Source organism: Lissotriton helveticus, chromosome 10 (assembly GCF_964261635.1).
Source record: "Lissotriton helveticus chromosome 10, aLisHel1.1, whole genome shotgun sequence".
Lineage (NCBI taxonomy): Eukaryota > Metazoa > Chordata > Amphibia > Caudata > Salamandridae > Lissotriton > Lissotriton helveticus.
In genome coordinates, this window is record NC_136071.1 from 66,010,397 (window position 1) to 66,140,610 (window position 130,214).

At 41.4% G+C, this 130,214-nt stretch overlaps 1 protein-coding gene across 1 annotated transcript; it reads left to right on the forward strand.

The window, feature by feature from the left end:
- The first annotated feature begins 1,014 nt into the window (after nt 1–1,014).
- On the forward strand, nt 1,015–97,713 carry LOC144783923 (extracellular calcium-sensing receptor-like). Its single transcript, XM_078662658.1, has 6 exons — nt 1,015–1,238; nt 17,070–17,361; nt 79,706–80,533; nt 89,679–89,906; nt 95,310–95,433; nt 96,797–97,713. Exons 1-6 carry the CDS (start codon nt 1,015–1,017, stop codon nt 97,711–97,713), a joined length of 2,613 nt encoding a protein of 870 aa, XP_078518784.1.
- The last annotated feature ends 32,501 nt before the right edge of the window (nt 97,714–130,214 follow it).

Here is a 130,214-nt window from a genome sequence, read left to right on the forward strand (position 1 = left end):
GCATACTTCCAGACAGAGTGACGCCCAACATGATTGTATAGCCTCCGACTTAGCTGCTTAAAGTATGAATGATGTCCATAGAAACCAAACCCTTGCTACAAGCACCACCGCCTTTTGTACGCACATTACCAGGCAGCGCACACCGGAAAACCGTACTAGTGGCAGCACTACAAGTGATACTGTCCAATATCTGACCTGTGGGACTGAACCATTAAAAAAAAAATAGTCCATAAATAGCTAAAAGAACCTACGGTGTAAGAAAACTGTAATTGGCGGGTGCTCCTGGTTTAAAAACAGAAGCGATGTATTGGGAGCACTGGCCAATAAGGAGCAGCGATTGAGTTGTCAGCCAATGGCAAGCAGCAACTGTAATTTCACTCCTGTGGAGTGATTACAGCAGGTCTTGCAGCCAGCGCATGCGTGCTGATTGTCGACCTGAAAAATGAAATTCATGAGAGAGGGGCTATAAAGTGATGAGGGGCACTGTTGGAGGGTGGTAGTAAGGGAATCTAAGGAGATGGTCATGAGGAAGTCAGGAGGCACCAAAAATATTTACGCGCCTGGCACCAGCAGCGCTAAAGCCAGTCCTGATTGTGAGACCCGAAAATGTAAAATTATTACAACTCTTGTGCAGCTCAAATCCAAATGTTACATTGTAATTGCCAAATATATCATATATATCTTGCCTTTTCTTACATACCGCATCCCAGTGGTTTAGGAGAAATGGACAGGAAGCCAGAATAAGAACATTGATATCCATCTCTTAAAGTAATTGTCTTTGTCAACATTCCCCATGTATATACCTTCTCAGGGATAACATGCACCCTAAGTAGAAATTGAGTTGCATAAGGGGTTTAGCTGGAACTACTACCCACTGCTCCATGGGCATGCTGAAGTATTTGATCCTCTGTGCCAGTATTGTGAATAAACAACAAATAAAAGTGAACCGATAGGCATCCTCTGTCTGTTTCCATTTCTAGCTCAGTGCTGCTGCAGAATTACAAACAACCCAACATGGCACTGATTTCCCTGGTCCTGCTTCTTCACTGGTGGACAGATAAGTCTTCGGCTATAGACACCCTTGTACCACGCTGTGCTCTTCCCAGCCTCAACATGGAGGCGTACTCCATGGATGGTGATGTAATCTTTGGGGGGATCGCACCCTTTCATGTGGAGAGCTTTTTCCCAGCTTCCAATTTACGGTTCCAGGACATCCCAGCTCCCAGATTCTGCCAAAGGTATTTCATTAATTTCTTTTGATGTTGCATCCCTGATAAAATGTGTATCATCCTATTTCTAGTCCTGGAGTGATGCAGAACGTAAGTCAAAAATACAAATGAGATATACCATAACATATTAGAATACCAATCCAAAATCACATTTACCATATTAAGCAACAAGACCTTGAGGGTTGACTGATTTGAACAACAATAAATACCAAAACTGAAGAATCGATAAGAAAAGAACAGGCTTCAGGCTCTCTCTCAAATCAAGCTAGAAAGAGGCTGTGTCAAGGACCAGCACATCCTCACTCCATAATCTCCACACAAACTTTGATTGTCACTAATTCAAGCCTTTCAGATACAAAATTATGAATTCTTGTTGTGAGTCTTTCGACAACAGCAGACAACAAATGATTTAACCTTAGTGAACATAAGCTGCACTGCGCACAGTGTGTGTAAGAAACTGCCTGAAATGGTAATTTCAGCCACTAAATTGATACATGCTTTTATTATGAAAGCGAGAGAGGGAGACTAATGATTGTCTTCCTTTTAACTGTTTGCATTCCCTTGACCGATCATTTGTTTGTGGAGCGAGAAGAAATGGACTGCCATTTTTCATGTGCATTTTTCTGACTGCCATTTTTGGTCTCCATCTGGTCTATCTGTGCATCCAATGCTCTGAACCCCATGCCCTATGCCCTACAAAAATATGGCAAAGGCACAGACACACAACAGGTGAGCCGCTGCTATATCAAAGGTGTGCCAAAGGCAAACCTGTCTGTGCCTGTCCATGCCCATATGGGACTAAGAGCCTTGTCCCCATCCCAAATTTTTAAAACACCTTTAAAATACACTCCGGGAGAGCTCTTTACATGGGTCCAAGTAGTGCACCTCTGTGCAACATATGTTTACCCAATGGGATATCTCTGAGGTGTGTTTGCACTGCAGTTTTAAATTTACTCCTCGACCGGCTGATCCTGCACCCAATGATGGCAAAAAAACAAAGGGGAAGTTAGTAACGAAATTTTGCTTTTTGAGTCTTACCTACTGATGACCATAAGCCTGATATTTGTAACTTTTTAATTAATGTTATGCTCAATGCGAAACATAGTTGACAGAGAGCTCCTTCCCTGATATTGTGTCTACTATTCCAGCAGGACTTAGTCTTGTGGGATCACACAGATGGAATATGCCATTGCTTTCAGCAAGAGGTACACAAGCTATACGTTCCCACTTTTTGTTTCTGGACTTGAGGGTATCTTTATCTCCTTCTGTGTCTCTAGCAACTTCCAGCTCTCTGCTTCTCTGGTTTATCTTCCACTCGGGCCGAAGCCAGCTGCTGCGTAAATCTACCAGATTTACTTGAAAGATGCCAACTTTACCCCTTTGCCTTACCTTAATTTTCATTTTGAAGAATCTAGCTGCTCTATGACCTGTAATTGTATTAAAGATTTGGCGTGCTTCAACTTCCTTAGTGAAGCTCTTTCCTACACATACAGGGGCCGATTACAATGTCGGTCAGAAAGCATTCTGACCAACTCAGTTGCGGAAACGTTTCCGAACTAATCGGCTTCTGGGAGTTTGACCGACCGATTAGGATGTTTCTGAACACAGTTCTGTCGGACTCCCATTGACTTCAATGGGAGCCTGTGTTCAGACCAACAGCACAGGTTCCCATTGAAGAAAGGGGTGAGTTGGGAAAATCGTGCACCCTGTGGCGGGCACCCCATGGTGCCTGCCATACGTTCATGTTTAGAAAGAGTGGACCCACGGGCCCCATTCGGAATGATCCGGGTGAAGGGGAGACTGCTAAGTGGCCCCCAATGTCACAGTACGACAGCCAATCTATGTGGGAACAACCTATTCGGAAAGGCAGTCCAAATCAGACATCGTAATACGTCGGTCGGAAACGCGGTACGTAGGCCTGTATAAGTTGACCCCGAATGACTCAGTTCCCCTGAATGCTGTTTGGAACTGAGTCAGAAAGTCCGGACAGGTTTCCGACTTTCATAATTGGTTAGTTGGAAGGCCTGCTAAATCGGTCGAAAAGACAGGTTACGGGTGAATCGAATGCCATTCTGAGCTTTTCGGACACAAATCGTAATCAGCCCCATAGCTGGACACACATTGGATCATTTTTTTTCAATGTGTCTACTCTTGTTGGTAATCCCCCCGCATCCCTGGGCTAGACAAATCATTTTGCACACCACTGGCTGCCCTTTGGTCTGATGATTCCACCTACCCACCTATCCATCTTCAGAGCATCCCTTCTCGACAATGGTCCACACTGGATTCTGAAACCTTCTGTAACTTACTTCAAACCTCCAACCCATGTTCAGAGATTAGGTGGGGTGCTAGAAAAAAAGGTGAATACTGTGATCAATGCAGCAGTGGATCCACCTATTCCGATGCCATGTTCATTCAAAGGCAAGCGCAACTTCCCAAAGTAGTGGTTTAACTCCCATTTATTAACCAAAAAACTTAAATGTATGGAATGCACCTGGTAGAAACATTACGTTCCTGATGGCAGAACCACATACAAAGTAGTGTCAAAAGAATATCAGAGGGCTATTAGGAAGGCCCGGCTGAAGTATTATGGTGGAAATAGTAAGAATTCACACAATTGTTCCAAAGGTTTTTTTCAATAGTGAAGTCTCTGTTGGAGGGTTGTGTGTAACACTTCCTGTCCCCCCTTTTGTGACTAAAAGTTTGATGATTTTGCCGACTTCTTCCTTAAAAAATTGGGGAAATGTATTCCAATTTTCTAATGATGTCTGGGGAGGATAGCCCAATTCCCAACTGGCCCACCTTGCCCTTAAAGGTCGTTGTTATGCCCACCTATAAGATGTTTGATAAAAGTCAATTTGAGCAACATTTCTACTCATTAATTCTGGATCTCCATATGATCTGAAAATTCCAGAATAGCATGTCAATAAACAACTTTCTGCGTATTTGGAATCCAACAGTCTCCTCTATCTAAATAAATCAGATTTACGCATAGCCCAAATTACAGAGTTTGCGCTTCTTGAAGTCACAGAACAACTCTAATGCATTCTGGGTAAGGGTTGTACTGCGATTCTCATCCTACTAGATTAGAGTATTGTGTTTGATACTGTGGCCTACCCAATGTTTCCTATGAGACACCGGTGCTGTGGCATAACCATGAAGGCCCTTAGATGTTTTTCCTCTCTTTTTTAGATAAATGACCCAATCAGGTCACCTCCAAATCAGCCAACACGTGTTTTGCTCTATTGATCATCTTCAAGATGTACTTAATTTAGCAATCCAAATACTTGATGAAAATTGCACCACTTTATCCTGGTAGCCGCTTGATTGTTTTCAAAACCAGATTTTTCATCTCGATACATCCACAGGATTAAAATTAATGAACTAAGGGGCATATGTAGGTTTTGAGATTCTCAAATAGCAATTTTTAAGGAATCACTATTTGAGAATTGCAAAATGGAATGTAGTTAAAAATTCGCAATATTTTTGCAAATCTCTAAAATTCCTTAATTGCGATTAGCAAATTGCGAATCATAATTAAGGAATGAGTGTCCCATTCATTCCTATGGGCCAAGAGGCCCATAGGAATGAATGGGGATACATTCTCAAATTGCAATTTTCTATGAGAAAATCGCAATATGAGAATCGCAATTCCAACGGTGCCAGGGTGTCCAAAGGACACCTGTTGCACCCCTGGAATGTGCCTGTAAGTACATGTAGCGCACATACATGCCCTAAGGGCATGTCTGTGCGCCAAATTGTACTTAGAATTTTTTTAAAAAAAATGCATTTTAACAGGAAATCGCAAAATACCATCTACTTGAAGTAGGTGGTATTTTGCGATTCCTTAAGCCAAAATCGCAATTTTAAAGGCATCCCTACATAGCATTTAAGGAATCGCAAAATTCCGATTCCTTAAATGCTTGAGCAAAATAAGGAATTGCAATTTTTGCGATTCCTTATTTTGCTAAGTGACACCTACATAGCAAAAGGCCATTTGCGATTGGCAAACGCCAGATTTCAGCAAATTCCGGCGTTTGCGAATCACAAACGCCTACCTACATATGCCCCTAAGTAGCCTTCACAATCTTCCCTCATTAATAGTGATGGGTGCATTTCTGGCACTGAAAGCCATATGGGGGATTTTCTCAACTTTTCTGCATCAACTCACTCAATATAGTCCCACTGTCGTGCAGGGCTCAGCCTGGCCCGCTAGTGCAAGGGGTTCGCCCTTCTGTGCACGAAGTCCTCAGACCCAAAGGAAAAAGTTGGCACGGAAACTGGAATTGCAAAACATAGAATTTATTACACTTCATGAAGAGGTGCTAAAGTTCGGACAGTACCCTTCGGCACTATGAGAAGTAGCACAAAGGGCTACTGGACACATGGTTTATTTATACCCACACAGGGGCTTAAGGAAAGGCGGTACAAAGCATAAGCGCACATTTTATGACCATACATGGTAATATCGAGAAGCAAAATCGATCAGTGGGAGGAGTTAACAATCGCGGGGTCTCGGCTAACACATTCCAATCTAGGGCTAACCATTAGCAGATGTGGACCCTAACGGTCAGCGGCAAAATACAGAGATGCTGTTATTAGACTGTTGCCGGGTAGATTTAAAGGCCATGAGCAGAAAGGTAGGACAACGCACATGGTCGACACGGGGCGGCATGTAGCAAACAAAATGGCTGCCATAGATTCAAAATGTATGCCGCTAAAATGTCAAGATAATGGCCAAAACTCAAATGTCTTTCGCTAACGCTCAACACAATCGCCGTTATAATACAACAGATGACCCTTTTAGCGTTAGCTAAAGACATATGCTCTTTTAGGATAATCTGTGCATTCATCTCGTATATTTATGCACATTATATTGGTTACTTCTTTGTCCACTAGCTGTTGTGCTTTTACGGCATTTCGTTAGGACGGTATGCAGGTAGTTATGCACATGGAACATAGCATCGGACCACAGTGTATACATATGCAACAGGTGAAAATCAATGCAATTGCAACACACAGGATAGTTAATAGTTTCCAACCCCAAGCAGAAATCAAAGCCCAAAACCATCCCGCAAATGTCTAGGTACCATTCTTCTCATGAATATCAGAAGCTATTTTATGCAGTTTAAGAATTGCTTCATAGACAGAAGGCGAATTATCGGGGATGTACACACAACAACTACTTCCGATCACTTTACAGGCTCCTGCCCTATCTGCTAACATTACATCTAGAACCATTCGGTTCTGAAGAGTTACAATTCTAGCAATTTGTAGTTCCTCAGTAATGTTACCAAGTGCTACAGCAGTTTCATTGGTGACAGCTTCCACTACTCTGGTTAATCATCGTATTTTCCTGCTGTTTAAAGCAGCACCTACAAACGGGAACAGGCCTAAATTAAAATCAACATATTGCTGCAGACTAGTATCTGTCTGATCAATGTCATCAATCCGAATCGTTCGTTTATACCGGTTCATAGAAATATTCTTAAACAGTTTGAAATCTCGGTGATAAGAGGCAGGTGCAAGAAAAACAGGAGGTAATAGAAAAGATACATAACAAATGCCAGACCACCCTACAGGCAATCTATGATAACCATGACTTCCACATACTAGATATGTGTTATGTGAAGCCAAAAATGTACTATTGTTTATTCCATCTATATTTAATATAACAACACATTCGCTCGTCCCTACTGGAATTCGTCCAGTACTTTGCACACACAAATTCGCCTTAGTTCGTGTTACAGTAATCACAGATTCATTACTCGTAGTAGAGTCTCTCGTATGGGTGAAAACATAAGGTGTAGAAGCATTGTCCGGTCGATATTCTTCCCACTCCCATGTAGTTTCATTCGCTTGAGGATAACCATGTTCATCTTGATAACACTCTTTATTCAAGCGGAAAAGAAGTCCACCTACAGTAGGTTTTCTGTTCGAAAAGAGGAGAGTGTACCGAGCTCGACAAGAACCATTATGCGAAAAAGGGAGTGGAATAAATGGCGTTCCACCTTTCTTCTGATGAGCTGGAAGCATACCACAAATCCAGCAGTTTGTAGTATTTGTGGCATCATGAGTATGGTGCAGCATCTGAACATGGTAGGGAAGAGTGAAATGCTGATGCTCCTCCGGGATTGGAGTGGTAGGAACCATAAGGAATTTCCGAGCAGGGCTTGCTATTTCGATCGACCAGGTGATTACTGCAATAATCATTAGAACAACAAAAACACTCAATGCTCCCAAAATCTTTCTCTTAGTAGTATTCATAGTCTCAAAAGTCTTCTTCAAACTAAAAAACAAAAAAAATTAAAATAGTCAATGAACTCTTTACTCTGGGCAGACGTTGGTTTCTTCGCCACAGACCAAGACAGGTGTCACTACACTACGCAGGGCTGATCCCCCTCCCTTGTCATATCGGCTATCCGTTTCCACTACCCAGAGCGGTTGCTCAACCAGTCTCGCAACAAAAAGGAATATCAAATCGTTTTCTTCGATCTCGGATCATAACGTGCTGCTCCAGAAGTCGTCTGGTCCGGGAAGAACTCCGCAGATCCGTCAGGTGATACAGCAGGGCCTTTCTCCGTAGCTAGAATATCTCAATGGTCGGTCAACGCAGCAGGTTCCACCAAGGTCGGCAATACCTTGCGACAATGGATGCTGTGGATCCAGTTCTTCTTGTTGGTGACTCTGACAGCGCTTCTCGTGGCAGTGAGAACCTGCTCTGGTCCACGCCACCTTGGTTTCAAGCTGCTTGACCTCTCAAAGACTTTCAACATCACAAAGTCGCCGGGACGGAGTCCATGGCCCTCACCTTGGGATTTATCGGGGAGCGCTTCTCGAACCTGTTGATTAATGGAAACCAAGCTGTCAGTTAATTGTGCCAAATAGTCATTGATTAAATCACAAGGTACATCATACACAGAACTTGGTTTCGGAAATCCCCAGACGTTCATCGGCCGCACAAACACCACCTCGTACGGAGTAAGACCCGTCCTAGAATGTGGTATCGATCTAATGGACAATAATGCCAACGGCAACGCATCTGGCCATGTCAACTTCGTGGAGGCTTGAATTTTCACAATCTTGAGCTTGAGAGTGCCATTATGCGGATTGTGGATGGAACACAGCATGAAACTTTTGCTTGATGCCTAATCCTTTCAGGACATACTTGATAACTTCCCCGACAAAATGAGGTCCGTTATCACTCCATAAAAGTCTGCAAACACCAAACCTCGGGAAGAACTCCTTCAGTAGCACCTTAGCAGTAGTAATAGCAGTATTATCTTTCGTAGGGTATGCCTCAATCCATTTACTGAAGGCACAAACCACCACTAGGACATACTTCAAATTATTACATCGCTCAAGTTGAATGTAGTCCATTTGTAGGACTTCAAAAGGTGCGGTTGGTGTAACAAACCCTCCAGATGGAACTCGTGTCCCTTTCTCCGGGATTATATTGTAAGCAAATCAAGCAGGACTGTACTATTCTCTTAGCTGTGTTGGCAATCTCAGGATGCTCCCAAACTTGCGTAAGCATTTTCGTCATTGCAAGAGCTCCAATATGTGCCACGCCATGTGCCATCTGAACCATAGGTTGCACAAAAGCTATAGGCAGCTTCCATTGATCCATTTGCTTCTTTCTCCAACAACCTTCATCATCTAACTCTCCTTCTTTAGACCATTGTTCACGCTCTTTATCAGAAGCTGTCTTCTGTATCTCTCGCACTTCCTGCCTAGCATCGTGCCATCATTCAGCTTGCGACTTCACTACATACATAGAAGTGGTATTTCTCTGCATGGCAGTCTCGCGTGCTATACGATCTACAAAAGCATTTCCTTGACCAATCTTATCTGTAACTTTCTTATGTGCACTACACTTCACTATAGCAATTTTCTTCGGCAATGTCAATGCAGTCAGGAGATTATGCACTAAATCTCTATGCATTATCTGCATTCCATGAGATGTAAGAAAGCCTCTTTCCTTCCAGAGTAGGCCAAAATTGTGCGCTACTCCAAAAGCATAGCGGCTATCTGTGTAAATGTTAACACACAAACCAGCGCTGAGTTCACATGCTCGTGTCAATGCTATCAACTCAGCTGCTTGAGCTGATTTCTGTGGTATGCGAGCTGTCTCCACTATTGTCTCAAGCGTGGTGATTGCATATGCGGCTGAGGTCGTACCATCTGGTAATTTCAAACAAGACCCATCAACCCACAATTCACCATCTACATCTGAAAGGGGCGTATCCTGTAAATCAATGCGACCCTTTGTCTGTTCTTCAGTCAGAAAAATACAATCATGCGTTTCTTGTGACTGAGGCTGAGTCACCGGATATGGCAACAGTGTAGCTGGGTTCAAAGTTGCACATTTCTTCAATGTAATGTGGGGGGCTAACAGTGTCAATTCATATCCTGTAAGACGAGCGCTGGTCAAGTGCTGCGTCTTTGTCTGATTCAAAAGGGCATCAACAGCATCTGGTACTAACACTAACAATTTGTGTGACAAAACTATTCCTTCACTCTGTCGAATAGATACCGCTGTTGCTGCAACTGAACGAAAGCATCCAGGTAGTGCTCTAGCAACAGGATCAAGAACTGCAGAAAAGTATGCACACGGGCGCTGCTTATCGCCGTGTAACTGAACCAACATTGACAATGCACATCCATCTTTCTCGTGCACGTAAAGTGTGAAAATCTTTGTGTAATCTGGTGTGCCTAACACTGGTGCTGAACAAAGAGCTTGTCGTAACTGTCGAAAAGCACTTTCTCATTCGTCTGTCCATGGAAGGGGTACTGGGGTATCTTTCGTCAAAAGTGCTAACAAGGGCTTGACAATGTGTGAAAATCCCAAAATCCACTGTCTACAAAAGGAGATAAGACTAAAAAATGCACGTACTCCTTTCTGTGTGGTAGGAACTGGCGTGTCTAAAATTGCTTGTTTACGATCTGATGTCAATGCACGTCCCACCTTTGGTCTACAATATTGCAGCTTTTTCCGAGAGACTTTGTGATGATGGGAGGCAAGAAAGGAAAGCAAGGACAGAGTGCATTTTTCACACTGTTCTGGGGTGTCGGCCGCCAACAAGATGTCATAGACATATTGTATGAGGGCCACACCGTCGGTCAATATAAAAGAATCAAGTTCCCTTTTCAATGCTTGGCTGTAAATACTCGGACTTTCAGTGTAGCCTTGAGGAACTCTACAGAATCGATACGATCGATTATTCAAAGGGAAGCCGAACAAATATCGGCTATCAGAATGAATAGGGATCGAGAAGAAAGCCTTCTTCAAATCGATTACAGTAAATGTGGTAGCAGTCGGAGGGACTAAAGTAAGAAGTGTGGTAAATGTCTGAAACCACAGGGTATTGTGGTATCACTATCTTATTCACCTCCCTCAAATCAATAATGAACCTGTAAATTCGCGTATCTGAGTCTCTCTTCAAAATCGGAAGAACCGGGCTGTTGCAAACATTGTATGGGACTTCCTCGACAACCCCAACTTGTATTAAATCATGTACAAGTGAGAGGAGAGGAGAGGAGTGCTTCCTCTCCCTCCTGTGAAATGCGATATTGTGGCAAACGAGGTAACACAGCTCCCTCCTTGACACTAATCTGGATCGGAGGGATAACCATCTGACCCACATCAGTGTCTGAGGTAGCCCATAAAGATGCAGGAAGTGAAGCTAATGCAGCATCTTCTTTAATCTATCAGATTCGATGTAATTATCATTCAGAATGACACGCACCCCTTCAGGAAAACATCGTATTGTAGCTCTAAAACGTTTAAACATATCAAGGCCAAAAATATTATCTGAAGTTTTCGGGGAAAGCAAAAACGGACATGGAACATCAAATTTATCAACAGAAAATAACAGTGACGGGGACAATGGGCTAAGGGAAGGTGTTCCATCGAAACCTATCGAAGTAATAGTTGTGCCAGACAGGGGAGCCCTCGGAACCAATTGTTTAGACAAAGCGCTACGTGTAGCTCCTGTATCAACCAGAAACCGATCAGTAGAGCCCAAAACATGTGCTGTAACATAAGGACCCGTCTGATCTACTGGAACTTCAACTGATTCCTTACCCCATCCTAGGCAATCCTATGCATGAGCAGAATCGTACAAATCAGGCTGAACCTAATCAGACATTTGATATTGATTTCGCCTATCGAATGTGTTCTGTCTCTGCTGTGGGCGTGCATTCATGTCGGATCGGGCACGATCGTTCATATTCCCTCGGTTCCCCGAGGCACCAGGACCAGTTCTCCCTTGCCCTCGGGCCCTAGCATCCAGATGGGAGCGTAACACTGGGCAATTACGTGCCCAATGGCCAAATTGCCTACAATATGCACATTGATTCGAGGCCACATCAAAACGACCATAGGGAGTATTGGGGGGTGGTCGTCCACCTCTATCATAATTTCTATCAGGGCCCCTATCATATCCTCTAGAAGGCGGACCATACACTTGGGCCAACATAACTTTCGTTTTCAACTCTTTTGATTTCTTGTCCTCGGTCCCCTTCGCCTCCGTCTCCTGGCGCTCATAATACTGAGCAATCGTCAAAACAGAGGCCGGAGAAGACGTAGTCCAAGAACTTTCGCTAGCTTTTAAGCGGCTTGCTATGCCAGGTAACAAATTGGAAACATATTTGTCGACAAACAAATGTCTGCCGGTATCATCAGTAAGGGACTGACCACTAAAATCATGAAAAGCTTCCTCAAAACGAGTAAAGAAGTCAGAAACCGATTCATCTGTATTTTGCTTACAAGACGCTAAAACAGTCCAATCAATCTTTTTAGGGGGAATAACCGTTTTAAGTTTAGTTAAAATAGCTGCAGGAAGATCTAATATTAGCTTGTGCGGTTTTTGGGCGGGCTCTCTATCCGCATCTATGCGCTCTATCTCTTTCCATTCGGCGCCGAAAACAGCGCAATCATCAATTTTACGAACAGTCCTCCACATATCTGGGGGCAAAATAAGACCGAAAAACAAATCTATATCACATAAAGTCATAACACAAGAATATAAAGCACCCTCGACCTCTTCATAAAAGGCAGCTGGATTTTTACGCGGGTCAGGCAACGCATTTTTGAGCGCCATTACATCTGCTCTATTCCAGGGAGTGTAAACCCAATTATAAATAAAATAGCCCTTGGCATCGCCAGATTTTTTATCATCACTATCGCCCGCTCCTTTAGGAGGAACATACAAAGGCGCAGCTTCCCGCATGGGTTTCATGACAATTGGTATCATCTTATCTGTCACGAAGATAGGACGTTGTACTACTCCAGACGAATTAGCCGGTGGAGCAGCATCCGCAGCCTGTTTCTGCTCCTTCAGATGTTTCGCCTCATCTCGTATTTTAACCAGCCGTCTAATGAAATCGGGTGCCTGGGAAAAGACAAAAAAACCATCACGTATTTTTTTATGATCAGTTGCAATATCAACAGGTTCTAAAACATCGGAATATTTCTGAAACATTTCGACTACTTCGTCGGCAAATGATGCAGCGAAATACATCTGTTCTTTTTCTGACCAACTCTGCACACTAGTTAAAAGATCAGCAGCAGGATGTGTACTACGCAATGCTTTACGGGCAGCTTGTCTGATTTCAGCCGATCGTTCTGTAGACAGCAGAGATCGGGAATCCCGCTTTTTCTGCTGTTCCGAATCGGAATCTTTTTCATCCCCGGACGGAGCAGACGGAGTGATATACGGAGGTGGAGGTCGATCTAATAACAAAAAATCATCTTGTGGTTTATTAAGGACAGGATAGAGAGGCTGACGGACAGGCTATTGGCCAGATATCTGTAACCTATGTTCTTTTTCCTCTCGTTCCTGTATTTCCTTCGCTTCTTTCTTTCTTAATTCCAGCGCTTTCTCATACAGTCTTTCGCTGTTCTTTTTCAATCAACGCTTGCTCACGCTTCTCTTGTTGACGTACTTCTTTCTCCCACATTCGCAAACACTCAAACATATCACGCCTAGACTTTCGCTCAAACAAACATTGCTCCACATATGCAACCTTTCGTGCATCAAACGACCCATACAATGGCCAACGTAACTCAGGATCCTTTTTCGTATACTTGTGCCACAATGTGCTGTACATTATGGCAGAAGTACCAAACTTCACATACATATCTCGATTAGGAGTCCCCTCGGGGGGAGCCGGCTGCGATTCCTCAAGTCGTAAACTGGTACCACCAAACAAGCAGCACATCTTTCGAAGTGCGCGGCAAAGAGGCATGCTCACAAATAGTGCAAGATATACACTACCATAGGGAAAGAGCGCTTAAGGTACTTTCTTAGTACGTTGCGCTATACGAAGGAAGCGGAGAAAAGAGACTCCATGCTATGCCCGCCTATATGTGTTGCAACGCATATATATGCAAACCAATCAAAAACCAAACAAAGTAGACAAGTCTATCCCAAAATCAAACAAGCCACAATAAGCGTTTCCTGATCACACGTGGCACTCCAAAACGGCTCTTACCAATCATAGGCTGTCCAGATTCCAACTGCCAAGTTCTAAATTCGACCAAACGGTCACTGCACGGCAGACCAGCAGAAGAGATCTCAGTCGAGGACCGGCGCCACCTGGATGGTCGGATCGGAAAGTAAGGAAGGAACACCTCGGATACCAAGACACGGGTCTTCTCTGGTAGCGATCGCGACCTCAGCGAGATTCCGAACCTTCGTCACGACCAATCCTTCGGGTATCCGAGTCGCCGATGAGCCCCACGTTGGGCGCCAATTTGTCGTGCAGGCCTCAGCCTGGCCCGCTAGTGCAAGGGGTTCGCCCTTCTGTGCACAAAGTCCTCAGACCCAAAGGAAAAAGTTGGCACGGAAACTGGAATTGCAAAACATAGAATTTATTACACTTCATGAAGTGGTGCTAAAGTTCGGACAGTACCCTTCGGCACTATGAGAAGTAGCACAAAGGGCTACTGGACACATGGTTTATTTATACCCACACAAGGGCTTAAGGAAAGGCGGTACAAAGCATAAGCGCACATTTTATGACCATACATGGTAATATCGAGAAGCAAAATCGATCAGTAGGAGGAGTTAACAATCGCGGGGTCTCGGCTAACACATTCCAATCTAGGGCTAACCATTAGCAGATATGGACCCTAACGGTCAGCGGCAAAACACAGAGATGCTATTATTAGACTGTTGCCGGGTAGATTTAAAGGCCATGAGCAGAAAGGTAGGACAACGCACATGGTCGACACGAGGCGGCATGTAGCAAACAAAATGGCTGCCATAGATTCAAAATGGATGCCACTAAAATGCCAAGATAATGGCCAAAACTCGAATGTCTTTCGCTAACGCTCAACACAATCGCCGTTATAATACAACACCACCCTATGTTTACATTCTAAAGTGCTCACCCTCATTGACATAATTATGCTGATAAAAATTACGTGTTGATTCTCTTACTAAAAATCATTCTCAATAAATTATTGCTATAAATTTAAGACAATAACATCCATCCAGTAACAAATGTTAAACATTAGCGGAAATCTAAAAGGGAAAGGTCTATTTGTCATTTTATCAAATTCTTAATTCCTTCAGTTGTATTACTTGAACCAAACTTAAGGTTCAATGATTATTTAAAGATACATTCACTGAAAACAAATCCAATTGTAATGATTAAGTGCAGTGGTTACAGGACATTGAACGATTTAGATCTACAAACGGCCCTGACAACATGCTTTCCCATTTTGTATTATATTACCTATGTATTTATTTAGGTGGTTTTCTTATAGGGTAGATCGCAAAAAGTGGGCTAGATTGCTCTGCAGTTGCACAGTACTTGAGTGAGGTAGCTTGTGCGTAAGCAACAAAAACACAAACAAGACAGTGTAATGCACATTCAAAAGATTTCAATTGAGCAATTTCCAAAGTGATGTTTTATGATGAGGCTATCATACAATACAGATACACCACATATATTTCTTAGATTAAGCAGGGTACTAGTAGTCATAAATCCTGATCAATAAATTGGCAGTAATCATGTTCTGTGCGCACCTAAATTCTGTGGGTGAAACATAGTTTGACAACGGCAGAGACCCCTCCGTCCCCGCGGGGACCCAACTTCTCTGATAGTCCAGCGGAGTAAGGACCGTCTGAAAAATAGGTCTGTGTCAGCCTGCCCAATTTAGATGAACAGACATATAACCGATTTTTACTACCTGTTACCCATGGCAAGGGGGGCATTGTTTTTCATTTTTTTTTTCAACACCAAAAAATCACTTTGGGGTTTTGTTTTTAAAAAGAAATTCAATATGAAACGTTTTGAAATGTTGCCAGTTCATTAAGCTGATATCCACATTGAAGGAACTGACTTGAGGCAATTCATGTCAATGTGTGAAATGCCTGTCAGGCAGGCAGATATATCTAAATTTGGCAGGTGGGTAATTTACTCCGTCACCCTGAAGGAGTGCAATACAACTGTCTAAACATAAATCAGCCCCATAACACTTTATACTTGGAATTGCAAAATCCACAAATTCAGTCGATTTCAAGAGAAGTTTCAACAAATGATACAGAGTGTTAGCATTGAACATCTAACCAAGAGGTCATTTCCAAAATCAACATGAATAATTGCAAGTTTTGATCTGAACCACATCTACTCTAAATGTAAGCACTGATTAAGTGCATGTGATCTTGTACATGCTCCATATATTTCTGAAAACACAGCCTTTGCAAACCTGGCAATGTATTTATTGTAGAGGGGATCAATTGCACATGAGCTTACTTCTCAGGTCTGCAAACCAGCCTCTACACAATGTCCTACCTTTGGGATACAGTTGCCAGTTTTCTTTCTCTTTTCCTTGGAACTTATAAGGGTTCAGACCAATAAATCTTAATGGATTCAGTAACTATTTGACCCTTATTGTGTGTTTGAGAGAATTCTATGCATATTGGATAATATCAGAGCTTAGTTTAAGCAGGTGATTGCAGGAGGGGCCACCAAGGCTCAGTTTTTTTTCTATTTTCCTCAACAGTGTTTGCCCCAGAGCTAGAAAGAGACAATCCCCAAGGAGGAAAGAAGGAGTAATAGAAAAACAGCCAGAAATTCATGACAAAGTAGGGATGAAACGAACCTGCATGAGTAATATGAAGGGAAAGGTTGTGCCAGATGGCGTAATAAGAATGCATGAGGTGGAATCAAGACTGCGCAGATGTGATAGTCAATAACTGGCTGTGGCTTTTTGGACCTCCACTTATTCTTTTACAAATGAATACTTAATAATATTATCAATTTTCTAATCAGTCCCAGGCAGAGATGAATGTGCCTCCTCTACGTTTTCTATGAGATCTGATTCCAAGAGGTGAAAGACGAATGGGGCAAGTATAATGCACTGTGACAAGTTATTCTGAGGTTTTCTTTTAATTTTGTTGAGCATAGATGCACCGCTCATTCAACTTCAACACAGATTTTTCTCGTTCCAGAGTATAATCATAATGAGCACCATTATTGTCAATGTAGTATGTAAAAGAGTATGTTTTATGAAGTGATGATACCATTGCGGCTCTACTTGTATTCCATTGCAAAAGTCTAGGACTGTTGGAAGGGCAATTTATTCCACTTCCATTTTATGTAGTAATGGTTTTGACTCAAAACAGATTACAAACTTGTAATACTTATTTGAATGAGTAATCCAAAATTTGTAAACACTTCGTGCATTTTAAAGACAATTGCCTTTGCCCATCACTTATCTTCTTTAAATACAGTTATTGCCGAGGATGAATTTTTAATAGGCCGGGCAGATTTTTACTATAATTTCAAACAAATTAAATGTTCTTTTCCCTGCTCTTTCTTCAGCCCTTCTATTGACTCCTACCTCGCTATCCTGGCCATGGTCTTTGCCACCAATGAAATCAATCGAAATGCAGAGCTTTTGCCCAAAACAAATTTGGGATTCAAGATTTTCAACTCTTGTGGTTCAGATGCCGTGCCCATTGCAATGACGCTGCAGATGCTCTCGGGTAGAAATAAGACAACCCCTAACTTCATCTGTTGCTCAACACCCAAGATGATTGGATTTATTGGAGACAGTCGCTCATCATCAGCTGTGGCAATGGCCAGAGTCCTTGGGGTCAACAGGGTCCCACAGGTATGAGGCAAATCTTTAATCTAATAAAATGGGCATAACTAACCAAGTTAAATAGAGCACATTTGGGGACATCCCTCAATTAGGCCACCTATTCGAATACAAACATGCAAGCCGTATCCTTATAGCAAATTTCGAAGACGCTGCTTTCATATTTTAAGCATATCTTTTTCTCGTCATTGGAACTGGCTCCCTGTAATAGAAGCTAATTTTAGGTGGCAATCATACTTGTACATATAGTTATGATGCACTCTGGTAGAGTGTTGTGCTATGTACAAAAACAAAAGATATAAACAGACAAAATATATTAGCATACATGGTGAATGATAGATCAGAGCAAGAAATCAGTATTTAAAAAATGAAAAATACTAGTTCATCCTAAAGAAAAGGTGAATTACAGATGGTCCAAGAATCCATTTTGTTTAAAAGTCGCAATATTTCAAATTGGAAGACAATTTGAAAACATTTATTTGGAGACTAATGGCCTGATTTAAAGTTTGGCGGATGGGATACTCTAACACAAATATGACGGATATCCCTTCTACTTTATTACAAGGGCCTCATTTACAAGGAAATGATGTAGCGTGGCACCACACACCCTCTTGCTGCAATGAGCTGCGTTATTTTAAAAGCACAGTGATGCATCATATTTACAGCAAAATGATGCATCCCTGTGCTTTCCTCTCTGCTGGTGCATCGATGGCTGTCATGCACCAATACAGGCACCCTTGCACCATGGTGCAAGGGTGCCTGCATTGCAGGGGTGATTGATTTTGTGCAGGAAGAGACATCGAATGCAGCATACATTGAAAGGGGAAAAATGAGGAAAAATAAAGGTATTTCTCCTCGTTGCGCGCCTCCTTATGCCTCCCCTGGGAGATGTTGGATATAACACATTCCCAGGTTTAAGAAACCTTGTAAATCTGGGAATGTGAGTGTTGCATGGGTACACACAAAGCAACACCAATGGCACGCCCCTTTCATGCAGAGCAATGTGTGAAATGGGGCACATGAAAAGCCGCACAGGGCGGCTTGGTTTGGCCTCGTAAATATGGGCAAGCACACATTCCCAACACTCTAAATCAGCACCCAATGGTTTATTTAGAGTTTGGTGGTGAAGCTTACTCTGCAACAAATGTGAAAGAGCACCCCGTCTGCCAAATTTCCAATTCTATCATAAACTGGAGCGTGGTGACACTCCTATACTAGACGCACAGCAAAAAAAAATTTCATGACAGAAGATTTTCACAAATTTATCCATGTTCAATAAAGTTTTATTCCGTGTATTCCAACTGTTTTATCTTGTTTGCTCGTATCAGTAAATCATGAAATCATGTCACATGAGAGACACAACGTATTTTTTACATTTAATGTAGCAGATATGCCACTCCAGGCCTTTTTCTGAAGCAAGAATTCATACGCAAATCATCCTTAGTAGTACATGCAATTCCCAATGCATTTCAGGCATTTCATGCCCTTCGTCAGGGGTTCACTACAATTTTCGTTGATGGCACGCTTGCATGTAGAATATCAAAAGCAACGGACTTTCAACAGGAATATAAATGTAAACTACAGTTCAAAAGTAGAGCACTGCACAGAAATAGATATGTGTTATAAATTTCGGCACTTCATCATATGATTGACGTTTCATATTCCAGCAGCGGGTGGGCTTACAAGATGAAACTGAACAACTTGAGTGAAATTGAAATAAAAACGGTGCGCTCTATCGGTGTAACGTGGAGTTTGCACTAAATTCCACCATCCGAAGCATCGCAGAATAATTTTTCTGTTGGGGCGTGCACGCTTTATTTGGCATGTGTCTAGTGCGCAATCTTTTTTAATTTTTATTTTATTTTACAGAGTTTTATATAGCGTGAACTTGACCCGAATTGGGTATCAGAGTGTCTTACATAGCACCAGTTGCATTACTTGAGGACACATTAATTTTTTGTGAGGGACAGGGAGATTAAGTGATTTGCCCAGAATCACAGGATGTTCAGCGTCATTGCCGTGACTCTAACCCAGTACCACAGATTTGAGATCGACCGCACTACCCGTTAGGCCAACTCCTCTCCCCTAAGGAGATTTACCGTCTGCTAGCGAGCGCAAGCAAGACTTGCTGGCCGCTAGTGCAGCTTCCGGTTGCCACTGCAACTTCCTGAGCCATTTTCAACGAGCGGCCATGGCTGCATCTCAAGCAGAATCTCTACTAGAGAAGCAGATAAATCTACTTGAAAAGATGTGTTTCAATACATATTGTACTCCAAAGGACCGTTCAAGTTGTTTTTTGGTGCAAGAAGCATTTTTTTATTTTGCTTTATTCAGCAAGAAGGAAGTGGCCAAGAGACTCCAAGTTCATGTTCCTGCCAGCAGGCTCCTCCCAGTGCTTTGTCCATCTCTGTTAGACCTGGGGTCACCAGTTTACATAGGGTAGCTTGGCGCAAAGTAGGAAGGTCTATCCAAAAGGCAAAAAGTGTTACGCTTGCGTCGCACCCTTACAGTAACACAGCGTCTATCCACTCAAAAATGACACTACACTGTAATTTTTATAAAAGTAGAAAAGTTTATCTTTTCCTCTTAAGGTTACTTTTATTTCTGTTTGTCTGTACAGCTCATCATACCACATGTAATATTCCATATATATATCTCAACAACAATCCTGCAATACTAGGAATTACTACTTATTCCTGCCATTAATCAATAGTTTAGTTGCAGGACAAACCACATATCAAGTCAGGTCTTACTTCTGGTTACATGTGTTATTAGCTCAAGAGTGAACTTGTGAATATCCACACCAAATCTCCTTAGCAATAATTCAACAGTGCAAAAACCATTCATTAGTTACGGTCCAGGTTGACAATAGGATCTATTTATCTCTTAAACATATCACTCTTGTTTTCTTTTTTTAGCCATATACTGTGACCTTTTCATATATCTAGCATACACACTGTGGAGAAGCGTGGCTCAGTGGTTAGAGGCGGCAGACCCGGAGGCTGAGATCGACCGTGGACCAGGGTTCGATTCCCTGCCTCGGTGGGTCTCGGGCTCAAAAATTCCACAGACTCGACAATTCTCGCTCCGGTGCCTACTCAACTCACGGGGTCACACTCTGCGACTCTGGGCAATAGCTTGCTTAATCTCCACTACGGCCCCTCGCGGCGGGATGCCTGGCTTTCACCTTGTGGATACCCTGCCGGGGTGTCTCACAGGGGAATACCAGGACGGGTTCCCTAAGCAAGCACTTAGATACCGGGTCGGTGATTTGCGCTATATAAATACATGTACAAAATACATGTACACTGTTTATAAGTGGGATCCTAATACATACATTCTGAACAGTTGTGGCGTATTTTTCCCACCCCTCTTCATGAATATCTGCCTTAGCTGGTTTATTCCACATTAGAACAGTATAGTTTAGTTAGTTCATTAACTGTCCTTTGGTTTGCCGAACTCTCCTCAAAGAAAAGGGGCAGTCTCCTCGAATGTATGACGTTACAACGCATGCTTTTACCACGCATGCTGTTACAACGCAGGTTTTACCACGCATACCATTACAACGCATTACACTTGGGGGTGCTGTATAGTGAATAGTTTAATTTACTATTCCAACTCCAGTCCCCGTGGATAGTAGGGAAGGTGTTGGATAGTAAATTAAACTTATTCCCTATCCTAGAGCGCCCCCCAGTGTAATGCGTTGTAATGGTATGCGTGGTAAAACCTGCGTTGTAACAGCACTGCGTGGTAAAAGTTTTGTTGTAATGGTTGTAAACCGTCTCCTCTGCCAGTTCTGTCATTAACAATCTCTCTGCCCAACCCACCGTCTTTTATCAAGGGCAGGAAGCCTCGTATTTCAGCAGGCCCGGCAGAAGGTTTTATGAACCAAATTACCCCCCCCTTCCAGCCCCCTCAGTTGGAATCCCTGCTTACGTTACTTTTGGACGCTGTTCTGCCCAACCCGGCCGATGGCTGCTGGCTGGAAGGCCGGGGTTTATCACCCGAAGGTCTTTAATGAAAATTAAGTTCAATGGTTGTGGGCCTGAAGAGGCGGGACCCGACCTTCACTGGAAGCTCCCTGTTGTCAGCTTCCGTCCCTCACGCTGCAGGAAGAGAAATCTCCTCCTTCGGCCAACTCCAGTCACGCCTTACTTCCTCAGGAGCACTCCTCTCGCCAGCGCCGAAGCGGGTCCCTTCTTCCGATTTTCCCCGCTACGCAAACAATCCCCTGAGGCAGCTCCCCCCTCACCAGGCCACGCCACACTCCGCACAGGCTCTGCCTTCAGGGACCGGCCGACGGGCGGCCCCGTCACCCACTTCCGTCTCCCTCACACGTAAATGAATGCCTGACAGGCGGCCGCGGCCAGCTTCGTTCCGCAAGCTCCGCGTCTCTGCTGGCTACAGGAGCCCCCCCAGTTCAAAGGCAGCGGCACCACATCAGAATAAGGAGCCCAGGGAATTCCGAGGTCCACAGAGCGGAAAGCCGGTAAGTTCACTTTTGATATGGCTAACCCAGGTGGATTTTCTCGTGACTTAGCTAGCCCAGGGGGAGGGTAGGTCAGCAAGGCAGGGGTCTTATTCTGCAAGCGCCTGACTTCAGTCAAGAAACAGTCTCGGACACCATCACCTCCGTTTTCCGCCAATGTTGTCCTGTCTGCTCCACCCAAGCCAGTCACACTTGCCTCTTATGTAAAAGAAACTGAATAACAATGTCTTTGCTGGGCCAGGTCAGTGAGGGAGGGACAACATCAGGAAGGGGGCGTCAGCAACCCCTAGAGGCAATCAGTTCCCCTCTCAGTGCTCAACCTCCTCACCCCACAGCCTTCACTCCAGCCAAGTCAGTCTCCTTTTCATGACCTGAAATGGCTGCCTAACATTCCGCCTTATATAGGCTGACCCTAGAGTGTCCAGAGAGGTCCAGAAGGTTCTGGAAGACCTCATAATGTCCTATGGCCCTAGGTCCTGAGGTGGCAGTTATGGCAGTTACTGGCCACCATTTTGTGTGACTGAGTTTTCACCAATTTTTAAGAGTCACCTAGGCCTAAAAAACTATATGGTCAAGGAGTACCTAACCCCTAGGTCAACACCTAAAAAGTCCAGTGGACATAAAAAAACAGGTGTTAGGAGGCAGAAAGGGGACAAAAATAAATAAATAACGGGAGGGACTACCCAAAGGCTGACAGGTCTAACACGCGTCCCCCCCAGCTGAAAGTGGGGAGAGCTACCCAATCCCTTGGGAGTTCTCATCACTAAGGTGGAAATACCTGGAGAGACCGTCTGCATTGGCGTGGTCCACTCCTGGTCGATGTTCGACCCGGAAGTCCATTCCCTGTAGGGAGATGGACCATCTCAACAGCTTGGGATTCTCCCCCTTCATTTGCATCAGCCAACGAAGGGGTCGATGGTCGATCTGAACCAGGAAGTGTGAGCCAAACAGGTATGGCCGCAACTTCTTCAGAGCCCATACCACTGCAAAGGCTTCCCGCTTAATTGCACTCCACTTCTGTTCCCGGGGAAGCAGTCTCCTAGACAGGAAGACAACAGGCTGATCCAGACCGTCGTCATTGAGTTGCGATAACACTGCCCAATGACATGCTCTGATGCGTCTGTCTGGACAATGAATTCCTTGGAAAAATCCGGGGCCCTTAGAACTGGAGCAGCACACATTGCTTGTTTCAATTTTTCCAAGGCTTGCTGGCAAGCCTCTGTCCAGACTACCCGTCGAGGTTGCTTCTTGGATGTGAGATCAGTTAGGGGTGCCACAATAGTGCCATACCCCTTCACAAAGCGACGGTAGTAACCTGTGAGGCCCAGGAAGGCTCGGACCTCAGTTTGGGTCTTGGGGGTCTCCCAGGCCATGATAGCCTCAATCTTTGCCTGGAGGGGCTGCACCGTTCCCCTTCCCACCAAGTGGCCTAGGTACACAACCGACCCCTGCCTGATCTGACCTTTACTGGCCTTGATTGTCAAGCCAGCCTGTTTCAGGGCCTGGAGAACAGCTTGTAAGTGACACAAATGGTCCTCCCAACTGCTGCTGAAGACGGCAATGTCATCCAGATAAGCAGCGGAAAAAGCCTCCATCCCAGAGAGGACCTGGTTCACCAGCCGCTGAAAGGTGGCAGGGGCGTTCTTGAGCCCAAAGGGCATTACACAGAACTGGTAGTGGCCCTCAGGCGTGGAGAAGGCTGACCTTTCCTTTGCTCCATCTGTAAGGGAGATCTGCCAGTACCCTGAAGTGAGGTCAAAGGTACTCAAGTATTGGGCAGCTCCCAGCCGGTCAATAGGTTCATCCGCCCTAGGGATCGGATGGGCATCAGTTTTGGTCTCTGAATTAAGTCCCCGGTAATCCACACAGAACCTTAGTTCTGGAGTGGTGCCCGGTGGGGCAGCTTTTGGTACCAGAACCACCGGACTGGACCAGGGGATACTAGAAGGTTCAATTACTCCTAGCTCCAGCATCTTCGTGACCTCACTGTGGATGCTGGCCTTCACCTTGTCTGTCAGCCGGTAGGTCTTAGACTTCACTGGTGGGCTGTCTCCTGTGTCCACATCATGGGTACACAGGTGGGTCCTTCCCGGAACAAGGGAGAACAGCGAGGAGTACTGCTCCAAGACCTGGCGGCAGTCCTCTCGCTGCTCAGGAGTTAGGGATGGGGAGAGAATTACTCCCTCCACCGACCCTTCCTTTTCCTGAGACGAAAAGAGATCAGGGAGAGGCTCACTTTCCACTTCCTCTGCTCCATCAGTCACCATCATCAAAATGACCTCGGGCCTCTCATGGTGGGGTTTGAGATGATTGGCATGAAGCACCCGTAGGGGCTGTCGAGGAGTCTTAAGGTCCACCAAATAAGTGGCCTTACCCTTCTTCTCCATCACCTCAAAGGGGCCTGTCCAGGGATCCTGGAGGGCACTAAGCTCTCCAGGCTCCATCACCCACACTTTCTGGCCAGGCTCCAACTCCACCGGGTGAGCGTTGTGGTCATACCACTCCTTCATCACTGCTTGACTGGCTTCCAAGTTGTCAGAAGCTTGCTTCCACAACTTAGCCATTTGGCTCCGGAAGGCCAGCATGTAGCTCACCACATCCTGGGGAAGCTTCCTGGGAGACTTTTCCATCCGTCTTTCACCAGGCTGAGAGGTCCACGCACAGGGTGCCCATACAGAAGCTCGAAGGGGCTGAAGCCCACTCCCTTCTGTGGAACTTCCCTGTAAGAAAACAACAGACAGGGTAGTTGGACGTCTCATTTCCTCCGCAGGCTCTCAGGCAGACTTCTTATCATGCCTTTTAAGGTCTTGCTGAACCTTTCCACCAGACCATTGGTCTGTGGGTGATAAGGAGTGGTAAACCGATAGGTAACTCCACACTCCTTCCACATAGCCCGCATGTATGCTGACATGAAGTTGGTCCCCCTGTCGGACACAACCTCCTTGGGGAAACCGGTAAAGTTCCCCATCAGGGCCCTTGCCACTGCAGGTGCAGTAATGGTCCTCAGAGGAATTGCCTCTGGGTACCGTGTGGCGTGATCCACCAGAACCAGGATAAACCTGTGACCAGCTGTAGTTGGTTGATCCCATTGCCCCACAATGTCGATGCCCACCCTTTCAAAGGGGATGCTAACGACAGGAAGTGGTTCCAGGGGAGCTTTTAGCTTCATCCCTGTTTTCCCACTGGCTTGGCAAGTTACACATGTCCGACAGTATGTGTCGGATGCCACCCTCATCTGAGGCCGATAAAAGTGGGGGACAAGCCGGGCAAAGGTCTTGTCCTGTCCTAAATGTCCTGCCAAGGGTATCTCATGAGCCAGTTCTAAAAGAAAGGCTCGGTAACGTTGAGGGACAACCAAGGCCCGTGATGAACCATGCACGGGTGCCTTAGGTTCACTGTAGAGGAGTCCATCCTCCCAGTAAATATGGTAACTCCCAGTAACGTTCCCTGCTGCCTGGGCTTTGGCCTGTTGCCTCAGTCCCTCAAGGGTAGGGCACTCCTTCTGGCGCTTACAAAACTCCTCCCTGGTAGGCCCTCCTTCCACATGCCACTCATCAGGGATAGGTAAGTTCTCTAGGGAGACAACTTCCCCCTCCACGGACTCCTGGTCCACCACCGCAGGTGGCCTATCTGTCTCATGGGGCGTGGAAGCCGAGGCAGGCCTCTCCTGTCCTCGGTTCTTTCCCTTTTTGGCAGCTGGCTGGGCCCTTGTTCCAGGCTCCAGCCCAAGCGAACTCCCCCTCCGGGGAGTCGCGGACCTTGTACTAGCACAGGCCCAGTCAGATGTACCCAGCATCTCAGAATGAGTCCGGTATTCCACCTCTTTCCAAGCATTGTGCTCCATATCCTTCCCCAACAGACAATCGACTGGCACGGCAGGGCCTACGGCAACTCGAAGTGAACCTGCAACCCCTTCCCACTCAAATGGAACCTCGGCCACAGGGTAGTGGCCCAATCTGCCATCAGCCATCGCGGCAGGGTGGAGTACATGTGGAATCACCTGCTCTGGAGACACCAGTTGACTCCTTACCATAGTCATACTGGCTCCTGTGTCTCTCAGAACATCCCCTCTCTGGCCATTGATGGTGACCCACTGCCCATACGTTGTAGTATTTGAGGGCACCTGGATCTTAGGAACCATCTCCCGATCTCCCAGGGACACCAAGGTGACACCTGCCCACTTCCCCTTCCCTTATCTAAGGGCAACTCCTCCCCGAGCACTACACTAGCTACTCCCGGGGCCTTTCCTCCAGTGGGAGGGGGTGGTCTCTTTGGGCACTTGACATCTCCCTTGTAGTGTCCAACGCCACCACACTCAAAGCAGTGGACAACCCTTGGCTGCTGACTTTGGCCAGGATGAGGGTTTCTGGGCGGGTTGACCTTAGGGGTGAATCCTGCTCCTTTTCCCTGGAAACGGTTTTGGGGGCCTTTTGAGAACTCCCTCTTTTTATCTCCCCCCTCTTTCCTCTGGGGGGCGCCCTGTCCGGTCCTTTGGGAATCCCCTCCAGTCCCCTTTGAGGACACCCGGGTACTAGCCCAGATGTCCGCCTCCTCAGCAAGCTTCCGGGGGCTGGTCAGCTTGCTGTCCACCAGGTGTTGACGCAGCTCGGGAAAACATTTCTCGAGTAGGTGCTCCTTAAGAATAAGGTCATATTTTTTTATTTATTTCGAGTTTTATATAGCGCGTAGTTACCCTGAAGCATCCCAGCGCATGTTCCAGAGCAACATACAACCCCTCATAGTCCCTCACCTCGCTGCCTTGTACCCAACCCTCTAATGCCTTCTTTGCGTAGTCAAAGAAATCCACCCAATTCTGTGTGCCTAGTTTGTGACTACCCCTAAACTTCTGCCGATACTTCTCTGGGGTCAGTCCAAACTTCTTGATCAGCGCCACTTTCATGGTGGGGTAGTGGGTCTGCTCTCCCTGCTCTAGGGCCAAGAGTATATCCCTTCCTGCAGGAGGCATGTATTTATACAAGCCACCCCCCCAGTGTTTCTCCAGTATCCCATGGGCTCTTAAGGAGACCTCATAGGCAGCCAGCCACTTGGCGATGTCATCCCCTGTGCTGTAGCTGGCGACTACGTCCTTTGGTAAATAGGGTCTGGGTTCCCTGCTCAAGTCCTTAGATTCGCTGCCACCATTAGGAGAACTGGAAGTCCCTACTTGCAGGGCCTTAAAGTCTAATTGTCTGAGACTCAACTCAAGAGCTAGCCTCTTCTCCTCCCTCTCCTTCTCTAATTTTGCCAACTCCCATCTTAACTGTCTCTCCTCCCTCCTGTCCGCTAGTTCGGCTTCAGTCAAACTTCTCACGGAAACACTGCTGCCCTCCCTTGAGAGTGTTCTGGGACCTGTCAGTAGGTTCTCCCTCTCAGGTTGGTACAACACATCTACCCCGATGACAGTGTCCCGGTCTGCCTCCTCCTCCTCCTTCCCATCTGGGTGAGCTGCCACCCACGCCCTCAAGCTGATTTGAAGTTCCGACCTTCTTAGCACCACGCTTGAAGAACACTCCCATATTTTGACAAGATTCTCGGTGTTGAGCCACAGTATAGGTCTCTAATTCTTCCAGAGCAAATTCCATTTTGCCAATGAGAGTTCGGGACAGCCACTTGAAAGGAATTAGTTTAGAGGGTAATTAGAAGCTACCTCCACCCACCACCAGTAAATTTGGAAAAACAAAAATATAATTAGGGAGTCCACTAGGAGAAAACTCCAGGTGTAGGTCTGTGGAGTACACTACGTTACTATTGAGTGGACGCAAGCACAGTTCTCATCCCACCGCTAGACACCAATTATGTTAGACCTGGGGTCACCAGTCTACATAGGGTAGCTTGGCGCAAAGTAGGAAGGTCTATCCCAAAGGCAAAAAGTGTTACGCTTGTGTCGAACCCTTACAGTAACACAGCATCCATCCACTCAAAAATGACACTAAACTGTAATTTTATAAAAGTAGAAAAGTTTATCTTTTCCTCTTAAGGTTACTTTCATTTCTGTTTGTCTTTACAGCTCATCATACCACATGTAATATTCCATATATATATCTCAACACCAATCCTGCAATACTAGGAATTACTGCTTATTCCTGCCATTAATCAATAGTTTAGTTGCAGGACAAACCACATATCAAGTCTGGTCTTACTTCTGGTTACATGTGTTATTAGCTCAAGAGTGAACTTGTGAATATCCACACCAAATCTCCTTAGCAATAATTCAACAGTGCAAAAACCATTCATCAGTTACGGTCCAGGTTGACAATAGGATTTATTTATCTCTTAAACATATCACTCTTGTTTTCTTTTTTTAGCCAGATACTGTGACCTTTTCATATATCTAGCATACACACTGTTTATAAGTGGGATCCTAATACATACATTCTGAACAGGGATCACTGACATAACCTCGACAGACCGAATATCGACTGTACAAAATATCGATGAAAAATTATCGACTACAAAATTATCGATTGCCTATACTTAAACAACAAAACACAAAAATATCGAAACCACATTATCGACTAAAAAAAACAACGACTACAACAATATCGACTAACAACATTATCGATTTCTAAAACATCGATTATCACATCTTTAAATGAAAAACTGACAAAATATCGAATACAAAAATATAGATAGCAAATTTATCGTTTTTTAAAAATATCGAAATTACTACATCCTTGAATAAATCACTGTATTATCTTAAAATTTAGTCATACTATTCATATTTATTCACTAATTGTTTCTAAAAGCTATAAAACATACTATATAATTTCCTAACATTTATAACACAAAATAAATACAAACATACATTTTATAATACATAAACAATGTTTCGAACAACTAAACATTTCTTACTGCAAATTATATATATTCCTCCACTTTAAAAATATAAAGATAACATTACCTATACAAAATAAGGCCTTACACATTAAATAAACGTTAATTGGCGTCACCCATATAAGGAAAGCAATTAGCATAACAGGTTAAAAAATTCAAATCCACGAATTAAAACAGACTATCAATTTAAACAACCACTCCTACTTCAGAAACTATTAGACTAATACTATATAAACAAGATTACAGCAAACTAAAAATGCAGCCTAAATCTCCTAACTAAAGGAAGACGAAACTCTGCAGGATTTCTGAAAGAAAACGTATTGACTTCAACATAAAGACAGCTACACCTATATAAAGTAAGTACTACTACATTATTTTCCATCAAAAATGTAACTCTCAAACCTCACACCTATGTTTAAAAGCCAAATACCTAAAATATATGTTTTTTTTTACTATTTATCCTACAGACAAAAAGAACATGCAGAAGACCTAGACAACACCTGGACATCAAAAGTTAAATAAAAATAAGTAAGTATATAATTTAAATGTAACTTCGACATTTAATAGATAGGTAACTAAATAGAAACTAGCTAAAAACCTCTACCAAAATATCATAAATAGTTATAAAATATTTGTACACATTTTCTCAACTTCCACAGGTACAAAAATATATACACAAAAAATAACAGTTTGAAGAACATCAACACCTGAAAAGAACTACTTGAAATCATAAAAAGATTTACAGGTAAATCAGAAATGTGTTAAACTGTATTATTAGAATACAACATTATTTTATCAAAAAATGTAATGACATTCTCTTTTAATTACCTCCTAGCACTACAATACAAGCATGACGGAAGGAGCTAAATTCATTTATTCACAAAAAGGGAAAATGCTTCTTTGTTACATGGGATATGTCTACACTCAAGAGAAACAAAAAGATTTGAAAGTTTTTTGGAAGTGAACGAAATATTATGCCAACAAATGTTATGGTAGAGCTATAACTCAGGAAACTACTGTTACTTATACTAAGGAACATAATCACCCACCCAATGTAACCGAAATAGAGATTAGACAAATGCTAGATTCCCTTAAAGAAGCTAGTACTAGTACTGATCAACCAACAACTGCTATTCTGAAACACCATTTAAGTGTACTTCTCCAACATGCTTCTAGCCAATTACCATCTATCGAATCCCTAAAAAAAACTATAGCTAGACAAAAAAGAGCAACATGCACTACTCCTACCACACCAAAAACTTTTGAAGAAGTGCAAATTCCCCCTGAACTCTCTGTAACTCACAATAAAGATGGTTTTATACTCTATGACAACAAATGTAAAGATAAAAGAATTATACTGTTTGCCACAGCAAACAACATGTCTAAACTTACCCAATGCCAAACTTGGATGATGGATGGTACTTTTTCTGTATGCCCCAAACCTTTTTTATCAATTATACACTATCCATGGTCATTTCCAAAATGCTAATATTCCATTCCTTTATGCCCTTCTACCAAACAAACAGCAAGCTACCTATCAAGAAATACTAACTGAAGTCAAGCAACATACTAACAACTATTTCCCACAAAAAATTATCATTGACTTTGAAAAAGCAATGATAAACAGCATCCTTAAAACATACCCACACACAGCAATACAAGGTTGCTATTACCATCTTAACCAATGTATCTGGCGACATCTACAACAATCTACCTTGAGTATCCAATACGCCACTGATAGCACTTTTGCTTATCAAATAAAAAACTCATCGCCCTAGCCTATGTTCCACTGACAGATGTAACTGAGCACTATAACTTGTTAATAGACAGCCCCTACTATAAAAGAAACGAAGAAAGACTAAGCCCTATGCTTGACTACTTCGAAGACACATGGGTAGGAAGGCTACACAGATCAGGCCATAGAAGACAACCCAAATACCAAATAGCTTGGTGGAATGTCTACCTTAGCACACTAAATAAGGAAGCAAAAACAAACAATGCAGTTGAAGGATGGCACAATGCCTTCCAAGCAACTACAGGCCGAGGAACACCTACCCTTCACAAATTAATACAATCCTTACAAAAAGAACAGAGTTACCAGGAGCTCCGAATGGAGCAATCAGTAACTTTGATTGGACCTAAACTCACCAAAGAAAGGAAAAAAATGTATAACACACTCCAAAGTCAAGTTACCCTCTATCCAACTAGCAAAGGACTAGACTATCTATCAATGATTGCAAAAACTATTCTTTAAAACATAACATAACTATACACGTTACATTAAGCATTTTTTTTTAAATTCCTTAATTTTTACATGTAACAATTTGCAATAAAATTATCAAATACATAATATTAACATATATAAAATGTATTTAGATAATGTATTTACAAAATGTTACATACAACGTAACTAAAGCAAAAATTAAAACAGTTTCCCCACCCATAAAAAGTTTTGTAAATACTGACCTTTCTGTTGCACCTTCAAACGTAATCCAATTCCAAGCAATCCATACGACACCATAGCAAAAACCCATACAATCCATGGAAGCCCAAAAAAAAATGCAAAAATACAAGCAAATCCATAGCGACTCCTCTCCAATGTAATACACACGATATACCATTGAAAACCCGAAACTAGTAATTTTTTTAAAAAACCGCTCCTGGAAAACGTGAAAATCAAAATATTTGTGTGCAAAATTAGGAGTATATAATACTCGTCACACAACTCTGATCGAAAAAGAAGGACCTCCTCAAAAACAGTAAAACGCGACGATAACCTGGAAAAAATAAAATACATACCCACCCACACAAAAACACCCATACATATATAAAAAGACATATTTATACACCAAACATATTATCTTTGTAACATTTAAACATATTAGCTCACGTCACACACCTACAACTAAAACGCGGTAAAAATGAAATATCGTACACTCTACCTAACACCGAAAACACAATCTTCTCTAACCCTATGTACATAAACTTAAACACACCACACATACACTAACACTAACTTCATTAACTTCTAAAATACAATAAAAACAAACTTACCCTCTCTAACGCGAAGCAGCATCCAACCGCGATCTGTTGAAGCACCAAATAAGCCTAAATAACATTACGCGGTTAAAAAGTAGTCCCTGTATACAGCAAAAACCTCTTTAATTTCTATATTCCAACACTTTAAAAAAATACACTGAGTATTATATTAAGTGTAAATAATTATTTAAATTGTAGAAAATTATTTCTTAAATATTCATTACTTTCAAATAATTATTCAACTGTTATCTGTTACTTTAAATATTATTTTATTATTTATATATACATTTTGAAAATAATCTATATGTTAAACAAATGTGAATATATAACCTTGTTACAAATAATTTGTTTATAAAAATAGCTCATATTAGTTTAACCATTATGTATGTATATAAAAATGTATTTGTGTGTTTATCTATGTAAAAATTAATAATATAAATATGTTAAATATTCATAATATTAATTTGTAAAAAAAATATGATTACTTTGTAAAAAACAAAAATGTTACTGTTATAAAACAAATATACATATTTATCTATGACAATATATTCAATGTCTATGTGAATAAAATAATTGTTATTAAATGAAAAGTACATATTACCAATTTGTTTCTTTAACTAATTAAATTACAATATATGTGAATAAACATATAAATATTTAAATATCATTTATTTGTTAAAAACATATATATGCACTTCATATATTTTGTTGGATAATAAAAACTGTTTACTTACAATTTTCAATAGAATTAAAGCATACATCTCTACTTACAATTTATTTTTGATATGTTAATAAACTGTTTTTCATTTATTCCATTTAACCCTGTGTATGTTTCCTTCTTTATTATTCTATATGAATATTAATTACATATGAAATATTCTATTTAAAAATGCATTTTAAATTTTAATAAATTTAAAAATGTATTTATCTTTTAACTACTACAATAACAATAATTATAATTAATACAAAAATTTTCTATGTAATTTTAAAACTTTATTATAGTATCCTACCAATAATAATTATTTGTATTAAAAATGTTTTCTTATTTCTACTGCACCAATTATAAACTCACAAAACCATACTACACATTAAAACCATACAAATTACAATTCCCACTTCACCAATTGTAAACTCATGGAAGGTGCTGGACACTGAACCCATACTAATTACTATTCCCACTCCACCAAGTATAACATCAGGGAAGGTGCTGGACACTGAACCCATACAAATTACTATTCCAACTCCACCAAGTATAAATGTAATTTTTACCCTGTACCCCTGTACCCAAATACCCCAAACTGACCCTGAACCCTAAAAATACCCCTTTACCCAAAAACTGAAAACTTACCCTGAACCCTAAAAATACCTCTTTACCCAAAAACTGAAAACTGAGCCTGAACCCTAAAAATACCCCTTTTCCCAAAAACTGAAAACTGACCCTGAACCCTAAAAATACCCCTTTATCCAAAAACTGAAAACTGACCCTGAACCCTAAAAATACCCCATTACCCAAAAACTGAAAACTGACCCTGAACCCTAAAAATACCCCTTTACCCAAAAACTCACACCTACAACTAAAACGCGGTAAAAATGAAATATCGTACACTCTACCTAACACGAAAACACAATCTTCTCTTAATAACCCTATGTACATAAACTTAAACACACCACACATACACTAACACTAACTTCATTAACTTCTAAAATACAATAAAAACAAACTTACCCTCTCTAACGCGAAGCAGCATCCAACCGCGATCTGTTGAAGCACCAAATAAGCCTACATAACATTACGCGGTTAAAAAGTAGTCCCTGTATACAGCAAAAACCTCTTTAATTTCTCTATTCCAACACTTTAAAAAAATACACTGAGTATTATATTAAGTGTAAATAATTATTTAAATTGTAGAAAATTATTTCTTAAATATTCATTACTTTCAAATAATTATTCAACTGTTATCTGTTACTTTAAATAATATTTTAATATTTATATATACATTTTGAAAATAATCTATATGTTAAACAAATGTGAAGATATAACCTTGTTACAAATAATTTGTTTATAAAAATAGCTCATATTAGTTTAACCATTATGTATGTATATAAAAATGTATTTGTGTGTGTATCTATGTAAAAATTAATATTATAAATATGTTAAATATTCATAATATTAATTTGTAAAAAAAAATATGATTACTTTGTAAAAAACAAAAATGTTACTGTTATAAAACAAATATACATATTTATCTATGACAATATATTCAATGTCTATGTGAATAAAATAATTGTTATTAAATGAAAAGTACATATTACCAATTTGTTTCTTTAACTAATTAAATTACAATATATGTGAATAAACATATAATTATTTAAATATCATTTATTTGTTAAAAACATATATATGCACTTCATATATTTTGTTGGATAATAAAAACTGTTTACTTACGATTTTCAATAGAAATAAAAAATACATCTCTACTTACAATTTATTTTTGATATGTTAATAAACAGTTTTTCATTTATTCCATTTAACCCTGTGTATGTTTCCTTCTTTATTATTCTATATGAATATTAATTACATATGAAATATTCTATTTAAAAATGCATTTTAAATTTTAATAAATTTAAAAATGTATTTATCTTTTAACTACTACAATAACAATAATTATAATTAATACAACAAATTTCTATGTAATTTTAAAACTTTATTATAGTATCCTACCAATAATAATTATTTGTATTAAAAATGTTTTCTTATTTCCACTGCACCAATTATAAACTCACAAAACCATACTACACATTAAAACCATACAAATTAGAATTCCCACTTCACCAATTGTAAACTCATGGAAGGTGCTGGACACTGAACCCATACTAATTACTATTCCCACTCCACCAAGTATAACATCAGGGAAGGTGCTGGACACTGAACCCATACAAATTACTATTCCAACTCCACCAAGTATAAACGTAATTTTTACCCTGTACCCCTGTACCCAAAAATCCCAAACTGACCCTGAACCCTAAAAATACCCCTTTACCCAAAAACTGAAAACTTACCCTGAACCCTAAAAATACCTCTTTACCCAAAAATTGAAAACTGAACCTGAACCCTAAAAATACCCCTTTACCCAAAAACGGAAAACTGACCCTGAACCCTAAAAATACCCCTTTATCCAAAAACTGAAAACTGACCCTGGACCCTAAAAATACCCCATTACCCAAAAAGTGAAAACTGACCCTGAACCCTAAAAATACCACTTTACCCAAAAACTGAAAACTGACCCTGAACCCTAAAAATACCCCTTTACCCAAAAACTGAAAACTGACCCTGAACACTAAAAATACCCCTTTACCCAAAAACTGAAAACTGATCCTGAACCCTAAAAATACCCCTTTACCCAAAAACTTTAAAATGACCCTGAACCCTAAAAATACCCCTTTACCCAAAAACTTAAAACTGACCCTGAACCCTAAAAATACCCCATTACCCAAAAACTGAAAACTGACCCTGAACACTAAAAATACCCCTTTACCCAAAAACTGAAAACTGACCCTGAACCCTAAAAATACCCCTTTACCCAAAAACTGAAAACTGACCCTGAACCCTAAAAATACCCCTTTACCCAAAAACTGAAAACTGACCCTGAACCCTAAAAATACCCCTTTACCCAAAAACTGAAAACTGACCCTGAACCCTAAAAATACCCCTTTACCCAAAAACCCAAAACTGACCCTGAACCCTAAAAATACCCCTTTACCCAAAAACCCAAAACTGACCCTGAACCCTAAAAATACCCCTTTACCCAAAAACCCAAACCTATAACATTTTAAATATAATTATATACTTACAAATACTTACGTTGTAATGCTATGCGTTGTAAAAGTACCTGCGTTGTAAAAACATTTGTTGTAAATACATGCGTTATAATGGTATTTGCGTTGTAAAAGTTTCGTTGTAATGGTAGTGCGTTGTGAAAGTTGTGTGGTAAACGTTGTATACCTTTAATAAATATTATTATTTCCTTCTTTATTATTAAATTACTTCCCACTCTATTCCCCTATAAACCCACAACCCGCTACAGGAAATACAAAATTTAATTTAACATAATTAGCAAGTAAATTAAATTAATTACCAATGAAATTTTAAATAATCAACAAATATTTTTTAATTAACAATTATTTAAATATTACTAACAATTAAAAAATGTACATATTTAATGAATTATAATTAAATTACTTCCCACCCTATTCCCCTATAAACCCACAACCCGCTACTTGACATAAATTATTTAAATTAACATAATTACCAATTAATCAATTTAATTAAATTATTTACAAATTAATTTTTATATAATTAAAAAATATTATTTAATTAACAATTAATTAAATCTTACTACCAAATCATAAATTTACATATTTTATTAATTATAATTAAATTACTTCCCACCCTATTCCCCTATAAACCCACAACCCGCTACATGACATAAATGATTTAAATTAGCATAATTAGCAATTAATCAATTAAATTAAATTAATTACCAATTAAATTTTATATATTTGAAAACTATTATTTAATTAACAATTATTTAAATATTACTACCAATTAATAAATTTACATATTTAATTAATTATAATTAAATTACTTCCCACCCTATTCCCCTAAAAACCCACAACCCGCTACATGACATAAATTATTTAAATTAGCATAATTAGCAATTAATCAATTAAATTAAATTAATTAGCAATTAAATTTTATATAAATAAAAAATATTATTTAATTAACAATTAATTAAATATTACTACCAATTAATAAATGTACATATTTAATTAATTAGAATTAAATTACTTCCCACCCTTTTCCCCTAAAAACCCACTACCCGCTCCTAGAAATTATTATACTATTTGAATTAATTTTTATATTTATTAATTTTTTATAAATTTATTTTCAATATAAATAAATAAAAAAATGACATATATTTAATCATGACTGTCGATAACACAACTTTCGATATTCTTAAAACCGATATTTTGACTTTCGATATTTTTAAACTACTAGAAATAACGATATTTTTTACTATCGATATTACTTACTCGATATTTTTTCAATCGATATTTTTTAACATACATGGAAATCGATAAAAAAAACATCGATATTACTTACCTCGACATTAATGCCATCTCGATATTCTGGAGTCGATATTATGTCCAGTCGAAAATAAAAACTTGATATTTAGACTGCACACCTCTGAACAGTTGTGGTGTATTTTTCCCACCCCTCTTCATGAATATCTGCCTTAGCTGGTTTATTCCACATTAGAACAGTATAGTTTAGTTAGTTCATTAACTGTCCTTTGGTTTGCCGAACTCTCCTCAAAGAAAAGGGGCAGTCTCCTCGAATGTATGACGTTACAACGCATGCTTTTACCACGCATGCTGTTACAACGCAGGTTTTACCACGCATACCATTACAAGGCATTACACTTGGGGGTGCTGTATAGTGAATAGTTTAATTTACTATTCCAACTCCAGTCCCCGTGGATAGTAGGGAAGGTGTTGGATAGTAAATTAAACTTATTCCCTATCCTAGAGCGCCCCCCAGTGTAATGCGTTGTAATGGTATGCGTGGTAAAACCTGCGTTGTAACAGCACTGCGTGGTAAAAGTTTTGTTGTAATGGTTTTAAACCGTCTCCTCTGCCAGTTCTGTCATTAACAATCTCTCTGCCCAACCCACCGTCTTTTATCAAGGGCAGGAAGCCTCGTATTTCAGCAGGCCCGGCAGAAGGTTTGATGAACCAAATTACCCCCCCTTTCAGCCCCCTCAGTTGGAAACCCTGTTTACGTTACTTTTGGACGCTGTTCTGCCCAACCCCGCCGATGGCTGCTGGCTGGAAGGCCGGGGTTTATCACCCGGAGGTCTTTAATGAAAATGAAGTTCAATGGTTGTGGGCCTGAAGAGGCGGGACCCGACCTTCACTGGAAGCTCCCTGTTGTCAGCTTCCGTCACTGCCCCTCACGCCGCAGGAAGAGAAATCTCCTCCCTCGGCCAACTCCAGTCAGGCCTTACTTCCTCAGGAGCACTCCTCTCGTCAGTGCCGAAGCGGGTCCCTTCTTCGGATTTTCCCCGCTACGCAAACTATCACCTGAGGCAGCTCCCCCCTCACCAGGCCATGCCACACTCCGCACAGGCTCTGCCTTCAGGGACCGGCCGACGGGCGGCCCCGTCACCCACTTCCGTCTCCCTCACACGTAAATGAATGCCTGACAAGTGGTCGCGGCCGGCTCCGTTCCGCAAGCTCCGTGTCTCTGCTGGCCACAGGAGCCCCCCAGTTCAAAGGCAGCGGCACCACATCAGCATAAGGAGCCCAGGGAATTCCGAGGTCCACAGAGCGCAAAGCCGGTAAGTTCACTTTTGCGATGGCTAACCCATGTGGATTTTCTCGTGACTTAGCTAGCCCAGGGGGAGGGGAGGGAGGGTAGGTCAGCAAGGCAGGGGTCTTATTCTGCAAGCGCCTGACTTCAGTCAAGAAACAGTCTCGGACACCCTCACCCCTGTTTTCCGCCAACGTTGTCCTGTCTGCTCCACCCAAGCCAGTCACACTTGGCTCTTATGTAAAAGAAACTGAATAACAATGTCTTTGCTGGGCCAGGTCAGTGAGAGAGGGACAACATCAGGAAGGGGGGTCAGCAACCACTAGAGGCAATCAGTCCCCCTCTCAGTGCTCAACCTCCTCACCCCACAGCCTTCACTCCAGCCAAGTCAGTCTCCTTTTCACGACCTAAAATGGCTGCCTACCATTCCGCCTTATATAGGCTGACCCTAGAGTGTCCAGAGAGGTCCAGAAGGTTCTGTAAGCCCTCATAATGTCCTATTGCCCTAGGTCCTGAGGTGGCAGTTATGGCAGTTACTGGCCACCATTTTGTGTGACTGAGTTTTCACCAATTTTTAAGAGTCACCTAGGCCTAAAAAACCTATAGGGTCAAGGAGTACCTAACCCCTAGGTCAACACCTAAAAAGTCCAGTGGACATAAAAAAAAACAGGTGTTAGGAGGCAGAAAGGGGACAAAAATAAATAAATAACAGGAGGGACTACCCAAAGGCTGACAGGTCTAACAATCTCCTTCTCACTTTTATTTGGATTTCGAGTAGGATCACTCTCTTTGTCTGCTGCATGTATACCATTTGATGTAAGGGCTTTGTTTTTGGGATTTCACAAGTAAGTTCAAAACATTTTTTAGAAGGTGTTTTGTTTGATGAAGGGCATGCTCCAGTATTTAGCTGTACTTTTATTCAATGTTGTAAATGTTATTGTGGTGGGTGGCCTGCAATTTAAATAGACACCTAGATATGTTTGGGCATTTAATGTTTTACCTTTTGTAAGGGAAACAGGTTGTACAGTCCAGTACATTCTCTCCATGATTGTTGCAGTAGAAATATTCCTTTATTTTACTATGTGGCCTAGTCTGTCCACAGGCCATCCAGCCAGTAGGCCCAGTACTAGTCATGGGTCCATGAAACAACCGTTTATGTGCTATATGTTGTTTTTTAATGGCATTTAGGGCTGGGATGACATTGTATTACATTTAAAATGGGGGGGTTATATTTCACTTTTTTTCTGCGATACCTGTATTGGTGGGGTAATATTTCATGCCTTGGGAGGATGTGTGTTGTAAAAATGTTACAACTCACTTAATTTTCGTTTTTGGCATTGCTGAATTAATGGCATTCTTTTCTTCAGTGTTACCATGCCTCATTTGTCTGGGCTGTGTGTATGTGTGTTTCCCTTAGGCCACCATGTTTATTTGTTTTCCATGCCATGTGGTCAGGGGCCATTTTGTGTAATCAGTGTGCATGTGTTCTTTGTTGTACATTCCTCCTTGCTTGTCGTTTGACTATGTGGTCAGTGATCATTTTGTGTAGCCAGTCAGTGTGCTTTTGCCATAGGCCTTCATGTGTTCTTGGTTGTTGCCATGCCTCCTTGCTTGCTGTTGTTGTTTGACCATGTGGCTGGTTGCCCTTTTGTATGCGGTAGGCCTGCATGTGTTCTTTGTTGTGGCCATGCCTCATTGCTTGCTGTTGTTGTGTGGCCCTTTTGGGTAGCCAGCCAGTGTGTTTTTGCCATAGGTCTGAATGTGTTCTTGGATGAGGCCACACCTCCTTGCTTCCTGTTGTTGTGTGGCCATTATGTAAAGCCAGTCAGTGTGCTTTTGCCATTAGCCTGCATGCTTTCTTTGCTGGGGCCATGCCTCCTGCATTCTGTTCTTGTTTGCGCATTTGGAAGGCAACCATTGTTTGTAGCCAGCCAGTTTGCCTTTGCCATGGGCCTGCATGTTTTCTTTGATGTGACCTTGCCTCCTTGCTCATTGTTGTTGGTTGACCATGAGGCCGGTGGCAATTTTATGCAGCCTGCCACTGTTTAAATCCTTTATTTACATTTTTCAAAGCAATTAATTAGGGAGTTTTTGGTTTTGGTTTTTTTCACGTTTTTTTCACTTTTCCCTGATATCAGTTCAATATGCTTGAGGATCATGGTAGTAGATGTAGACATGAACAGCGTTTAATAGTATATGGATTGCTTTGCATTTTTCCACTGAATAAAATGAAAATTAAATTTATAAAGTGCGACAGTCACCCAGGGGTATCTAAGCGCTAGCAGACAAGGACAAGCTGAAAATCTAGAAGATACCAGGATTATTTACTAAATAGCCAAGTTTTTAGCTTCTTCCTGAATTCCATTAGATCTGACTTAAGTGTTAGTTCTTTTGGGAGTTTGTTCCACAGCCTTGATGTGCATGAGATGAATCATCTCCCACCCCACTTTCATAAATCTGGGGATTACAAGGTTTCCACTGGCGGATGAGCGCAGGGAGTGTGCTGGGGTATAGCTTTGAAAATGCTGTATTAAATATTCAGGTCTGATACCTAGTTGTTCCTGGAAGGCAATAGAGAGTGCCTTGAACTGGATGTGTTTACCAATGGAAAGCCAATATAATTGGATCAATGCTTGAGATGTGGATTTATATTTTAGGATGCCTAGCAGTAACCCTGCTGCTTCAGCTTTGTAACTTATGTAAAAAGCACTTTTGAATGTTAATAAAAAGCACGCAGTCTACTTTGGATGAAATGAGAGTAGGTACTACCATCTTCTGCAGGCTCACTGGAATAAATGGCAGCACCTTCCTTAGAGTTTTCAAAATGAAAAGACACAAGGAAATGATGTGATTTAGATGTCTCTCAAAAGATAGCTTGGTATCAATAATTACTCCAAGGTTTTTTGCTTTACCACTAGGGATCGGTAGCATCCCTAGATCCTGGGGCCAACAGTTGTTCAACCAAAAAGAGAGGTTATTGCCAAACACCAGAGGCTCAGTCTTTGAGGAATTTAATTTCAATTCCTTGCCTCCCATCAGTATATACATTTATTTTACATGTATTTATTTTAATAATTTGGCATTAATTAATTTTTTTAGAGTTGTCCAATTTTTTTTTTTTTTTATAATATCTTTTTATTAAAGTGAGAAAACATAAAATCCAATTACAGGTACCTTACTTCACGGAACATAATACAATTATACCATCGTAGAGTAAATCAATGGTCGTTCCCAGGGCAAAGATGATATTATGAATAATTTCTGTTGTGCGGTCGCGTTAAAACAGGAGAAACGTTCTTTACAAATCAGTCAGCATTAATCACAGACCCCACCACCCCTAGAGACCGAAACGTTACAGACAGGATATTTCCAAGTGGCAGGAGTGCGTAAGGCAAGAGAACTGAAAGTGAAATTACGACCGCAACAATCATGCATAAATAGCACACTATACATTCTACAAGTCAATGCGAGCAATATCACCCATGGGACCCGTCCACCCATCGAGCAGGAATACCCCATAGGAAGGCACCTGATATTAGGATATTAATAGGATATCGGACACAGAAACAAACAAAAACAATACAAGACACCCCAACCCCCCACCCCTGCATATGGCTTCGCCTAACCCCAACTAGCAGTGTGCCTGTCGCCCCATCTAACTAGGTTCTAAAAGTAGAAAAAAGGAAATGTGGAGGAGGATATCTTCATATAGGCTCCTAGACTCCCCTACCCTCCGCCAGAAACAAGCAACCCCCGTAAATTAGCTAAAAATTGTTTAAAGAACATCAACAAAACAAAAAGGGGAAGCCGTAAACACCGCCCAACTTTCGGTCATCATAATGATGACAAATCCCGCATTTATGGAAGCAACAATCTTAAACCCAGTCTGTAGATCTCATCCCTGGCCCTTCTGATCTTTCATGCGAACCCCATCCGTACGAAACAACGCATTAACAGGAGAGTCAAGGAGCACCAAAAGTTCGGAAAAGTTCAGTCTTGAAAGAGTCAAAAGTATCAAGTACCTGTGGGTTCCTCCGTCCCTGACGATCCCCCTCACCCAGTTCGTTCCCCGATGTCGTTTCCTTCTCGACCCCAATAAATCAGCCAGTGAGGGGAAAAATGGCGCTGTGATCCGGAAACAAGTACCAACAGTATCCAGGGACGGAGAACCAACAGGTCCTCCCTCGATCGGCAGTGATGTTAAAGATGGCGATTTTCCCAAGGCCACGGGCTCATTTTTGTTTAAAGACACACTGACCAGGGACTTCATTATTTCTTTCTGTACGGGGCCCGTATTCGTTGGCATGATGGTCACTGTGGGGATCATAGCTCGCTGTTGATCTCGCAATGGGGTTGGGTCCGGTCTCATACTGCGTGTCACTAGTGGACTGGCGATCATTTTGTGGACTTTAAGTTCCACTTGTTGATGTAGTGCCCCGATGGCGGCCAAAACTGTCTTCAGCGACGGCTTGGACTCCGTCCGAATCTTCCCCTCTCGATCAGCTTCGAACATGGTCACGTTCCCCAGAGAGTCGGGTCTCTCCGGGGGAACCGACAAGAACGAATCAGACAGCTACAGAGGGTGACTTGGTTATTATCACGGCAGCACTCCGTTAGTCTGCTACCGCAAGCGAGGATCCCGACCCAGCGAACCCGGCGGCGGCAAACCGGGACTCCGGGACAGAGACCTCCCCCCACAGCCCTAGACGTGCTTTGTCACCACTCCTGCGGTCGTATATCTACCAAGTGACCCCCATCGAAATCAGGCAAAAACAAGTTCCACATCGAGTGACTGGACCCCACCAGTGTCTCACGACCGATGTTGATCAACTGAAACCCGGCTGGGTCAGTACTCGAGGTCCCGGCTCACGATCTGGGTTAGGCCGTAAATTAAAACACGACGTATCTCCGTCATACAAGCCGGTAAAATTCTCCGGACTTCACCATCAGACTCTGCACCGGTTCATACACACGAGAGGTGGGCGGAAATTCAGGATATTAGACAGGATCGTCCGGCTGGAGAAGGAGGTCGGCGGAGCCGGGAGCCTACGCGGCCATCTTGGTTGCTAGCGTAGCTCCTCCCCTCAATTTCAATTTTTTATTGTTTACATTTTCCCTCTATCTAGCCCCTTCCTGCCATAGGTGCCTGCTGCGCACCGGCATTCATTTTATAAGGACTGTCATTACTTATTTTCCATTTTACCCTGGACTGGTGGACCTCCTGCCTGCCATATGTGCACAGCCACACACCAGCATTATTTTTCAAAGACTATTCCAATTTTCCCTAGATCACCTGCCTGCCATAGGTGTACATACATCAGCATTAGTTTTCATTCCATTTCCCCATGGACTCCCTTTCTTGCCATACGTGCACGGTACACAAGCATTCCATTTTTAAGGATGATTCCATTTCCCCCTGGAACCATCTGCCTACCATAGGTGTACAAACACCCACATCAGACTGACCCTTTCCCCAAACAAATCAACCCATTCCTAACCAATGTCCAAAATGTCCAAGGAAAAGTCCAAAGTACTGTTCCCTTCGCAATTCCCACCATCCCCACTCACAAAAAAAGTCCCTCTCACCATATAAAAAAAAGGACTTCAGAAGAGGGCATCATCAATGCGGGTCTGAAGTCTTACCAACTCCTGGTATAGGATTGCCACCTCCTGTTGAAGCAGCGCCAGCTCATGCAGCATGCAGAGTTGGGAGTGGTCTGGGTGGGGGGCAGTGGTGGTTCGGTTGATCCCATTTTCCGGCGGTGCTGGCAATCTGGTGACGAGGATGGAGGCCCTGGCAGTTGTCTGGAGGAACTGGGGTCTGGAGCACTGTCAGATGCCTCAGCCATCTCCAGAGCCACCAGTCGACAGTATTCAATCTGGATGGGGCTATGCTGCTATTTCAAAAGAACATGGTGGTTACGGTTACCCAATAGGAGTAGCTATATCAGGAAAGAGAAAAAAAAGGACAAATTGTAAACAACGCTCTGTGTAAAAACTTGTTTAAAATTATATAGTGGCACAATAGCAGTACTTTGCTGGTCTCCTAGGGCCATTGGTAGTTTTGATATGGTTAGTAGGAGTCACAGTGCCAATTGTTCCCCATACATGCCTCAAATAAAAGCATTGACTGGCTGCAAGGAATTAGGACAGAATACCACCAGATTAAAAAAATAGAAGTGATTTGTATTTGATGATGTCATCAGTGATGTCATGAGTGATGTCACTGACCATGTCATGAGTGATGTAATATGTGACATCATCAGCAGTGGATTGCGGGCGCGCAAGTTATAGTTAGCTGAACTAACTATAAAGGGGGAATTTCAATGGTTTTGTATGTGTGAAATGTCCAGCTCACTATAACATGTGTAAAACCTATGGTTTTTTCAGTGAATTTCTAAGGTTTTTTAAATGCTAATTCCTAAATATAACGTGGCTGAAAGCTATGTTTTTTTTTGTGCATTTGCAAGGTTTTGTAAATGCTAATTCCCAACTCTAACATGCCTTAAACCTATGGTTTTTTTCAGTGAATTTTATAGGTTTTGTAAATGCCAATTTTTAAATGTATTAATTGTTATATTTATTTTTTTGATACTGCTTTACTACATTTTTCATAATAATTATTTTTAGCTATTTTATTTTTTAAATTACATTACATATTTTTAATGTAAAATAATTTAAAACATTTTCTTTTATTTTATGTTTTGTTTCAATATATGAAAAGGAATTTCTATATTTTATTAGCATTTTTTTGTGGTAAACGTATGGTACGCATACCGTCCTCGTACACTGCTGCGCAACTGTAGCCGTACTGTATGCTTACCTGCGCATACGTCACAGATACTTTAAAGCACTCCATTCCCTAAAGCCTGCCTCACTACATGAGCACCTGCTTACTGAGTGAATGATTACATTAATGTAAGTAAAGACACTGAGTGAATTCTTAATTGGTTCACTTTTACTTTACTGAATGAATTACAAAAAAAGGGAAGTTACTAGAAAAATAAGTCAAAAAAAAGGAGAATGAATGTTAATACTCGTATTAAAAAAAAAATTACCTATAGAAATGCTTTAATAGGAAAATAGAGTTGAAATAAAGCATTTTAGAAACTAAACAAAAGTTAAAAAGAATGGAAAGAGGCACGTTTACATAAACACGTGACGCACTAAAACAGTGGAAATTAGAACACCTGTCAACTGAAAAATGTGACTTAAAAGTGGGAGGAGAAATAAATTGATCTCATAGACTGTAAAGTAACCAAAAAGTATATAAACCACAACCGGGGGATGACTAGTTTCGTTTCAGAGAATCAATACGGGCGAAGAAACTACGAGCAAGGTAATGATTCGGGACTGCAGAAGCATCTAGACAATACCTTTCATTTCCTCAGTGGGAACATATTGTTAATGTATATTTAAAAATACATAAAACATTATGCCTCCTCCAGAGGAGTTGGATGAATTTCGACGGAGGAAGGAAAGAATAACGAAGAGAGGTAAATTATCTTAATGGGTATATGTTTTATACATTTAAGAAAGAAAGCACAAATATTTAAAAGACTATAGAATGTGATATGATTACCTTTAAATAGAATATAATATGAGTTCAGTAAAAAACCATTACAAGAAATATAGGTTATTTCAGAAATTACTACGTGCAAAGTAATGATTAGAAGCGATGTCATATTCTTCAATTTATCTTTCATTTCCACAGAGGGATCATATTGTTAATGTATATTTTAATTTATATTACACTTTATGATCCTTCAACTTGGATGATTTACAACCGAGAATTTTTTTTTTAAGTATGCAAGTATTTCTTAATGATTAAAAAATATAGTATAAATAAGCTTTCGAGAAAATACTTAGCAATAAAAGAGAATACTCTTCAACTTCTAGAATGAAAATGGGCTAAAAGTATGTATATTGAGTAGTGCTTTTAGTAGTTTTCACTCATGAAGAACTAGAGGATGATCTTCGCAAGTCCTTTTTTCAACATAAAAATATAATTGTGTCTTCAAATATTAATGTGAATATTAATTCTTTCAATTTTTTAAAATGATTGTTAAATGTAATAATGACATGAAATGTACATAAAAAAAACATGAAGTAGTGAGGGAGTGTTTGTCGTAGCACTTCTATTCTACTTTATCTGAAAGTTAAAAAAGCCCAAACATTTAAAAAAAATGATGGGGCAACACTTATATAATGTAAACCAAAGAAATGAGTGCTTATGATAAAATAAAAGAAATGTGATCCAAGGCATGATACCAATGAATGAAAAAAAAAATGCATTTCACCCATATGATGAATATAAAAGACTCAATAAAAATAATTGAAATGAAAACTTGTGCATATTTTTAAATACCTGTACAGTCAACAAACTCGTAAGCAGAGGACACAGTTTACGTTAAAAACACCCTACCACAACTAGTTTTTGAAATGCATTGTAAAATAAAGTGCGTCACAAAATGGGCTACATACATGGTGAGGCTCCCACCCTGTCATTGCAAATGGCAGTGTTCCAGGGGTATTGTATTGTATTGTATTGTAATTACATTTATATAGCGCTTACTACCCTCTTGTCGAGGCGTCAAAGCGCTTTTTTGGCGAGTAGCACGCTACTCCGGGATCCATAGAGGATTAGTTTTGAATTAGTATTGTGAAACATGCAAGTACATTTTAAGTGGTGGATACGTTAATCAGTTATTTGGATTTGGAATAATAGCAGAAGGATAGAGGAGGACAAATGTTTGTATTTATATAGCACTTGTTGACGCACGCTTTTCAGGAAGCCTACAAAGGATTAGTGGTGAATTAATATTGTGAAATATGAAGTAATTTCAGTTAAATGTAGAAAAACCCATTGAGCTCAAAGTTAAATTGTGTTTAGAAGTGTATTGCCTTTTGCAACCACTGTAACTATTGTGCTTACAAAGTTTATTGCCTTTCTGCAAAGTAACTACCTGAAGTCACTCATATTGAGAAAAGTATATTTTTATACCTGTTGGTTCTAAAAATAAAACAACTATGTCTTTTGATATAAAAACAATTGGCCTAGGGTTCAGTTCTTGAGTGTGTGAAACCTTTTGCTGACTGAGTGTGTACAAAAAATGCTTTACACTGTCCTCTGATACTGCCTTACTACTCGACCAAGCTACCACTTTAGAGAGTAAGGTCAGATCTGTCTTTAACCTCTGTTACACCTCTGGAAATTGTGGACTCTATGCACACTGTACCTCACTTTGGTCCAGTTTATATAGAGCCACTTTCTTACCTCTTGGTTACAAGTGTGAGTAGGAGACCCCCTACAAACCCAGGAGTAGGCATCCCGGGACATTGCAGGAGCCGGCCCTTGGGGGTGGTGGTCCCCAGGGCCATCTTGCATTCCAGAAGGGGGGCCACCATGGCCCCCCTCCAACACTTTCAAGAAGCCCCGGGGGGTGGCGGTCCCCGGGACTTGGGGAGCCTCAGAGCCCCCTCTCAATTATTATTTTAAAGCCCCGGGGGTGTGGCGGTTCCCGGGGCTGGAGGGGCCTCAGAGCCCCCTCAATTAATATTTTAAAGCCCCTGGGGTGGTGGTCCCCGAGTCTGGAGGAACGTAAGAGCCCCCCACACATATACATTTACATTTACTGCGGGGGCTGTAAGCCTCCCCGCACATATATTTTAAAATAAGCCCCGGGCCCCCATTATAATAAACTGCATTGCCCCCGGGACTTCAACCCTGGACGCTAATTAGCACTAAAGTGGACTATGTGGATTTTTTTCACGCGCTACACGTATCCTACGCCCATCCCGCGCACTTGTTTTTCAGTTTTCTTGTGCCTCAGTTCTATCGAGACACAAGACGGCTGCCAACACTTCCTGGTTTGGAGTGTTGACACACAGTTCACAGCCTAATAGCATGAAGCTCGTGCTCGTAAGGGTACACGTATAATCCTCGGAAGGTACTTCATCCATAGATATATCTATGATTTTATTTTTGATTTTCTCAGGAACTACTGCACAGATTTACACCATTTAACAAAAAGCGTCATCTGCGAACCAAACTCTACCTCTCTGCCACATTTGGTGTAATTCCGTTCAGCAGTTCGGGCTGTAGCCCGTCTTAAAGGTCCCTATGGAAAATTGCATGGGGATACACGTTTTGGGACTCCCCTTTTTTCTCGGCCCCTGCTTGACGAATCACCCCCAAACTTGTAGGGAAGGAGCGGAGCGTAGCAGGCTATCTTCTTGGAGAATTTCACAAAGATTCATTGTCCGGCACCAAAATAGAATGTTGTGGATTTCCTACGCAAAATAGGTCCTAACTATAACTACTGGCGACCGCCAGTAGGTAATATATATCCATGGGTATGTATATGTATGTATATATATATATATATATATATATATATATATATATATATATATATATATATATATATATATATATATATATATATATATATATATATATATATATGTATATATATATTACCTACTGGCGGTCGCCAGTAGGTATATATAGTTAGGATTTTTTTCCTATGGGATTTTTGAAAATTCTATGTCTAATAACTTTGGCGTTTGTGGACGGAATTGGCTGAAATTTTCTGGAAAATGGAACATTTTGTTTCTGAGCAGCCACTGAAAATTTGGGGGGGTTTGTCAAGGGGGGCCGAGAAAAAAGGGGGGTCCCAAAACGCGTTTTTCCCATGTTAATTTCCATAGGGCGGTTGGCCTCACTTTTAGCCCGAACGGCTGAATGGATTTTCACGAAACTTTGCAAAATTGTGGGGATTGGTAGCCCGATGTGCCTTTGCTAGGTCTCAATATATGCGGTCCAGTGGATTTTGAGAAATTAAGGTTCAAAAAAATATATATATCTGTAACAGCGCTCCGGGCAGCGCCCTGGTTCGCGTACTTGACGCGTAACGGAACTTCGCGAAGCGAAGCTGATTGGCTCTCCGGTGCCTGTCAACATTCTAAACAGTCCGGAGCGGCCGCCATCTTGTTCTCGGTAGGATCGAGAGACAAGAGGAGGCCAAAACAAAGGGGGAAATGACCATAAGGGGGCATAGTAGATCCTCCCTGACCCCCTAGGTTTGATGTGGAGGTTTTAAAAGGGCCCCGCGGGGCAAAAAAAAAAAAAATATATTTTTTTTTTTGCGTGGGGAGCGCCCGGTTCGCGCACCGGGAAGCGGTCCGGGAAGCGTACTATAAGGAAAAAAGAATGATAGACTATGATATTTTGAAATATTGTATGTTTATTGATTGTTCTTTTTGTTGTTTTTTTTGTTTTTTTATTTAAGTAGCAGTATTAATGATTATTAAATATAAATGTATTTTTGGAATTGTGCACAGTATACTATAAGTCTGACTTTACATTATAATCAATTTGGTACTAGTTTATGAATTACATATAAAAATGATTAAAAACTCAAACAATTTTTTAATATTAAATATAATTTTATTTTTCTGATTCTTTTTCAAAATTTAATAGAACGTCTAACATTTGACTGTCCGATATGTCCTCTTGTTGAGTGAACATAACTTCCCACATTTGACCGTCATCATAATGAAGTAAATAATCCACAGATTCTACACATTGTAGAAGTTCATGGTCTCGTGATTCATCCATGAATTCCAAGTCAATGGGTTCAAATATTTCCTCATTATTCATGTCTAGGACAATTTCAAAGGAAACGTTCTGTTCTCCTTGCATTTTTGTGCTGAAATTTGAATAAAAAATAAATATATCAGTAGAGATAGGGCACTGTTGGGTTTAAGTGCAGACAGGTACTTTTGAGGCATGAAGTAGTACTATTAAAAAGTGCCTGTGAGAAAGCCTATGTAAATTCATAATTATACCACAGAAACCTAAATCAATCCATAATTATAATAAACAAGCCTTTCTCAATGTCTAACTCTTACAGAGGGATAGTATATAACTATCTGAAAAAGTTTTCAAATTTATGAAATAATATCTTACCTTTTAAAAACAAGTTTAAGTTGTGAGTGAAAATGATCTTGCAATGTAGTTCAGGAAGTAGTAGTCAAAATGGCCGTGTTTCTCTCTCTTTTTTTATATATATTCAGGTACATAACCAATCAAATGTCAGGTAAAAAAAGTAGAAAATGAAAGTAACATTTTAATTGGTTGTCAATTCCAACACTTCAGATGTGTTTTGTGAAGTAATTTACCTCAGGGTATTTAGAGAGGTCTACAGGCTAATTGGCTAAATGGAATTCCAAACAAATTTGTGAAAATGGTAGGGATTGGTATGTAGTATGAGCAAATCTATATTTGGTGAAAGTGTCTCCAGGGTTTCTTCTGTAAATTACTTTCCCACCTTTTTTAATGGAGCGCTTCCCGGTGAGCGCCCGGTACGCGAACCTGCAGCGTTACGGGAGTCCACCATTTTGTGTTTCGGTCGAATTAGGATACAAGATGGAGGGCAAATAATGTTCAGAATGGGTAGAAGGGGACACGGTAGACGTATTTTGACCCCCTAGGTTTTCTGAGGATGGCTGAGGAGGCCCATATGTGCGAAAAAAAAAAATATATATTTTAATTTCGCGCGGTTAGCTTCCGGTTCGCATACCGGGTAGCGCTCCGGGGAGCGTACTTTGTTGAAAATTAGTGAAAAAAGTTAGAGTAAAATAATAATTGTGAGTGATCAGATGTAGGGTAGCTCTGAGAAGAGCTTTTGGGTTTATGGTACATTTAGGTACTTTTAAGTAGGTACCAATGCACAGTCTTAAATTCAGAATGAAAACTCTGTTCCCTTCATCTGAGAAGTGAACTCCATCTCCTCTGTAGATATCTTGCATGTAGTAACACAAGTTATTGTTGTACATGGAGCCCATTCCATGGTCTCTCATGTAAGCTGAAACAGATTTGTTTACATGCTTCCTCGATTTCTCAATTTGTGGACAAAATTGGTTTGACCACCTCCATTTCTGTCTTTGGCATATATTTGAATATACCAAGGCAGTTTGAGGAAAAAGTGCCATCAATTGCTCAAAGGTGTCCTTTAAAAGCATTTCCAGACCTACCCCAGTCAAAGTGCCCAAGTCCTTACCTCCACAGTGCAAAATTAACAGGTCAGGTTTAGGCAAATGCATAAAGGTTTTCACCAATGGTATCAATTGGTGACATTTTAATCCTCTGTTGCCAATCCACTTAATTTCCACATTTTGTAAATTGAGGTTAGGTACATTTCTGTTATCAGCATACCTCTGAGCCCAGTAGATGTAACTATGTCCAACAATCCAGACAGAAAACATGGTGAGAGAAGGTTCTGCTGCAGTCAGATGAAGTGTGGCAATGAAATGGCAGTTGAAAAAATAAGAGTTTAAAATGAAAAAAACTGTGGAGTTTCTGTGTTAAGGAAGCAGTAGCAGTGATTGGTGGATTTTGATTGCTGAAAACAGAAAGTTAGGGTGCATGGATGAGTTCTTTGAAAGATGTAATTTGAATGGTCAAGAAAAAATCATTTTATGAAAGATTGCACTGGATATGCAGGTGCACTGAGAGTTCAGAGTTCAATTGAAACATTGTTGTGTGAACTTGCAAACATCAGAGGTCTTTCAGGAGGTGGTTGCTATGCAAAAAAGGCAGAAAGGGCAGAGGGGGGAAGGGTGTTGATTTGAAAAAAGTGAGGGAAGAGTTTTGATTGGGTGACATGAGAGATATGTGTGATGAATTACAGCATTTCTGTGCTTTTTATGGCTGCAGACTCTGGAGTGCATACCTTTTGCTCTGCTAAAGACAAATTGGTGTGTTTCTGAGACTGTTTTGAAACTCATAAAGTATTTGCTAAGGTGAGAAAAGATTTATTTAATTTAGATAGAGAATAGTATGCTTTAGGGAGAAAATTATGAAGAAAGTTGTGTATTTAAAATTTTGCTTTGTGTCAAGTGTTTTACAAATAGATTTTGTTTCTTTGTGTTACATAGCCATGTTAAAAGTGACGCAAAAATAGTGCAAGGGTCTTACAAAAATGCTTTCATGTGTTTTAGGGTATTTTAACTCACTTCCCCATGAATGTATGATTATAATTTGTTTACAAGATGTGTTTAAAAACGTTTTTTGAAATCAATTAGGTTTCTTGATATGTACTGCTAGAGTTTCATAGGTTGCTTGGGGCATATTTTCAAGGCTTTTGAGTTCCTTTGATGTTATTTTTCCCATTTTAATTTAAGACCTTTCTCTGTGGTGCAAGCTCCTTGTAAATATGCCCCCATTTGCGCTTGGCAAATTTAGATTTTAATTCTTTGACTAACATAGCCATGTTAAAAGTGACCCAAAAATGTTGCAAGGGCCTTAAAAAAACGCTTTCATGTGTCTTAGGCCATTTTAAGTCATTTTCCCTTGAATGTAGGTATATAATTGATTTAGATGATGTGTTTAAAAACGATTTATGAAAACAATTAGGTTTCTTGATATGTACTGCTAGAGCTTCATAGGTTGCTTGGGGCATATTTATAAGGCCTTTGAGTCTCTCTGATGTTATTTTTACCATTTTAATTTAAGACCTTTCCCTGTGGTGCAAGGTCCTTGTAAATACGCCCCCCATCTGTGCTTGGCAAATTTAGATCTTGATTATTTGACTTACATAGTCATGTTAAAAGTGATCTAAAAATGGAGCAAGGGTTTAAAAAAAAAACGCTTTCATGTGTCTTAGGGCATTTTAAGTCACTTCCTGATGAATGTAGGTATATAATTGATTTAGATGATTTGTTTTAAAACGTTTTTGGACATCAATTAGGTTTCTGGATATGTAGTGCTAGAGTTTCATAGGTTGCTTGGGGCATATTTATAAGGCATTTGAGTCTCTCTGATGTTATTTGTCCCATTTTAATTTAAGACCTTTCCCCGTGGTGCAAGGTCCTTGTAAATATGCCCCTATCTGTGCTTGGCAAATTTAGATTTTAATTCTTTGACTAACATAGCCATGTTAAAAGCGACCCAAAAATGGTGCAAGGGCCTTTAAAAAACGCTTTCATGTGTCTTAGGCCATTTTAAGTCATTTCCCCTTGAATGTAGGTATATAATTGATTTAGATGATGTGTTTAAAAACGATTTTTGAAATCAATTAGGCTTCCTGATATGTAGTGCTACAGTTTACTAGGTTGCTTGGGGTATATTTAAAAGGCATTTGAGTCCCTTTGATGTCATTTTTCCCATTTTAATTAAAGACATTTCCTCGTGGTGGAAGGTCCTTGTAAATACACCCCCATGTGTGCTTGGCAAATTTAGATTTTGATTATTTGACTTACATAGCCATGTTCCATACAGTTCTCACCTTCTGCGTAGTCTTTGATATGCTAGAGTCCATCTGCACTATGAGATACCTAAGCAAAGGAAACACAGGTGATGTGATTGTGAAATGAGGAAAAGAAACCCTAAATTTCATCTGCAACCCTGAGTAGGCCTCACCTCAAACAAACCTCTGGATAGGCTACACCTTATCGTCATCCTGAATCAATCATTTAAAATGTTAGGGACAGATTTATGATAGGTGTGTGCCTCTTTTGTGCCGCTGTGCGTCACTTTTGTGATGCAGCGGCGGTGCAAAACATTTGCTATGTTGTGACATATTTACAACTTGATGCATCTAGGCAGATGTGTTATGCTGTAAAGTCCTGTGCCACATGAAACCTGCGTCAGGTTTCATATAGGTGTTTTGTTGCAGGGTGGGCATTCATTTGCATGAAAGCCCTGTAAAACTAACACAGTGAAATTTAGAAGATTTCACTGAGTCAGCTTTATAGCATTGCTGAATCAAATCCTTATGCCTGTTTGAAATAGCCTAAGGAGTGGTGCACCATGCAATGTGTGGCTTCCTCCTGTGCATTGCAGTAGACATGTTGTGCTTATGACGTGATTCCTGCAATGTGCTGATTTATGATAGGTGTGTGCCTCTTTTGCGCCGCTGTGCGTCACTTTTGTGACGCAGCGGCGGTGCAAAAGATTTGCTATGTTGTGACATATTTACAACTTGATGCATCTAAGCAGATGTGCCATGCTGTAAAGTCCCGTGCCACATGAAACCGATGCAGCAGTGATGCAAAAGATGCACCATGTTGCAAGACAGGCCTCACTTCATCTCCAACAAGATAAGAAGCTGAACTTTCTGTAAATGTCAAAATTGTTGTATACACTGCTGAACTTCTGTGTACTCTTTGATATGCTAGACTCCATCTGCACTACGAGATACCTAAGCAAAGGAAACACAGGTGATGTGATTGTGAAATGAGGAAAAGAAACTCCACATTTTTCAATTACATCACCTGTGTTTCCTAAGTTTACGAATGACATTGTGCAGATGAGGTTCAGGTCTGTCCACGGACACAGAAGAGGTCTGGCCTTTGTTCAAGAGTGAAGTGGATATGACTCACTTCATTGGTAGGCCTGCACATGTATTATCTCCTCTGTATTCTTCAACAACCCTAAATTTCATCTGCAACCCTGAGTAGGCCTCACCTCAAACAAACCTCTGGATAGGCTACACCTTATCGTCATCCTGAATCAATCATTTAAAATGTTAGGGACAGATTTATGATAGGTGTGTGCCTCTTTTGTGCCGCTGTGCGTCACTTTTGTGATGCAGCGGCGGTGCAAAAGATTTGCTATGTGGCGACATATTTACAACTTGATGCATCTAGGCAGATGTGTTATGCTGTAAAGTCCTGTGCCACATGAAACCGATGCAGCAGTGATGGAAAAGATGCACCATGTTGCAAGACAGGCCTCACTTCATCTCCAACAAGATAAGAAGCTGAATCTTCTGTAAATGTCAAAATTGTTGTATACACTGCTGAACTTCTGTGTACTCTTTGATATGCTAGACTCCATCTGCACTATGAGATACCTAAGCAAAGGAAACACAGGTGATGTGATTGTGAAATGAGGAAAAGAAACTCCACATTTTTCAATTACATCACCTGTGTTTCCTAAGTTTACGAATGACATTGTGCAGATGAGGTTTAGGTCTGTCCACGGACACAGAAGAGGTCTGGCCTTTGTTCAAGAGTGAAGTGGATATGACTTACTTCATTGGTAGGCCTTCACATATATTATCTCCTCTGTACTCTTCAACAAGCGTAAATTTCATGTGCAACCCTGAGTAGGCCTCACCTTAAACAAACCTCTGGATAGGCCACACCTTATTGTCATCCTGAATCAATCATTTAAAATGTTAGGGACAGATTTATGATAGGTGTGTGCCTCTTTTGCGTCTCTGTGCGTCACTTTTGTGACGCAGCGGCGGTGGAAAAGATTTGCTATGTGGCGACATATTTACAACTTGATGCATCTAAGCAGATGTGTCATGCTGTAAAGTCCCGTGCCACATGAAACCGATGCAGCAGTGATGCAAAAGATGCACCATGTTGCAAGACAGGCCTCACTTCATCTCCAACAAGATAAGAAGCTGAATTTTCTGTAAATGTCAAAATTGTTGTATACACTGCTGAACTTCTGTGTACTCTTTGATATGCTAGACTCCATCTGCACTACGAGATACCTAAGCAAAGGAAACACAGGTGATGTGATTGTGAAATGAGGAAAAGAAACTCCACATTTTTCAATTACATCACCTGTGTTTCCTAAGTTTACGAATGACATTGTGCAGATGAGGTTTAGGTCTGTCCACGGACACAGAAGAGGTCTGGCCTTTGTTCAAGAGTGAAGTGGATATGACTCACTTCATTGGTAGGCCTGCACATGTATTATCTCTTCTGTATTCTTCAACAACCCTAAATTTCATCTGCAACCCTGAATAGGCCTCACCTCAAACAAACCTCTGGATAGGCTACACCTTATCGTCATCCTTAATCAATCATTTAAAATGTTAGGGACAGATTTATGATAGGTGTGGGCCTCTTTTGTGCTGCTGTGCGTCACTTTTGTGATGCAGCGGCGGTGCAAAACATTTGCTATGTTGTGACATATTTACAACTTGATGCATCTAGGCAGATTTGTTATGCTGTAAAGTCCTGTGCCACATGAAACCTGCGTCAGGTTTCATATAGGTGTTTTGTTGCAGGGTGGGCATTCATTTGCATGAAAGCCCTGTAAAACTAACACAGTGAAATTTAGAAGATTTCACTGAGTCAGCTTTATAGCATTGCTGAATCAAATCCTTATGCCTGTTTGAAATAGCCTAAGGAGTGATGCACCATGCAATGTGTGGCTTCCTCCTGTGCATTGCAGTAGACATGTCGTGCTTATGACGTGATTCCTGCAATGTGCTGCTTTTGCAGCACAGATGCGTGACGCATCTGTGCTGTTTTTACTCAATGGTGCTCCACATTGTAAATGCGGCACACCATGGGTGGCAGAGCAGCGGTGCACGTTAACTGGTGCATCCCTGGGGATGTGCCAGTTAACATAAATCTGCCCCTTTACATTTAAGTATGTGCAGGGGACACAGAGTCGGTGAGGGTTATCCAAGGTTAAGAAGAGATGAGTCCTGTTCACTGAAAACTTGGACATAGGCCTCACCTCCTCAGCATCGCTGGACATGGCTAAATAATAGCTGCAAAATGTTACTCTTGTTAAACAATTTTACTATTATAGTCTCTGAGATTTGTGTCTTACTCTGCAACATCTCATTGTTGTTCTCTTTTTTTAAAGATAACAACAACATCAAGCATGAGTGATAATGAGCAATCAGTTGATCTCGATCTTATCGTTGAACTTGTCATTGAAACGTCAGTGGAAGTAGATCCCTTAGATGATTTAAATCCTGAGGATGATGAAGAACATGATGAGGATACCGATTTGTCAGAATTGTATGACATAGGGTGGGAAGCTGACCTGCTTGAGCCTATGGAACTATAAATTTAACGGAAATAAAAAGTAAAAATGTAAACCGTTTCATTTAAAATTAAACACAACTTCAAAAACAGGTCATGTGTAGTGTCTTTAATAAAATAGTATAATATGCTCATAAAATTAGATCAGATTCACATATAAAACAGCACAGGTAAAATGTAGAAGCATTCCATTTCTTTGCTACTATTTGTGAATACTGAATTTGCTTATGCACTAAAAATTATTCTAAGTGAAAATGACAAGTAGTGTGTTAAGTTTTTGACGACTGTTATTGATTTACTGTTTGGTAATAGTGGTTAATAACATTTTTTATTATATTTTACCACAGATTCAACTGCAGATCATTTCAAAAGTAGAGAATGCCGACTAAGGATAGAATCAGAAAGGCTACAAAACGTCAAAGACAGCAGGTTCATCAATTATTGCAGCAGTTCTCTACAATAAAAAATCGTCAAGTCACCAAGAAAGCACCGGGTAAGACAACTAAATCATTCATAAGAAACATTTGTAGAAAAAAAAGTAGTACTACAGAAAATGTTTCAGTCCAGAAAAAGAGAAGCAATTTAAACGGAAAGGAAAGGCCAATCAAAAATGTTACTGCTAGAGCAAGAGATAACTCTGTGCATGATAGTAGTAGGAAACAACAGTTTAGGGACATTCGTAAACGAATGTTCCGCAACAGGATAATTGGCAATTTGTTAAAAAATATTAAGAAAGGTCAACAGAAAGTGGTTTTTTATAAGAGAAAAAAAAAGTTGAGAAAGTTATTTATTTTGATAATCAATAGAATTAGGAAGCTAAACAAGGCAATTTATGATTTCAAAAGAAATAGTAGATGGAAGAGAATAGTTAATCGTAGTAATTTTTGTGAAGTTTTTTCCGGAGAATGGATGCATAGTTCAAGTTGTGAGGCATTTTTTAATGAGGAGAGTTATTTCCAGGATAATGATTTGGTGCATGCAGTTGACACCAGTGGTCGAGCTTATGAGGTGAAAGATGGTTGTCCAGTTGAAAAAGAAAAACTTGTGACAACAGAGACAGAAGAGGTGTTAGGTAATGAGGTTTTAGGAAGACGTCCTAAGGGTCCTGTGTACACCTGGAAGTGTAGTAGTATTTGCAGTGTACGACAGGATTCCATCAATTTGCTTTGTGATTTTGTACGGACATTTAATAAGAAAAGTTTGAAGCAGAAAATGATGTTGTTGCAAGAATTAGATCCTTGCAGAGTGAGAGAAGTGACGGGTTTGCATGGTCATTCACTGGCTTGTCTTTCCAGGAGAGTATGCCAGAGTGTTTTTCATCATTTCAGGATGCTAGCAGTGCATCATAATAAAGTGAGGAAATTAGTTAGAATGTTGTATTATGCTAAGAGTCCAGCAATTATGCTTAAACAATTATGCGCTGCTCTTTTGCATGGTTCTGAAATAGATGTGAATAATATTTGTGAAGAAATTGAGTTTTGTTACTTTGGAAGTAAAGAGGAGAATGTTGAAATTGACCCAGAAGAGGGTAATGTGGAAGACAGTGTACAGGTTTCCAGTACAGATAATTTTCAGAAGGAAATTGCCACGTTTCAGGTGCAATCAAGTGAGAGGCCTAATTTCACTTGTGTGTGTTGTCGACGCACTTATTATAAGAATCAGACTAAGTTAGTGGATTTATATGTAAAAAGTGAAAGGGAAAATAATAGTGAATGGAAGGATTTTGCAACATACTTGATGGTAGAAAATTGTTTTGATTTGGGATCAGATCAACGTGTGTGTACTTATTGTTGTAACAAATTAAATCAAAACCAGATGCCTGCTAGAGCGGTTCATAATAATCTGGAATTGGTTGAGATTCCTTCTGAATTGAAAGATTTAAATACTTATGAATCTATTTTGATTCAAATTATCCATCCCTTTCAGGCTATTGTAAGAATGGAGCCAAAGACAGGGAAATTGCCTCCATCAGATTTACAGAGAGGATTAAAAGGAAGAGTTGTTTATTTGCCTCTAGATTTGAAGAAAAACATTAATACAATTGGAGTAGAAAAAGTGGAAGAGGAACCTCTGGTTATCTTAGTTAATGGGGTTCCGACAAAGAGTAAGAAAATATGGCAAGATTTAGTGGATGTTAGGAAAGTCAAAAAGGCAACATTGTATTTGAAAAATAATAATAAGTACTATAAGAATGTATATATTGCAGAAGAGGAAGTAAGTGAAGAAGAGGATAGCAATTTGTGTGCTGGTCAAATTGAGAAAGTAGAACCCTCTAAAAGTGAAGAAATATATGAACATTATAGTGTTCATCCTTTGCATTCCAAGGAAGTCATGGGGAATGCTATTAAGTTGTTTCAAATGAAACAAGCCAAAGGGAGTCCCATTAGTGTTTGGGAGGAAAGTTTGGAAGCTCGGTGTTTCCCACAGCTATTTACAACAGGTCAAGGAGGAAGATATGATGAGCGACCTCATCAAATTCCTGCTTCTGAATACCGGACTTTACGATTGTATGCAGAAGATGCTAGGTTTCGACAATGCATTCCCTATTTGTTTCATCTCCTGTTTGAAAGCGATCTGTCTGGACTGTCATATGCAGTGAACCACATCTTGAAAAGTGGTATACAGATGCAAAACATCTCTGCAAGTGACTTTATGGATAAAGTCAATGTGCAAGACAGTATTTTGGATTGTCACCTGATTAATCTCATGGCGTGTCAGCGTGGTACTAATGAGTACTGGTACCGTCGTCATGGTGATTTAAAATGTATGCTGAGGAACTTAGGAACTCCCACATGGTTCCTCACTCTGAGCTGTGCCGAGTATGGCTGGGAAGACTTACTTGAATTTCTACGAGAGGCAAATGGAAACATTGAAAATATCGAATACAAGACACCCGGAGAACTGTGCTCTTTGGATCCAGTGAATGTATGCAGGTACTTCAATCATAGATTTGAAGCTATGATGTCTTTCATCATGAATAAGAAGAATCCACCTCTTGGAGAGGTGTTGGATTTCTTCTGGAGAAAGGAGTACCAAGCAAGAGGTGCTCCTCATATACATATGCTGCTGTGGATCAAGGAGGCACCTAAATTTGCAACAGATCCAGAAGACTTAGTAATGAGTTTCATACAACAGTATTCTACGTGTGCTGTTCCAAACGCAAAGGAGAAGAAAAGCCTAAGAGAACAAGTTCTACGTTTCCAAAGCCATCGTTGTGGAAAGTACTGTCGTCGTAAATTCAGAAACAAGGACAAGTTCTACACCAAATGTCGTTTCGGCTTTCCACGACCGGTGATTTCTAAAGGAAGAGTAAACAGTTTGATGTCTTCGCTGCGACATAATGTGATGAAGAAATCACCTAAAAACACATACAATTTGAAAAGGAACGAAGAGTCCAAGTACATCAACGACTACAACCCAGTGATTTTGTCCATGTGGAATGCTAACATGGATATACAGTTTGTGGCTGATAACTGTATGGCTGTGGCTCGGTATGTGACATCTTACATCACCAAAAAAGAAAAGACAGAATTGAAGGATATGTGGGAGGACATTTCCCATGAAAAGAGCCTCAGCAAGAAGTTGTACAGTTTCAGTCTGAAGATGTTGTCACATCGAGAAATTGGAGCTTACGAATGTTCTGACCGGTTGTCTTCAGCAAGTCTCTATGCCAAATCCAGGAGTATCGTTTAGGCGAGTCTTGGTTTTGCTGCAACACGTAATCGAGTTCTGAAACCTCTGCGGGAAATTGAGTATTTGGCGGAAAAGGAGCCGAACAGTACCGATATTTTGAAGACCAACATGTTGGATACATATTATCCAAATCGAAGCAGTCACCTCGAGAATGTTTGTCTGTATGAGGTTCTACAAAATTACATATTCAAGAGGAACATCAAAGAAGATATTGAGAAAGGAGTGCATGCTGTAATTGGAAGTGAGGGATGTCTGGTCAAGCAAAGAAAATGCCACTTGGTAAACCATCAAAAATTGAGTGGCGAATCTCCTGAAAAAAAGGAGTTTTTCTATTTAGCACTTTTGCAACTTTTCAAGCCTTGGCGTGCAGAAGAGGAACTGCTTGGAGATTTCCTCTGTTACGAAGACTCTTTCACTGCCGCCAAGGAGACCATAGAATGTCCTGCTTTTCCCAAATATCTAGAAATGTTGAATGCGGAAATCGAGCAGGAAGCAACGATTGCAGCCGAGATTGCCAGAGACAGTTCTCAGGACAGTCAGAGTTCTGTTTCATTGAGTCAGGATCCACTAGGAGGACCTGTTATCGAAAATGAAGCTGCCACTGCCATGAATGAAGTGGAAAGAGCCATGGCACATGCTCAGGAGGATGCGATTAACTTAGAAGACTTGGAAAGACAACTCAACGTTGAGCAGAGGAAAATATATGACGAAGTTACCAAGCAAATTGATCATGGATTAAGTCATGAGAAGAAAGAGTGCTCATGTACGTCGTGAAGCCTGTCCGACTGTACGTGAGTGGAGAAGCGGGAACTGGAAAAAGTTTCCTCATTAAAGCAATTTCATGTTATTTGCAGGAAAGGACTGAGTCATCGCTGTCTTGTGCTGTCACCGCTCCAACTGGACTGGCAGCACATAACATTAAAGGTATTACTTTGCATCGTCTACTGATGCTGCCAGTGGAGCATGACAACAAATTACAATACCACAAGTTATCTGGAGATGCTTGTTGTGAAGTTTCAAGAGTCTTGAGGAAAATGAAACTTCTTATCATTGACGAAGTAAGCATGGTTTCCAATGTCATGCTTGCCTTTGTGCATTTGAGAATGCAAGAAGTTCTTAAAACAGAGTATGATGTGTTATTTGGTGGCAAACACATCATTGTTTTCGGAGATCTTCTGCAGCTGACACCAGTGAAAGGACAACCTGTGTTCAAAATGCTCACGCATGAAGATACCAGGAAGTGCCTAGGGAGCATTGGCAACGTCAATATATGGTTAAACTTCAATTATGCTGAACTGCATGAAAATATGCGTCAGGCGAAGGATGAAGATTACAAGAATATTCTACAAGATGTTAGAATTGGAAAAGTGACCGAGCATGGGAAAGAAGCTTTACATGCACGATTACTGTCAAATTTATATCCAGAACAAGACGTTGTGCCTGAGAATATTTTTCAGAAAATTACTGAGAAGAAATCTGGAATATGTTTGATGCCAACTCTTGCAGAATGTGCCATCCTCAACAACAAAATGTTGCATTTAGAAAACCAAGAGATTGTGAAACTGGAAGCTATTGACAGAGTAGAGCATATGGGATCAACAATTATTTTGTCTGAGAATTTGAAAACAAAATTGGATTCATTAGAGAAGACTATATCTAAAACTGCAGGTTTTGAAAAGACTCTGAATGTGTGCTTAAACTGCCGTATAATTTTAAGAAGGAATTTACATGTTGAAAGAGGTCTGGTAAATGGATCAATGGGTAATGTTGTTGATTTTGTGAAATACAGAAATAGAGATGGATTTGAATTATTAAAAATTAAATTTGATGGCATTGAGGAAGTACAGCTAATTGGTCGTTGTTCTGCTAGATTTTTGCTTGTAAAAGACTTATATGTTCGCCGTAAGCAGTTTCCTGTTTGCTTGGCATATGCGGTAACAATCCATAAATCGCAAGGTTTAAGTGTAGACAGTGCATTGGTGAATATTGGCAGTTCTGTGTTCAAGGAGGGTATGGCATATGTGGCATTGTCACGAGTTAGAACTTTATCGGGATTGTACTTGATTGAGTGTGATGTCACAAACATTTGTGCGGATCTAGATTGTGTTAAGGAATACAATAGGTTAAGAAGAGAGTATGCGCCACATTTGCCTCAATATCCTTTGTTTGAGAAACGTGTGGTAGGCCGGAAACGAAGAAATGTGACCAATACTAGGGAGGTTGTAGCAAAAAGACGAAAAGTCGATGAACCTGAAATTATAAGCAGAAAGAAAAAGGATTCTGTAGAAGATGTTGTTGGTTTTCAATTTGAAAACAGTTCTGGTGTCAACTGCTATGCTAATGTAGTGGTTAATGTTTTGTTTTCTCTAGAAAATGTAAAAGAAGAGATTGTGGTCAATTCTGATCAAAGATTTTGCAGTTTGTTAAATTCTGTGTTAGAGAAATGTAGCACTGATAGAACAAAAATAGAAAGTGTGTCTGAAATTCGAAATCTGTTAGACAGATGTTCAGGTCAAACACAATTCTCTCAAAATATTCAGCAAGATTGTCAGGAGTTTTTAATGTATATGCTTGATGTATTGCATGCTGAAGGTGTGAATGTAGATCACCTGTTTGGGCTTTCTTATCAATGGCAGCATGACTGCGAGAACTGTAGGGTATCAAGTACTACTAGTGTAGACTCAGAAAGATTTATATATTTAACTTTGCCAGACAGTAAATCAGTCTCCTTCAATAAGCTAGTAAAAGCAGCTGATCACAACATGGAGTGTAGCCAATGTAAATCTGAAATGATGTCAACATTATTTATACGAACATATGGCCAGTATGTCATTTTAATGTTCCAACGATGTAGGCCTGATGGAACAAAATTGACAACTTTAATTAAAAATTTTGTGGCTTCGCAGTTGTCAATATCAGGAAGGACTTTTGTAACTGCAGCAATTATATATCATGATGGTCCTTCAATACCATCAGGACATTACACAGCTTATTTGAAGTCTGGAAATGGCTGGTCATTCTGCAACGATTCTGTTTTAATTTTAAAAAAAAAATTGCCTTTTGACCTTAAAAATTCTTACCTGGCGTTTTTAAAACCAAAATTTTAGAGAAGGAATCTCGGGATTTGCTCTGAGGAATTTCAAGAGGTTCTAATGGCTCCTACACGATTTGGCCTTGAGGATAAGTGTAGTACAGAGTCAAAAGTTATTTTTGAGTTTTAAATAGTTCCTGGAAAAAAAAGAAGATTTCCTTACAGAAAGTGGTGGGCAGAGATTAGTTGAAGGACAACAGAGTATTTCCCAAAGCAAACGGTGTTCTTACCATAACACTTGACGTCATGGAAAAATAACTGCACTTTGAATGAGTTCAGAAAAACTGTTTCTTTTTATAAGCTAATTCAAGCAGCCAATCAAAACATGGAGTAGAGGGAATGTAAGTCTGCAATGCTGTCTAGATTATTGGTCCAAACTTTTGATTATAATGTCATTTTAAAAATCCAACTATATAAACCTGATGAAAGTAAGTCTTCAACTTTAATTACAAATGTTGTGGCTACACAGTCGTTTATTTTAGGAAGAACATTTGTAACTGCAGCTATTATATGGCATGATGGTCATTTGACAAGATCCGCTTATTACACAGCTTATTGAAAATGTAAAAAAAATTGCTGTTTCGGAAATTATTCCCATTTGACTACGATACAATGTTGCCTTTTTACTTAAAAATATTCTTACTTTCTGTTTTCAGAAAAGAGAATTTAGGGTAGGTAACTGGCGTATAATGATTCTAGGGGTTGATATAATTTTATCTACTGTTTTATATTGCTTTGTGATTAAAAGTGATGTAGATAATTAAATAATTGTAGTAGTCATAGAGGTAGTGTAAGTCTGCTTCATAGTAAGCAGTATCAGTGTCATAGGAAATGTAGAACATGAGTGAGCAAGAAGGGTAAGATATTACTAGTCCAGGATTGTGAAAGTGATCTTGAACGTTTTCTTTCTGAAAGTTGCGGAAATAGAAAATGACGGGATTTGCTTACAAGAATTCCAAGAGTTATAAATGGCTCTTACATGATTTGGCCTTGTGGAAACGTGTGGTAGAGAGCGAGAAGTCATTTATTGTATGTAACATATTTTTCAAAACGATGGAGGTTTTCTTTCAGAAAGTGGCGGGCTGAAAATAAAAACAGCACAACCGAGTGTAAGCTGTTCATAGGACATCCTTCGACGTCATGGAAAGTAAGTTACTTTTGAGGAGTTCTGATTTCTGATTGGTTATGTTATATGGGTTTTTTAAACACAATCATTTTGATTGTGTTTTTTTTTCCCCGCTGTTATATGATGAATACCTTCAAGTCACTGTTTTTAGTGAAATTTGATACATTCTGAGAACAGCAAAAATAAACCATTTAACATGTATAATTAATTCTGTACTGTTTGTATTCATGATGTACATTTAGAACTGTGTAGGAGGTATGGAGAAGGTGAGGCTTCTGTAAGTGTCAAAGTTGTTGCATACAGTGCTCACATTCTACGTAGTCTTTCATATGATAGACTACATTTCCACAATGAGATACCTAAGCAAAGGAAACACAGGTGATGTGATTGTGGAATGAGCAAAACAAATTGCACGTTTTTCAATTATATTACCTGTGTTTCCTAACATTACACATCACATTGTGTAGATGAGGTTTAGGCCTGTTCCAGGAGACAGAGGAGGTCTGACATTTGTTCAAGAGTGCAGTGGACATGACTCACTTCGTTGGTAGGCCTGCACATGTATTACCTCCTCTATACTCTTCAACAAGCCTAAATTTCATCTGCAACCCTGAGTAGGACTTACCTGAAACAAATCTGTGGATAGGTTACACCTTATCAGCATCTAGAAACAATCATTTAAAATGTTAAGGGCAGTTTTATGAAGGCTGTGTGCCTCTTTTACGCCGCTGTTCCGTCACTTTTGTGTAAAAGATGCACCATGTTGCAAGATAGGCCTCAGTTCATTTCCAGCAAGATACCGTCAGTTTAAAATGTATATAATTAGGACTGTGTAGGGGGTATGGAGAAGCTGAGGCTTCAGTAAGTGTCAAAGTTGTTGCATGCAGTGCGCACTCTTTCATTTGCTGGACTACATCTGCACAATGAGATACCTAACCAAAGGAAACACAAGTGATGTGATTGTGAAATGAGCAAAAGAAATTGCACGTTTTTCAAATACATTACCTGTGTTTCCTAACATTACGAATCACATTGTGCAGATGAAGTTTAGGCCTGTCCAGGGAAACAGAGGAAGTCTGAACTTTATTGGTTGGCCTGCACATGTATTATCTCCTCTGTACTCTTCAACAAGCCTAAATTTGATCTGCAACCCTGAGTAGGCCTCACCTGAAACAAACGTCTGGATAGGACACACCTTATTGCCATCCTGAAACAATCATTGAAAATGTTAGGGACAGTTTTATGATGGCTGTGCACCTCTTTTGCGCTGCCATTGCACATCTGTTGTGAGACATCAGCAGTGCAAAAGATGCACCATGTTCCAAGATAGGCCTCACTTCATCTGCATCAAGATACTGTTAGTTTAAAATGTATATCTTTAGGACTGTGTAGGGGGCCTGGAGAAGCAGAGGCTTCTGTAAGTGTCAAAGTTGTTGAAAAACTGTTTGTCCTTCAATCTTTTCCCTTGTCTTTTCTAATTTTTAAATACATGTTTTAATATTTTTCAAATGTTTGTTCTCTCTTTCACAGATTGAAAGTATAAAAATAACAAGTGACTAAGTTAACGACAATTATAAGGTAAATGTTTTGTACTCTTTTCATTACATTTCTATCACATTTAACTACTATTAGTTCCACTGCTTCATTTCTTTAACCCTCACTTTCCTGCCTTTGCTACTTCCCTCATTCCTTTCTCTATTACTTACTTACTCTACTGCTTCCACTCTTTTTCTCAGTCCCTCTCTTCTCATAGTTCCTCACTCTTGTTCACTCACTCTGTCTCTATTACTCTTAGTGTCTTTGACTGATCACTCTTTCACTACTTGTTCATTATGCTTTCTCTGTGTAGTTGAAGCACACTAAGGGGCATATTATGAACACAGCCAATAAAATTATTGCTGTTTTTATCGGCAGAAAACTGCTGCAAAAGCGGTTTTAGCGGCAGTTTTCTGCCGCAAAAGCGGCTTTAGCGACACATTTCTGCTGATAAAAGCTGCAAAACTTTTATTGCCTATGTTGATAATATGCCCCTATGTTATTTAGATTTCTTTGCTGTTTCAATTATTCTTTTTCTGTTACTTCTTCTTTTCTGCTTTCTGTTTTTTCTCTCTGTTATTCCACATGTTTTAATCTTATTTTGAACATTCACTCATATTCTCTAAGAAACTCTTCTTTGTTATTCTTCTACTCTCCTTTTTTTCTTTCACTTCCTTATCTATTTTGTTTTTCACAATTATACCCTCTTCCATCTTTTCTTCGGTAAATAAATCTATTAAACAGTATCTCTGGTTTACTCCCTATAGCTGTCTTTCTTTTAACATTACTCTCTGTTTACTTCCCTTATACTTACTCTTCTTTTTTTTTTTTAAAAATGTTTTGGTTCGCTCCCGGTTCGCGTACCGGGGAGCGAACCGGGAAGCGAACCAAAAGAAATAGAGGTTGCCAGAGTGCTAAACATTCTAGCAATTTTTTTATAAAGGGGAGGTAGTTCTGAAAATAACTTTTTTTTAATGTTTTTGTTGTTTTATATTTTTTTTTATTTTTCTGAACATTTTTTGTTTTTTTTGGATTTTGTGAACAATTTTATGTTTTTTTTGTTTTTTTTGGGGGGGAAACAACGAAAAACAGGCATTACAAAGGGCTCAACAGGAGCAAAAAAAAAAATTTTTTTTTGGGGCGTTTAGAGCACTTGTGGTTTTCATATGCTCTGTTTATCAAATTAATACTCATATTGGCACATGAGAGTAGGCTACCGCAATAGATACACACTATTTTCATGTGCACAAAGTTTTCTTGAATGTTTGGCACTGTTTCCCGTGCCTCTGGCCCCTACAGAGTTACCTGTGCCGATGTCCTGGCCACAGGAGTTGGGGGGTTGTCTTGAAGGTCACGAATCTCTGCCCTGCTGTAATTTAGTGGATGCCACCTCTGCATATGACGATGCATAGTATAGTTGCCGTAACTATACTTCTTATCTGTGCCTCTTGATAAATCTTCTTTGCATATGAGGCATGTCACATAGCGAGCATTCACTTTTTTTTGTCCTTCAGGAAAAGAAAAAAACTGCCAAATAAAACTATTTTTGTGGTGAGATACCCGGGGCTCCTCACGTAAAAACTGTGTTGGCTGTACTTCCTCTTTCTGTTCTTCATCCTCTTCCTCCTCTGTGTTGGGAATGAACTGTGGAGGTGGACCTCTCTTACTTGGTGGTGGTGGTGGTGGTGGGGGTCCACCAGCTGCAGCTACTACTGAAGCCATTTTCTACTCAGCAAAATAGGTCTTCCTTTCTCAAAGTTGAAAGTCAGAGTGAGAAAAAAGGTGGGGGCTTTCATCATTTTGGAAAAAAATAGTTCTAAACCAATGAAAAGTGTTATTTTTAGGTCACAAGACCTAGCCTTACATCATTAGGAAACCAAAAGTGAAATGAACCAATGAAAAGTTTTATTAACAAGTCACATGACCTGTTACGCTTACGTTACGCTCTGCGCGCCGCGCCCCGGATCGCTTCCGGGGAGCTGCGCTTCGCGCCTCGGTTCGCGCTCCGGAGCACTTCCGGGTGCTCTAACGCGGCGCGTCATAAGACGCATTACGCGGCAACGCGATACGTCGCGCTTGCGCGACGCGCCCCGGATCGCTTCCGGGGAGCTGCGCTTCGCGCCTCGGTTCGCGTCGCGGAGCACTTCCGGGTGCGCTAACGCGGCGCGTCATAAGACGCATTACGCGACAACGCGATACGTCGCGCTTCCGCGACGCGTCACGATGTTGATTTCTAACGCGGCAGTTGCGCAAACCGAACGTTTACCGGTTCGCGTACCGAGTCGCGGCACCAAATTGAGCTAACGGGAAGCTACCCGGTTCGCGAACCGGGAGCGAACCAAAACATAATAATAAAAAAAATTATTAATAAACATATAAAATATATTTTTTGATTTAAAGAAGAATACATTTTACAGCTATAGATATTAGCTTTTAAAAAACCAATGAAATTCACTGAAAAAAACATAGGTTATAGACCATATATAGTTAGGAATTAGCATTTACAAAACCTTGAAAATTCACTGAAAAAACCATGGGTTATAGACCATATATAGTTAGGAATTAGCATTTAGAAAACCTTATTTTACTCACACAAAACCATTGAAATTCCATATATAGTTAGTTGCACTAACTATATATCGCGCACCCGCAATCCACTGCTGATGATGTCACATATTACATCATTCATGACATGGTCAGTGACATCACTGATGACATCACTGATGACATCACTGATGACATCTCAAATGACATCACTGATGACATCACTGATGACATCTCAAATGACATCACTGATGACATCACTGATGACATCATCCAGTGACTGTGTGTTTCTGTAAAGTTTGAATATGTTTTACATATTGAAGAATGAGTAGATGTAGAAGTGTCTGGATGAAGGATTTAGTAGGTGCGTGACTGACTGTATGAGTGAGTGATTAAATGTGTCTCACTGAATGCATGGGTTAGTGACTAAACTGTCTTAATGTGTGCATCATTATGTCTGTTGTTCTGTAAACTGCTGCATGTGTTGATCAGTAGCTATATGAGTAACTATATGGGTTATTGATTGATTGTCCAAGTATTTGTATGGGAGACTGAATGTGTGTGTTTGGCTGGCTGGGAGATGTGAGACTCTGTGCAGATCAATGTGTTCTTGTATCAATGATTGTATAAGAGAGTAAGTATGTGTTAGTATATGTTTGAAAATGTAAGGTACTCTATGTTTAACTATATAGATTAGAAAATGGAAATGTGATTGATTCTTTACAGGACTGACTAGGTGTGTGAGTAACTCCATGGATGAGTGGCAGAGTGTGAGTGTCTGTATAGGTGAATGAGTGCATATGATAGTGTTGTAAAGATGAGTGATTGTATGTATGAATGATTGTATGGGTGAATGAGTGAATGTGTGTGTAGATGTAGGAATCAGTGAGTGCGTATGTAGTAACTAGTATTGGTGTGTCAATGGTTTAAAAAATTATATTCTGTATTTAACACTGGGTGTAACAGAGGTTATATTAAAGTGTGAGGAGATGCATTGTATTGTCACATGAATGATATCATCAGTGATGTGACCATTGATGTCAAATGAGATGTCATCAGTGATGTCATTTGAGATGTCATCAGTGATGTCATCAGTGATGTCATTTGAGATGTTATCAGTGATGTCATTTGAGATGTCATCAGTGATGTCATCAGTGATGTCATTTGAGATGTCATCAGTGATGTCATCAGTGATGTCATTTGAGATGTCATCAGTGATGTCATCAGTGATGTCACTGACCATGTCATGAATGATGTAATATGTGACATCATCAGCAGTGGATTGCGGGTGCGCGATATATAGTTAGTGCAACTAACTATATATGGAATTTCAATGGTTTTGTGTGAGTAAAATAAGGTTTTCTAAATGCTAATTCCTAACTATATATGGTCTATAACCCATGGTTTTTTCAGTGAATATATATATATATATATATATATATATATATTACCTACTGGCGGTCGCCAGTAGGTATATATAGTTAGGACCTAGTTACCATAGGAAATTGCGAACATTCTATTGGGAATAACTTTAGCGCCGATTGAGGGATCTGCCTGTAATTTTCCTTAAATTTGCCTCGCTGCGCTCCGCTCCTTCCCTGAAAGTTTCGGGGGGATTCGTCAAGCGGGGGCCGAGAAAAAATGGGGGTCCCAAAACGTGTTTTCCCCATGTTATTTTCCATAGGGACATTCTGACAAGGCAACAGCTCGAACGGCTGAACGGAATTACACCAGATTTGGCAAAATGGTAGGGACTGGTATGCAGCAGTGCCTTTTGTATGTTTGGTGTAAACCCCTCCAGTAATTCTTGAGAAAATTGAATGTGAAATTGAGTCCAATGCAATTTTCCATAGGACCTTTAGACACAGCTACAGCCCGAACGGCTGAATGGAATTACTGCAAACTTGGCAAAATGGTAGAGCTTGGTATGCAGAAGTGCCTTTTGTATATTTGGTGAAAATCCCTTCAGTAATTGTTGAGAAAATCGACTTTTTTCAAATTATATATCTATTGGGGGGACACGGTGCGCTCACGGGCTTGCACCGTCCTTGCACGTGCGCGGACCTTAGCGTGCGTGCGCGGAATTCTGATTGGCTGTTGGACGTCTGTCAACATTCCATTCAGTCGAAATGAGGAAGTGTTGTCCGCCATCTTGTTTTTGTGGCAGATGATAGTGGTTGTAAACAGAAGTGTAATAGTTGACAAGGAGGCAGGGTAGAGATTCCTGAGCCCCCTAGGTTTTGTCATGGTGTCTGTAAAGGACCCCGAAGGTTGAAAAAAATAAAATAAAAAAATTTAAAATCACGCGGTCCGCGCACCGTGTGCGGACCGCGGCTCAAAAAGACAAAAAAGAAATACATTAAAATAACAAGTTTCAGTGTTTAGATGTTGGTTGAGTGAAACATTGAGTGATGACTCTTTCACCTTTGGGTTTAGGTAGGTGTTTTGTGGAGAGTTAGTATGGTAATTGGTAGAGAGTATTGGGGGTAGGTTGAAGATTATGTGAGTTTGAATGTGTTGATAATTTGAACCAATTAAAATGTTACTTTGGTTTTGATTTTGTGTGTGATGAAATGTGATTGGCTGGGTATTTGAATATGTATGAAAAATGAGAGGCAAACACAGCCATTTTGAGATTTTAGTGTTTGAGGTATAATTCTGAGGTGTGAGATTGAGACAGAATTTACTGTACAACAGTTTTCTAGAAGGTGAGTTGTTAATTTGTAAGGAGAACTCTGTTGTTCACTTTAAGTTAATAGGAAACATGTTTTCTGTTAGTTATTTAATGTTTTTCTGTTATACTTATGGATTGAGTAGGGCAACATCAGATGCAGTGCTTTATACTTCTAATTCTTGCTTGATACTATACATTGTCCAGGGAAACACGATAACGTCTGAGGTACTTTTGTGTGGACATTTTGGTGTTCAATTTCTGGTGTGAGATTTACACAGTAGTAACTCTTCTTATAGAATTTAATAGATTTTCTCTGCCCTATCTCACTCTTACCCTGCAACATCTCACTGTCTTTCTCTTTCTTTTAATAATACACTTACATCAGTAATGGTTGAAAATTAAGAGTCATTTGACATCGTTATAGACATTTTTGTGACAGTTATTGAGGATGTTCCTGTTGATGAGAGTAATCCTGAAGGAGAGCTTTATGATGGAGGAGATGGCATGGACGATTTCTATGATGAATCCTTGGATTCAGATTTAATGGAAGCTTTGGAGTTCATTGAGTTTGAGGATTCTTTTGGGGAGATTTTCAATATTGACATTGCTGATGATGCAATCTTAGACAATTATTTACATTTTGGAAATTCCCAACAATAAATGTAAATTTAGTAAATAAATATTGTATGAGAATTTATACTTAACTAAATGTAATTTATGAGGCAGTAGCAAACTGATAATTTTTTGTGTTACATAGTAAGTTTACTCATAAATACTTCCATTCTTCCCCAAAATTTTCTTAAATGTGTATTTGACATCTCTTCTTCATGTCCTGCATCCTTTCTCTCACTGTCTGTCTCTGATGCAGAAGATTGCAACATAAGTAAGTTTCAAGAACAGCAAGTGTGTCTCACCAGAGCAGGAAATCATGCAGTAAGCGCTGTTTCTCTTTCTTTTAATAGTACACTAACATAAAATGATGAATGAAAATGAGGAGCCTACCAACATCTTCTTTGAAATAACAGCAACGTTTATTGAGGCAACTTATTCTGAGGTGTATATTGATCCTATAGATGAAACAAATCATGAAGAACAAGCGGCTTGTAAATATGCCAATGAAACCATTACACTATCTCTATACTATCTCTATACCAGCATTAATGTCAAACATTGCGCAAGCGGCTTGAAATATGCCCCTCTTTATCTTATATTCCATCTCAATTGATGCCATTAGTGAAATCCTTTATGCATCTTCCACACCATTTCATATTGTTTTCTATCTGCTATTCCTATCCCTCTCCATATATTCACTGCTTGCACCCATGTTAAAGGTTACGCAAGGCGCTTGTAAAAAAGGAGCATATTTACAAGCCAAATTAAACTATTAGCACTATCTCTGTACCAGCATTGAATTCAAGCATGAGAAACACTTTAAAAAGAAGTGTACCCTGTAAGCTAAAATATACAAATTGTGAGCACACACAGCTAACATTATGGAAAAAGATGAAAATATAATTCCTTAATTCACATACACACTCAGTGTGTTCCTTGTCAAAAAACATAAAGCCAGACATTTCAACAAAAAACATTTAGTATTATAAATCGTTTTAGACACAGAAAGTGAGATGAGACATACACACAAACAGACAGATGGTGTAGGCAGATATTGAGATGACACACACATACAAACAGAGAGATGGTGGAAGGAGAGAGTGAGATGAGGCATGCAAAGAGGGAGATGGTGCAGGCAGAGAGTGATATGAGACACACAAAGAGAGATGTGAACTAGTGTTTATATTGTTTAGTTAATGTAATTGCTATGTGCTATGTTGGTAGTGGTCTATAATATGTCATATTTTTCTTTTCAACAGATAGTAAATATCTACAGAGTCATAATAGATTACGCCTACCAAGAACCGCAAAGAAAGACCCTATAAGCAAGCTTTATCAATCAAGAGGACTCAATTAGAAGATTCATCCAGAAGACAATCTTCAGATAAGAGAAAAAATGCTCCTGGTAATGCACCTGTGCTTCCTGTTGCTTCAGAAGAAGTGCTGGGAGTAGAGCCCTGCTCCTCTGATGATCTTTTTATTACAGCTTTACTCCAATTGTTTGGGTGTATATTCCGGACATGGCATTCCATGCTATAAGTTCCAAAGCTGTACTGTTTCTGTGGATTCCCTCTTGAAAGTACTGTGTGACAGATTTTACATGTGACAAAAGGCGCATTTACCTTTTTCTCTCTTTCTGGGTTTTTAAAAAATTTCCGTACTATGGACTCTCTCTGTGTTCTAGGGGTTTTAGGAACAAACTCTTCTGAAGATGAAGTAGAAGAATCCTCAAGTTCCTTGTGTTCAGAATGCTCTTTTCCAAAGGCTATTAGTTTCTGGCAACGAATGCATTGCATCATCAAATTGTTAAGTTCAGGTTGGATATTTGCAACCATTAATGCTTGCATTGGTGGTGCTGTTGCTTCAGAAGAAGTGCTGGGAGCAGAGCCCTGCTCCTCTGATCTTTTCATTACAGCTTTACTCCAATTGTTTGGTTGTATATTTCGGACATGGTGTTCCATGCTATAAGTTACAAAGCTGTACTTCTTCTGTGGATCCCCTCTTGAAAGTACTGTGTCACAGATTTTACATGTGACAAAAGGCACATTTACCTTTTTCTATTTTTCTGGGTATTTAAAAAATTTCCGTACTATGGACTCTCTCTCTGTTCTAGGGATTTCTCAGGTTCCTGCTGTTCAGCCATTTCAGTAGATTTTTCAAGAGCAAAGTGCTGATGAAAAAAGGTGTTGCTTCCTCGAAAGCCAAAGAAGAATGATGAAGATGGGAGGGGTCTTTCAAGAATTAGAGTAGGAAGTATTATAAACCAATAACATCTTTTGTTATAAGGTCACATGGTTGGACGTAAGCTTACGGAGTGTTTACGGAGCGTTTACAGAGTGCTCACGTAAGCTTATGTTGCGTTTACGTTTTATTTACGGAGTGTTCCTTTATAATGTTCAATGAATACGTTGATATAACAATTTAAAGTTTATAAAACTTTCGGAGGTAAATAATGAATTCCTGTGTACATGCATATCTGTGCATGTACATTTGTGCCATGTGGCACACATACATGTCGTAAGACCATGTATGTGTGTGACATGGCACACCAGTCAGAATCAGGGGTGCAACAGGCTGTCAATGTGACAACCTGTCCCCCTTGTCAATTCGGTAATTTTACCGATTCGGTATTTACTGATTCGGTAATTGCCATTGATTCCTATTGGCCTCAAGACTTATAGGAATCAATGGCAATTACCAAATCGGTAAATACCGATTCGGTAAAATTACTGAATTATACAGATTCGGTAATTTCAAAAGAGAAATTACCTACATCCAAATTACCTACTCTTAAATATTGAAGTGGTATGATTTGGTATTTATGAGTAGGTAAATCGAGATTACATACATCTGGCCCATTGAGTTGTAACATATTTATATACATATGTTACATTTCAGTGCTTTGGAAGTAGTACAGTATACTATAGGTAAACATCTTATAGGTTTATGCTGTACCACCTCCTTATAGTTTTTCACTTTGACATTCAGTATGACAAACTTTTACATACAAACATAGAAATTGTGTTCTTTTTTTAACCAGTCGAGGTAGTTGTAAAAAGAACTGTTTGGTACGCACCCTTACAAGATTTGTAATTGCTTAAATAAAGTTATATATGTTTTTTAAAAGTTGCTTAAATAAAGTTATATATGTTGTCTAAAAGTTATATATGTTGTTTAAAAATTAAAATAAACATGTTCTTTATTATCCCAGATAATGTGTACTTTTATATTGTACAATGAATATGTAGATATAACGATAACTTTTTTGGGGGTAAATAATGAATTGCTGTGTACATGCATATCTGTGCATGTACATTTGTGCCATGGGGCACACATACATGTCGTAAGACCATGTATGTGTGTGACATGGCACACAAGTCAGAATCAGGGGTGCAACAGGCTGTCAAAGTGACAACCTGTCCCCCTTGACAATTCGGTAATTTTACCGAATCGGTATGTACTGATTCAGTAATTGCCATTGATTCCAATGGCAATTACCGAATCGGTAAATACCGATTTGGTAAAATGACTGAATTAAACAGATTCAGTAATTTCAAAAGAGAAATTACCTACATCCCATTTACCTACTCTTAAATATTGAAGTGGTATGATTTGGGACGCGATGTAGGTAGGCATTTACTGGTCGGTAACGGCTGAATTTGGCCGTTACCGACTGGTAAATGCCTTTTCCTATGTAGGAGGCATTTATTTACAGATTTGGTATTTTTACCGATTCTGTATTTACCGAATCGGTAAAATTATCGAATCGGTAAATATAGACTCGGTAAAAATACCAAATCCGTAAATTCTAATGTAGGTAGCACTGTTGATCGTGCTAGAGGCGTCTAAGAATTCGGTATTAACCACTCAATACAATTGGGTGGTAAATAACGAATTCCTGTGTACATGCACATCTGTGCATGTACACCTGTGCCATGTGGCACACATACATTCCTTAAGGGCATGTATGTGTGTCACATTGCACACAAGCCAAAAACAGGGGTGCTACAGGGTGTCAAAGTGACACCCTGTTCCCCCTGGCAGGATTCGGTATTTACCAATTCGGTAATTACCGAATCTGTATTTGTCATTGATTCCTATGGGCTTCAAGGCCCATAGGAATCAATGGCAAATACAGATTCGGTAATTATCGAGTCCGTAATTACTGAATTTCACTGAATCGGTAATTAATTCGGTAAAAATACCTACATCCCCATTGCCAGTTCTTAAATACCGAATTGGTATGATTCGGTATTGAAGAAGTGGTATTCTGGGATTACCTACATCCGGCCCTCGGTATTTATGAGTAGGTATATCGAGATTACGTACATCTGGCCCATTGAGTTGTAACATATTTATATACATATGTTACATTTCAGTGCATTGGAAGTAGTACAGTATACTATAGGTAAACACCTTATAGGTTTATGCTGTACCACATCCTTATAGTTTTGCACTTTGACATTCACTATGACAAACTTTTACATACAAACATAGAAATGTAGTTCTTTCTTTAACCAGTAGAGGTAGTTCTAAAAAGAACTGTTTTTTTGTTTTTGTTTTGCTTGAAAAACGATGTAAAAAAATTAACTTTTTAAGGCAGATAATTATTCAACCGGAACAAACTATGAAAAATAAAGAAAAAAATTATGGGATGCACCTAGGCCTCCTGTTTTTTTGCAGGATAACTTAGATGGACTCTTGTCCAAAGGCTATTAGTTCCTGGCAACGAATGCCTTGCATCATCAAATTCTTAAGTTCTGGTTGGGTAATTGCAATCGTTGATGCTTGCATTGGTGGTGCTGTTGATTGAGAATAAGTGCTGGGAGCAGAGCCCTGCTCCTCTGATGATCTTTTCATTACAGCTTTACACCAATTGTTTGGGTGTATATTCTTTACATGGCGTTCCATGCTATAAGTTCCAAAGCTGTACTTCTTCTGTGAATCCCCTCTGGAAAGTACCGTGTCACAGATTTTACATGTAACAAAAGGCGCATTTACCTTTTTCTGTCCATCTGGGAATTGAAAAAATTTCCAAACTATGGACTCTTTCGGTGATCTAGGGGTTTCAGGAACAAACTCATCTGAAGATGAACTGGAAGAATTCTCAAGTTCCTGGTGTTCAGAATGCTCAGGTTCCTCATGTTCTGAATGCTCCGGTTGCTGCTGTTCAGACATTTCAATAGATTTTTCAGGAGCAAAGTGCTGATGAAAAAAGGTGTTTCTTCCTCGAAAGCCAAAGAAGAAGGATGAAGATGGGAGGGGTCTTTCCAGAATTGGAGTAGGAAGTATTATAAACCAATAGAATCTTTTGTTCTGAGGTCACATGGTTGGACCTAAGCTTACGAAGCGTTTACGGAGCATTTACGGAGCGCTTACGTAAGCTTACGTTGCGTTTACGTAAGCTTACGTTCCGTTTACGGAGCACTTACGTCTTCTTACGATGCGCTTACGTAGTACGCACCCCGCGAGATTAATAATTGCTTTAATAAAGTTATATATGGTCTGTAAAAGTTTAAATTAACATGTTCTTTATTATCCCAGATAATGTGTACCTTTACAGTGTGCAATGAATACGTAGATATAACGATTTAAAGTTTATAAAACTTTCGGGGGTAAGAGCTCAAAGCTTTTACGTTGCGCGGATGGAGCTCTTACGTTGCGTGCACGTGTGACTTACCCTCGTGAGATTTATTACTACTTCAAAAAATAATATACTGTTGTTAAAAGTGTAAAAAAAACATTTTCTACATTAAAGCAGATATTGTCTACCTTTAAAATGTACGTTAAAAACGTAGATATTATGTTTTAGAAATTTAAAAAAATTGTCGGGGTAAGAGCTCCGAGCGTTTTTGGTGTGCTTATGGAGCGCTCACGGAGCGCGGACCCGGTAATCATATAAAAAAAAAACTTGAAAATAAAAATGTTATATATATTATATTAAATATATATATTCACTGAAAAAACCATAGGTTTCAAGCCTTACATAGTTAGGTATTAGCAATTAAAAAACCTTGCAAATTCACTGAAAAAAACATAGGTTTCAGGTCATATATAGTTAGGTATTAGCATTTAAAAAACCTTGCAAATTCACTTAAAAAACCATAGGTTTCAGGTCATATATAGTTAGGAATTAGCATTTAAAAAACCTTCCAAATTCACTGAAAAAACCATAGGTTTCAGGTCATATATAGTTAGGTATTAGCATTTAAAAAACCCGTGCAAATTCACTGAAAAACCATAGGTTTCAGGTCATATATAGTTAGGTATTGGCATTTAAAAAACCATTGAAATTGCTCCTATATAGTTAGTTGTACTAACTATATTTCACGCACCCGCAATCCACTGCTGATGATGTCACATATTACATCATTCATGACATGGTCAGTGACATCACTGATGACATCACTGATGACATCTCAAATGACATCACTGATGACATCACTGATGACATCCAATTGACATCACTGATCACATCACTGATATATATATACTTTAACCACTTTTACAAAGTGCATGCCTTTACCACTGATCGCTTTGCGTTGTAATGGCATGCGTGGTAAAGGCATATGCATGCTAAATGTTTTTGTTGTAATGGTAGGTCGTTTTAGAGGCTTTGGTGCAGTAATATGGGGCAACACCTAACATCAATTTTTGGAGCAATTACACAGCTCATACGACATAACATGACCTATTATCACTGTTTTATAAAATGCTTTGAAAAATTGTACTGTTACAATGGGGCAATTTTGCGTGCTTTTCAAAGATCAGTATCAAATGTCCATCTTTCATGAAGAATACATTGTGTTGATGATGAAGTCAAAAGATGGAACAGAGAGGTCGGCCCACTTCTGGAGAGTGGGTTATCTCTGCATTGACAAGTGGAATTATGGAAAATGTAGTACACAATTTGTAGTGCATTGTCAATGTATATTTGGATATTATTGTACTTTGAACATAACATAACATACCATGTGTATTTGTGAAGCGCACGTTCACCCAAGGGTATCTTGGGGTGGAACAACAGATGTTTATTGATGACCCCTGTTGCATAATTTGTAAAAGTTTACTTTATTATTCAATCAATTGATATGCCTTTCTTACATTTTAATTTTTCACTGGCCTTATTCCATTAAAAAAAACTGTACATAAATGACAGGTTTTGATTCTTAATGCCACTAATTGGGCATCCCAAACATTTTTATATTCTGTATCTTGGCTTAAATGTTCCTCTTGTCAGTAGTTCACCTTTCTTCTGTTAGATATCCAAGCTCAAAAGGGGTTATCGGGTTGGCTTTTTTGTTTGATCAGTTTATATCACAGCCATTCTTCATTAAAATATGAATGCTGAAAAGAAAACCCAAGAAAAGGGTAGCAATAATACTCATGCTCTATACACTAGACAAGCATTCCATGGCATGAGTCTTGTAAATGTATTACCATAGAACTATTTGATAATGAATTTGTGTTGATGACTAAATCACATTCTAAGAATTTTGCTCAGTTCAAAATCACATTTTATTACTCTTAAACAGATCAGTCATGGAGCTGCACTCCCTGCCCTAAGTGACAAAACCCAATTCCCTTCTTTCCTCCGAACAGTTACCAGTGTTGACATCCAACCTTTGGCATTAGTTCAGCTTTTGCTCATATTTAAATGGACATGGATTGGAATTTTGATCTCCAACAATGATGTTTGTCTTCAAGGCAGCCAGATGCTGAAGGAAGAGGCAGAGAAAAGACGGATCTGTATTGAGTTTTTTGAGACTCTGCCAACAGTTCCCAGCCGTGGTTCCTTAGACCACTTCCTCAGGATATTGCTTCAATCCACAGCCACCGTGATTGTCTGCTATGCATATGATGTTCATATCCTCCCTATACTGAAGGAGATGTCTGTGCTTGGCTTCTCTGGCAAAGTTTGGATTGGAATTACAAGCTTGATGCCTTCTCCATTGTTTTCTCCAAGAGAGTTATGGAAAATGCTGAATGGCACATTGGGGATGGCAGTGCCAAACAGTGACATTCCTGGGTTTAAAGAATTTATCTATGGAATCATTCCATCGAAGAATCCTGGAGACATATTTCTAACAAAGATCTGGGAACAGATCTTCAGCTGCATCTGGATGGGAGAGTTGAAAAAAACAGGTCCCGGAAATACATTAAATTGGACGAGACACTGCTCTGGGACAGAAAGTCTACAAGGGCTTGATTCGTCAGTGCTTGCAGCAAAGTTTACGTTTGCTGCTTATAATGCCATCTATGCCTTGGCACAAGCCCTTCATGATTTGATTTCCTGCAAACCTCAGGAAGGTCCCTTTGCCAACAATTCATGTGCAGATCCTCAGAACTTTCAGCCATGGCAGGTGAGAATAGTGGTGCACGAGGGAATGGAATTTTGCTTTAGAGCCACCCATGTTTGCTTATTTGAAGCATTTCTGAAATGGTTTATGTATTGGTTGAATATATGAATGTAGCACAAGTGGCAAGCTTTTTACTGTAGAGGGATCCATACAGGCATTCAACTGTAATATTGATGCTAATTTTAAGTGAGCCTTATGGATTCAATAGATCCATGAAACTTCTTTCTCATAGCAGATGTTATGTGATTTGGACAAACTATTGTTTATATACGTAGCTAGTCACTCATGTCTGACCATAGTTAGGCCTTATCATTAACCACCAATTTGACTAACCCCTTATTGTCTCTGAGACTGCATGGCTCATGGGCATTTTGGGGCTGTCCAGCTCACTAGCATTATTGAGAACACTAAGGGCCAATTATGAGTTTCACTGGTGCAAGGGCAGGCAGTACTCCACCGCCGAGCCCCTGCACAGCCAAGACTCACCGCCTCCAGCCCGCCCCATTACAAGTTATTTGTAGTCTGGTGAGTGAGCGGTGCAGCGTTCCCAGGGTGGTGCCTCTTTCAAAGGCCTCTGAAAAAGTCACCGTATTGGGAACACCTCACAAGGTTTCTGCATGGCATGGACTGAAAAGTCCATCCTGTGCAGGAACTCTTGTGCATGCACACACAGGGGGCACATGTTATGCCCCCCCCCTGTGTGCATGCACAAGTTGAGGGGGCACAGGGGGCCCTCTAGGTGCCCTATTGTTTCTTCTATAGTGGTTTACATTAGGAGGAAACTCCGTGTCACCGCTGGCGGAGGTGAAATTCGTAATATGCTTGGCAGGGCCACTGCAGTCTAGCCAAGCATATTGCAGCCGCTGACTGCTGTGCCAGCTCCAAGGAACGGCGGTTCCCTAGTGGCAGTAGCTGTCCCATGGTGGTATGACTGCCCAACTTGTAATGGGGCGGTCGGACTCCCGGTGCAGCGATGGCTGGACCGTCACTGCCTCACCACCACTAGTGTGGCAAACCTTGGACCGCCATAGTGAGGCCCTAAGAATATGAATTGTCTTCAGGTTAAGGGCCTCTCTCATTGACGTACTGAACATATACGGTGCCATTTCACCAAATCTCCTATTACAGCGTATGTTTCTGTTGTCGCTAAATTGATATTCTTTGATTTATTTGAAATCTTTGTCATCATTTAAGGTGATACATTTTACTTTCCACTGCTACCTTGGATGAAATAATTCAAGACAGGTCTCACTCTGGTGGTTTTTATTCCATCTCTTTTCTCTGCAGATTGTCTCCTAAAATGTAGGGTTTCCCAGAGTCTTTAACTTTAAGATATTGTTATTAAGTTCTATGCCATGCCTCTTTTAGAGCCTATTTAGTTCCATGCATTTGAAACGTGACCTTCATTAAAACTACCCAGCGCTTCCTCATGTTGACACATCTTATCATTGCTGACAATGTTTAGAGGTCTGACACTAGAATGAGCCCCAATTAGCTGTAGCTAAAAAAAAATATACACATTGCGGGACTATGTTATGAGTTTCTCCCTTCTGGTCTCTAAGGATATGAACCTGGGCTTTGAAATACTGATACATAGTTGAGTCTTGAACCTCTCATTACAGCTGCAACATCTGCATTTCGAGTTATGGTACCCAGAAGATTGGATCATTAAAGCAAAACATATTACAGTACTGGGTGGCATTCCATCCAGTTTAGACAGTGGTAATGATTTTTGATGTTATCTTCCTAATTTTAGTATGCCTCAGTTTCAGCATGTGGAGAATGTGTCTGCCCCAAAGTTTCACAGTCTTGAAAAACTCTGGCATATTTCTATACACTAATAATGTGCAGCATAGAAGCACAATGGCTGTATCCAGGTCATATTTTCAGAATATCCATTTAAGATATGATTCATTCCCAACACCTCTAAGAAAAACCTTTTTTTTTCGTACCAGGAGATCCAGAAAGTCTGCAATGGATCCAGCCCTGACTGCCCTACATTTGACACAAATCCTTAACCAAAAAATCTTACACTCTCTTGCTGTAGAACTAAGGGGCATATTAGCAAGGAATAGCAATATTTATCGCTAAACGTGCTTAGTGATTTTTTTTTATTGCTGCCTATCGCTGGATATGTTAGCAGAGAAAACATGCTATTAGCAACGTTTTTCTCCATTGTGCTAACATATCCAGCGATAGCAGCTAAATGCGTAAATATCGCTGGAAATCCAGCGATATGCGCGCATTAACGCCAATGGGGACTTAACCTGACAATCCACCTTCCATTGGATAAACAGGTAAGTTATGTTTTTAGCAGGCATTAGATTATAGCGATAATCGCGCTTAGTGCGATTTTTTTAACGCTTCGCCTGCCTTGCTAACAGGCGATAGCTGTGTTAGCGACTGCTTTCAGTCGCTAACAGTTTGGGTACGCCCACTTTGCAAGTCATTAGCAATAAATATCGTTGACATGCAAAGTGGGCCTCAAACTGGTCGCTATTGCCTGAAAGCTGTCTCTAACTGCTGTTAGCGACAGCTTGCTGATTGGGCGATACAAATATTGGCGATATGGCCCTTGCTAATATGCCCCTAAGTATCATTGTTGTACATACAGGATCAATAATGCAAAGAAGAATGTTGCCCCCAGTTTCTCCAAGTAAGTTGTTCCCTATAAATTGAGGATAGGTATCATCCCAGTTAAACATTAAACCTGCAGAATTATCTGAGAAATTAGGACTTTTTCTGCATACGCTACCTTGTCTTAAAACTCCTAGGCTTTATACTGTATGACCCTGATTACCAGCGGCTTGGAAAATATGGCAGTATATCCCAACACCAAGGGCCATTGATACTGTAGGTCCTGGTAGTTCCTACAGTGGTAGAAGTCTGGCCCATATTCAATTGGGCCCTGAGGGCCCACTAAGAAAAAGGAATGAATGGGGAATCTTTAATTCTGGGTCTGATTCTCAGGTACTTCCTCACCTTCCCACAGCTATCAAATGGGGTTTCAGCTATTTTCAGCAGTATAAGTCCCCTTGGTGTTCCAGAGGATCTTGTAAATTTGGTGGTGCAGGTAAATATTAACAGGTTAACATGTTGCTTGGAGAGCACATTAACACGTTCCTGTTTAAAAATTGGGGAACTCTAGATATAGTCTTTGACTCCTGTCTAGGGCTTACAAATAGATGATTATTTGCTGTGTTCTATCATGAATGTTTGTGGCCAAGAACCTTATGTGTCTGTTGCACTTTGTGACTCTTAATAAACACACGCGTGACAAGAAAAAGTCAGTTCAAGGGGGAAGCACATGAATATTTGTCAAAAAGGTCTCTTCAAAAGACAGGAATCACTATCAATAATGGCTGATTTAAGAATAAGTAACTTAACTGGGTGTGGACTAAATTCTCTGCCTTTGAGAAAAATTGAGAAACATTCACAGAAAACACTAATTGCTCCTGTTATGTAATGTTTTTTTTTTTTAAACCAGTGAAACACAAGTGAGAACGAGTGAGACATTTTCATAACTTTTTGGAGAGGCGATTTGTTTACATCTCAGTGCCATTGGTTACGTTCTATTTACTTGTTTGTCATCTCTTGGGCCACTTCACCTTCATCCTTTTTCTTCCTCTGCCATTTACTCCTGGAAGTGAAGTTAACTTATGTTAACCATTTAAAAGTATCCATTTCATTATTTTAGCTATTTCCACCCAACACATGTGTATTATTGTATAATAATATTACTTTATTTATGTCTCTGTATCAAAACATTTTGTGTTCAAACCAACATCTTCATTTATATGTGTGCTATTTTATTTTAACTTCATATTATTTGTGTCTATAACAGCATCCCTAATACCATTCCTTAGCCACAAAAAAATATGTAATTTTGGTAGTTCATTCTATTATTTTATGTAGTCATTTTTGATTGTTGTTCTCAACAGAGGTGGAGGAGAAACCGGCGTCAAAGAAATTGCCAAAGAGAGAATTGAGGGGAGAAGAAGCAGCGAAAGTTGTCAAACTGTGTTGTCAAACATCTAGACACTTTCTGGAGGGTCCACTGTTTTGCAGTCACACTCACAGGTGTTTTAGGGCCTCGTAGCCTGTGCAAGCGATTTTATTGTTTGTTTAATAAAAACCATTACATATTATAAATTCACATTTCATCTAATATAACAAGCAAAACATAATTTTCATCATAAATCTAAAACACTATACCACAGTCAAGTTTTATCAAGCATTTGTTTAGCCAGAAAATAAATATACAGATCAACATTGATTACCTAATTGGTACTACTGTGTAAATCAATAACATTTCACAGCAGTCAATTGTTATCAAGATTCTTTTAGTCCAAAATTGTCATCCCTCAAGCCCTCCTCAAACAAAATATACCTGTATGGGTGAACATTTTCGTGGTCATGTTTCAAGTCATACTAGCCTGTTGGAATATACTAAATAGTTGGAGAAGTTCAATCATCCATCCAGTTTTTTTAGGGAGGGTCTGTCTCATCTTCAAGCAACTAATGCTTGATAGCGCTGTTGGGCGTGGATTTCACATATTTCTCAGTGCTGTTGTTGCACAACCTGTCGGCTTGGGTGCTAGAAACAGGAAGATTTCCCCTAAACCAGATGGGTTTCAAAAAGAATCAAAGGATCCTGGCAAATCTGATGGCTGTGGGATTGGCAATAAAAATAGAGAGTGATACCCGCACAGCTGGCATTGTACATGTATTTTGTCTATTTTAAAGTGACATTTGACAGTGAACCACAGAATAAGCTCTGGAAAAAGCTAAAGCATTGGGGGATTCTGCACAACCCATTGAGGGCTGTCTGGTTCCTTTATACAAATACCTGGGTCAAGATCAAGGTTGGAGGTGAGTCCAACCTGTCAAGGGAGGTGGGTACAGCTATTGGCCTGAAACAGCGGTGAGTGTTTACACCCGTCCCATTCAATCTGCTTTTTTCAGACCTCTCCCCAGCCCTAGACGAGTTTTTTTCCCATGCCAGAGCTTCGGTGGTCTGCCGCTATCCAATATCCCCTACCCAGATGACCTGCTCCTTCTTAGTAACATCTGAGTAGGGTTACAAAGATTAATCAAATGCCTAACAGCTTATTCAGATGAAAATCAGTTAAAGATTAACCTTTAAAAAACACAGGGGCATATTATCAAGGGCTCATCGCTGCTTTAGCTGCACTTTTTTGCAGCTAAAGTGGTGATATTGTTATAGCCCTATTAGCAAGCTGTTGCTAACAGGCTTTAGCGATAGCGGGCGGAATTTCCATCGCCTCGCATGCCAGCGATATTTATCGCTAATGACATGCAAGGTAGGCGTTCTCTGGCAAAATCTCACAAAAACTCACGCTAACACCAATTCACCCTATTATCAAGGATGGCCAGGTCCCCCAAAGCGATAAAGAAACTTGCGCTAAGGCCTGTTAGCTGCCGGAAGCTAAGACCAGAAAAAAGCAGGTCTAAAAAATGGTGATAACAATTGAGGCCTCATCGTTGCAGCTTTTGGCGCGGGACAGTGCTGCAAGCAATGTTGCAGCGCTGCCCTGCGACAAAACTACAGTGCAGGAATGCGCACAATCAGTAAGATAATGCGCATACATGTGACCCAGTCATGAAAACTGGTGCTGCGCTGCGACAAGACAGCGTTGCAACACTTCTCACTACGCCCTTCTTGTTACAACATGGATGCGCTGTAATCACTAGACAACGCTCCATGATGCAAGTAATGGCAGAAACGTCAAGAATCCTGACCTATCCGCCTGCGCTAAAGTCATGCATTGCTGCAGTCATGTCACAACCATGATGCAACTTCAGCAATGCATGGGGCAAGCCTATTCCTGTGGCACTGCCTCACCCTCACACCTACCATCAAGCAGGCGCAAGGTACTGATGCAGTGCCGTTCATGAGGGGTGCCTGAATGTCGGCTTCGTTGGAGATCCATTGGTGATGGTTCCGCGCTGCTGTGTCATCTTTGGAAGTACTGGTGGAGTGTAGGTGCGAAGATAGTTGTTGAGACGTTCTGCAATGGCCTTGGTCCAGCTGCGAAGGTGTGCAATGATGACCCTGGCTTCCGGTGGGCAAGGGGAAGATGTGATTCATTCAATGATGGTAGTGCCAGGAGAGTTCATTGTTGCGGCTGTAGTTGAAGTACCCAATGGCAGAGGTGACATGCTCGACCGTGTGTCCTGTAATGTGGCCTGTTGAAGTGACTTGCTGCTTGCGTTTGACGACGGTGAGGGGGTGGTGCTCTAGTCATTGGGGTAGCCCAGGTGGAACTTGAGTTCACAGAGTTGGATGTTGCTGGTGGAAGGGAGACCCTGGTGTGCAATGAGGTCTGCAATGGGATTGGAGAATGGGGGGCCATAGCCTGGGGGCCTGCACATGAGGGTGCTGCAGAGGATGTCCTTAGGCTTGGTCCGGATCTGGAACTTGACGTGGTCCATGGTCACCGTTCGCACATTAGAGTGCATGGTCAGTCAGAGTGTACCCTGTAGGTGATGGCAGTGCCTCCTCCTTGATGTCCGCGGTGCCCCTTGCGGGTGAAACTGCAGCCGTCAGTGATGACGAAGGCAATGTCCGGCACAGAGCAGAGGTTGGTCCTGGCAGGCGAGGTGGCATACAGGGTTGATGGTCGAGGAGTGTGTAGGCGCCGTAGCAGTGGAGTGTCCAAGAGGAATGCACCTTGGTGCTGAGCGCGGGCCAGGGGCAGCCAAACATAAACAACATAGGCCATGGGTTGCCCTTCGCACGGGACACAACCATTACAATGCAGGCAGTACATCGTTAACATCGCAACTACGACAACTGGAGTGCCTTAACATCGCATTTGAATACAACACATTCTCAGGCCAGTAATGGGATAATGGGGTAAAACATGAAGAAAGGGGTGTATTTTGGGGTAAAATATGTTAAATGGGGTGTTCTTTGGGGTAAAATATGAAACATTTGGGGGGTGTTTTGGGCTACAAAAATACATTTTTGGGGTGTGCATTTGTCTCAAGTGTGAATTTTGAATGTCTTTTGGGGGTTCAAAAATGGAATTCCAGGGTTCACGTTTGGGTTTGTTGTGCTAAGTTAGTTTTGGTTTGCACTCGCTGAAGTCCGCCATGCAACACCTACTCTACTATTGCAATGTGCCTAGCATTGGTATGCATTAGAATGGAATGCAATGTCATGGCATGCGTCGCAACCATGTATGTGCCTTTGGCACACAAGTGGTACACCCACTGTGCATGGGCACACACTGGCAAACTTTGAGAAGTGCGGGGGTGTCTGGACAGTTGTGAGGTGGTAAAAGACGTAAAGAACACTGGATTGTGCCTGGACGCAGGGATTTGTGTGTGAGCAGGTGTCGTCATAAATGTATTGAATGAAAACTAACCACCGCGCAGCGGTTAGCTGCAGTTTTCCTGGAAGCTATCGCCTGTTAGCGAAGTGTTGATAATACGTCGCTAACAAGGCAAATTAAAAGGGCGATAGACGGAGATGAAAAAACTAACGCTAACCTAGGTTAGCGATAGTTATCGCCAGTCCTTGATAATATGCCCCACAGTTATCGTGCTAAATCGGCGCATCACCGAAACATTATGCTGAAAATTTGAATGCTTCAGTTTATTGACATTTTAAAATACCTGGTTAAGACCAAAGACTCTGCTAAGTAGGGTCAAAAGCCATTTGTTTTAGGAAGCTCAAATGGTAGGCTGTGGGTTTGCACTGATGAAACGCTTATACCCCTTATCTCGCAATCCTAGATGAAGCCCCCGCAGGTGGGCCATATAAAGGTGTCAATGGTAGGCTGTTGATGTGCTCTCATGGTTACTTGTAGGTGGGCTGCTAGGGATCATATCAGATGTGTAGCAACAACTATAATTCTTATACCCTCTATCCTGCCAAGTCTAGGTAGCGTCCTACAGTGGAGTCTTGTGTTTCCCAGACCCGTTGGGTGGCAGGTACTCTAATGTTCATTGTCTATGGTCTGATACTCTTCTACTGTGCACTTTATAGTCCTAAGCACATCTTTTGACAGCTGAAGTCAATAGGCTGGTCTTTTTAGCAATATTAAATCATGTTTGTATGGCTGTCTATTCTGTTTAAGCTTTTTCATGGGTGTTCTTTAAATTTGTGGTTAAACTCTTGACGATAGAGTTTGGGCCAAAAGGGGAAGTAGTTACTTTTTGCACTCTGGCACTTTAGTATCTGCTTGCACCTTATCTTGCACTATGCACATTGTAAAAATGACGGTTAGGCGTTTAGGCTCTAGGAGTCCTATTAGTTCTTACACTAGGTGTGTCGGGGGAGGCACTCCTGGAGGACTATGCTGCTTGCCCCTTGCACCTAACAGGACTATAGTTATGCGTGGGGCCTTCTCCTGTCTTTTATAGGGATGGAGGCAAGGGGAGGCCCTAGTGGAAACCCCTCTAGGAATAGGTGCAAAGTATTCATGTTTTTAAATCTTGAGCTAATGGGTATGTCAAATGGTTTGATGTAAAACAATTTTTCTTTGTTTTATGTTGTTAACTAATAAACTTAACTTACTTATGATGTTCAATAGCTCACCTATGAAATACATGGCAAAAACACTGTAACTGTTATAAAGCGTTCACTATAAATGTAAGCAGGTTATAAAAACAAGCCTTTAGAGTCATCTTCACACCACAGATTCTTGATGTGACAAATGATAAGGTAAAATGACCAATTATAAGCTGACAACAGCACTTAGAAGCCCATTTCTGGGTAGCCATGCACTCTAGAAGAACCTACAACATAACCCATAACTTGTATCATGTTTTTTTGCTGATTGTATATGTCCAAAATGCTCACCTTTCAATCATGAGACCTAGATCATATTAATGCATTTGATCTAATGGGGCTGTGATGTCAAGAAAACAGTATAATATCCGTGATCCTTAAAATGCAAACATTTGTTTTTAAAACACGAGAGGCAATTGTGCCATTTATGTCTGGGTTTGTAGCAAATGGGAGCTGTGTGAGTGAGTAGGCATGATGACAAAATGTTTTTCTCTCTTTTGGATATTGTTGGGATTTGATTTTTAATAACATCCATGAAGTAAAGAAACATTTTAAAAATAAAAAGTATGCAACTCTCTGCCTAATTCTGTTTGTATCTCTACATAGATATTGCACTATGCGAAGAATGCCCACACGAGGAGCTCAGCTGGAATTGTGGCACTCTTCGATGCCAATGGAGACTCCCCACCTTTCCTCGATCTGTTGTACTGGCACATGACCTCCAGCAACACCAGCAGTTTTGAGAAAGTGGGCACCTATGATGGAAGGGCTCCAGCTGGCAACCAACTCACTGTCAACATCAGCGCCATTCACTGGGGTGGAAAGTACACTGAGGTTAGAAATGTATTAAAAATCTAGAGCTCACCTTAAAAGTTAATTAACTGTGGATGCCCTAATAAAATTTCAATGTGACCATCTTCTCATTAGCTCAGTTTAGGACTAAAGAGTTAGATGAATACATTTGTATTCGCAGAGTCAGTCTTGCAGGAAAAGGAATATGAGGGAAAATCATGCATTGGTCAGTCTGTCCAGTGCATTGCCCTGCAGATGTGTATGCTGACGGGTTGGATTCTACCATGCTCTCCAATAATTAAGAACAATAATCACAATTTACAGGTTCTGAAATTGAGTGTACTGTATTCTATGATTTATTTAGAACCATATCTCTATACATTGGTTCAGCCTGATTAATTAATATTAGCTATGAAATAAAATGCATTTCTCTTCATGATTTAGCACATTTCCTGTAAAAGACCAATTGTAGTTATAACTCCTATCACTTTCTATGTGAGTCTGTAAAAAGACAAATCCGATTTTGCTTTCAGAAATTGTTGGTGGAACTCCTTCCACTTGATGCAAATAGAAATGTATCTTTGGTTGCTCACTAACATGATCACCATCACACACTGTTTTTTTAGACATTAGGATAGAGCAAAACATCTTACAGTTAAGACGTTCTTTGTCCAGACTGGACATTTACAAACCAATTTTACTTTAAGTGTGGCTTACGTCGGGGCTACAGTAATTTTTATAATACACTTCCCTATTTGGTGGTGTGTCATAGTTTACTACAGGAATTCTTTAGATCCTGTATTTCAATGGAGTGTTGAACCCCTGGACAACAATCTCCCTCTGGCCACTGTCTCTTTGGCTTTACATTTCTGTATAGTGTGAGAACTGAAATATTTCTTTTACAGATCCTGAATTCCTATGAGGATACTGTGTTACTGGTGAAAGATTTAGGCAAGGCAATTTTGCAACTATTTCTAACACTAAGGGGCTGATTATGATCTCATTAGGAAACTCTTCTGACCTAATCGGTTCCAGAATCATTTCAGAATGATTTGTGTTCTGCGAATCCAACTGACCGATTACAATGCATCTGGATGCTGTTGGATACAATTCAGTTGGGCCCCCATTGACTTCAATGGGAGTCTGTGTTCCAAACGAGCAGGGCCGACTGGCTACCGGGCAGTTGTGTGTGCTGCCGAGCAGGGGGATGATTTTGTTGTTGGGGACCTGTGTGTGCAAAACGAAATTCGTTTTGCTTTTTTTATTTCAAAGTGCACGCAGGTCCCCAACAACGAAATAGGCCCACACCACGGAGAAATCATCTCCTTGCTCGGCAGCACACACAACTGCCCGGTAGCCAGTCCGGCCCTGCAAACGAGAACACAGGATCCCATTGAAGAAAGGGGTAGCTGGGAAAATCATGCACCCTGTGGCATCCTGCCACACTGTGCATGGTTGGAAAGGGGGGGTCCCTTGGGTACCCCCACAGGTCCAATTCAGAAGAGAGGCCTGCTATGGGCCCCAAAGACAGATTCCAAGAGCCGTTTCATTTCAAGCAGACAAAATCAGAACGGCTGTCTGAATCGGTCGTCGTAATCACTCGCTCAGAAACCGAATCCATAGAGCTGTACGTTTTGGCTCTGAAAAACTCAACCTGTCCGAATGTCTTTCAGAACTGATTCGTACAGCCTGAACGGTTTCCAGGCATTGTGATCAGTCATTGGGAACTGTGTATGATTCGGTCAGAAACAAGTGTTACGGATTGGATTCGGCAAACCTGAATCAGATTCAGAGCCCTTCTGAACGGCATTGTAATCGACCCCTAAGATGGGAATAAACAGTTCCTATATTCCTGTATGTTTCTCAACCATCATATTGTTGTGTGATCAACCACAAAAATATTATGATGCACAACTATTGTGGTAAAACCAGCAACAAAAATGTCAACTTTACATACTTAAAAATTAAAATACAAAAATGTTGGGTTAAAAAATATTGTGGTTCAAAACATCAACATTATAATGGTAACTGCACGCTATTGAGTATAATTAAGTTCTTTACATTTTAAAATACATTTAGTTATCAAGAATAACAATATACACACTATGTATATGTTATAAAAATAGCATATAATTATAGTAATATTAACTTTAACATTTATTTAAAAAATAAGTGCAACTTTACTAGAATGTATTTGAATATTAATATAGTAATTAGAAAGCAGAATTATTCACATAATAATATCTCATAAACAAATATTTACAATCACTTCTACAGCAATGCACTAAGTTTTTATTTCAAAAATATAAATAATCTTTAAAACATATAAAAATAATTAGCATGAAAATGCAGAAATATATAAAGTAAAACTCTTTTTATAAAACTAGAAGACAATTGAAAATAAACACATAAATTAAATATGCTCAAATTACTTTCCAAAGATAAAGTAATATTTGGTAACCTTTAATACAAAATTATTCATAAAACATCAACAAATATCTAGCAATTTTAATACATTAACTTTCTGCAAAATTGCATAAAATGCATACATTGGGGGATCATTTTACCATTTTAATTCCATCCTAACTATCAATGGAAAAAGTGCATACACTGGTTGGGGTGGAAGATGGGGGTTGGACAGATTTACATGCTAACAAACATCAAGGAAAGTTCATACATCTGGATCGGCAGAGTTAATATTTTAAATATGTCTCATAAACAGTGGGGAAGGACATAAAAGGGTAAAGGAGTACATTTATTATTTTAACTCTAGAATACCAAAAATTGGCGAAAATGCATACCTTGTGCGGGTCAGATTTACCATTCTAACTCCACTCTACCAAACTATTGCTTTTCTCCCTTTCTATTTTTTATCTTACTTTCTAAGTCGATTAAAGTCCTACTTGGAAAGTGTAAGGCAGAAGAATAGAAATGTCCACATATCTCACAATTACAGGCAGACAGCTGAGTTATCTCTCAGGTTAGAGCAATTTTACAGGGTCATGTTGTTGTGCTACCCTTATGTAATGGAAAAGGTCAAGTTTTAGAAATCAGAATGTGCCTTGTGTAAAGTTATTCCTACAGGCCTATAGATGCCAAAATACCTCCTTATGAGAAATTGTCATCAGAGTGCCCGTCTTGGAAGAGAATGTGGCAGCATCCCTCGCATGAGGTAAACAGGAATCAGCTGGGCTGGAATTTCCATAATGGTGACCTCCCAGGGCCAGAAAAATTATCCTCTACCTAAACTAGGAAGTGATCATGTTTACATAATAAACATCACCATGCTGCCATGATGAAGCTCCAGTCAGGCTGCCATAGTTTTTTCTATTGGGATAGCACTGTTGTTGAGTGTACCAAAATAAATGACAACATTTGGCGTAATGAACTTAGCCCTTGTACAGTATATTCAATGTAGTTGAAAAGAAGCTCTCAAAATGGATATGTAAGCAAAAGCTGTCTTAGACAATGAAATATGTGTCAAATCTCAATGTTCAGTGCTCAAGAAAAGATGCCAAGTTTAGGCGTGAACATGCAAAATGGTGGTGTTCTTGCTTGATCCAAATGCGAGCACATGACACCTACTCCTTGGATGTGAGAAAACTTTAAAGCTTCCTAAAAACAATGCTAACAATAGAGGTAAAAGGCATAACACCCTAAAATGGTAAAAAACATTGTGCTATCATGAAAATAAATATATTAGTAATTCAACTTTCCAATTAAGCATACGCGCACTCAAATATCAGATTTGAATATAGCCCCAAAAATAAGCTTGATGGATTCCTTAAACTGGCACACATTTTGCTATCAAATGCAAGTTTTTTCTTTTGAATGAATAAGGGAAATTCACCAAACCATAGGTATGTAACTTTATGACAAGCGCTAAGGTTGTCCTGCAGTATCAATGTTTCATTATTAAAAAATAGAGATTTGCTCTTCAAACATCGACTTCTTCCTCAGATGTCCATGTATCACCATATGTGACTGGGTTGTTATGGCAGGCATTGCCACCACAGTTATAGCAGGAAAGCCAACAAAAGGCCATCATTGTGCCAGGTCCCACTTCTACCAGGAGGAGGTACTATTCAAAGGATGGCAAAAATGTGCCAATGATGGCTAACATTATAGAAAGGGTGGATATCATCATTCCAAAGTTCATACACTATACCAGTTGTATAAACTCTTAAGCCAGGTTCTCCATTAGAACGGGTGCCCTTATGTCAAGGGTGCTTCCAGTAAGCAATGGATGTGCCACAGTATGTCTGGGGTGGCCACCCATATTTAATAAACACTCACAATGAGCCGATGAAGCCTTAAGGTATGCCCAGTCAGCAGTATATCAGAAATACGCTATATGACATAATGGATGCCCACTGTCGACTATACTAAGAATGTGCATCATTATTCCTGTGTCCTTGTTTTTCCAACAAGAGGCTATATTATGTGAATGATGGCTTGTGTAGATACAAGAGGGCCATCAAATATCATATGATGATCCACATGCCAAGTAGGAGCATCTGGACAATGCATAGACGTTACGATTAGCACATCCAGCTTGCTTAATTTTATCCCAAATGGCTCCATTCCAATCTTCTGCAGTGAGCATATCAGATCTAACCTCAGTTCTGTGGCTGCAGGTTCTCTAGAAATCACTGGTTGATCCTATCTCATGATCACACAGGCAGGTCCTGCAAAATAATCAAACCCCATCTGACAGAGTTGCATGGTAAGTAATAGTGTGGAAACAACTGCGATGTCACTGCCACCGCGGAAGCTTTGAATTGCAGATCCTTCCTCACATTGAACTTCCCTTTCCAATTTGCAATTAGAAGTGCCATTTTCATTACTTTCATACCAATTGTGCCATTTCAAGGTTCAAGGGCCCAATTTCAGGTGATGCAGGATTCCTGCAGCTTTGTTCCTGCAATTAGAATGGTGGCCCATGCTTTTCCAAAATATGTTCAAATCAGCCTAGCTATATCACTCACTTGCACAAGCTAAAGGAGCTCAACATGCTAGTGCATCAGCTGCATCAATCTGTCTGTACGCTGATGCTCGCAGCTTATCATTTCAGTTTGTTGAATCAACCTTTCCTCTTTCTGGTTCAATATGTTAAGAAGCCATCATGTTGGATGTTGTGTGGTCGAACTATGCTGCTGCCAAAATGTAACTTGGTAGCTTGCCCACAAAGTTAAAAAAAGATAAATGATATCTACTTCGCCCCTACGGCTTTATGGGTCGAATGTTGCATATGTACCTGAGCATATAATCCATTCAGAATGAATACCAATATTACCAACATATGTAGCTCTTTTGTACTTGTGGAAAAGAGGGGTATGCTTCAGCGCACTACCAATGGAACATGTACACATGCCAATGATTTCAATACATACCAATTCAGCCTCTCTGTCTCTCTCTCTCTCGTTCTCTCTCTCACTCTCTCAGGTTCCTAAGTCGGTCTGCAGTGAAAGCTGCCCCCCAGGAGAGAGGATATCTGCCATTGCTGGGCGCCCTACCTGTTGTTTCCAGTGCTTGCCTTGTGCTGAAGGTACCATCTCTAATCATTCAGGTGAGTTTAAATACTATATAGCAAACAGAAACACTGATTTCATGCAGGACTGCACATCTTTCAAGCACATGTAACCTATGGTCACATTGTTTCAATTTATTCGGCTGGGTATCTCAGATACCTTGAGTAGGTTTTTCAACTTGCTTGCTGAATTCAGGATCAAAGGAAAATGGGTAACTAAGACATTTCCTAAAGTTCTATATATCAACCATGTGGCCTCATACTACTAAACTTTGTTATATATATATATATATATTTAGAAGCATGTTGCAAGCTGTCAGCAGTTCAGAGGTATTAGGAACTTGAAGCAATTCCTGGGGATTTCTGTTTCCCACCCTGTGGCTCATCTTGACATAGATAGGCACAGGCACAATATTCATCCATTCAATTTCTTTGATACTACTAATATAGAAGTGCTTAATGTACTGACTGTACCTTGAATGTGAAGTATCATATAACACCTTCATAGATATGATATCGCTTCACTTGGAAGTCCAGGTGAACAGTAGCAATTTTGCCTTTGCCCAACTTATGTGTTGTTTAAAGGGAATCATTCTGGACGTCTCAGCATTTAAAAGAAGTGTAAAAAAATCTAAAGTTTCAGTTTGCTATTGCAGATCTTGGCCAGCCATTCAAGAAGAAGGAAATCTAACATCACATTTGGAAAGTTAAAAACATTGTTTTCTTTTGTTGGCTATTCTTTTCTTACCTAATACACAATGTCAATTATTTTGCAAGTGTTCCTATCACATAGCCAACACTGAGAAAAAATTGTCTTTGACAACATAAAATTGTTTTAGTAACTCCCAGAGTTAGACGCTCCATATCAGCACAATGCAAAATTATTTCCCTATCTTTATTTTCATTGATTTCACAAGCTTTGTAAATGAAAATAGTTCATTATTTTATTAGGAAGAAATCATTCAAAATATTATGACATAATTAATACAGTGAATGAATACAAGCAAAGTCACATTAGATAAAAATGGTTGAAATATATTATTGAGAACAGTGTACCATTTTCTTGGTATTGAGGTTTTACACCATGATGCTCTGTAGGTGTGAGCATGGTTTTGTTTAAGATTCTATAGAAAGAATGTTTATCACATTCGAAATTCGGTGAAATAAAAAGAATTATACATTATTCTATGTTAGTACTTACTAGTAAGTACATGTTAAGCTTAATAGAAGAAAATAATCAACTGCATGACCCATGGGACATTTGTCATTAAATCACTTTAAACATAGCAATAGATTGCTTGAGTGATAACTTTAGAATATATTTTTCTGGATACATGTTTCCCCTGGACTACTTTAAAATAATCAATGTCATTAAGCTCAACATTTTTTTTACCTTCCTCAGATTCCTTAGATTGTATGAAGTGCCCGGATGACCAGTGGTCGAACAGGAGAAGAGATGCTTGTATCCCAAGGACCATTGAATTCCTGTCCTTTGAGGAACCACTGGGATTCATCTTAGTTTTGATCTCTGTCTTATTTTTCCTCAATACCACCTGGGTCTTCTGGGTCTTCAGATGGTATCATCAGACAGCAGTGGTTCGAGCCAACAACCTCCAACTCAGCTACATTTTGCTTGTAGGCCTCATGCTCTGCTTTCTCTGTTCTCTGTTTTTTATTGGACAGCCTAGGAGAGTCACCTGTATGCTTCGTCAGGTGATCTTTGGCATTTCGTTCTCTCTCTGTGTTTCCTGTCTCTTGGCCAAAACATCCATAGTGGTCATCGCTTTTAGGGCCACAAAACCCAATAGCACCTTAAAGAAATGGATTGGCCCCAAGACGTCCTACTCGATTGTCCTTGTCTCTTCTTTGACGCAGTCTACCATTGGAGCCATCTGGCTGTGGACCTCCCCTTCCTTCCCTGAGCTTAACACTAATGATCTCTATGGGAAAATAATAGCAGAATGCAATGAGGGGTCCATTGTGCTGTTCTATTGCATGTTAACCTTTATGGGCATATTGGCTTGTATATGTTTTGTGGTTGCTTTCTTAGCTCGGAATTTGCCTGACACCTTTAATGAAGCCAAGTTCATCACCTTCAGCATGCTGGTGTTCGTCAGTGTCTGGCTCTCTTTTATTCCAGCTTACATCAGCACAAAAGGAAAGTACCTGGTAGCCGTCGAGATTTTTGCAATCTTGTCCTCTGGTGCTGGCCTTCTGTATGGCATCTTCGCTCCAAAAATATACATCATCTTCCTGAGACCTGAAATGAACACAAGAGAATACTTAATGTCAAAATCAAAATCTGATAAAAATAAATAGTTTAAATTTGGACTCGTTTTTCCAGTTTCTAATCATATACCTTGTTAATTAGATTAAGTGTTCTCTACTACAGAGAATGCAAACTAACAATTACAAAATATGTTTCAGAGTTTTCTACGCCCAAGCTTCAGGTCTAGCTCTCCTGTGCTGCTGCACCGCTCTGCTTTTCTTGCCTTTGCCTCATTTTTCCTTCTTTCTCCGTCCTTTCCCCTAATTTTTCTGAGTACTTTCTCCTGCTTTTCCCTCGTTTTTCATTGCTTCTTCTTGTTTTTCCTTCATTTGCCTCCCCCACCTGCTGCCAGTATTCCCGCCTCCGGCCTAGCCCCACTCACCGCCTCCCAGTGCCCCTCTCTCCTCCCAGGACCTACATAATGGAGGCTGCAGTGCAACCCCATTGAGCAGGCCCCAGGCCTAACTCTCCCGTCCTGCAGCCCCACCGTGCTTTCTCTCTGTTTTTCTGAGTGCTTTCTCCTGCTTTTGCCTTGTTTTTTCCTGTTTTCTCCTTCATTTCTTCTGTTTTTCTGAGTCTTTCTCCTGCTTATGTCTTCTTTTAAACTGCTTTCTTCTTCCTTCCCCCCTTTTCTGAGTGCTTTTCCTGCTTGTGTCTCTATTTTTACTGCTTTATCCTATCTTTCTTCCCCCCTTTTTCCGAGTGCTTTTACCTGCTTTTGCCCTGTTTAAACTGCATACTCCTTCCTACCCCCTTTTTTTCTGAGTTCTTTCTCCAACTATTGCCTAGGTTTTTTTTTACTGCTATCTCCTTCCTCTCCTCCTTTTTCTTAGTGCTTTCTCTTGCTTTTGACCCATTTTCACTACTTTCTCCTTCCTCTCCTTCAATCTTCTGAGTTCTTTCTCATGCTTTTGCCTTGTTCTTCACTGCTTTCTCCACGAAGTGGGCAACCATGAGGATCAATTCAACTATGGGGAGGATCAGGAAAAGAGAATCTGACATTCATTGTCGGTTATTAAAAATAGGGTAGGCAAATTGCATGGGTTCAGTTCCGGTTGATTATGAATAATAAGGCAAGAATTCAATCTCTGACAATGTTACACTGCATTATGCCACTTTCAGCCTAAAAATTAATTTTAAGAGCAAATTCCCTATTTACAAACAAAATCTAAATTCATAAATAGGGATAACTGTAGCCTAACGGTTAGAGCAGTCGACTTCAAATCTGGGGAGTCGGGTTCAAGTCTCGACAAGATCCAACGGGAGTGATATAACCTTCCACACTTCTCCATACCCACTGCCAGCCTACACCATCAATATGTAGATTGGAAGTAGATGATGGAAAGTTGAATGTGAGAAGAAAGAGAAACAGAGAAGCTAGTGGTCGTCACACTGTATGATTGCACAGCTGGGCTTCATGTGATTTGTAGAATTGTTGATATCTAAAGGCCTTTAGTATAGTTTTGATATTGAATTTGGAATCTTACCTATGATATTGCATTTGCTATAGCTGCTAACACGCTCTGTATTTCCAACTCTCTAATCAACAATGGAGATCAATATTTTCATTATTATACCTTGTTTGCTAAAGAAATGTACCATCAACATTATTGGATAACCTTCCATGACTTTGATTACTTTAAATGCAATGGGTTGATACTGTATTATGCAAATGAATGAATTAATATCAAGTATGTTACCTGTACCCTCAATATCCATATACGTGTTCTTATGAATACCTTTATACAGTATTTATTTTAGGAACAGTAATGTCTGTAGAATCATGACTTCCCTGACTTCTGTTATGGAAGGAAATGCAATGCAGAATAACAGTTTTTGAGGATCCCAAACTTCAGATCAGTGAGTCCCAGCTGTAATAAATACGTATCAATATTGCCTGGAGGCACCACCATGCAGCACGAGGACCATGCCATTCAATATGGCGGCCCTCATTTGAAAGCCTCGTGAGAGTCCATTGGCTCCAAGAGATAGTGAGTTCTTAGTGCCTTTACTCATAGTCCATCCCTCTGATATGAGAGGCCACAGTCGAAGTGGTTTCCAGACTTTGTGCATCACTCCATCCTCTTCTGCTCCAGGAGATTCGAGAAGTGCATTGAGTGGGTCCACTGCACTGAGGTAAGAGCATCCTGTGTTGCATCCTGACAGTGAGGTGGTTCTGGCAGAGGTTAAGGCTGTGAAGAAGCAGTCTGCGTTACATGAACATCTAAACCCAGCAGAATCTGGGTAAGCTATGCCTCTTGGCATCTGTTGTCTGGGCAAACATTAAAGCACCTTAATAACATTGCGGGAATGTTTGTACTGCAGGAAAGGTGTATTGTCTAGAGTGGCATGCCTGTTACAAAGTAAACTTTAACAATCATGTAGGTGGCAAAAAGCCAAATCTAGATTTGCATAAAAGGGATTCAAGAAGAAAGTGCATGAAATTAAATTGATAGGACACAAAAATGTGTAAATAATTCTTGAAGATATTCTGTCAACCTACTGGCCTTTCAAATCAGAGAAGGAGTGGCCAAACAGAGCGGGCAAAAGTAAAAATGCAATTGGCTCAGGCACTAATCTTTTCTGTAGTCGCAGTGTGTGTTTCATAGGTGTGTCCATACATACAATATTGACAACAGTGTATGTTCCCTGATGTAATAGCAGAGTCAGGGGGAAATTATAACAAAGTATAAATAGGAAAAACTCGTAAATAGGGAAGACTCATACTATTATGTGATACAACTGAATACCAAGGAAGGCGTCAGAAGTGGTAAGTGTAGTCATTCTGACCTGCTATGTAAATGGCGGAAAGGCTGTAGAACTGGACTCAATAATACAGATAGACTAATGGCATACATAGTGTGGGCATGTTATAAGTAGGGATGTGGGAAATCCACTTCATTTGCTTGCATAATTACATAAAATATACATCCATCAATTCTCTCTATTTTTTAAAACGACGCTCATCTTCTTTAATATTTTGCACGAGGACTCAATAAAACAAAGAGAAAGAAGAGACAGGTGCACTCATTTGGTTGTTTAGGTCTCTTCACTGTACATTTTTGAAGTGAATTGCACATTAACTGTACATTTTAGCCACAAATAGCGCATGTGTATTGTTTACGTAAAGGGTGTAATGGCATAATTTTGGCATTTTTGCCTAGCAAGTGTAATGCGTAATTCTCAAAGATATGTGAATTACACTGGCGTATAAAATTTCCACCCAAACTTAGTTCTAGGATTACACTATACATATTCATATCCATGATCACTACTTGTAACTTTACGACTAGGGGATAGGAATAATTTATCTATATACTATGACATCAGGGTATCTTCCAACTCGATTTCCTATACAAGACCAAGGGGGATATTCACAAGGACTTATCTCCGATTTATCTCTACCTTAAAGCATCAAAAGTGGAGATAGATTTAATACCCCATTCACAAGCTGGAGCAAACTGCAGACATCGCCAGTATTCCCGCGATAACTGCCCAAAAATGTATCTACACGGTGGACACCACCAACGAAGCCAAATGAGATGCAATGTAGGCATTCCCGTGCAAAAACACATGAAGAAACCACAACGCCACTTTCACTACGAACTGCAGATCTGCGATGCAAACCAAAAACAGGCGATAAGCCACGGTATCAGCAGGGAATTAACACCTGCCTTTTGCTGGTGTTAAGCAGGACAACTACCCGCAGCATGAAAGGGAGCCCAGCAAAGAGCCACACCTGAAGACCCACTGATGCCATGGAGACAATGATCATGCAGCCCCGATACCCATGAGGGCCACAACATCCCCCGCCACCACCCCGATCCCCCAGACATACACATACAGTGCACGACACAAGAGCCCCAAAAAGCGCACGATGACGCAAATTGCCAAAATAAATACACACGTGTGGCCAGAAGAACGAGAAAAAATCACACAGCACTGAAGTAACAACCAATAACTTTGTTGAATAACAACACAAAACACCAATGCGGAAGACTCCAGCCGGGTCTGTCAGGGACAATCTCAACGTCACAGCCTGGAAAAGAAATCACAAAATCATGACGTGTGTCATGCCCACAACAAAGGAGCGAGACACAGAGAAACAGAGAAGGAAAGTAAGGCACAGGGAGAAAGAGAGGGAAGGAAAGGAAGAGAGAGAGAGAAAGAGAATGAAGATTGAGTTTGAGAGAGAGAGAGAGAAGGAAAGAAAGGGAGAGATAGAGATATACCGCCGCCCCTGTGCACACAGGCCCAACTGTTCACCTGCTGCCACTGGTGTGTCTACCAGTAGGCACACCATTTGCCGGTGAAAGCTACAGGCCCCGGTCCCGCCACCATGGCACAGTCCACATCATGCGGGCCTGCCACGTGGCCCAGCAGGTCCCACAAATGACACTGAGTCCTGAGTCATCAATGGCGGAGACCACATCAGTGCACACGTCATCAACACAGGCTGCACACCTGCTCAGCTATTTTGGTGCCACAAACCCTGTGCAATGCCAGTCAGTGCCACGTGGTGGTAGGCCTGTGATGGCCGCAAGGCTTCGGGTGCCACTAACCCTGTGCAAAGTCATTCAGCGCCACGTGGTGGTAGGCCCATGATGGCCGCAAGGCTACAGGTGCCACTAACCCTGTGCAACTCCAGTCAGCGCCGCGTGGTGGTAGGCCTGTGACGGCCGCAAGGCTTTGAGTGCCACCAACCCTGTGCGCAACAACTCATGGGCCCTTTATGATTGAGAACCGTGGAGCGTTCTTTATCCAGTCGCCACCAGCAGAGGGGAATGTGATGTAGTCTGCCCCTTATATTTGTGGGGTCACATGGCCTGTGACGCCTGTGCCAGATGGGTGCGGTATGTGTGCAAACCAGCCCTCAGGGAGTAGCCGTGACCTGCTGACAACTAGACCAGTGACCTGCACACCCCCGGCGAGTACGCCTGCATCAGGAAGCTATGTGGGCCCCCCCTCGGAGTGTAAGCGGAGTGGTCTGGCCTGGCGTATGCCGGACCAGCGCAGGGCTTGCCACAATGACTCGGGGGATCTGGGCGTGGTTCTGTCCATGTCCGGACAAGGAAGTGACTAATACGTGTGTCCCTGTTGTAGTGTCCACGGCACCCAGAACCCAATAGGCAATGTAGCACACTGTGACGGGCATCCCACTAGATGAGCATCATTGATGTAAGGGAAATCACTGTCCCTACATTCATCCACACATTTATTCATGAAGGATGAAAGACATGACACAGCAGTGTGTCACTGGATGTTTATTGCACATTCAGTGGAATTTTGCAGCTGGAGCGGTACAGGGCCATGCCAAGCACACTACACAATATGGGCCCGTTGAGGGCCAACCAGAGTCCATCTGGGAATGACAAGTACTGTGGAACAGGAAGGGTACAGTCCGCAGTCTGGTCACCGTGTCATTGGTCATCAAACCAGATATGGCAGTCCATGTCGTGGTCCAAGGTTAGTGCAGCAGAGTGTATCAGGGGTCAGTGGAAGGTTATGGGGCCATGTGCGGCACCAAGCAGAAACACGCCAGGTGGCAGAAATGAATGCTAGTGCCTCCTTCTGAGCACAATCCCATCCACGTCCTCGTCCTTGGATGTGTGCTCTGCCCCACCTGTGGGTGTTGCAGTACCAGCTGCGGCACTGTGTGCCACTGACACATCAGGGACCAGAGGGGGATTGGCGGCTGCACTGTGTGGCAGTGAGACATCAGGTGCAGGAGTGGATACACCTGCCGCACTCTGAGGCACTGACACACCAGGGGGTTGAGATGTGGATGGTGTGGGGGCAGCAGCATTCATCAGCACCACGCCTTGTGGTAGCAATGCCATGATGAGGATCTGCAGGGCATGGTAGATCCCAGCTACATTTCGCTGATGTGCAGCGGAAGCTGTCTTCCTTTCAGCCTCCATCCACACCATGTCCTCCATGAGCCTCTGCCTGTGTGCCATCTCACAGCTGGGATTGCTGGAGCCAGTCCGAGTGGACAGGTGTTCTTCTCTCAGCGTCATGATTACAGCGATGTCAGTCAGGGCTCATTGGAGACCATGGAGGGGGCCGTGGGTGTCTGCTAGGGACTGGAGCTGGTCCCTGATGGGACCTAGACACCCATGGATGGCGTCCAGTTTGGTAGCCATGAGGCCGAGCCCCTCCCGCACCTGCTCAGCCATCTCCCTCTGACCCTCCAGCACACGGCGTTGGAACACCATGTTTTGTTCCTAGGGGTCTTGGGTAGTGGGTGGGGTGTCCTCGATGCAGCTGCATTGTTCCATTTCTGACAGGGGCTCTCCTTTTTGTTAAATATTGTAGGCAACTGTGTACAGATACTGGATGGATGTAGTTGTGAAAGTGGATGAGTTGGAGTGATTGCAGTATGATTGTATTTATTAAATTCAATCCAGGGGAAATGTGTGTGTCTTGTTCTAAATAAATGGTTTTGCTTATGTTTTTATGTAACCTTTTGAATTGGGTTTTTGAACAATCATTGATTAAAAGAAATTTATTTATGACTTTGTAAACTGAGATGTACGATGTATAATGTGTTCTTAAAAATATAAAGAAAATAATAATCCAAAAAAAAAGAAAAGAAAGTTTTGATATAATAAAATAATAATGAGATGATTATAGTTGTCACTGTTGTGTATGGATATCTGTTTAAATGCATATGAACAATGGAAGGGGGATGGGAGCACACTGCTTCACCTCCCAGCACAGTTCGCCCCTTTGCATCCTGGTAAATGCAGTTCAATTTAAATGCTTACTTGAAATTTTGCAGAGTGTTTCACCAAAGTTGATGCAGGTTAGTGCTGTTAATCTCCAGACACATGTTTTTCTGGATTATATCCTTCATCAGTAGAGATGAAAAACAATTGTCTGGGGTTTGCTGAGAAAGCTGCCATGATCCTCTCAGGTCTCTGTACATCTCCCTGGCGAACAGGTGCATCTCCAAGAGCTCGTCAGCCCAGTGGCTCAAGAGAGCCTTTTTAAACAGAAGGGGGATGGGAGCACACTGCTTCACCTCCCAGCACAGTTCACCCCTTTGCATCCTGGTAAATGCAGTTCAATTTATATGCTTACTTGAAATTTTGCAGAGTGTTTCACCAAAGTTGGTACAGGTTAGTGCTGTTAATCTCCAGACACATGTGTTTCTGGATTATATCCTTCATCAGTAGAGATAAAACGAAATTCTTCTGGGGTTTGCTGAGAAAGCTGCCACGATCCTATCAGGTCTCTGTACCTCCCTGCCGCACAGGTGCATCTCCAAGTGCTCGTCAGCCCATTGGCATATGAACAATGTTCAATGAGAATAAATTATGGGCTATGAAGGAAACATTCAGCATTGTACTTAACCTTTGGGATTAGACGCCTTGATGCACGGACACAACCCGCTGGGAGACGACACAGATGATCTTTGCATTCTTACCTTCACATCTGTACCAAAGTCCCCTTTTGTATTGAGAGACGGCTGTCCAGACCCGGATATTTAATTTGAAAGGATCCTTAGTCGAGGACCTCACAGACAAATCCTCTGCGGTTATGCTGCACTCCTCTTTATGTTAATGGTAATGTTAGTGGTGTTTTGTATAGCGCTCGGCTACTCCAAAGAGTGTCCCGGCGCTTTATGACCTATAACAGAAACAAAGGGGCAGGCGAGAAAGAGGTAAGGCCTATTGAGCAAATAACCAGGATTTCAGGTCCTTTCTAAAAGCCAACAAATTGGAATTCCTGCGACGGGCAATTGGCAAAGTATTCCAGAGCTGAGGCGCCAGGTACTTGAAGGACCGGCCCCCAATCCGCGCTCTTCTTATGACTGGGACCCCAGCCAACGCCTGCGACTCAGACCTCAAAGATCTGGCAGGATGATAAAGCGCCAGCTGTTTTTGAATGTATTTGGCCCAGGAAGCATGCAAAGCCTTATGAGCCAGAGTAAGGGCTTTAAAAGCTATCCGTTTCCGGATAGGCAGCCAATGAAGAGACTGCAAGAGGTTCGATGTTCTAGCTCGACCGTGTAGGCCAAAGATGGCCCGCGCGGCCGAGTTCTGAACCACCTGCAGACGTTGCACATTGGCCAAGGTCATTATACATTGCTATTACACTTTGCTTGAGCACCAAGCACAATTGATCACATACAATTTATTGACCAATATGACTGACTATTAAGAGCACATCATGGGACAGATTTACAAGAAAGTGACGTATCTGTAGAGATGCGTCACTTTCTCTGCCCCACCCTGAGAAATCATTGCGCCACAATGGATGCGCCGTATTTACAACACGGTGCACCATGGCACAAGGATTGACTGATGCGTCAGAAATTCTGACGCATCTGTTGGGGCAAAACTCACACATAGCTGGAGTCATGTCGCAAGCACGATGCAACTCCATCAATGCGTTTTGAGGCCAATTCCCAGTGCGCTTGAAGCAGGCATAAAGTTTTGACGCAGTGGCGTCTTAGAAGTGATGCAGTGAAATCCTATAGATTTCATTACATCACTTTTACTAGGCTTTCCTGCGTGGGAATGCCCACCCTGCATATATTATTCCTGACGCAGGTATAATGTGACACAGGGCTTAACAATGTGAAGCCTCTCCCTAGATGATTCACGTTGTGAATTGGCTGCATTTTTTATGCCGTTGCTGCATCACAAAACTGATGCAACGGCAGCGCAAAAGTGTTGCAAGGGACTTGTAAATCTGCCCCTACATTTTTATGAGTACATGGCTTATTGAATCTTTTTGGGGGGACTACTGGTTTTGTTATATAATATCCAGCCTACTACAGCACAACAAACCATGGAACACATTTATCCAAAAAATACGCACTGCAACAAGCCACCTCACTGTGTTGTGTGATAAGGAAATGGTAGGAATGTGCCGTAATTAATATCCTATGTGCATTGCTGTCTTTTCCCTGCACTGGCGCACAATGTGCTGCTTAGCATCAACTTAGGCTCCCATGCAAGGGTGCCTGCGTTGTAAGCAGGACTGTTTTGGTGCAGGAAGGGCCTGCACAGAAACAATCCTCTGACGCGTTTTTTTTCGTTCTATGTGTGCTACATTCTGCAGCGCACATAGAAAGCGGAAAAAACGAGGTGATATAAAGAAATGTTTCCTCATTACGCCTCACCTGGATAAGGCATCACATTTTTGATGCATTTGCAGGTCTACCAATAATGGTAAATATGGGAATGTGCCAAAATGCTTGGGTGGGTGCATAGGAACACCAACGCTCCACCCATGGGACACGACCCTACGGAAGAGTAACACAACGTAGCGATTTGCGATGGATTACTCTAGATTTAACAAGCCCCACAGTGCATTCACAGAGGTCTTGAGTGGCTTGATAAATCTTACTTAGTAGTTGCATCACCCTTGCGCCTCATTGTGCTGTGCAAGAGCGACGCAGCTTACACAGGCGGTCATGGCATTCAGCGGTAGACAAGCTGTCAGCTTCTGAACATTGCTCTGGCATGCTCACCAGCTGGATGGGATGGTGACTAGCCGGCCGCGGGAATCATTGGTGGTAAGATCTCTCTAACATGTTAGCATATGAGCACTGCCTGTTTATAAATTCAATTTGGGGCTCACTCGATGCCAGTTTAAAAAATGTGCAATGCATTTATTTTTCCCAGGACATACATTCCCCCAGATTCATCAAAGTCCCGTTTTGCGAGTCCTTAATAGCGATTATTAAGGAATCGCTATTAAAGACTCGCAAAACGGGATTCATGTAGAAATCGCAATAATTATAGCGATTTCTACTGCCTCCTTATTTGCGATTCGCTAATTGCTAATCGCAAATAAGTAATGGCTTTCCCATTCATTCCTATTGAATGGGGTGTCATTCTTTATTTGCGATTAGCAATTAGCGAATCACAAATAAGGAAGCGATTTCAAGGGTGCCAGGGTGTTCAAAGGACACCCTGTAGCACCCCTGAAATGCTTTTGTACACTGGTGTTGCGCACACACATGTCCAAAGGACATGTGTGTGTGTAACATACAACTTAGAAAAATGCACAAAAGTGCATTTTTCTAAGTTTTCGCTATTTACCATGAGGTCAGACTTCGCGGTAAATAGCGGCCCCAGATTGCGAAATCGCAATTTTTAAATGGTTCATGAATTGCATTTAAGGAATCTCTAATTGAGATTCCTTAAATGCAATTATTTGCAAATTTGCGATTTCTACAAATGCGATTTTTGCATTTGGGATGATGAATCCCAAATGCAAAAATAGCACTCACAAAGGGCCAGATCTCAGAATCTGGCCCTTTGCGAGACGATTTTCCTTTGATGAATCTGGCTGATTGTTACCTACATTTAATCGGAGTGTGTGATTTTGTAAGAGGGCTATCAGCCTATGCAGTCAGAATCCCATCTATAATGAAGTTCTACTTACAATTTCAACCAATTACACAAATACCTTACTTACACAGCTATATATGACTGCATATTCCAGGTGACGTTTCCTTCTTTGCTCCTCTTATGATGTCTCCAATATACAGGGAATTAATGCCAGTTTTTTGTGAAATTCTCAGTTTGTGGTAAGCACCGTACTTCCACAGTTTTCCCCAGAGAGATTTCAATGTCATCATCATCAAAATATCTTTATTCTGCCAAGGTCATAAATACCGAAACAGCGTCCTAACATTAAAAATACAAATACATAATGCAAAAACATAATTTTTCGGTCAAAACAGTAAAAACAGACAACATCAATATGATAAGTATGCAAGTACAAATTCCTGAGTGTGTTAAACAGCGTAACCTTTCCTAATATTAAAAAACACTTTTAGTACATGTAACAAAGCATAACAAATGTCTAGAGAGTCTAAACGCTGCAAAAATACAACCCCTCCTTATAATATCGAAAATGTATTTTCTGTTAGAGAAGTACCAAAAAAGAGCACCTGGGTGGTGAATACAAATGACAAAAAAAAATTAAGCTGCACATGCTTTGCGGGGAGACATTAGCACAACAACAGTGGCCAAGATCACACCGCCAAACCCCTGAAGCAGGAAAGGTGAATTTAAAGTGCAATGTGCTTCACTTAAAAGAAGTGAGGTAATAGCGCTATGTAAGAGCAGTGATCCATACCAAATAGGGCTCCAAGGGACATATTATCAAGAACGGCGTTGAAATTATCGCCGCTTTAGCGGCGGGAAACTGCTGCGAAAGCGAGCGGCGATAATGGGCTTGATAATATGCGCTTGTGAATTCCTATAGAAGCCCATGTTCTGGTGCAAACCTGGGCTTCTATGGGAATTCACAAGGGCATATTATCAAGCCCATTATCGCTGCTTTAGCTGCAGTTTCCCGCCGCTAATGCGGCGATAATTGTAACGCCGTTCTTGATAATATGCCTCAAATTCCTTGTGATTGACAGCGATGATTCTTTATGCGGGGCTGCCTCGAGACGAATGGCCATGCAATAATCTAAATAATGTTTTTTATTTTTAACAAGCCTTTATTGTTCTGAACTAATTATTGCAATGTTCTTAAAAAGTTTGGGCGGCCCAATGTTCTCAAAGGTGACCTTTAAATAGGAAAGCCACTGAATAGGGTCCACCCCAACTAGTAACAAACAATCAGAAATATAAGTTCTGACAAATCCTACCTCTGGGGTTCCCCGACATGTAATCCACAATAAGGGGGGCAAGTCCTCCAAATAAGACATAACTAGACATATGTGCGATCAGTTTTTGTTTTGGTATTACTCTATCATCCACTCCAGGAATGTGAGCATGTGGTATGTTCTGTGTATTTAACTTGTAGGAGACAATGGTGTGCTTTTTTCAAGATAAAATCAAGGAAATGCACTCCTCCCTGGAGATCATCAATGCTGGAGGATCCAGGGTAGATCCCCCACTGCATTCCCCAGTTGGGGATCTTTGTGCAGCCCCGGGGGAAGAAGGTTATTTCTGATCTTTACCCCTTATTTTGCAAGAGGATACAGAGCGGATGTTAAATGGAATCAAATCTGGTCCCCGCTGGAGCCCCCCCTTTGAAAATTCTGAAATTGGGAAGAGAGGCTATTGTTCCTCATCTGACCACACGTCTTAATACTGTCATTACATCTGGGCAGTATCCCATCGCGTGGAAAACTGCAGTGGTTAAACCCCTCTTAAAAAAGCCCTCTTTGGATTCGGCTGAACTAAATATTTACCGTCCCATTTCCCTATTACCTGTCCCAGCGAAAATATTGGAAAAGCATCTGAACTTCCATTCCAGCGCGTTCTTGGAGGAACATCAATTGCTCGATGGCTCGCAGCATGGGTTCAGGGGTGAGCATAGTACTGAGACGGCATTAACCTCCGTACTTAATAACATCAGAAATCATGTTGATGCCGATCACAGGACTTTGCTTATCCTTCTGGACCTTACAGCAGCCTTCGATACTATCTCTCCCCTAAGATTGGTTGGGAGACTTGGGGAAATTGGAATTAGGGGCCTTGCCCTGAATCTGCTCACCTCATTTCTTATGGACCAGTCACAAAGTGTCAAGATGGGTCAATTCTCCTCAGCTTCCAATCCGTTGTTCTGTGGAGTTCCTCAGGGGCCCTCATTGAGTCCGACTCTTTTTAATATTTATCTCGCCCCGCTAGCCAGGGTGGTAAGATCATTTGGGTTAGAAGTGTTATCATATGCTGATGAAATTCAAATAATGGTCTCTATCACTGACAGTGTGGAAGCATCAGTGGCAAATTTTAAAAACTGTATGCAGGCAGTGGCTTCCTGGATGGTAGAGAACTATTTAAGACCTAATTGGGAAAAAATTGAGGTTTTAATTTATGGAACCCATCAGGACATTTGGTCGGATGCTTGTTGGCTGGACATGCTTGGTCCTTGCCCCTGCTCTGGCCTCAGTGCCAAACATGTGGGCATCGTAATTGACAACTCTCTTTCTTTGGGCATCCAAATCAATAGGACAGTTTCTACCTGCTTCAGGATGATAAGTATTCTTAGAAAGATCTCCCAATTTCTTTCCTTCTCTGCCCTAATACAGGCCACTGTAGCCCTTGTGTTGTCTAGATTAGACTATTTTATTGCCATTTATTTGGGTATTAACAAGGGTCTTGTGCATCGTCTTCAGCTAGTGCAGAATGCTGCTGCCAGGCTAGTGATGGGTTTTCCCAAACATCACTCAATCTCAGCCACTATCAGGAATCTGCACTGGCTTCCTCTTGATCGGAGAATTGTATTCAAAGCCCTCTGCCTGGTTCATAAGGCTTTCTACAATACAGGGACAGAAGGCATTAAGAAACTATTTCAGAGATATGTCCCCACCAAGCAGTTAAGATAGGCTAGTAAGAACTTGCTGATAGTCCCTAGTTTTCGTTAGCACTTTTTAAAATATAGCAAATTGTTTTCACTGCTTTTAAAAGGTTGTTCACTGATTTTACGAGTCAACAAATACTGTGTTTTTACTCACCGCCACCACTTAAATCTTTCTGGTGTGCTGTGTCTTGATGCTCCCCTGATCACCCCCTCTGCAGCCGAGTAGGCGCTGCTGGGGCCCCCACCATCTTGGGTGAGGGCAGGAGCAGGGCGAGCAGATTAGTGCTCGGCCCCTCCCACCCTCCCGCCCTCGCCACTACAAAAAGCCCTATCACGCTCTCCCCCTTTGATTGCTACTGAGTGTGGAGTGCTGTGTGAAGCGTCCTGAGGCGGAAAGCCGGGACCTGTAAGCTGATCATTTTATACGTTCGTTAGCGCTTTTTAAAAATAGCAAATTGTTTTCACTGCTTTTAAAAGGTTGTTCACTGATTTTACAAGTCAACAAATACTGTGTTTTTACTCACCGCCGCCACTTAAATCTTTCTGGTGTGCTGTGTCTTGATGCTCCCCTGATCACCCCCTCTGCAGCCGAGTAGGCGCTGCTGGGGCCCCCGCCATCTTGGGTGAGGGCAGGAGCAGGGCGAGCAGACTAGTGCTCGGCCCCTCCCACCCTCCCGACTACAAAATGGAGCCACCACCCCGGAAGCGCAGCGGACGTGCGCAGCGGGCGCGCCGTCAGCGCGCCGAAGGCGCGCCAAAGGCAAGCCCGTCTGCGCCCGTCCGCGCCAGTCCGGGACCAGGGGCCACAACCCCTGTCCTACCCACCAGCCACCCACCACCAATGAGCACAAGTGTCATCACATACTCAGGCAGTGAACTAAGAAAGTTCAACACCTCAGGCGCATTACACCAAGCGTCATGTGCACAACTGGGACCCCTGAATACTATGGGGCCAGTTAGCTGTCTGAACTGCAACTGGGTGAGTGACCCCTGGCACTGCCCTACTAACTCCACCACCTCCGACCTGGTCTTGAGATGTATCCATCTAAACGCAAGGTCCCTCCCCAAACATGCAATTGAAATCTGGGACATTTTGGAAACTGATAAACCAGACCTAGCCTTTATCACTGAGAAGTGGCTTGACAATCATAGCACCTCGAACATTGCTACGGCCCTCCCAGACAACTATAAAATTCTCAATTTGAACAGGGAGAAAAAAAAGGGAGGTGGGGTAGCAATGCTGTTTAAAGACTCCCTCACTTGCAGACAGGAGGCGATTATTCAGGCCAGCAGCCACGAAGCCATGGCATTCTCAGTATCCACCAACACCAACATTTTATTCAGTGGTGTTATCATTTACAATCCACCTGGTTGCACGTCTGATTTCAATGCTCAACTTCTGGCACAAGTTATGCCAATCTGCCTTCATAGCAAAAATATATTGCTCCTAGGGGACTTTAATATTCACTACGACAACAGTAATAACCCCCTTGCCAAACAGCTAACAGAGAATATGGAGATCCTGCAGTTGTCCCAGAGAATTAAACAACCAACACATAGGGCGGGGCATACCCTAGACTTGATGTTCTCCAATATAAACCCCATCTCCATTAAAGGGATAAAACCATTACTGTGGACGGACCATTCTATGGTCGAGTTCAATATCCACCTACCTGTTAAAAACTCCAGGCCCTCCTATCAAGCAGCAACCCATAGGGGAATTTATACTAACTTTAATGTTGAAACTTTTCAGCAACATTTTGTCCTTTCATTTGCAGAAAAAACAAGTATTAACGAAGCAACAGACAGGCTTCAGAACCATATCATGATGGCACTTGAGCATTGCTCACAGCGTCGCCACGATGCCAAACCCAGGCGTACCATGTCCGAAAATTGGTACGGGCAAGAACTAAAGACTTTAAAAAGGAAATGCAGAATGCTCGAACACAAATGGAGGTTAACGAGAACTCAAGAGACTAGAATGGCATATAAGAAAGAACTTTCACAATACACCAAAGCCATCAGGAAGGCAAAAAAGGAAAATTTTTCTCGTAGAATTACAGAAAATAAAGACTCTTCCAAAGAGCTTTTTAAAATAGTAAAAGAGCTATGCAGTCCTACCAGTCTCTCATCTAATTTGACTCCCTCACAAGTAGGCTGCGACAAAATGAATAACTTTTTTTGTGAAAAAATAGACAAGATCTACTCATCATTTTCCAACCCCAAATCGGGCGGCTCGGTGGACCACGAGCCATCCACCTCCCAAGCTTGTTGTTCTAGCTTTGGCCCATTCTCTGAAGAGGAAGTGGGCAAAGCTATGCTAGAAATCGAATCTGGCTCCCCTTTGGACCCTTGCCCCCACCATATTTTTCGGCAACTCTTCCCAATAATCTGCCCAGCAGTGACTCAAGTGCTGAATCATTCGCTAGAAGCTGCCGAATTCCCAACCAGCTGGAAGAACGCCACAGTCACCCCCCTTCTAAAAAAAGCAGGTTTAGATATCAGCAACCCGGCCAACTACAGACCCATATCTCAACTTCCCTATTTATCAAAAGTACTAGAAAAACTGGTCAACAGGCAACTGGCCAGTTTTCTTGAAACAAACAACCTGCTTGATATCTCACAAACGGGTTTTAGGGCCAACAACGGCACGGAAACAACACTCCTGGCCGTGCTGGATAACATCAGAATGCATGTAGATCAGGGGAAAACAGTTGCCCTAATATTATTGGATCTCTCTGCGGCATTCGACACCGTCCCACACAATCTGCTCCTAGAAACTTTAGCATCTAAGGGCATTAGGGACAGAGCACTGGGATGGCTGCGGTCCTTCCTATCGGATAGAACGCAATCAGTGCACATGGGCAATTTTTCATCTCCACGCCGGAACATCAAATACTGGGTCCCACAGGGGGCCTCACTAAGTCCAACATTGTTCAACGTATTTGTGTCCTCCCTGGCGGTAATAGGCAGAAAATTGGGTGTCGAAATCTGTTCTTATGCAGACCACACTCAACTAACTGTAATCTTGGACGAGAGGAACGACCCCAAAGATAGTCTACTAAACTGTCTCTCTGAATTGGCTGACTGGATGCACAATCACTGCCTTAAATTAAACGCAGACAAATCAGAGATACTGCTGTTCGGAGGTCACACTCAATTGTGGAACAACAGCTGGTGGCCAGAAGCCCTGGGTACTCCACCAGCGCCGACACCAACAGCAAGAAATCTTGGAATAACAATTGACACCTCTCTATCCATGAAAGCCCACATAGCTACCATATGCGGCAAAGGCTTTGCAATATTAAAAATGCTTAGAAGACTTTTCCTCTGGATTCCCATAGAGTGCAGAAAGATCCTGGTCCAGTCTCTACTGATGAGTAGGCTGGACTACGGAAATTCCCTGTTCGTAGGCATGGCAGATTATCTCTTCACCAAGCTTCAAATGGTGCAGAACGCAGCGGCTAAGGCCATTTGCATGAAAAGAAAGTTTGACTCAGCCAAGAGCTGTCTACGTGATCTCCATTGGTTGCCAATGAAGCAAAGAGCAACTTTTAAAATGATGTGTATAACTCACAGAGCGCTGCACAATACAGGCCCACTTATTCTTAGAAACAGGATTCAGTTCTATGCTCCAACCAGGAACCTCCGCTCTCAATTCTCGGCACGTGCCAGAACCCTTCGGGTAAAGAGAGCCAGGATGGATGAGCGAGCCTTCTCCCACATTGCTGCATCCAAGTGGAATGAACTGCCTGTGGCCCTCCGACTCACAGAATGCCACTTGGCATTTAGGAAACTTCTGAAAACCTTCCTCTTCCCTTATCCAGACTAATCTAACTCGACCCATGCCAACTGTCCACGCACTTTAGCAATTACAGCGCTGTGATATCCTACTCGGATGATTGTTAGCGCTTTATAAGAAAATAAAATAAAAAAATAAATAAAAATAGGAAAGCTAGGTGGGGAGGCAGAGCCTTCTCTGTTTCTGTGGCTAAACATTTGAACTCCCTCCCTCTCTCAATTTTCGGTCTGGATTCCCACTCTCTCTTTCATAAAGCCTTAAAAACCTGGCTTTTTACTCTCTCTACTCTGTAAGCTTTGTACATATGTGCACCCCAGTTTTTTGACCTCTTTCTACTGGGCCTAATGCAACTGGGCTAAGTTTGTGCTTTATAAAGCTTATATTCATTCATTCATTAGGAGTACATGATTGTAAAGCTTTTCAGCAGGTAGGTGTCATTGCGAACTGCATTGAAGGCCACCTGATGTCTCTGTCAATGTCTTTATGGCAAATAAAAGTGATGGTTCCCCCCGGAACTGATAGCATCCTGCACATCAAGCAGTTTACAGCTCTCTGGAGAATTCCCACATTAGAGTAACCTCATAGGCCAGTGCCATGTAGCCCCACTGAAGTAGATTTACTGTGATATAAGGTCAGAAACCAGCAATTGCATTATGTTTTCAGTCGGCCAGTGTATCTAAAGATGAAATCTATGATTCTAATAAAATGCTGTTTTCTAAAGGTCAATATGGGAGTCCAATAAAGAGATGCAATAAAAGGAATACCTACATAATTAAACCATTTTAACTTTTGATAAAAAAATAGTCCCCCATCATAAAACATTTAAGGGCTGATTATGATGTCGGTCGGAAGGCCAACCAAGAGCCTTTCGGAGTCAGACCAGAATGCCCAGAACCCATTACTTACCGACCGAATCTGACTGGAAATTCCGAATGAGAAGCTGTCGGAAATGCCGAATGGAGCCGTTCAGAGTCTGAATCTAACCACCCAATTACGATGCTTAATTCCTGCTCTGAAGCTCTTCACAACACGATTCCTGTGAGCGAGACTGTGCTGCTATGCATTCCATTGCGCATGTCATCCCTCTACTGTACATCTACGATAAATACTACAACCCTAAACGATGCTCTGTTGCAGACGGTAAGATAGACACCTACCCGTACAGAATAACGTAACTACCCTGCGAAAGACAATACAAGAGAAAGCAGGGGCGCAACTAGAGCCAAGTGGGGGGGATGATAATTCCACCGATGTAGAGCCAGATTGGGGGGGCAAGGGCCAATACTTACAGCAATGTCGAGCCAACTTTGAGGGTGGGGCTAATACTCCCAGCAATGTAGAGCAAAATTGTAGAGGGGCTAATACATCCAACATTGTAGAGCCAAATTGGGGGGTAATAATCCCAGCATTGTAGAGGCAAATTGGGGGGGGGCTAATACTTCCTGCAATGTAGAGACAAATGGGGTGATGGGGAGGCTAATACTTCGAGCAATTTAGAGGCAGATTGTGGGTGTGGGGGAGCTAATACTTCCAGCAATGTAGAACCAAATGGGGGACTTTGGGGGTAATACTTCCAGTACTGTTGAGCCAGATTGGGGGTAGGGGGCTAATACTTCCAGCAATGTATAGCCTAATTTGTGAGTGGTAGGGCTAATACTTCCAGCATTGTAGAGCCAAATGGTGGGGGCTAATACTTCCAGCAAAGCAGACGGTAAGATAGACACCTACCCGTACAGAATAACGTAACTACCCCGCGAAAGACAATACAAGAGAAAGCAGGGGCGCAACTAGAGCCAAGTGGGGGGGATGATAATTCCACCGATGTAGAGCCAGATTGGGGGGGCAAGGGCCAATACTTACAGCAATGTCGGGCCAACTTTGAGGGTGGGGCTAATACTCCCAGCAATTTAGAGCCAAATGGGGGGGTAATACTCCCAGCAATGTAGAGCCACACTGGGAGGGGTGTGGGGGTTAATATTTACAGCAATGTAGAGCCAAATTAGGGGGTGGGGTGCTAATACTTCCAGCAATGTAGAGACAAATGGGGGTGTGTGGGGCTAATACTTCCAGCATTGTTGAGCCAGATTGGTGGGGGTAATACTCCCAGCAATGTAGAGCAAAATTGTAGAGGGGCTAATACATCCAACATTGTAGAGCCAAATTGGGGGGTAATAATCCCAGCATTGTAGAGGCAAATTGGGGGGGGCTAATACTTCCTGCAATGTAGAACCAAATGGGGGACTTTGGGGGTAATACTTCCAGTACTGTTGAGCCAGATTGGGGGTAGGGGGCTAATACTTCCAGCAATGTATAGCCTAATTTGTGAGTGGTAGGGCTAATACTTCCAGCATTGTAGAGCCAAATGGTGGGGGCTAATACTTCCAGCAAAGTAGAGCCAAATTGGTGGGTAGGGGGCTAATACTTCCAGCAATGTAGAGCCAGATTGGGGAGGGTGGGCTACTACTTCCAGCAATGAAGAGCCAAATTTCAGGGTGGGGCTAACTATCCCACAATGAGTCCTTGAATAATGTAACTAATGCTCATGCAAAGTGCCCTAATACCTCTGGGTGGAGTATAAGCAGTCAAATCCTGCAAAAGAACAAAGCTTAAGGTTACTTGGTCGTAAATGCATTCTCATACTGTGGCTGCAAAAGTAATTTGCAACTTGAAGGAATGGGCAAAGTGGAGAGTCTGGTGCTCAAGGGACTGTTGAAAAACCAATAAAATCTATGACTGCATTGTAATGGTTGTTTCCCATGACAGATCAGCCACCCATAGCAGCTCTAGAACTGTCTGTGTAAATGGGGAAGCTGTCTCAGCCTGGGCTGACACACACAACAGGTGGGCTGAAGCCCATTGAGCCCAATGGGCGTTGAGTACTATCAGAAAGTGTCCTGTACAGGCTCGGATTGGGAAATTGGGCAATAAGCCATTGGTCAATGGCCCGGTGCCCCAGGGTCACCTGTGGGCCATCCACTCCAAGGCAACGAGGTTGATCCAACTCCTCACTAGCCCAAATGCATCTGTAACACAGCAACACAGGTATGTAGCATGCATCCATGTCCCGCAAATATGTATCATTTACAAAATAGGTGCATTATGCCGTGTGCACAGATGTGCACAAACTAACCTGGTTGGCCAGCTGAGGTGAGACATGCCCTGTGCCACATGTCAAATTAAATGGAATAGAGTTTGGCATCATGATATAATGTACATCGGTTGTGTCTAGTCTGTTTGCACTTCTTGCCTGTGTAAGACTCATAATATATATGTGTCCCATAGCTAGCGAGTAGGTGACAGGGGGTCATTCTTCATGTGTTCGAGCACATCAATAAATAAGATCCTCAGTCTCCAAATTCCACCCATGACGTGCAGGCCGTGGGTTACGGGCTGATGCACCAAATCAGTGTCTGTCACTCTCCACATGTGTCCCATCTCAGCCATCAGTGTGCCATGTGCCAAGATATGGACCCCTGCAATGTCAAGATCTTCCTGCAAATGGACAAAGGGAATGTGCTCCCTGGCCCTGATTAGGTCCCACTTTGAGCTCAATCCTGTGTCTCACCGTCAGTCCTTCTCAACAAATGTTTTATGGAAATGAGCCAAGATGTGCAGAATAAGAGACCAACAGTACTGGATCATATCCCTCAGTAGACACAGGCCTAATACCCAAAAAACACACTTTCACCAGACTCTCAGCTCCACAGTGGAGCTGTGTTTCAGGGAGCAATATTGATCCCACAATATCATGTACACTTCATTTTGAGAACATGCTCAACTGTCTACCAACAAAACTAAACACTGGCCATAGAAGTGGTCCTGCCACATAACATTCCTTTTAAAATGCATAGACTTGACAGCCTTTGCTTTGGCTAATTCAGCCTACACTGATCCACCCTTATCATGACACTATTGCAGATCAACACTCGCAGCATGGTGTAAAACTCCCTGGAGGTGGCACCAGACACAGCCACTGCTAGGTGATAGCAAAAATACAAGATGCAGCGGAGCATTATCTCCTCAGGAAGTGAAACAAAGCTGTGTCCTGTAACTTGAAGATTGTTTATAAAGACCATCTATGGACATAATGAAGATATGTCCTGGCTAAGATTCACACAATGAGATACTTTGCATCATCACAGTTACAGAAACATCAATACCAAAAACATCAAGGTCACCCATCACACTCTTCTCATCTGCCCACAGCTCTTGTGGAGGAAAATCCACACAAAGGACCAAAACTCAATACTTGGCCCAGTTAAAACACAAACTCAACACACCATGCAAATCTGATTGACTCACACAAATATCTGGAATGATCCTGCAGATAGACTGAATATAGAGCAGCATGACACTGCATCAATGGATACTACACATACCTCATCGCCTAGTGCTCACCATCATTAACACCCCAGAAAAAGTTGCTGTGCTATTGGCTACATTGTCAGGGTCAAAGAGAAGCAGGGAAAGGGGACAGCCCCGACAAGTTGCCCTTCACATCTAAAAGAGGGTGACACTTGACTTGGGCAGTTGGCTTGGCATCCAAAACACATAGGTGATGTTGCAGCCGCCCTGCCATGCCCATGTTTGACAGAGTGGCAAACAGGTTCACACAATCAATGGGATTGTATGCTTTTACCAATTCTAGTAACAAGCAGGCTATGTATGGACACCTCACATGGGCCACACTATTTTGCATGAGAATGTTAAGCATTGTGGATCTATCAGGGATAGAATCCTTCAGGACCCAATGGACCCAATGCACTAGATGCCGTTGGTGTTCCAGCTGGTGAGCTGCCACTACTATACTAAGGATTAACAGTTCCTCGCAAGCAGGGTCAAAGGAGTGTGTGGTCATAGGCTCAGTTAGGTCACTGGTGTGTTTTAACAAGCTACACTCCATAAATTGCCACAAGGCTTGTGGGTGACTCCATTCACTCAAGGTGGCCCAAGAGAGATACTGTCACCTGTGTTCATGTACAAGCTCATAGTTATCAGCAAGACAGGGTGATAGGCTGTCTAGCACATGAGTGGCAGTGCGCAGAATCACTGAGTATCTCTTGTACCAGCCAACGGGGTGTTGATTGATTACTGCAGGTGCGGCCAGATAACGTTCAGTTAGATTCAATCCCGTTATGAATCGAGGAAACGTCTACTTTGCGTTCAGAATAGGGGGAATGTATGGGCCACAACAATACACTGAGAACGATTCATAGATGGGTGCCTGACTAGTGTGCATATGGGAGAGTGGATCCATATTCAGCAGCATCTGCTGAGTTGTTGTTAATCAAGGATGAGTTGACTTGACTTATTCCACTCTGTGTGCATCGCAGGTTGTCATGTTGCAAAGTAAAAGCAACACAGTTGCTCAATCAGATGGTTGAGGTGTGTTTGAGCATCTGTCAGCATGGTTAACATCACAGCCTGCAACTTAACTGCCGTCAATTGATGACATAGTGATGCCTCTGTGTACAATAAAGACCTGAGGATATTAGCCTAGACAACACACAAGTCCCCAGACCCAGCCACTCAGGACTGATTTCAGTGCCTCCCACTCCAACAACCTAGAAGTGGTTTTGTCCCAGTCATCAGTGAAATATTTGGAGATGAAATCCCTCAGGATTTAGAAAAAAGCAAGGGCCAACAACAATGTAGGATGCATCACCATGTGTGTCATTGGGGTGCTGCACACGACACCCAATCTGTATGTGTATAGGGTCATCTTCTGAGAATGTTATTCACAGCAATTCAGCATTTAGCTCTTCAGGCTGTACTGCATGCTGCTAAACAATAATTCCATCCCGAAAGTGCAGATTGTGTACTACAGAGTAGTAGGAGTACTTATGAGTCTCCGGACATAGAATCCACTGACAGTGTAGGAGTGCCCATCGAGCAGCACAATGTGTAAGCTAAGCTGCAACCACTTGAGAGGATTCCAGAGGTGGCAGGGGGGTTCAACCTGTGGCTCTAGATACAAATGACATAGCCATCCTCAAGTCAAGGGATAAGGGTACAAACTGTAAGGATGAAGAATATGAGCAGAATGAAGCTTGCTTAGTCCACAATTGGTGATGAAACACTGCACCCTAAACTTTGAAAACCTCAAGGGGTACCTCAACAAAGAAGTATTGCCCTCAGGCTCTGTGGCATTTTTCAATGCGGTAAATGGGACCTCGCATGGACGCACACAAGGGCTACCCATGCAAAACCAGATTAGACGATACAAAATATTGACATGCAAACACTTATGGAGCTAGGTATAATGTTCCAGTGTTACAAGTGTGTTTTGTTACAGTGCAATGTGTTTTCATCAGCACAACCATAGATATCATCACAATGAGTCTATCTCCCTTGGTGTCCCCATACCTCTGACATTCAAAGCCAGAATGCCATTAGTACCCATGTATGTGTAGTCTAATGGGAAGTGTGGGGATACTTTTCTAGAGTAGTCTGACACCAGGAGGCCCACCAACCCACATCCTTGACTTTTCACTTGGAGGGGCCAAAGCAATGGACAGCCATCCAATGTTTCTCTATCATGACAGTTCAATATAATCAAACACCTCCATCCCAGGGAAGTAATCAAAGGAAAGAATGATCAATCAGTGACAAAAAATGTGCCTACAAAGGGTAATTTGCCACAGATACGCAAACACAACTCAGACAAGACAAGGCTAGGCGGCCATTCCAACAATCAGTCATGTACATTCAGTGGTAGACAGCAAGTTGCAGCAAACACATACTACATCCTCATATTTCACCTTGCGACCGCTTTTTGCCTACTAACATCCGCATAATATACATATATCTACATAATCACTTTGCTTACATAATCTATACTTTTGCAGGTTTGACCCCTCCCATATCCACCTCAAAGTACATGCTCATCTCTCCAAACGATCATACATACACAATCCCCCTCTGGCGCAGCTATTCAGAAAAGCATGTCTGCCCCACGAGCTCCAGCATTGTACTCGAACTCTTCCAAGCAGAATCTCAAAATCTCATCCTGATGCTGCCCTGCTTACATCAACACCTACTTTCACAGAACTATTCTGCATCAGTATGTACACAACACCACTCACATACATGACAAGTAGACAGTGTACTGTACTCCAATCCTCCTCAGTAGAAGTTAAACGTAACATGTCAAATGGCCAACTCTCATTACCGGTTTCGCCCTCAGTAATGGCGAGTACTGCATTCATATTACAATAATAACCCACATTTGTAGAGCGCAAACAATCACCCGTAAGGGTCTCTAGGTGCTGGGGGCCGTCGGGAAGATTAAGCAAGCTATTGCCCAGAGTCACATGGTGCTGGGCTAATCTGCACCGGAGCCGGGGATCGAACCATGATCCCCAGATTCCAGCATCAATCGCCCTGTCCGTGAAGCCACACCTCTCCCTGCATCACAGCTATCTCTGACATGCACACTTAACATATCACCACATCTGGCAAGAGAGGAATTGGTTATCAAATCAAAGAGGAGCCTCTTAAGACCAAAGGAATAGGGCACTATACAGTGATGAGGAAACAGTATCCTTTGGACCAGATTGTATTATCTAATCATCAACCATTCTGCACATTCCATTCAACCTGATTTTTTTACCTCCAATTCAATCTCGTCCACATTTCAGAAGATTAAGCCATATATCGCCAAAAGATAATCGGAACACATAGGATTATAAAAAAGTATAAATCGATGTATTGATAAAAAATTCATAAAAATACAGTATAATTAAAAAGAAGAAAACATTTTTGACACAATTTATAGCATTACTAGTCAACAGTGTTCACACTAGTCAATGGTATTCACATTAGCCCAATATATTATTACAAAATACTAACTAGCTGTAAATAAGTTAAAAAAGAGAGTACATTACACAGACAAACACGATATGTCATTTATGTGGTACATATCCGTGTTACAACAATGGCAAAGGCCTGGAACCTGGTATTTTTGGATTTATCGAATACTCATTGGCCACTGCCCCTTTCACAGAATGTGTGCTTTACTAGGCGTCACCGCCTTTCAATGGATGTATTATACCACCATCTTTATCAAGACAATGGTTCTGACTCTCTTTGACATAAAACTTAACTTTTGATGAGTTAAAAACACCTAATGTTGACGTGGAGAGTCACTCCAGATATACTGGGCAAGCGATTTCCAAGAAACTGTTGGGACGTTGTATCCTCTGTTGTATCCAGAAAGCACTAGGATATATCTTAATGTTTCCTAGTTAAGCCAGTACAAATATACTTGTATTATTCGATCTGGCAGGTGGGCATGTATATATTGATTGATAATGATTATACATGGAGACAACACCACGCAGGAGGCTGCTCCCATTTCAAACCCTAATTATAAAAGGGTATTTTGGAGGACGAAACATCAGAGTGTTTGTTTTGGGGAATCAGCCAACAAGGCCCCGTGTGAAAGGAACTTACAGTTTAAATATATACTGCGGTGCTTATACTCCATGGACCATATGCAACCCACAGCATACTAACATCATTGTATACTTACACTACCAATTGTACATGATTTACAGTTAACTCAAAAACAATTTGGTGGACACAGAAACCAGAAATCAAAAACTGTAAACATACTTTATTCTGCATGAAAAGGCAGATGAATAAATAGCACAAGGCCAATGGCCAGTCCAAAATAGGTCCATAGGCTTTATGGGCCCAAACATCTTGCCCATATACATTTGCCTGCACACATACTGCAAGGGTTCACCTCTCCTGGGAGAGGCATCTATTAGGCATGCCAGGCACCAAAGGGAAGAAACCAGGGAGGACTGGGCTGGGGTGTTGGAGGGATGGGATCAGTGGGAGGATAGCTCCAGTCAGTGATTAGGTCAGATTGAGGGTGCCGTGGGTCCACTGCAGTGGTGGGCTCAGATTGAGAGGGGGTCAGCTGTAGTGGGAAGGCTAGATGGAGGGGGATGGGCTTAGCATCACTAGTTTGTGAATTGTGTAATCTCTAATGTGTGAACTGGAATAGGGAGGGGTGGTGCCTCTTTGGGATGGTTTCTTTTGGGACTGGAACTACTGGGATGGTCTGGGGAAGTATGGGTAACTGGAGGGAGTTTTTGATTTCTGAGACTGGGTGGAGTTTCTGGAGGGGACACTTGGAGCTTTTTATCTTCACGGGGGTCAGATGTAGTGGGCTGGGTGGTGGGTTTTCACTTCTTGGGAGGGGGTGGATAGGTTTAGATAGGGAAGATTTTTAGAGTAATGAGATGGAGTGCCTGGGGTGAGGTGGGAACAGGAGAGGCAAGGGTAGGGGTTGTGGAGGCAGAGGGGTCTGAGGTCTGAGGAGTGTCTGTAGATGCATGTGTGTTGTCTGGTGGTATCTCTGTGGGGTTGGGTGTGCTGTCTGTCTTGAGTGTGTGCGTGCATGTGGGTGTGTCCTTGTGTGAGTGTGTTTGTGTGCTATGTGTGGCTGTTGAGGTAGATGCATGCATACATTTGCACGTGCTTAGGTCAGGGATGGTAGATGGGACTATGGATGTGGAAGAGGCAGGAGGGGGTGGGACAGATGGAGCTGGGACACTGCTGTCATCAGGGTGAAGGCCCGAGCCTTATTGGATCTCTGTAGGGCAGACATGTCAGAGTGAATGCCCTCCAGGAATTATACCATTTGTATTAGATGGGTGGTATGCACCTGGAGGACATTCAGAACTGCTGTATACCCCACAGAGATCTGACACAGGATGACGATGGCCTCCACACTGAGGGCAGCAGGGGAGACAGGGGCTGGGGTGAGGTGCCTGGCACAAAGGAAAAGGTCCCCTCCTAGGGGAGCATCCACGGACTGTGGGATGGGGAGCAGCTGGGAGGGTGGAGATGGTAGGGGTGGTGAAGGACTGGGGTGCAGAGGAATCCATTTCTGGAGCATCCACCACCACTAGGAGTCCTCAATGGAGCTTGAGATGGCTGGTGATCCAGCTGATGTGATGTCAAATGTGCCCTCAATGAGGCTCCCCTCATCCTCTGTACCACTGGTTCCTTCCTGCTCAGATTCAGCATTGGAACCAGTCTGGTGAACGGCATCCACTTGGTCTGTGGCACTGCCTCCTCCGCTAGCCTGTGCTAATGCTGTGAACAATATTCAAAAAGAATCACATGAGTGATCCATATGTACTTGACACATAGGTAACAAAACAAATCTTCACAGATCAACCAAATACATCAATTGGACTTGTGCTTTTACATCTAAAATTGTTCCGTACATGGCACTCATCAGTATGCCACTTAACCATTGCTCCCTGACACATCATGTAATATGCAACACTGGATGTATCGATACCAAAAACAACAACCACAATGTCAAGTACTTCTGTATGTAGTAGGTGATGTATTGTCTTTTGCTCTAGACTGGCTGGTGTTATGACATACCTAGTACGGTTGCAGACAACGGCAGACACAGTGACCGCACTCCCCTGCTATGTTCCCTTGGTGTTTATTTCCACAGTCAATCCGGTTGAGTGTGCACAAGCTACTCTAACACCTGCGGTCGTTGAGTGCCAACAGCTGCGCAGATAATTGAAGAACCCGAACTTTTGGAGAGGTGCACCGCTCGATATTGAAAAGAATGGTAGTCAAATGAGTCAATACGTCATAAGGTTTTTGTTAAAGTTGTCTTAAACAACCTTTATTTTCATGGGTGTCCATATACAAAATGCCAGCTAACGCGTTTCGTTCATGAGAATGAACTTCTTCAGGGCATAATATCATGATCCTGGGTAAGAAAATAGAAGTGGAAGTGTTTGGTCAGAGCTGCATGGGCCACCTTGATAAGTCCTGTATGCGCTTGGTCTGAAGGCAAAGGAAGTGATGAGTCGTCCGCTTCGGTAATAACATACCTGTTTCATCTAATGCAAGGTAGTCTAGACCTCACAATGGAAATAGGAGTCAAACAATTAAGTTGAAACATGTTTTTTTTTTACTGAGTTTTACATAATGAGAATATGACCCGGTAACGGGTATCAGAGGGCTTTACATAGCACCAGTTGAGTTACTTGAGGACACATTCATAATTTTTGTTAGGCACAGGAGATTAAGGGATTTGCCCAGAATCACTGGATGTACAGCGTCATTGCCGAGACTCGAACCCAATTCCCCAGATTCGAGGTCAACCACCATAGCCGTTAGGCCAAATCCTCTCCCCTTTCTGTCATCCATCATGCAATCCCTAGCCAGCAATTCGTGAACCATTGGCTCTGAAGTTACAGGTCATATAACTTAATTGTCATCCATCTAGCTGGTGTAGTCATTGCATAAGTCATATCACACAGATAACAGTGATTGTGCACATTTGTCCTGCAACTTAGTTTCTTTCCTGTCAGGTCACACATCTAACTCTTATTGTGGAGACACCAAAGTGGTAGCTATAGCTAGGGTGAGAGGCACATGGGCCACAGTATTGTGAAATCTATGCATAGTGTTAGGAAGAAGAATCAGAGTGTTGTGCACTTTGGAAACATTTCACCAGTTTTAGATGTAAACAATGCTCACCACACTTCCAAGTCCAATGACTGCATCTTCACATAGCTTCAGGTGGATCACTATGCCACTGGGCCATCTTGGTGCATCATCTGTACAGACTATCATTAATGAAACTCTAATCTGTAAGAGTTCAGTCTACACTATTGAGAGAGCGCAATTTAAGAAAAAATGTAGAAGTGCACCATATTTACAAGCACGTTGCATCAGCCAGTAGAAATTATATAAGAGTGTGAAATATGTAGAGTGACAATATATAAGAGTGTTTTGTTAGGATAAGAATACATATACTAGAGTGAAAAGTTAACATAGAATTGTGTAGTGATGTTAGAATGATGTTGAAATCCCACGTTATGTGGCTGTTGTAAGGGAAAATTTAATTCTGCTAAACGTAGAAATGTGTAGGCCACATGGCAGTTCACAGAGAATACAAGAAGTTGATGCATTTCCACACAATATGGATCTAATGTTGTTGTAATGCAAGGTATTATTGATCATAGAACTGAAATATATGTTTATAGAAGTGTTTCATTTAATCAATGTGTTATAGTTAGAATACTGTTTAAACGGAAGAAAGTGAAATGTTTGCAGAGTGCAGAGGCCTGTTTCAAGTAATTCTAGTGAGCCTGAATAGATAAAGTCATTTCGTTTGATCTGCATGGGTTCGTTAGAGAGAGGTCAAGCAAAGCACAAGACACAGAGCCTGTTACATGGTTTACGACTTAGGAGATATGGTGGAGGCCGGAATTTGGGGCCCACAGAGAAAGTGTCTGTTTGCAGGTGCGAGGGGGTTTAATCAGGAAAGTGATGAATGGGCTTTGTTCAGAGAAGCCTGGCACAGACCTGTAGGAGGCTTCAGGAATTTCCTGGGGGGTACCGTCCAGCAGGAGAAGAGCCTGGGAAGCAAGGTCAACGCTAACGATGGACCCAGAGGAGTACCAGCATGGAAATTGCCGCCAGAACCAACACCACGTGAGGGGCGTCTCTAAGGGCGTTTCTATTGGAAATGTGATTTTGTATTAGGGACAGCACCCTGGGGTGGAGTTAGAGCAGATGGTCTGAGGGGCCTAAGAGAGCGGATGGGTAGGCAGATAGGTTAACTGCAAGAGATCGATTCGACTCAGAAGACTAAGGGAAGTGTGTGATCTTCTTTGGAAGTCACCACGGCTGACACCTTTTTAGGTAAAGATCTTGTTAAGTAGGGATGTCACTTAGTCTAGTGTAGGGACAGTTTAACCTGAACTTTTCCTTTCTGTAAATGACTTCCAAGCTACAGCTTGTATCTATTTTGGCAACTTTAATGCTTTTTGAATTTGTTTTAGTGATATCATTCTGCCGACTAAGAGCATTTAGAGAATTCTTGTTTATATTGATTCCCGTATATCTTTTGAACCTTATTCTGAGATGTTTGTATCTCCAGATAACTTTGGCTTTATAATAAACTTTTAAAACTTATTTGTAGTAAGTGGTTATTTAGAGTGGAGTAAGTCCTTATTTGATTGACCTAGTAGTGCATTGCCTTTTACTCAATGACAGGTACCAACGATTTAGTCGACCTGAATTGGGATCTGGAATAATAACTGTAGACCAGAAATCCCGCGTTAACAGTTGGTAGCAGAGTGAGGATGGTTATCTTCTTGAGGAAGGTAATCTAGACTAGGTTAGATTACCCCAAGGCCCCTAGAGATCGAGAGATGAGCAGCGGAAGAATCGCGTGCCGAAGAAGGTGCTGACGGTACGAGAGAAGCAGCAGTGTCGGAAGAGAGTGAGTATAACAAGGGTCATGCGTTGATAGATTGCGGTGTTTTGTGTTGTATCTGTATTGTAATGTCTTGCGCAGTTGAATGCCTGTAGTGTGAATGAGAGAAGGTTGTGAGCGCGCGCAACCTGGTACTGGTGAACTGGTAAACCGGTGAACTAGTGAAAATCTTAAGTTCAAAGTAGAGCTTAAGTGGTTCGGGTGTATCGAACATCCAGAGTAGTTGTCGACCAGAGTAAGGAGGTCATGAGGTACCATTGACCGCCGCAGGACCGAGATAGGGGGAATGCAAGAGTGATTGTGTGGGTAACGGACGCAGGTCGAAAGTTACCGTGTGTAAGTAACCTATCAGAGAAGGCGATTGTCTGGACGTACACGGAAAGACATTTCGTCGGTTAAGGTGACAATTACAGTTAGACTGTGGACGTACAGTCAAGGAAAGTGATCACTTGGACGGAAGTAATCATTTTTCGGAGTATGAATGGGACGCATGCATGACCGCGAAGACGAGCTGAGAAAGGAGGGGAACTGCTGCGAAGGGGGAGAGTGACGTCAGCTAGAGCCGCGCTGTGATAGGGCGGTTGGTGTGAAGCCGCGCTGTGATAGGGCGGTTAGTGTGACGTCAGCTAGAGCCGCGCTGTGATAGGGCGGTTGGTGTGACGTCAGTGAGAAGCCGCGCTCTGATAGGCCAGTTAGCGAGAACCGCGCTGAGATTGGTGGATTGTCATCAGGAAGTAAACAAACACGGAGAAAATAGAAATTTTGTAGGTTTTGAACATGAAGTGTTTTAAATGTTTGAGGGGGATTTTTAAGAGAAAAAGAAGAAATTCCTATTATGGGGAAGAGGCACCGCCAGAGGGTACACCAGCTTACTATATGGCAACGAACGTTGGTTTGCATACTATACTTTGGATTGGTGATTGGAGCAAGATTACGGAAGGGAATGAGGAATTGATTTTTCCGAAATACGGAACGTTTAGATTAGAAGTGTTACATCAGCTGAAAGCAGTTATGTCCTCACTGAGACCTTTGCCCAGACCAACACAGTTTGAGGCCCTTAACACATGGATTAGGGCGGCGCACGACAGGAATCTGAACAGGCGCCAAGAAAGGGTACGGCGATCAGTAAGGGCAGTGCAAGATGCCCAATGGGATGCGGACGCCAAGAGATGGAGGGTACAGGCAATTGAGGTGGATAAGTTGTACACAGTGAGAGAGGTTGCAGGAGAAAAGAGGCTCATGGAAGCGGATGAGGAGAGCGAGTCGGAGGACAACGTAATAAATAGGTTGTTAATGGATAGACCGCCTCCGGACAATAGGGAGACAGAAAGTACGGGACTCCCAAGGGAAGATAGAGTTGGCATAGAAGGGTATAGGCCACTCCCTTTAGCGGATTGGGTACCTACCAAAGATGAAGGATCACCCCAACATAGTACCATACAGAGTGTAGTTGGAAGGGTTGTGGTACAGAAGACGCCAGCAACAGAGAGGGTTGAGTCTTATGAATTGCCAGATGCTCTTCAAGTACCCGTTACCATAGGACCTATACGGTCGATTTATCACCCAGAGAAGGGGAAAGAAGGAGAACAGGAGCAGTTAGACAGGGAAAGCGTCGAGATGGAAAGGAGGAATAACACGACAAATGCCTGGAGGCAATTGCCAGGACCGATAACGTGGAGCACCCCATTAGATTCGGCAGGGGATCCCGTAACAGAGCAGGGGGGTCGGAGAGGACCGATGGACCTGAGGGGACCACGGCCGAAATCTTATAAAGAGCTGAGGGCTGACTTGAGAGAATGGGATAGGTCCACAGAAGCACCGAGCAACAGGTCAAGAGTGGAAGCAGAATGGGGAAATCGAGGAAAGGAGACATTGTCTCACTGCGGGGCTAGCGCAAGCAGTCAGGAGTGGGATGGTAAAATTCAGGAGAGTAGAGGAGTTATACGTCACATTGACGGGGGAAATGGGCAGGAGCGAAGAGAGAGAAGTGCAGGATGTGGAGAGATGTCTTGTCTCATGCAAAGTGAGGGAGACCAAAGGACACGAGAATACAGAGATAGGTTTAGGTGCACTCATCACGCACCTGATGAAAACGTACAGCACTGGAATCATAGGAACACAGGGAACAGTGAGGGATCTTGCCATGAGTCGAGGGATCAGAGGTCACCGCCAAATTGTGAAGG

Excerpts from the sequence above, each read along its gene's own strand:
- LOC144783923 (XM_078662658.1), top strand. The coding sequence starts at position 1,015 with ATGGCACTGATTTCCCTGGTCCTGCTTCTTCACTGGTGGACAGATAAG. Across the intron at positions 1,239-17,069 it reads GCTCCCAGATTCTGCCAAAG|CCCTTCTATTGACTCCTACC; the intron begins GTATTTCATTAA and ends CTCTTTCTTCAG. Across the intron at positions 89,907-95,309 it reads GGGGTGGAAAGTACACTGAG|GTTCCTAAGTCGGTCTGCAG; the intron begins GTTAGAAATGTA and ends TCACTCTCTCAG.